At 38.2% G+C, this 126,588-nt stretch overlaps 2 protein-coding genes and 1 pseudogene across 6 annotated transcripts; 1 reads left to right on the top strand and 2 right to left on the bottom strand.

Moving 5' to 3' along the window:
• Window positions 1–13,203: 13,203 nt before the first annotated feature.
• gabra1 (gamma-aminobutyric acid type A receptor subunit alpha1) lies at window positions 13,204–53,929 on the bottom strand. 4 transcript variants are annotated; one of them, XM_039688209.2, is made up of 10 exons: window positions 53,437–53,929; window positions 51,456–51,556; window positions 45,833–45,939; window positions 34,089–34,156; window positions 33,092–33,312; window positions 31,718–31,800; window positions 30,115–30,258; window positions 26,325–26,477; window positions 21,235–21,437; window positions 13,204–16,392 (listed from the first exon to the last, which is right to left on the bottom strand). In XM_039688209.2, exons 2-10 carry the CDS (start codon window positions 51,533–51,535, stop codon window positions 16,075–16,077), a joined length of 1,377 nt encoding a protein of 458 aa, XP_039544143.1. In that variant the 5' UTR covers window positions 51,536–51,556; window positions 53,437–53,929; the 3' UTR covers window positions 13,204–16,074. The 4 variants fall into 4 exon arrangements, with proteins under 4 accessions (XP_039544143.1, XP_039544140.1, XP_039544139.1 ...); XM_039688206.2 differs by lacking the exon at window positions 53,437–53,929 and adding an exon at window positions 52,704–53,182; XM_039688205.2 differs by lacking the exon at window positions 53,437–53,929 and adding an exon at window positions 52,772–53,182.
• On the top strand, window positions 52,826–70,231 carry LOC148970704 (uncharacterized; annotated as a pseudogene).
• Window positions 70,232–87,652: 17,421 nt separating this feature from the next.
• On the bottom strand, window positions 87,653–125,068 carry gabra6b (gamma-aminobutyric acid type A receptor subunit alpha6b). Of its 2 annotated transcripts, none has more exons than XM_039688408.2 (10): window positions 124,818–125,061; window positions 124,618–124,736; window positions 124,317–124,384; window positions 123,031–123,251; window positions 122,498–122,580; window positions 122,268–122,411; window positions 121,907–122,059; window positions 111,013–111,260; window positions 99,770–100,026; window positions 87,653–88,201 (listed from the first exon to the last, which is right to left on the bottom strand). In XM_039688408.2, exons 1-10 carry the CDS (start codon window positions 124,850–124,852, stop codon window positions 88,192–88,194), a joined length of 1,338 nt encoding a protein of 445 aa, XP_039544342.2. In that variant the 5' UTR covers window positions 124,853–125,061; the 3' UTR covers window positions 87,653–88,191. The 2 variants fall into 2 exon arrangements, with proteins under 2 accessions (XP_039544342.2, XP_039544343.2); XM_039688409.2 differs by lacking the exon at window positions 87,653–88,201 and adding an exon at window positions 100,412–100,519 and having other exon boundaries at window positions 99,892–100,026; window positions 124,818–125,068.
• Window positions 125,069–126,588: the final 1,520 nt, after the last annotated feature.

Raw genomic sequence — 126,588 nt, 5'->3', positions numbered from 1 at the left:
TTCATTAAAAGTTAACCATTTAAAACGAGTAAAACTTACAACAACAACCAAAAGAAACATAAATTTAAGTCACCGTTATGGTGATCGGTGTTTGTTTTAAAATTACGGTTTTCTCCTTCATTGATTCTGCTTGTTAACATCAAGTGTCTTTAATGTTGGCAATATAAAATAAAGAGTTCTTAATTAATATTTGACATCTGTCTGTTAGTGAGATATGTTTGTTAAATTTTTTTGATGTAAACTTTATTCATTTTAAATGGTTAACTTTTAAGGAATAACTTGATTAATTATAAGTCAAGTCAAGTCACATTTATTTATATAGCGCTTTTCACAATACAGATTGTATCAAAGCAGCTTCACAGTGATAACATGAAAGTAGTACAACACAGATCAATAATATTGCTAAACACTAAATAACCCCAACTGAGCAAGCCAAAAGCAAGCCAAAAGTAAGGCGACAGTGGCAAGGAACCAAAACTCCATCAGATTGGATGGAGAAAAAACCTTGGGAGAACCCAGGCTCAGTCGGGGGCCAGTTCTCCTCTGGCTTACATTCATATTGTTTAAATATAAATATTAATAATAAATATTGTTTATGAATCAAACGGCGCCATTACATATCGCAGGCGTTGAGTCGTCTCATCACAGGCGTTGGGGCATCCGAATCCCCGTGAGAGGCTGGACACAAAACTGGACCTGACGAACGCCATTTTTCTCGGGACAAGCGTCCCGAGATAACAGCAGAAAGGCAGATGGGAAATAATTAGCATAGCTGATGTTCATAATGATTTCCGTTATAACTCACAAACTCTCCGTAACCTGAACTCTCCGCAACCCAACCATACGCGCCGACCCGTTTGTACTCAATTCAATTCAAATTTGTTAAATTATAATATTGCTTGTAATCTGTTGCCACAAGTTTATTGATTAGATAAAGGGTATTAATTTTTACGTGTAGCTTACTCATTTATTCACTAAAAGGTTAGTTCACCCAAAAATGTAACTTGCCATCATTTACTCACCCTCATGCCTTTCTTCGGAACTACCAACTTATTTTTGATGAAATCTGAGAGATTTCTGTCCCTCCATTAATTGACAGTCTTCACAACAACCAAAGTGAACTTCAAAACGTTCATAAAGAGATCGGAAAACTAATACATATGAATTGAGCGGTTTAGTCCATATTTTCTAAAGAGACATGTTCGCTTTATATGATGAATAGATTTAATTTATAGGCTTTTATTCACTTGTAAACATTCATCAACGCACACATCAGATGTGTTAAATGGAAGCTCAAGCACACAAGAACCAATGAGGTTCATTCTCTTCTCACGCAAAACGTTTGATCGTCAGTAAAAACCAATTAAGTTTGTTCTTGTGCATTAAGCAAGTATGGTTGAGCTTCTGTTTATGCTCGCTGATCAGTGTTTTTATGTGAATAAAAGCATAAATATAATCTATTCATCATATAAATTGATCGTGTCTTGGACTAATTTGGACTAAACCACTAAATTTATGATCTCTTTAAAATGTAAATTAAAAAAAATGTGTTCCGAAGATAAACAAAGGTCGGGTTTGGAAGGACATGAGGGTGAGTAAATGGGAATTATAATTTTTTGTATATTTAGTATTTTTTATTAGTAATTAGTATTTTCTGTTCCTTGTTTTACCACAGCCCATTCTCACTCCCAAGGCGTCACCTAACTGACGCCTTGGGAAGCATTTGGACATGCTTCAATATCTGACGCTTTAGGCGCCCTTTAGCGTCAGTTAGATGACGCCCTAGGATCGCGTGTACCCTACCCCCACCCCACACCTAAACCTAACCGCGTCCTCTTACTGACGCTTTCCTTTAGCGTCAGTTAGATGACGCCGTAGGATCGCGTCATGTAATTGACGCTAAAGGGCGCCTAAAACGTCAAATATTGAAGCATGGTCAAAGGTGACGCCTTGGGGTGAGAATGCGTTGTTTACCAATATGCATTATATAGTAAATTAGATTTTCTATAATTTAGTGTACATTTCACATCAGCAAAAAAAGTTTTAAAACAATATGCTTTCTCAATAAAACAATGTTTTTCAGTTTATAGGCTATGTCTTAATAGTGTAACGTATTTGCTTAATCATTAAAGCTACACTGTGTAACTCTTTTAGTTTATTCTTAGCTAAAAACAATTAGTTCTTTCAAAAATATATGTGCTCATTAATGTATATTTACTTTGTTCAAGTAATAAAGTATTCTCGTGAGTGTATAATATGCCATTGAAAACACATACGGGTAAGGGGTTCAAATGTCGGTCGCCATGTTGCCCCTCCATCTTGAAAGTACATTAGCCAAAGAGGGACATACCCGTTAATCCAAGCTTCGCCTTTCGTGTTTATGCTTGAGTTAACACTCATGGACAAGGTTGAACTTGAAGCCATTGGACTACATTGGCCACCGTAGGAGTTAAAGCAAAATCGGAATTGAGAGGAACAGAAACTAATATTCACTGGACGGTCATATAGCTTTTCACCGCTAGATGGGTGTAAAAATCACACAGTGTAGCTTTAAACACCATTTTGATACACAAAAGTAAGTTTCTTCGCTGTGATTGGTCATGATATATTTTTTCAAATGTGATTGAGCTTGAACGGTGCAGTATGTTGTATGCCTGATGAAGGTCATGAGACCTAAACTGATAGTTTTTTTTAAATACTTTTTGCTAGTGATAGTGTGCGGGCCGGGATTTCCTTTTGTTTTCTTAGATTTTTACCTATTACCTGCAGGTGTGCGATAGAAATTGTTATAAGTAATTTATATAAGAATGAAAAAAAGAAAGAAATTTCACCTGGTGAGTTTTTTTTAACGGAATAGACATGCACACACGCATACACGCGGATAGCTCAAAATGCGTATTATACTAGACTTGGAAGTGGCGTGTATGTTTATGCAAAAGTCAGTTAGAGGACAGTCCGGGGTTGAGGGTGAAGCAGAGGAGGTCGTACAACTAGGGTCCGAGCAAGTAGCTAGAGGCCGAGGACGGGGTCGAAGTGCAGGGCAAGGAGCACTTCTTGGACAAGAGGACCTGCGTCGAGTTTTGCATCTTCAAGCTCAAACAAGGGCATGTGAACAGGTATGATCTGGATACGTGCAAGTGGGCAGGTCCTGTGTGGCAAAAGGGTGGTTGCCATGGTTGCGAGAGAGTGACAGTCGCCTTAGCCAATCCTTTGTTTCGTCCCGGTTGGAAATAATGAGCTGTGTTTAGTGCAGATTAAACGGTCTAGAGTCACTCGATTTTTTATACTCTTTTTATCAGAGTACTTACATTTTAATTATGCATTGATATATATATATATATATATATATATATATATATATATATAAATTTTAAACAAACTTGGAAAAAAGTTTTTATAAAATTCCTACCTACAATAATGGTCATAATAAAATCAATACTTGATTGTAAACTATAGAGGGTATTCTTTTTTTTTGTGTACACTCTTATTAACATCAAAACCATGTGTTTTTGTAAAATAAATAAATTAAATAAACAAGGTGCGCTTTCAGCTCACTCTGTCTCCGAAAAAATCTTTCTGAAACGCATCCGACAAATGAAGTGTAACTCATTAAATACTTGTCACAGAGACACGAAAGTTTTCTCTTTTATGAAGCTGAAATTCTCTTCCTTTAAATAAAGTAATTTATAGCCTATAAAAAAAGCAACTATTCTCAGTTGATGTAATCTGTAGGAAAAGAGAGAGATGTTTTTTTTATTTTTTTTATTTTTATTGAATATGTATCAAATAACAAGCAAGTACAGAGCACAAAAACACATAGAATTCCGACATGTTATATCAAGTATATAAAACTTCACACATGGAAAGAAAACAATAAAATAAATAAATAAATAAATAAATAAATAAATAAATAAATAAATAAATAAATAAATAAATAAATAAATAAATAATAATAAATAAAAAAATAAAAAAATAATAAAAAAAAAATAATAATAAAAGACATACACAGAGGAAACCTTATGCATCAGTGAAAATATCATCATAATATTTCAAGAATCTGTCACTTTTCTTGTTTTTAATCAATCTTAGAGACTTCAGAAATGTCAGTCTTTTTCCTTTCACTTAGTTGCTTTTTTTATAGGCTATAAATTACTTCATTTAAAGGAAGAGAATGTGTTAATGTGACCCCGCCCACTGAGAGCATGTGCTATCAGAGCCCGTCTAACCAACTTCCTATTAGCCCCGTTGTGTATCATCCTGGTTGCAGTTCCATTAGAATTCCACTGGAGGTGATCGCGGGCGAGTGGAGAATGAATGGGAGTCTATGGGGCTAAACAGCTAAATGTGTCTCTTTCACCTGCTTGTCGTTAAATTAACATAGGTTTTTTTGTTGATTCCGCAAGTTCAATATAGATTATAGGCCAAAAGTCGAATGAACGAGTACTTATGTCCTTTTGATTTCTTACAGGTTAGGCCGTTGTTGGCCGGAACACGCTAGCATTCTGCTATTGTGTGACATCATCACATTTTTGAACGGATTTTTACAACAGATAAGTGAACTTAAAAATGCAATTTTTAAGCTGAGTGTATTATCTCTTAGCCCTCCCTTTTGAATGCAACTTTCAAATTACTTGACAAAAAATTACATCCTGAGAAAAGTGGATTTATGGGGGTGAAACATTAACTCCCATTCATTCTGCACTCGACCGCGAGCGCCCCCGCATGGACAGAGACGTGTTACTGCAGCCAGTCCAGAACCCGGAAGTAACCAGCCAGTGCCAATTCTCTTCAATTAGACATTCTCTGGTGCTATTCAAACGCTAATGTTGAGGCAAGCCATGAAAACGCCCACATCACCTGGATAAAACATCCAGTTTATCACAAAACTGGATAAACTGGTTATTTACCCCCTGTTGCTGCACTGTGAGGAATATAATCCTGAAAAAGTTACCTCAGTTACTCGTTTCATTTCGAGGAGGAGCACATGGATGCAGCTGATGCAGTAAGTCATTTATTCTTCAGAGCTTTGTTCTAATTGCGTTATTGAATAGTGTCTGTAAACTGCACAAAGACTGTTTAAATATTAAATGTGAGCACAGACAGACGCTCGCGCGCTGATCTCCATTAAATCTGCATATAGCGTGGGACATGAAGATTGGATTTATATCCGTTTTGCCAAAACACTTTTATGTGACCAGGTGTAAATAGAATCATTTTGATAAATCAGTTAGCTATTTGATCCTCTTGCAGAATGCTTCATTAGTTCTCACACGTCGAGTGAACATGCTTGAGCTTCTGTTTACCACAACTGATGTGTGAGTTTATGAATGTTTATATCCAGCTGTCTATGGAGGGACAGAAGCTCTTTTTGATTATCATAAAGATCTTCATTTGTGTTTCGAAGATGAACAAAAGTCTTATGAGTTTGGAATGACATGAGGATGGATAATTAATGACAGAATTTTTATTTTTGTGAGAACTATCCAAACCACTACGTCATCACAGAAAACTTTTGCATATTTTTACAAAGAGATTCCAGAGTCTCTGGTGTAATGCTCTCACAGTTTTGATTTCATGCCAATTAAGTAGAATTCTGCAGAGCCATTCTCGTCCAAAAAGGGGTTCTGCATCATATACGGGTAGTCATTTTGTATGTTTCATCTTAACGCACACTTGTGTGGCACAATCAGTTAAGCTCTGTACAGTTCTCACAAAATGAGGGAAACTGCTGCTCCATTATCCACTTCCATGTCTGTTTCCAGCCCTTCAATTTTAGGTTTCACTTTCATCACTGATGACATTTAACTAGTTTAGTATCGCATTATACTCACTCGTGTAGTACCATTCAGTACCACAGTCAATTTTTGCCATATCAACACAGTATGAGTATCTAAGGTTGTCATCATCACTTCTATCTGCATTAATATCACACTTATGAATTCGTCTTTTCTTCATTGTCCTTTTTCTCATGAACTGCTGGTTTGGATACTTTGTTGCTGGTACTTTAACACATCAGTGAAATGTGGCATCTCCTGCTACAATTGACCTAAGGCTAAGCCACGCCCTCAAACGCGATGAGCCAATTACAGTGCGCAGCTAACCCAATACACTCAGACATTCTCTGCTTCCACATCCATTGAAATGCATTGCAGTTAGTCATTTTAAGTTTAAATGGTCAAACGGTGTGCATGGGGTACATGCAGCTCCGACTAGGTTCCCGAGAGACTGGGCGACCCTTTCACAAGCCACATCCCAACCGAGATAAGTGTCTGCTCTGGGTTAAGTTATGCGCGTAGACCACAACACCAACTAAACGTGGATAAATTAAACAAGGATGTCTACACCTGTTCTAAGTTAAGTCAACAACGTATTTGAACATTATCTTTAGAATCTCTAACGTAACGTTAGGCTAACGTTAGCTTCTGGCTGCGTTGTACATCATGTCACTTAGCTTCATTAACGTATCTTTAAATAACCGAGATAACAAATGTTAACAATGTTGTGCTGAATGAGTCATGTTATTGCCATCAAACGTTGATGGCAACGATATGCGGGTTATCACGTTTACACTGTGACCTGTACATTTTTGCCTGGAGCTGAAGCTTTTTTATCGACCTTCTCACCAAAAAAATGATTAATATAAAGGCCCTTTAGGTGACTTCGAAATGATATATAATCTTTCTGTCTCCAAAAATCACCAATTGCCTCCTGTGAAATGTCTCTTACTGTGACAGCTCCCATTGCATAGCGCCTGTTCCCGAATGTTGACTGTTTGTCCAAGTGATTGGAGGGCTTAGCCATAGGTCTATTGTGACAGTGTGGCTCCATAGAAAAAAAAACTCTCACTTTCAATGTGGTAACAAAACCATTGTGCTCTTGCTTCGTCGAATGCTTTGCCATGTCCGATGATTGCAGCCATTCTGTTCCCTTGATCGACAGCTTAAATAAAGTGGGAACATTGCTCATTCCCAATTTATGTTTGCAGCAAAATGCTAGTATAACACTAATTATATCCATTCCTTTTTAGGAAAACGCGCAACATCATGAAAATCAGGAAAACAACCATTTCATTTATTTTGAGTTACCACTTGCATGCAATCAGAGTAAAGGTTATAAGGAGGAGAGGGATCCGGGGTCGGGACAAAATTCCAAATTCCGGGTAGTGGAGGGATGCTGGAAAACTTCTATTGGACAGAGGTAAGTCTGCTGTGTATATACTTCCTGCTGGGCTAATTGATTCGATCAACTGAACGTGCTCCTCCTTTACTTTGTCAATAAAACATCAATATTTTCAGCATCTGCAAAACAACATTCAGCCTGGAGCGCCCTCCAGTGGAAAACAGGGAAGGTTGAATTATCCCAAAAACATGACATATTCATACATGAATAAGTTAAAGTGACAGTGTTCTTTTAAAATATAAGATAATGTTTTCATGATGTTAGCAAAATTATCCTGATATCTATCTGATCTTACTGGGTACCTGTTCTTCATGCAATAAACTAGAGAAGAATATATATATATATATATATAAACCGTCTAGATTCATCATTTTTTATTGACAGTGAAACAATTGAGTGTCTTACTGGCTCTGTTTTAGGTTATTGCTTTGAAAAGTGACAGGGAAGTTTGCAGTTGACTTGCTCTTTATCAATACCGCATTTGACGTAAAGAGATCACTCTCTTTATAAGAAATGAAGCAGTCTGCTGCATGTAATTAGTGTTTAGTGAATGAGATGTCACTTAAAGGTCTTGTAGGTAAGAATTTTATGAAAAAAAACTTTTTTTCCAAATTTGTTTAACCCCCTGAGCCCGACGGCATCGTCGACGATGCCACACGTCACCTCCGATAAATGTTTACATAACTCGATGACAGATTTATCGATTTTCTTACCGTTTTTTCCAGCAGAAAGCTAACGAGCTAGCCATCACAGGGGTGGCTTTCGGGTCTTTCTAGCCTTTTCAGAAGGTTTTCTATCCTGCCTGGAACTTGTGCTTCCTTTCAGAGGTTTTCAGCAATAAATCCAAACGCTTTATGTCAAACTTTGATAATCTTGAAGTCCATAATTCATAAATATTCGGTCATTTTTGCCGCTAGCTCGACGCTAGCGGCCATTCTGGATATCACGTGATGTTTTCACGTGATGGTTTTTGACCAATTACAGGCTGATCCGTGGTAAACATTGGTGTGCGTCATTACGCATGAACCAAGCGCTGATATAGTGTAGAGAGATAGAGAGAGACTCACGGAGACGCGCGATTCACAGAGAAACACAGCGAAATTGACGTAAATAAAGCGCTGGTCTATTTTGGTGCATTGCAGGATGAAGGATTTTCAGGAGAACAGAGCTTTTTGACAGATGAGGAACTAGATTACCAGGATAGACCCAGCTGAAGTGCCATTTATTTATTTACTGTAAAAAAGTATTATAGTAGTATAAATGTATTATAAAAGAATAAAAAGAACATAATAAATAAAAGAATAAATAAAATAGAAATGCAAAACCTGTGATGTGGCCCTCTGTGTGATTGCTGATAGGAACTGTTTTGAGGCTTGGCACCAGTGAATTTCATGAGGCCCCAAACGCCTGGACTTCTTTTGGAAAAATGTCAATAGTTTTTGTTCTGTACAAGTTATAATGTTTATTCCTGTGCTCCAGGACTCCAAAGACATGAACAAACTATTTTCCAGAGGAAAATTGCTTAGCTTTTATTTATTTGTGTGTGATTTCAATAAATAATTGAGTGATTCCATTTCCGATTTATTTTTTCATTTGTCTTTATGGTCCCATAACTTATTTTACATTCAGGTGACATCAATGTAACACAAATATGCTGAAAGTTCAATTTGTCCTGAAAAAAAAGAGGTGTGTCAATTGTCTGTGCACCAAAGGGTTGATATTTTACAAGCTTTTTTAGTAAATGACACCAGACGGAAAATTTATTGTAAAAATACCCTTAGGTCTCAGAGGGTTAAACTTTCTATATATATCAATTAGGGGTGTAACGGTACATTCGTATTGAACCGTTTGGGTTCGAGGCTTCCGGTTCGGTACGCATACAAACCGAACGATTGCTTGGACCATTTTTCCTGCCGGCAAAATTCGTGCTGGCCAACACAACGTTGCGCAACATCAAATGGCAAGCGCAATGAAAGCAGAACGAAACTGCGCTCCTCGTTATGTGCTTCACGGATCGTTTATCAGTTCGGACCAGCAACATCTGTGCAGCGCGAGCCGATCTCGATCAAGCAACAATGTTACTACACAGCGCTAAGAGATCCGGTAAAGAAAACATTTGAATTCGCCACTGAGGTAATTACATCGCTGCGAGATCTAGTGAGATGCATTCACATTTCCCCGTTATTAACCGTAGATCTCTGTTAGATCAAACAGCGCTGACGTGGAAACCAGGAGAAACATTGTGCCGTGAATGAACTAGTTATACTTTACGTCCACAGACCAGCAACATTCACCATGGATTTAATATAATAACACTAACTGGAACCAGTTTGGCTGGAATGGTGAAATGCTTTCAAGTACTTCACACATCTTTTTCCAGCACTTCAAAATTCAAATATTATATAAATAAATATATATTTAAAAGTTATTTTTAACGTGATGACCAAAACATTATTTGTTCATCCTTCAAAAATGACCCCTATTTATAAACCTGAAAGTTTCAAGATCTAGGAAAACTCACACTTATTTAAAAATGTTTTTTCTTGAAACAAATAGGACATTTCTCTGGCATTTCTTTCTTTTTGCTGTATCGAAAACGTACCGAACCGTGACTTTAAAACCGAGGTACGTACCGAACCGTGATTTTTGTGTACCGTTACACCCCTAATATCAATGCATAATTAAAATGTAAGTACTCTGATCAAAAGAGTATAAAAATCGAGTGACTCTAGACCGTTTAATCTGCACTAAACACAGCTCATTATTTCCAACCGGGACGAAACAAAGGATTCGCTAAGGTGACTGTCACTCTCTCGCAACCATGGCAACCACCCTTTTGCCACACAGGACCTGCCCACTTGTGCGTATCCAGATCATACCTGTTCACATGCCCTTGTTTGAGCTTGAAGATGCAAAACTTGACGCAGGTCGTCTTGTCCAAGAAGTGCTACTTCGGCCACCCCGTCCTTGGCCTCTAGCTACTTCCTCGGACCCTAGTTGCACGACCTCCTCTGCTTCGCCCTCAACCCCGGATTGTCCTCGAGCTGACGATGCGGTAACATGACATGACTTTTGCGTAAACATACACGCCACTTCCAAGTCTAGTATAATACGCATTTTGAGCTATCCGCGTGTATGTGTGTGTGTATGTCTACACCGTTAAATGTCCAAACGAAACCAAGCAAAATGTAGATCTACATCTGGGTAGAGATTTTTTTTTTCCTAGGATGGTAGGGGAAGACTCATAAATGCTATTAACCCCACTGTCCTCATCAGAGTCAACAATGCTTTCATCATGGAAACTCTTACATGCCGAACACCATATATGTTATGAATTTTACACGAAATTCGTCTTCATCACAGTGTAGATGATGGCAATGGAAAAATGTGTATCATGCAACCCGTTTTTAGCTTTGCCTTATAGATAACTAGCTTGTTAGCGAATCAATAAATATATATTTTAAACTAAACTAAAATATATGTTATTTGTTTATCTTCATAATGATAAAGTTCGATTTTTTTTTTTTTTATTACATGTGATTCTGACATGATGTCACTAAATGCACTGCGCTCCTTCCTCTCCCCTCGTCTCAGGTAACTAATGCGTCTTCAGCTCAGCGGTAGGAGTCGCACGTTCATGTGTTTTGGGGCGTGGCTTTGAAAGGAGCCCAGAAGGGAGGGGGTGAAGTGAATGGAAATAATGAGCTGTCTTTAAAACCGTCGTGAGAGGTCTACAGACCTAGAAGGTTTATGTATATGAAGGAGATGCTCTAAATATGGTGGGGCTAAATCATGCAATGCTTTATATACAAATATCAATAATTTAAAATCAATTCTGAACTGCACTGGCAACCAATTAAGTGAGGCTAAAACCGGTTTCACATGCTGCTTTTTACGAGTCCCTGTTAAAAGTCTAGCAGACGCATTCATGACCAATTGAAGGCGATTCAACAGTACTTGGATGACACCTACATACAGCGAGTTACAATAATCCAGTCGTACAGAAATAAAAGCATGAATAATCTTCTCAAAATCACTTGGGGACAAAAACAGTTTCACCTTTGCTATTGATCTTAAATGGTAAAAGCAAGATTTTACTACAGAATTAATCTGTTTGTCAAATTTCAAAGAACTGTCAAATTGGACACCAAGGTTTTTCACTGTATATTTACAAAAGGGGGTTAACTCGCCCAGGTCGAAATACTTTGTGTCAGGGGTCCCGAACCAAATTACTTCTGTTTTACTTTCATTCAGTTGAAGAAAATTGTCTGACATCCAAGATTTAACTTCTTGTAAACATCTACTTAGTGACTCAAAATCTTTTTTGTCCTGTTTCCGCAATGGTAAATACGCATGAGTGTCATCCGCGTAACAATGAAAAGATACTCCATGCTTAAGAAAAATAGAACCTAAAGGTAGCATATATAACGAAAACAGAATTGGGCCCAGCATAGATCCTTGGGGAACCCCACTAGACAATGGGGCCACTTTTGATCGATGTTGACCAAAATTAACAGAAAACGTCCTAGACAAATAGGATCTGAACCAATATAGTACCATGCCCTTAATTCCCACGTTTTTTTCCAGGCGGGAGACTATTATGATCAATAGAATCAAACGCTGAACTTAAATCCAGCAAGACCAAAACTACAGAGCTACCAGAATCAATTGCAATGAAAATATTATTTAGAACTTTCAACAAAGCCTCTAAATCCCGACTGAAATTTTTCAAAAATCTCATTTTGGTCTCGAAAAGTCTGCAGTTGGTTTAATGCGACTTTTTCAAGAAGTTTGGATAAAAATGGTTGTTTGGAAATAGGCCTATAATTAGATAAGACATTTGGATCCAAATTCATTTTTTTCAAAAGAGGCAATTTTCAGAGAATTCTGACTTGTGATGAAGCCCGAATCATAATCACACCATGTTCATTTGTTTGCCAGAGGACTGAGCCTATTTCTCTTAATATCTTTTTCTTAATTCTGTCACCTGATGGAGTTTGGGTTCCTCTCCACTGTCGACTCTGGCTTGCTTAGTTGGGGACACTTAATATTCAACAATATTTGTATATATAATGATATATATAATCTGTACTGACGCTTTTGTATAAGAACTGAATTTAGCTGGACAATGACATAATAATAATAATAATTATTATTATTATTTTAACTGCTTTTAAAGGTATTGCTTTACAGATTTATAGATTATATTATAGATATAACTAATTTAATAATTGATGAGCTTTACTGCGGAACTGAATCAGCTGAACAACAGCCGAAATGCATCCTTTTTCGGTTCTCACTGTAAAGCTTTAAAGAGATATATTAATAAAGGTGACTTGACTTATGACCTTTGAATGTACTGTACTGTAAATGGTAATGAGATACAGTGGTCTATGAGCTTCAATTAAAGTAGCCTATATTGATTATGAATTTAGTTCACTGTGAATTATTATGGTACTTATGATATGTTGCAACTGTAAAACAGAAGGGCCGGTATGTTGTAGCCATTAAATAAAACATACATAGTTTAGTATTGGTGGTTAAATATTTAAATATTATTTGTTTGACGTTCCTTGTATTTAAATTTATGTTCATTATGAAAGTAGACCATTATTGATATGTCACAAGAAACTGCGGCTAATGAAGTGAACGGCAAAAAAATGCTGCAAGACATGAATTTTCTGATCTTTAAAGTGATTTTTGGTTCATATTGATTTTTTTGTAATTATATTCTGATTTAATAATCAATGTAATATTTATTATTGGAAAACAAGACCAAAATATGGATCAAGCATACAAAAATGACAAAAATCTATGGATTTCTTTTTTTATTGTATGGCTAATGAAGATAATCAAATTATACAGGGCTATAACATTAAGACAGCAAACCTTTACGAAGACAATAGCCATTTCCCAGTGTACAGTGCAGAATTAATCATTTTTCCCTCTTGACAAAGCTGTTTGTGCCAATGACCATGTATGCACAAGTTCATCCTTTAGTCACTTCAACTTAGGGCAAGCACATGTAGTTTTATTTTTTATTTTTTATTACAGCATGTTGGATTTCTCCAGTACACTGCTAAATCAAAAACCCACGTTCATAATCTGGTATGCATATGAAATGCTATAATCTCCCATAAAAAAAATACAAATTCTTAATTCATAACACATTAAAAATATATATCATTAGATGCAACAAAACAATCCAAATGTATCTATTCATTGATGTGTAAATAATAAAAATACACCAACTGAATTATTTTCAATCCACATTTTTTTATTGCAACATTACCATATCTTTGAATTTGTTTATTCAAAATCTGAACAACCCATTTTTAGATTTTCTGAATGACAAACAGTCCTACAGCTAAATAGGGTGCACAGTTTATAACTGACTTTTTACAATATATATATATATTGAAAACGACAGTGATGAGGGGTGGGAAGCTAATTAATATGGTTTAAAGCTATCCTTGCATAGCACAAAGCTGACTACATAAATATCAAATATGCCTATAATGTGCAAAATGCATAACAACAGGTTGGTACAAATAAAACGCTGCATCTTTAGAAGTATCATCATGGATATCGTGTTATATATATATACTGTTTCAACATGATATTAAACATCAATTCAACATACTGAGTTGAAACCTCAATCAACTTTACCGCATTCACAAAAGTCTGGCTCCATTGGACTCCATGACTGTGCATGTGCACACACATATCCCAGAGTAAACGTTCGGTCTTTGCTTGATCTGGCACAAACTCAGCAAATTCCCAGGTACTATCAAAAAGGTTTTTGTTTTTTTAAAATTGGGGTAACATGACATTTATCTGCATCAGACAATGTGTCAGAAATATACATATTCAGTGACATACACCAAAAAAAAAAAAATCTATTTGAAAAAGAAAAAAAAAAGCATATTTTAAACAAAGAAAGTAACAAATCGACAAAACAGGAGCACTGCCAACTTAGGCATACATTAATACCGAGAATAGCAATTCAAATTGATTATAAAGGTGTGCCTTTTTATCACTCCAATCACAAAAAGCCCTTACTAATCTATATTGCTACATCAAAGTAAAGTATGACTACGCCCAAGTTCCTCATTTAAAAGAACTCTTCTCTCTCTCTCCCTCTCTCTCAATCCAAAAATAGAGAGCATACTCCTTTATAAGTTGTTTTTTAATAGGTGCAACTGACATGCCACAAACATAAAAAGAATTTGGCATTGTTTTAGCATTACAAGACATATTTATATGTAGAACAGTGTATTCACATACATGGAGAATATCTAGAAATGTCTTCTTTTAGTTTGCATTAACAAGCAGGGACAAACATGTCTGTAATGGATTATGCTTATATGTATACTATGAAATGTGAGACAAAAGGCAGTGTGGCTGAGACTTTCTTCAGTGATGTTTTTAAAAGGTTGCCCATAAAATTAAAACAAACAAGTAGAGCACCTTCTAAGAAAGTACCCTTTCAACTTGCAAATATATACAAGGCACTACTCTTGAACCATTCTGACTTAAGTGATGCTAGCGAGTAAGTGATAACCCCTAGTGCCATAATTGTGCACCACCCACAATGTTTCAAAAGCCATCTATCAAAATAAAGACTAAAGAGTAATTTAATGTTAATATAAAATTGCATTCTGACATCAACAGAAGTTTAATTTTTTTCTTCTATGTATCTACTGTAGTGTACTTCCATTTATGTATTATTATCATGAAAAGGTAAATCCAAACTAGTGTCCAGTAGGGGAAAAAAATGCATACCCAAATTTTCTCAATGATCTGCACAAATCGAAACGCAAAGCTCTCTTTCTGGCAAGCACTGAGTTTGTACCTTGTAGTTACATTTAGCAAAGCTCAAAATGAATATTGACATCTCTAACACTTTATATTTACATGAAAACTAAATAAATAGTATGCTTTATGATATACACATTAATCTTTTTTAAGTTATCTTCAATTTTTTATATCCATGAGTATTTTTTTCTTCTCCACTGAGACATGTTTTATTGCTGTTAATGGAACCCTAGTAGAATATAAAGTCAAATAACGAAAGATTCAAAACACAGGCTAAAGAAAACAGAGAAACACATGACTGTTTAAATCAAGCTGTTGATTGGGTATAGAAAAGCTTCACCCATGCAAACGTATTCCATGTACATTGCTAATGTAATGCAAAAAAAAACATAGTATTTAAATGTTGAAATAAACATCTAAAGAATAGTTCACCCAATTTACTCAAACTGTAGGCTTTTTTTTTTCTGGAACACAGATTTTTTTTTCATTTATTTTGTATCTTGCACATACACCTACATAGTTTTTCACCACAAAAAAAAAAAAAAAAATGAAAGCACCATAAAAATATTCTATACAAAATCTATAATGTAAATCTTCTAAAGCCATATGATAGCGTCATGTGAAGAATGAGACTTTAGAAGCGTATGGTATATTTTTACTTTTATGGTGCTAGTTATTGGTGTTTTTGTCCTTTTCAGGTCTTGACAGACATAGTCACTAAACGGCCATTGTAAGAAAAAGTGTCTCATTTTGTGTTCTACAAGATCGTACATTGGAACAACATGAAGAAGAGTATATAATGACAGAAAATGTATTTATGGGTGAACTATTCCTTAAGGAAATTAGTTTGAAACTATTATTCTGTTACACTATTTCGATGGTCCATTTTAAACACTCTACTAACAATAAGTAACTTTGCAATCATATAGGAAGATACAGTATGTTACATATGTTGACACAAACTTGAAAGTGGGAACTCGACTAACATTGAAACAAATTTGAGACAAATTGTTTCTTTTCACTTTTTTGTAATTGTTTAGAAACATAAGGAGAAAAAAAAAGACAGAGAAGATAGACTTAGTGTGGTTGCACGGCACCCTGTAATTTGGGTTTTTTATTCAAGTAGGTTGCCCAATACACTAAGTTAAAGGTTCCGAAGAGCAACGGGAAGGCTATTCTGGCAATCCTATCGATCTTGCTCACGCTGTTGAAGGTCTTTTTTGCCTCAGGAGCTTTGGGTTTTGGCTCTTCCTTGGGCTCAGTTGGGGGAGGGGGGGCGCTTTTAGCAATAGTTGCCAAACCAGGGTCTCTGGCAATGTTCGGAGCAAAAGCTGTTGCTGTTGCAGCAGTGTAGGTGTTGTTCTTTTTCAGCAATGACTCCTTCTTCTTCTTTTGCTGTAAAGAAGGTCAACAGGAAGTATGTCATCAGCTGTTACTAACACTGGGTATTGCTGCATACCTAACTTATATGAAGATACTTTTTCATATATGTATTATTTGTCTACTACACCCAGGTTTTTAAAGTTAAAGAAAATTCTGTCATCAAAACATTTCACTGCTCAAAAAGTAAAAACAACAACAAAACACCCTAAAATCAATTATTGCGCTTTATTTTCCAAGTTAGTGATCTTATGTGAAGAACAGACATCTTTGTCATAATTATGAGAATAACAAGTTAGTCCCTGATATGGTCCCTGATATAGTCCAAGTTAGTCCCTGATATAGTCCCTGTTATGAGATACCAAGTTAGTCCCTCTCGGATAGTCACTTCAACGTGGTGTAAATGTGATGACACTAGGGGTCACACTTGGGAGCCCCAAAAACCCCTGATACTTCAGAAAAGGCCAATGAGAATTGGCGAGTGAAATTTGTATGTGCCACTTCCCCAGATATATGGGCATAAAGGAGGCAGTGCACATCCACTCTTTCATATTTGTTCTTCAGAGCCGAGTGTATGTCAGCCGACAAACACTCATTTCCATTTACTCTACATGCTTTGCTAAGAAACGTACCCCACATTGCAGAGGTTTCTCCAACCCCTGCATGGATAAATGTAGCAAGTTTCAGCAAAAGAGCCGTTTCATAACTCTAAAAGAGCAAAACTCTGGGGGAAAGTGTCTTCATCATTTGGGGCTCCAGATGAGGGTGATGTTTTGATAGCAGAATTTGGGGGTAGACTAGGTTCTAACCTTCTGAGTTGGCAGCTATGCTTGCCCAAGCCAACGCGAGCATTGGACTAGAGTGGAATCCTTCGCCCTATTCTGAGCGCTTGCGGATGGACGATTGATATTTGGGCTCGGAGCACAACTTACAGTGCCTTTCTTCCTGGAGGTGCATAGGGATCGTTCAGTGCCAGATCACGCTTTGCGACAGTGGGGCAGTCAGGGGTCACATGGAGTTTCCCCAAGTGGAGTGGAAAATTGGCGTGCATTTATGCCCGCAGAACACTGGCACTTAGAGGACTCTCCAGAGTCCCCGACTCTCATCCAGGGTCTGGAAGTTAACTCCATCCCTAGTGCCTGATAAACCATCTCTGAATTGCATGCCATGGCCATCCCCCAAGTCCACCAGGCAGAGGGACTGAAAGACCTGAATGTAGTTAGTTTTGAGCCGGGATTAATGCAGTAACTGCATTTGGCATCTGATTTTGCTCTCAGAGTGACTAAAGTCATGGTGTGGGCTCTCGGCCAGGCTTTGGTTAACCTTACTGAGATGCGGGACACAGATACACGGGTAAAGTTAAAGTGCCCATTTGGAGACGAATCTCGAACCTCGACACAGACTGTTTCTTTGGTTTGCTTTTGAGGGTCAGGCATATCAGTGCAAGGTGCTCCCTTTCAGGCTGTTGCTGTTACCTTGCATCTTCACGAAAGTCACACAGGCTGCCCTTGCCCCATCTCGATGATTGGCTAATCCTAATGCACTCTCGAGATTTATTGTGAGCACACAGGGACCTGGTGCTAAGACACCTTAGCCATTTGGGGCTTCAGGTCAACCAGGAAACCTGGAGCATTTGGCATCGTCCGCGGCAGTAACGCCGCTAGGGTTGATACATATGAGACCGCTTCAGACTCCAGTCCCGAGATGGTGCTGTGTCACACAACGCGTAATTATTACACGGGTCTGTCGCCGTACATTCAGCCCTTGGAAATACCTTGCATTTCTAAAGTAAGGATTCTTTCAGAGCAATAGTGTCCAGGCACGTTGTTGTCACAACAGATGCATCCAAGTCAGGCTGGGGCGCTGAATGAAATGGGTAAATCAATTGCCTTGAGTCGCTGGCAGTATTGCTGGCCCTGCAAAGGTTTCGGCCGTTGATCCAAGGCAAGCATGTGTTGGTGTGGATGGACAGCACAGCGACTGTAGCACAGGCAATGGCTTATTCCCTCATGAGATCTCTCTGTAGTCTAGCGGGATGCCCTCTCACTGAAGACGCCACTCCTTACCGCACTTACCTCCATCAAGAATGTCGGGGACCTGCAGGCATTCTCTGTCAACGAAACATGCCTTGAGTTCAGGGTGGCATACTTTCAGATCGTGAGATCCTGGCTGGGCTTTCTGCACAAATTTCCCACTACCCCTTTTAGGGATCAAATGGTGATCTGGACCACACGCAGAGCTTCATAAGCTCTGAGCAGCTCTTTGTTATAGGGGATAGCTGTCACCAAACAGAGTTTGGCCCACTGGATCTTGGATGTTATAGCCTTGGAATATCAAGCACAAGGTGTGCCATACCCCTTTGGTGTACAAGCACACTATACTAGGAGCGTTGCATCATCCTGGGAATTAGCCAAAGGCTCCTCTCTAACAGACATCTTCAAAGTCGTGGGCTGGGTGACACCTCATACCTTTGCGAGATTTTTCAATCTCCGTGTTGAGCCAGTTTCTTCCTGTGTCAGGTATGAGCAGGTAAAACTGCGGGCAACTGCCCACGTGTACCACTTGGCACCAAAGGTGCAGCACACAGCACATTTTCCCTCCCTGAGGTGATAACTTGCACTTTTTTTGTCCATGTGAGTTTCCTAGACCGCCGAGCCCTTAATTTGTTTTGCCTTTCAGCCCCTGAGGCAGTCGAATTCAGCTGAGGAAGTCAACGCCTAACCTGGCCCTAGCCAGATGAATTTCGCTCCGCCTAGCTCCACTCATGCATCAGGAACCGATCCATTGAAATGGCGTTTCAGAAGGCTGGGCCTTATCAAAAATCCTTGCATATGATTGGATAAGCCACTTGTCTGTCATCTTTATCGACGTGCTATTTCAACCACTCACACCGAAGCCAACCCGTGAAGCTGATGAGAGCGACGCAGGAAAAAACATCAAATTCCACCATCAAAACATCGTTTCCACCAACAAAAGCCTTCAGAGCCGTTCTCTGATGTTCTTTTAATGAAACAATATTAGGTAGATTGGACAACACGGATGAAATAGCAGCATCAATGTTAATGCTTGCTTCCTCGATGCGAGCCGCCATTGTTGTCTGAATCATCAAAACAGTCTCACGGTCGCTTCTCCACTACGTCACATCTATGAAACTCCCGCCCTGCGTCCTGATTGGCTAAGCCATAAAGTTGGTTGGAGAAATCACTCTCAATGGAAGAGGTTCCAGATGGATTTGAGTGAAGATAGGCGGAGCTAAGCGGAACGACATTCATCTGGCTAGGGCCAGGTTAGTCAACGCCAGGCCTCACTCATAATGCATGCCCTTTCAGGTCTTTCAGGTCAGTCTGTATGCTTGGCCTGGTGCGCTTCATATGTTGTGATTCCCTAATGGTAATTCCATATGATGTATTGCCCATGATTTCAGGATTTCCTGATGGTAAACCTATGTTTTCTCCTTGGCAGAGCTCCGTCTGTGCTGCCAATTGATGTCCTACCACAAGGACTTCTGTCTACGAGTGGTACTTCCTGGAAAGTAATTCCATGTGATGTATTTTCCACATGTGAACCTCAACCTACCTTCGACATCTGCATGACCAGGATCTCATTGTGGAGTTTTCCATAGGGACCCCCTAGTGTTATCACATCGAAACCACGTCAAAGTGACTGACCGATAAGGAACTGTTTTAACCTCCGTTCCCTGGGCTTTATACCCGTATGTCTGGGGGAGTGGAGCATGCAAATTCCACTTGCCTTATTAAAATATCAGAGGTGTTTGGGGCTCCCAAGTGCAACATCACGTCTCGTTCCCTCCACCAGGGAACTAAGGTTACAACCGTATCCAAGTTGTTCTGAAGTTTGATCAGGACCACTCAAGTTTGTTCCCTTTCAGTCGGTCACGTTCTACTTTAATCTTTGTTCCCTCCTTCGGGGAACGAGGGTTACATATGTAACTGAGATGTTTTTCTCCTCAAAGCTTGAATCTAAATGCAATCTAACTAATGATTCCTTATTAGTTATTTATTGGCCTTAAAAAATTATGTCATGACAATGCTGATGAGTTGAGTGCACAACAAGAACATGAACATGTACAGTCCTAGGCCATTTAAAATCAATCTGAGCATCGAAATAATTGATTCCATCACATTACACATTAGTGAATGCCCGTAAATAGATGGTTAGATGGCATTTAGATTGATTCCATCACATTAAATATTAGTGAATGCCCGTAAATGGAGAAAGACTTTTTGCAGCCAAAAAGGTATAGTTATGAAATTTATCAGCTAACTGAGCTACCTGGACCAAGCAAAAAAGCTAAACTGGACCATTCAAAACAGCCAAATTTTGACCCCTTGGATGCAACACATGTAAAAGTGTTTTAATATGCACAAGCAAAAATTTGATTTTTTTTTCCGAAGCGCCAAATTTACTAAACAGGCCAAATTAGCATGAGACTGTAATCTCATAAAAGTGCCAATGCGAGGAAAAAGTTCTGCAGGTTATCTACTGACAGTTAGAAAATGAAAGAACACAGACACAGCCAGCTCATTTCCATTATGAGCAAAACAATCTATCAAGAGCAGCACAAATTAGTGTAGGGTCGCAAACAAGTGGAGCCAATGATAATCAGGTGTGAGTGATCTACTAACAACTCAGGCGCAGCAAATTAAAAATAATGTGGCTTGGCAAACAATATGTTCAGATAACGTCTTCCTCTGGCATTGCAAATAAATGAACACACGTTTGATAAAATATAGTACATCTGGCCCATAGAATATAATTCTAAATTAACAATAACAATAAAAACAAATATTTTTTTTTGGTTTGTTTTCATTTAATTTGAAAACTGAAAGGCTTTACCTTTTCTGGCACCACACTTTTCCCATCCCAAGCGTAACCTCTCTTTGTGAAGTAGTTTACCGTCGCAAACTCTATGAGAGCCGAGAAGACAAAGGCATAACAAACAGCAATGAACCAGTCCATGGCTGTGGCATAGGCCACCTTAGGGAGAGAGTTTCTCGCGCTGATACTTAGGGTAGTCATGGTAAGGACAGTGGTCACTCCTGCAAAGAAAAAGCAAATGGAAAGCGCCTGCATTAAGCAAGTATATGTCAGGTTTTTATCAGTCTAGCCAAATTTCATATGATAATTGTCAAACAATTTAAAAATCAATGCGAGATTGAAAAGTATTTAGGTCTTTCACCATCTAGACCTACCATACATCATATTGTGAAAAAGATTCATGGAATCCAGAGAAATATGCTACTGTGTTTACCATATAACAGTAATGGGCTTGGGAGTACATTGGAAAACCATTATCACTTAACACAGTCTGCCACTGCAGTTGAAATGCAACTTGAATGTCTTTTATGCAAGGAGAAAGCTATACATTAATTCTATGTAGAGATGCTGTAGAGTTCTCTGGGCCGGAGCTCATCCCAGATGGTCTAGAAGACAGTGGAAATGTGTGCTGTGGTCAGATGAGTCCACATTTCTGCTTGTTTTTTTTGGGGGGAAAAATGGACATTGAGTTCTCAGACCCAAAGATGAAAAGGACCATCCAGACTTTCATCAGCGACTGATGCAAATACATCTGTCATGGTATGCGGGTGCATCAGTTGCACTGCGAGTTTTAAACTGGGCCCTTCACTGGCTCCCGTTCAAGATGCTGAGGCAGAAACTCATTTTCAAATGCATCTGTCCCTGAGATTGGTTTGCAGCGATCAAGAACACTATTTGTCAGATCACGTCTGACGTAACATCTCCGTTCCCTCGTTACATACTTAACCGAGACATTTGTGCAGCAAGATTTTTTTATAGGAAATGTCTTTTCATGTAATTTATCTTTGTGTGGTTAAAGAGAAGCTCAAGTTATTACAATGTGTGTATGGTGGAGTGGGAGTTGTATTAATAGTTCTAACAGCTTGTAGCCATAATTAATAAGCAACATTATTAACACTACCCTAACTACTGCTGATCAATAAAGGGGTCCGCGAAGGACTAGAAAAGGAAGCCCTGCATGATTTGAGCGTTGTAACCATATGAACGTCGTAAAAATATGAGCGTCAGTCTCAAGCTGTCCCATTAATGATTATTCCTGCTCTTATCTAAACAGTGGCGGGTTTTTTTTTTGTCGCCCGGGGTGGCATTTCTTCATGTCACATGGGGGGCGGCACGAGCAGTTAAAAAAACCCCTCTGTGCTACGAAGGTTTTCTATTTTTTAGCATTTCGATTCAATTATTGGCAATGGCGCTTGTTGAGAAGGTGCTTGCTGAGAAGGTGCCGTGCACAGAAGCGATGTCAAGGGGTCTCCTGATTAGTTCACGTATTGCGTCTTTTGCAATCTCAAGGTCGTTATTTCAAATGTAGGCACACGGGGAGCACGCTCAATACTGAAGCGACGCACTTATTTTTTTCCAGGAGCAGCGAAATGAAAAATTGTAAACTTTTGTAAACAAACACTTGGGTATTTTTTCTCTTCGTAAATAAATCTTTTAGCAGAGCTACAGCAAGCGTTTTTCTGTGGTGGAAATACATTAGCTACTAAAACTTCTTTGTCGTTGTGGAGAGCGCAGTGCATGGTTGTATAGCAACGACAGCCATGGGAAAATCGGACAGAATTTTACTATTAATAATAAAAGATAATCTACTGTGCATTATAAATGTCAGGAATGTATTTTTATTGACTCATTATTTTATAAAGATGATTTAAAGGGCACCTATTATGCCCCTTTTTACAAGATATAATATTGGTCTCTGGTGTCCCCAGAATGTATTTGTGAAGTTTCAGCTCAAAATACCCCACAGTTAATTTATTATAACCATTTGAAAATGTCATTTTGGGGCCTGCTTAAAAATGAGCGGTTTCAGGGGGTATTCCACCTTAAATGCAAATGAGCTGCATATCCCCGCCCTGCCATTGGATGAGGGCGTAACTTGATACCTATGGCAGGCAGTCGGTACTGAGAGAGTGAAGAGACGCGCCGTATTGAATGTCATTCAGAGTACGTTTGAATCGGAATATTTAAATAGTATGAAGAGACTCCGGCAGAATAAACAAATGAGAATGGACCAGTACGTCTCGGTATGGTTATTTGATACTTTTATGTACTTTAGAGTTGTAATCGCGTCCCATTTGAAATGATGGATGTCCAACACACACACACAGACACTAGCGCAATTTTTTGAAACTACATATACATTCTGTGATAAAGTTTGCAACGTACGAGCGAAATTACATTTATGCGAGGGACCTGTGGCGTCATGGTGCTTCTGTGGCAAATGTGAGAAGATGGCTAACTTACAGAACACCAACATATATGCAGTTTTTAATACAATATCTTTAAAAATATATATATTTATAAACGTGTGGTTACACACTATACAAACAAGGTTTTAAATTATATACACAGACATCCTATGACGGCAATAACTTTAGACGCATTTGTTATTGAATTGGCTGACATTGACTGAAAAGACTATTTCCTCAAAAATCATAAAATACACGTACTGTTACTGGAGGTGACGGTGGATCGCAAACAGTAGACGACAATCCACACTTGAGGATTAACTTTTAAGCCACAACAACAGGATTAACCCACGAGTCCACGACAGAACATAAATTTACGTTTCCAAGAGACATTACCGGCTGTCGTCGTTGAAACAATGAAGGATGGTGTGTACAGATCACCGAGGGCGGGGTCTAGGCCACAGCCACACTGTCAATCAACCCCCTGTCTCCCGTTCTACGTCACAAAGACCTGGATCTCAGAACAGCTCCTTCTGAGGCAGTGCATATGATTTATTGAGATTGTAAAAAAACTACTGGATGGATTTTTATCATTCTAGGGTGGTTTTGCTCACACACTGCCAACACACATTTATGTTCAAACACCATGTAAAAGTGAATTTTCCATAATAGGTGCCCTTTAAATGCTGAAATACGTGACGTTTATCTTTTTATAAAACCTTTTTTGTCAAAAGTTTATTTGAACTTGTGCATGTTAGTAGATAACATAAAAGACACTCCTTTAAAACAAATCGCTTGAAGGGGGTCTCGTCCAGGGTGTAATTCAAAGCAGAACCGCCACTGTATCTAGAAAAGAACCTTGGCGCCAATCCTAATTGTATGCTGATTGCTGATCGTATTTGACTATTGTGGTTCTGACAGAAAGAGGCTATTTTTTTTTTACAATAGGTCCAAACACAAAGTGTCACAAAACTGAGTGTCACATCTTTGACCCATTAGACACAAGATGGTCCTCGCTGCATAAAATCCAGGTTGGATCCAGATTCAACTCCTCCTACCTTACATATACCTAAACCTACCCATCTCCACCCCCTGATCCCTAACCCCACCCCCAAACCTACCCATCTCCACCCCCTGATCCCTAACCCCACCCCCAAACCTACCCATCTCCACCCCCTGATCCCTAACCCCACCCCTAAACCTACCCATCTCCACCCCCTGATCCCTAACCCCACCCCTAAACCAACCCATCTCCACCCCCTGATCCCTAATCCCACCCCTAAACCTACCCATCTCCACCCCCTGATCCCTAACCCCACCCCTAATCCTACCCATCTCCACCCTATGATCTCTAACCCCACCCATAATCCTACCCATCTCCACCCCCTGATCTCTAACCCCACCCCTAATCCTACCCATCTCCACCCCCTGAACTTTAACCCCACCCCTAATCCTACCCATCTCCACCCCTTAGATCTGGATCCAACTTTGCCCCATGGACCTCGTGTACTGCAATGAAATGCTACTGGATTTTTCAATCAAAAGTGCTTTTGTAGAATACAAGTTCATACAATTGAGAATACGAATATAGTTTCCCGAGGCTGCTGTAAAGTCACACAGCAAGAAGTAAGGCACAGACAGCTCTCAGATGTAACTTTTTGTTTGTCTGCGATGTAAACGCTTGGGAATTCAGAGTGCCCAGTCAGGAGACTTCATGCAAGGATAGCCCAACAAGCTGACAGAAGAGCAAAATCTTTCCTTTCTGATATGAGTTATATAATACATTACACAGACACACAGATTCCTCCTGGCACAGTTTAAAACTTTGAATCACTGCTAAATTAAGTATTTAGGATTTTTTCAATTTGCAGGCTTTTCCTAGAAGAACCAACAACCAATGCATGCAACCTTTTAATAAAGTATTTAAAACGATTGAGAACAGAACTTAAGAATTTGTGCAACAGCAAGTGCATGAATTTGTCAAGGCAACCAGATACATTTACACTGATTTCCTACAAGGGCAGCACTGAAAATGTAGCTAGAAGCATAGAGATCTGTTCGTAGCCTCATTCGTTAAGGTGTACATATACAGTAGGAGCATAGTGTTACACGCCTGTTCTCGATAGCAGTCGCACAGTGCAGCAGTTATCATCCGATGTGTTTAAACTGGCCGACCATTTGACAGACTGTGGTGGTATTTTGTTTTACATGTATGAATTAAATTATGAGGAATGTGGGATTGGTGCTATTTAAGTGTGTATTTCATGGACTCAATATATTTTATTCATAGCGTTCAAAAAGTGAAATATAATCAAAGTATTGTGGGGGCACGACCCACCAACCCCACACACAAATGGAAACTAAGCACTCTACTAAAGAACATTCACCCCTTTTTATTTACCATTTAGTATTATTTGTTAAAAAAGAATAATTGTAATTGTCAGTTGTCTCGTGAGGAACACAGTTTTTGTGGTGTAAGGAGCTGCTGCCTAGGTAGATTATTCCAAATAATGAGATTATTCTCTACAATATATGAGATTCTATTTCATGCAGAATGCTGATTTAGAAAGCAACTACGTAGACATATATAAAACAGCTCACTAGATTTGAAGATTTTGGAGAAGAGCTGTTGAAGAGTTGGAGACTGCTGTAGTGTGATGCTAACATTGAATGGTTAACTTAAATAATTTGGACACTCACCAAACACAGTTCTGGCAGGGACAGATTCCCTGTTTAGCCAGAAGGACACCTGGGACAGGATCACGGTCATGATACATGGCAAATACGTTTGGATGACAAAGTAACCTATCTTCCTTTTGAGATGGAAATGTGTTTTCATGACGACATACTCTCCTGAAAGTGCAGAGAAAGAGATTGAAGTGAGAAAGATTTGAAAGAAGGACTATAAACATTGATTAGTGTGTATATTAGAACAGTCGATATAACATGTTATTTTACCATGGGTTATTATAAAGAATTGAACATGAAATTAATGCATGCCCCCTGATCCTCTGTATCCTCTGAAAAAAAAAATCAAGCTTGAAGAGCTACTCTCATGTTTGAGTCTTCAAGTTTAATCAAATTGCACCATTGGTTCTCAATCAGAGAGTCGTATAGTCCACTAAGGGAGCTCAGCAAACTTCCAAGATGACTTAAAATTATTTAAGTTTGATATTCAAAAACTGACAAACTCAACTGTAAGATGGAAATCTGTGGACTATAGCCCAGTGATAGACTTATGTGTATCTATATGAAAAAGCACGAGGGAAAAACAATCAATTTACCTCAAAACGTAATTCTATTACTATTCAATTATTTACTAATCTTCTATAACAATGCATTTGAAATATCTTTTATGGACTTTTCTCTAAAATTATTTATATGCATGATTAATTATAATTAATGTGAAGAGAAGCCTTATGTTTTTTCCTGATATCAGTCAGGATTTGTCAGGACTCGCACCAGTTCTGCTCAGTTCAACTGCAGCGTGGCAACTCCGGTCATGGGTTTCGCAGGTTGAGTTGGCAGAGATAGAGTTTGAGACAGTCTCCACTAACTCGGTGGAGGACGTTTTTTTGCGAATTCTTCAGACCAAAACTTGAAACTCATGCTTTCTGCGTCTGATCCTAAAGTACTGAATGTGTATAAGCAGGCGAGTACTTCAACAGAGTAGATTCCTCATTTTGACACTTTTGAAGAGCTGCTTGAGGTTGTTACTTGTCCAGTGGCCAGAGTAAATCTGAATTGGCCCGATGAGAGAAAATGGACGTAAACTGGATGACCACTTCCTCATATCAACGTGAGTACAGCCTCCTCACCTCCATATCACATTCTTTCACAATCTTCACACTGAGATGTGAAGATTGTGGAAGTATCCATCCAACGCTCATGTTCATACACAAGCGTTATCAACCTCCTCGCCCCAACTTCGCTCACAAGCGATTCATTCTCCTGGTCAGTTCGGTTGTTCCCTGCCAGTCCACTGCTTGAGGGCACCGAACAGACCAATTCTATTGAACAAAAAAAGATTAATCTGTCAGACTTTGTGACAGTCTGGCAACTTCTGCCCGAGGTCTGTAACAAAAGGTTGCAGGATTCAGTTTGTCTACCATCCACCTAGTTTCCATGGAGTAATGGTTACAAAAGTGCGTCAGGAAGGACACAAAGTCTTCCTCCAACAAGAACTGCACTATGTTAAAAGGGGCCATAGAACATGCACCCTTCCCAGAAAGAGACACAGGGTTTTAAAGTTGGTATTTTACAGTACCCAACAAAGATGGGGGTCTCCGTCCAATTTTTGATCTTAGGGGCCTGTACCATACTATTCGGACATACAGGTGCAAGATGCTAACGATGAAACTAGTAGTGCCACAACTTCACTTTGAGGATTGATTTGTGTTTATAGATTTAACGGGCGCATATTTTCACATCAAGATCATGCCAGAACAAAGGACGTTTCTCAGGGTTGCTTTCGAAGGTGAAGCTTACCAATATCGAGAACTTCCTTTCGGCCTAGCTCTGTCCCCACACGTTCACCAAGGGCATGGAAACTGTTCTTGCTTCGCTGCGACTCTAGGGCATCCGTGTACTTAACAATATTGGTGACTGGTTGATATTAGCCCAGTCGGAAGAGCTAGCAACACGACCTTGAGATCTTGTGCTCGCTCATATGAAGTGTTTGGGGCTCAGGATGAACCTCAAGAAGAGTGTGCTTTCTCCAAAACAAAGAAACACTTTTCTAGGAATAATGTGGGAATCGACCACTATGCAGGCACTTGCATATGTAAAGTCAGTCCTAACTGTGAGAGATTATCAAGCTAGGCCAATCTCACAGGCTGAGGTGCGGTTCTCGATGGCCGACCAGCCCGTGGCCTTTGGGAGGGCCCTCATACCTCATGGCATGCCTTGAGACTAGCTTAGAAACACTTCCTCCCACAGTTTAAGGGACACCGCATGTTAGTCCGCACGGACAACACCTCGGTGGTCTCTTATGTCAATCACCAGGGCAGGCTGCATTCGAGCCCCATTTTCAGGCAGGTGTAGCACATCCTGCTCTAGGCAGAGAACAATTTCCTGTCTTTGAGATTAGTTTATATTCTGGGGGTTATATGCCCTGAAACGGCAACTGGTTGTATCTTGACACCTAAGCAACACGATGTGGATCCACTTAACTACCCTGTCGGTCCAGGACTGGAGTTCCTTCAAGAGGATCTTGCAGCAGGGATGGCTCCTGCTACCTTAAAGGTATATGCAGCAACCATTTCTGCTAGCCACACATCTCTGAACGGATCTTCTGTGGGGAGGCACCCCATAGTTTCTCAGTTCTTGCATGGTGCCAGATGGATGCAGCCTATCTGTGGGTCACAAGTTACATCCTGGTACCTAAAATTGTTCATTGGTCCTTAACAGAGTCCCTGTTTAAGGCCTTGGAATCAGTCCCAGACATTACTGCAGAGAGTAGGAGACCTGCAGGCTCTTTCAGTAGCCTCCTCCAGCTAAGACTTTGCTTCAGGTGATGTCAGAGCTATACTACACCTTAGACCGGACTATATACCAAAAGTTCCTTCTATGAGTGGTTGGCCTTTTGTCTTGCATGCTTTCTTACCTCCCCCTAATGAGACGCAAGAGTAAGAAAGTCTGCATCTGTTATGCCTAGTCTGTGCTTTAAGGATCTACTATGTATGTCCATCTCCCAGGCTCGTGGTATTGATCCTCTGTGCTTCTAGTTTCTTTCGGTCGTCACAATGGAGGAAATGTGGTCACCAAGCAGTGCATATTCCATTGGATTATCTATGCGATCACCCTCTCCTACAAGGTGTTTGGTATGGCTTCAGCTGTAGCGGTCAAGGGTCATTTCACTTGTCCTCTTCCAAGACCTTTGCTGAGGTTTCATCACTTCACGATGTATGTGCTGCAACTTGTTGGTCCTGTCTGCACATATTCATCTGGTTTTACAGTTTGGATTCAACCCCAGTTCTCAGAAACTGAACAGAACTGAACATAAACTGAAAGCTAAATATTACAATGTTTTTATGGTAGATTATGCATTGTTCATTCAATTATACACTTTTTTTGTTTCGTGTTTTGTCATGTATTGTCCATATCCTTGTGTATAGAAAACAATGTTGCTTTATGCACTTTATGTTTGATGCTGCTAATTTGCACCTGAATTTCGCTCATGGGAACGAATAACCACTTAATGTTCATATGTTGGCAATACATCTCTCTGCTATGGGTTTTCATCTGGAAGCGGTGATATTTAGAGCAATTGCTCATGTATAAAACTGTTCATTAGAATATTGAACAATATTCAGATGTTTATGATTTAGAGTGTATTTGAATTGTGATCAATTGGCCAATAAAAAAGAGAACAGAATAAATCAATGAGAAAAATGATGGGCATGATAATTAGAAGTAAACTTGCAAAAATAAAACCACAGAATGGAAAAAGTAATATTATTTAAAATAATTTAAGGGTGTAAAAACGAACCAGTGCTGGATTGCACCACACCCGAGTCGACAGTCTGTCCCATCAAGTCATACTGGTTGAGGCGCGAGCCGTCATCAGCCACAACCACAGATTGCGCTGCCCCTCGTGTCCATACATACACCACTTCAGCCCTTGTGTATGCATCTGGTGCAAACAAACAAAACACAAAATAAAATGAAAGTGTTTAAACTGAAGAAGTCACTTGTCAGCTGTCAGTGCTTCCTGAGGTCGTATACTGCAGTGGATTCTTAAGCACAGCAGAGACGCAGCACACACTGAAATATTTAGTGCCTTGTGGCTTTGAGTCTCAAACTCGCTTTTTATTCATGCTTCTTTTTAGGGCTGGGCGATATGGCCAAAAAATCATATCTCGATATTTTTTGGTCAAATGGCGATATACGATATATATCTCGGTACTTTCTACGTTTTCTATTTAGATAAAGAAAATCTTTATATTTAAAAAAAAAAAAAAAAAAAAAAAAATATATATATATATATATATATATATATATATATATATATATATATTCACATTCGGCCCAATGATATCCTACAAACAATGTTGATATTGAAGGATATGGAAACAAATATAATATAGGCTATGCAATATATTATGTGCAAAAAGCTTTTTTTTATATTGACTAAAAGCTAAACTAAAAATGAAAATAAAAACAAAAACAAAAGCACAAACTAATTATATTAGCCTGCATTTGATTACCCCATTATAATCACTTTCACTTTCATTAAAAATATATACTTGTAGGTTTAAAATTCCACATATGGCACATTTATTTTCTCCAACAACATATATTTTAGCAATATGTTTATTTTAGTCAGAATTATTGCGTACTACGTAGTACTATTCACGCGCATGCGCGCGCCGGCGCTCGTTCAAGGAAGCATGAATTTTAGCGGAGATTCACTTGCAGAAGCTCGTCCTCTTCTGACATGGACATATTTGTTGTGAAATGGACATATTTGCTTTACTTTCTAACATTTACAGACGGAGAATATACCTGTGAAATGTAAGTTGAGCACTGAGGAAAGCACCACATCTCAAACGCATTAAACAGCGCAAGTATATCTGTCAGTCAGCAACAGTGTCTGTCAGAGCATTTGACAGGGCGGCAAGCTGCCTTAAACTTGTTAACTATATCAAAGTGATGTTGACGCAATTAATATAAGCTTGTGTCATGTTAAGGACAAATTGTACTACGTAGCCTAGCTACTTTCACTGCAGCAGCTCACACTGCAACCTCCGGTGTTTTTCAGATGTGCTCGAGTCATATCAAACTACTGTATCGATATAAACGGTATTGCCTCATTCCATATCGTTTCAAAAAATATAACGATACATCGTACATACTCGATAAATCGCCCAGCCCTACTTCTTTTCCTCCTGATTATTTCTCCGGCGTAGACACATCTGTTCTTTCTTTTCAGTGATTAGTTGGGTCAGATCTGGCTAAATCTGTCTGTTATATGAGGTGCTATGTGGGCATCTGAGAAATTCAACGTTTGACTCACAGGTACTCAGTTTAGAGACTTTGTGTAGGTTATGAACTTTCTACGGAACAAAAATGTAAAACAGCACAGCACTTACAGCTGCCGAATTTGAGAGGGCAAGCATGGGCATCCATTGGGAAGTCCTCTAAGTGCATCGGACATTCAGCTCTGACTGTTAGCCTGAGACACAAGAGAGAAGGTGGGATACAACATTTAGACCCCTTTTAGACCCCCAGTTACAACATATTCTTTCAAAATGATAGAAAAACACTTGGTATTATTTGTAAGCATCTGTTACTAAGTAGTGTAATTGTCTGCATTGATGTGGAATTCATCCATTCCGAATTTAGAGATGTACACATCGATACATTTCACTTTTTGTGTTTAATATATTTAATTCACTACATTTTCCAAAAAATGGCATTACCACAATGTTATTTAATATGTAAACCTTTTGTCGTTGGTTTAATATATATTAAATATATATTTTTAAATATAAATAAATATTTATTCCGGTAACACTTTACTATACGGGTGCACTAATAAACATTAATTCATGCTTAACTAATGCACAACTAATATTGAATTAATGTGTAACTAATGATTATCTAAGCTATTCATTAATGATTACCACATTAGGAACTAATTAAGAGTCTCTTAGTTTAATGTATTAGTTCATACATGAATTGTTTTTAATTGAATATGTAATTGTGGATTAATTCCATAATAACTCATTTTTTTAACTAATAGAGTTAATTAATATGTTAAATGAGCCAAAGCCTTGTATTTCAACTTCCAGATAATATGACACATAATAGGTACACTAAATATGTACATAATATATGAGATAATATGTACACTAATATGCATTCACACATGATTAATTACTTCATTGTTAGTCTACAATTACTAAATGATTAGTTAATAATGATGTGCCCCAACAAGTAAAGTCATAACATCATGATAACTTTGCAAATCATTAGCTAATGATTAATTAAAGCAGCCAACTGGAAGTTTGAAGTGCATAGCTTTGACTAATTGTGGTAATTAACACATTAATTTACACTATTAGTTAATAAAGTATGTTATCAAGGAATTAATACACAATGACACATTGAATTAATAGCAATTCATGTATTACTTAAACTATTAATCATATAGACCCTTTATTAGTTGCTGATGCAGTAATCATTACTTAATGGATTAGTTTTTCATAAGTTATACATTAATTCATGATTATCTGTGCATTAGTTAAGCATGAATTAATGCATATTAGTGCACCCGTATTGTAAAGTGTTACCATCTATCCTACTCATCCCCAAACAGTCAGGCCCCCCACCCTATAGATAGAAATTAGTACTGCTCGGTCCTCAAGTGCAATCACTTGAGATAAAACACCAACATTAAAAGGAAATAGCATGAAAATGTCAACAAATGCAGCTTCTGTTCTAGAAAACAATAGCAGCTTCACCTCATGGTGTAAAGCAGAGTTCCTTCCTCGGTGATCCGTAGAAGTTTGTTAGGCATGGTCATATTGTGGGCGACTGACTTCTTGCCATTGTGGAAAAATGTGTCGGGGGTCCAGATTTTACTAGCCATGAGATTGTTGAGACGAAGCACTGCCATGGGACCTTTGAATTTCAGCCTCTCATCCTTCCAGCTCTGCCTGAAGAACACATCTATGGTGTACTCCTGCAAGACCACACATGTTCAGTTTCATTTTTGATAGTATCTTAAATCCATGTGTAGTTTTAGTTTCAATAAATCATTTGTTAGTATTTTGTTTACAAAAAAATTTTACACTCTTGCCATAATTATAGTTCAAAGTCACCCTTTGCTGTTAAGCTTGGAATGCGACAACACAAGCTTCTTCATTTGTCCTCAAATACTTTAAAGGATTCTAATTGACAGTAGTAGAGTAGATGTTGTGCAGTAATTTCAGTAAAACTGCAGGCACAGGAGGAGCTTTTCGAAGCATTGGTGGCTATAATTAGCGGCATGAATCATACTAACAACTACTGATTGTCATAGCTGCGGGCACCCCCCCCCCATTCTCACATGATCATCCATTATGAAAATGATTAGTGTTGAGTAAGTTGCTTTACCAATTACTCTGTCTAAAAAGTACTGCATTGTTAATATACTTTCTAAAAACAAGGATAGACATGACATGACAAGGACATTTGATACAACATTTTATCATTTTATCATCACGGTATTAAAACAGTGTGAATACAAAGTCGTCATTAAGTATTATAAAGACAAAATAATAACATATCCCAGCTGGAGGGTTCAATGTGTACTGGGGAGGCTGAAACTAAATGGGGGAGTCTGCATCACAAAACAACTAACAGGTTAAAGTATCTCCAGTAGACCCACAAATAATTAACCCTGTAAATGATTCCTTTGAACAATGGCAAAACAGAAAATGTGTGACATTTAAAGAAAGGAAGAAAATGTGGTTTTACCATGTCATGGTCCGATACTGGTCCAATACTCGTCACGAAAATGTCAGTCTTGACTTCAGTTACACGCTCTGTTGAAGCAAGAAATGAGGAGGTTGAGTGTCAATCAGAGTTGGTCATTAGTTTAAACAACCCTTTAATCCAGAGGTTCAACCTGGCCGACTTTGATCCAATCGAAGTTCAGCACACTCAAACTGCATGTGTTCGTCAGTATCTCTCTCTGGCAACACGCTTCCAATTATTCATGGGATGTTTTGATCCATGTTTTCTTTTCTTTTAACAAAAGTACTTACATTTACTTAAAAGTATTTAAAAGCAAAAACCTCGCTATAACGTTCTGCTTACATGGTGTTTATGCAGAAATGAACCTTATCTTGCCTCCAAGAAAAACTGTCATCAGGTATTGGAAGTAAGGCCAAACAAACACATTGAAAATAAATAAAACATATACTGTATGCCACATGTGTGAAGAGATTCTTGCCAACTTAATTAATTTGTCAGTTCTGTTCAAAGCTAATTTGTTATTTTCTGCATTTCGACGTTTCTGCATTCAATATCTAATGTTTTTAAATCTAGACTGATCATACTTGCATCATAGCTACAAAAAAGGACAACCCTGGTCGCATGCTTTAATTACAGTTATGAATATATTTTATGTTACATCTTTGTTAATATGTAATAAGAACATTTGGTTAAGCAGTTATTTCACACATCTGAATGTTTGGATATTGTGTGTGGTGTCCCCCAGGGGTCAGTGTTGGGACCAAAATGATTTATTCCAGCCCATTCTCACCCCCAAGGCGTCACTTAACTGACGCCTTGGGAAGCATTTGGACATGCTTCAATATCTGACGCTTTAGGCGCCCTTTAGCGTCAGTTAGATGACGCCCTAGGATCACGTGTACCCTACCCCCACCCCACACCTAAACCTAACCGTGTCCTCTAACTGACGCTTTCCTTTAGCGTCAGTTAGATGACGCCGTAGGATCGCGTCATGTAAGTGACGCTAAAGGGCGCCTAAAACGTCAAATATTGAAGCATGGTCAAAGTTGACGCCTTGGGGTGAGAATGCGTTGTTTATTCTCTACATAAACGATTTAAGTAAAACTGAATTACTCAAAATTGTAGGATTTTTTGGTCAGAATTTACAGCAACTCTAATCACTTCAGAATTCAGAAAAATAGTTAAATTTTAAAGTTAAATTTAACATTTTTAGATAGAAAAACAGTGGTTTGACGCAAATAAGTTATCATTAAATTTGACTAAAACTATATTTATGTTATTTGTAAATTGTAAATGAATCAATCAAGCTCAGCTACAGATCGAAGGTGTTAATATAGAAAGAGTGTATGAAATAAAGTTCCTTGGAGTGAATACAGACGACAAGATTTGCTAGAAATCTCACATAAACACATTCAAACAAAATTTTCAAGAAGTATTTCAGTCTTGGCTAAAGTTTTTGAAAGTATGGAGTTTTACATTGTTGTTTATTTTTTATTTTTTATTTTTTTTATTATTAGTTTCTTTGATTGATTATTTTATTTCATTTACATGTTCAAATAAATAAATAAACTTTAGTTTATCACCACAGTAGGCCTACACAGCAATATGATCTTTATTTCTCCTTTTTGTACTTTAAACATTTAGTTTATTCAGTTCATTCAAGATACTGTGTGATTCAAATTTGATGATTAAAATTAAAACTTTACAGTACCATTTTTTTTTCTGGAACTGTTTTCACAAGTTGTACATTTTCCAACCTCTTAGTACAAAAATCCAAGTGGATCACATTTGGGACAGAACTAGTTCACCTCATTTTTTTTCAAAACCTGATTTCATGCTTTCATTACAATTATACGTATTTGCCATGCACGTAATCATTGTTTCAATGCAATATTATTGCAATATGTAATGAGTACACTCGGTTTAATCAACAAAACTCAAGAGTGTGATCTTCTTTCGATATAGTACCATTTTTACCAATCATTTCATTAAATTGCAAACATGTTTCAATTCACATTGTTTGTGAATTAAAGATGACTAAAGTCTACAGTTGTCAGATTAGACAATACACTTACGTTTAATAAGTGACATAATTTACATAAAATGTATAATGTTTGTAAAAGTAAGTCTCTCCAGTGTGTTATCAAAAGGTTTGGTGACACTCCATAATACGTATATAGTAACAAAACAGTTATAAATCATTTGCAAACAATTAGTTTAAACTTAACTAATAGTTTATAATTTGTAGTCTCCACATGTTTATTATAATAACAGCAAAATAGTTTTCATTCAATGCCACTGTAATTAACAAAGTGTTATTGTTTAATAGGCTCATATGTAAATAGTCCATCGTGTTTTTTTAATGCTTTGTTAACAACTTGTTAATAATTGTTGCTTTTATGTGTTTTGTAGCATGCTGAATAAGCATGTGTGTGTGTTGTGTAAGATACGCTCAGCGAAACCTCTAGGTCATTTTTTTTAAATAATGTGAAATGTATGTCGGTGTTATTAAAGTCGTCATAAAGAATAGAGCAATACCTAGTACTGCAGTGCTTTATCAATATGTTTATGCGTTGGGCTAACCCAAACGATACCTGATTGGGTCATCTGACCAATCACCGCAGATTAGCGTCACGCAAAGGAGGGGTTTGGAAAAACAGTTAGCAAATCCGGTAAAAAAATAAATGCATATTCATTATAAGACAACAAAAGTGTTTTTTGTCATTGCATGCATGTAAAACTGTTGTTGGGGACTCCCAAAACAATATTAGGAACATTTTAAATGCCCTATAAATGCTTTAAACCTATCTTTATTAGACATTAATAGCAAGTGTTCTTAAAATGTTTATAAATACATTAAGTCGAATTGTGTCTTATTTTACTTTATACATAAACCTTTATTATCTTAATATATATATTAACACCATATGCACTGAACAAGAACAAAGATCTAAGAGTTTTTCTATGTACACAATTTCATAGACCCATTTCTCTCAGATATTGTTCACAAATCTGTCTAAATCTGTGTTAGTGAGCACTTCTCCTTTGCCGAGATAATCATCCACCTCACAGTGGCATTTCAAGATGCTGATTAGACAGCATGATTATTGCACAGGTGTGCCTTAGGCTGGCCACAATAAAAGGCCACTGTAAAATGTGCAGTTTTATCACCGAGCACAATGCCACAGATGTCGCAAGTTTTGAGGGAGCATGCGATTTTCATGCTGACTGCAGGAATGTCGTCCAGAGCTGTTGGCTGTGAATTGAATGTTCATTTCTATACCATAAGCCGTCTCCAAAGGTGTTTCAGATTATTTGGCAGTAGTACGGCAGTATGGGGAAGCATGGAGGGTCATCAATGAAATGACGGGGCGGAAGAGGATCAAGGAGGGACAGGTGAAGGAACACAGCCCGGAGGAGAGGTTGTGTTCCTTCACATAAGGCTGCTGAGAGAAACAGCAGACGCAGCTGAGGAAGAGGAAATACAATCAGACCTTCCAAACCTGAACATCAACGATGGTCCCTTCACACTCGGTGAGCTCATCAGGGCAAAAGCCACAGTAAGAGTGGGAAAAAGCACTGGCCCGGATGGCATACCCCCAGAGGTGCTGAAGAACTGTGATCTTGATGACATCATTTTGAAGTCTGCTTCACAATCGGCAGCCTGATATGTGGTCTCTATCAAACATCGTGCCAGTACCCAAATCCGGAGACCTCTCGATGCCAGACAACTACCGAGGTATCAGCCTGACCTGTATCACTGCGGAAATCTACAACCGCATGATTCTAAACAGGGTCCGGCAATCGACCCTCACTTCAGAGGAAATCAGAATGGCTTTCGAGTAGGGCGAACTGCTACAACCAAGATTTTGGCACTCAGGAGATTGATAGAGGAGGTGAGGAAGGACAACCTGACTGCAGTCTTATGTTTCATAGACCTCAAAAAGGCATTTGACTCGATTCACCGAGGCATGATGATGAAGATCCTGAAGGCATACAGAATTCCTCCGAACCTACTCCGAGCAATAGAGTCCATGTACTCAGGGACAAGGGCCAGGGTGGTGACTCCAGACTCCAGATGGCAACAGCGAGGAGTTTGACATCCAGGCTGGAGTTGTGCAAGGGGATACATTAGCCCCCTTCCTCTTCATCATAGTCCTTGATTATGCGCTCAAGAAGGCAATCAGTGGGCGAGAGCAGGAACTTGGCTTCAAGTAGACACCAAGGAAATCAAGTCGGCACCCGGCAGTAGTCTTGACAGACCTTGAATATGCGGATGACATCAGTTTGCTCTCCAATAGCATGTAACAAGCTCAGGAACTACTACACAGGGTGGAGCTAGAGTGCACTAAGGTTGGCCTTAGGGTAAATGCAAAGAAAACTGAGGTCATTACCTACAACGTACCACTGGAACATCAACCTCTGATAACAGTAGGAGACACTGTGCTGAAGGAAGTTGAGGACTTTAAGTACCTGGGCGCATGGGTCAACTCAACTGAACAAGATCTAAAAGTGAGGAAGGCACTTGCATGGAGGGACCTGAATGGCATGAACAGTGTATGGAACTCCAGCCTCTCCAGCCAAATCAAGCTCAGCTTATTCTACGCGACGGTAGAGTCTATTCTCCTCTATGGCAGTGAATGCTGGACCCAGAATCCAACCCTAGAGAAGTCCCTGGATGGGTGCTACACCAGGATGCTGCGTGCAGTGCTTAATATCAGTAAGAGAGTGCATGTAACCAACAAAATACTCTATGAGGGAGTATCAAGAGTGAGCAACAAGATTGCTGTGAGGAGAATGAGACTTACAGGACATTGCCGAAGGCATCGAGAGCTGCCAGCCAGCAAGCTGGTGCTATGGGAACCAACACATGGCCATCGGTCAAGAGGACGCCCCACACTAACATACGTGGACATACTCAAGAGGGATGCAGGAGCCCAGAGCACCAAGGAACTGGCCGGATGCATGGAGAATCGGGATGCCTGGAGGCAACGATGGAAGGCTCGTCTGAGGACGACTTGGAGAGACATCCAATCGGCCTCACAACCGCAGACCACATGTGAACACACCAGCCCAGGACCTCCACATCCAGCATCTTCATTCATGTCTCAGGGAAGCTCATCTGCAGCTCGTCATCCTCATCGGGGTCTCGACCTGACTGTAATCGACCTGGTCGTTGTAATAGACTTGAGTGGGCAAAAGCTCACATTTGATGTCTGGCACTTTAGAGAGGCGTTCTCTTCACGGATGAATCCCGGTTTTCATTGTACATGGCAGATGGCAGACTGGCCAGTATGGCGTTGTGTGGGTGAGCAGTTTGCTGATGTCAACGTTGTGGATCGAGTGGCCCATGGTGGCGGTGGGGTTATGGTATGGGCAAGCACATTTTATGGACAACGAACACAGGTGCATTTTATTGACGGCATTTTGAATGCAGAGATACCATGATGAGATCCTGAGATCATGCCATTCATGCACAACCATCATGTTGCAAAGATCTGGACACAATTCCCGGAAGCTGATATCATCCCAGGTCTTGCATGGCCAGCATACTCACCGGACATGTCACCCATTGAGCATGTTTAGGATGCTCTAGATCGGCGTATATGACACCGTGTTCCAGGTCCTGCCAAAATCCAGCAACTTCACACAGCCATTGAAGAGGACCAACTCCACAGGCCACAATCAACAACCTGATCAACTCTGTGTGAAGGAGATGTGTTGCTCTGCGTGAGGCAAATGGTGGTCACACCAGATACTGACTGGTTTTCATGACCACCCACTCTATATACAAATAATGGGTTCTTCATTCATTGTCACTGTAATTAAATGTGTTATTGTTTAATTAGCTTATATGTAAAGAGTTAGATGATGCTTTGTTAACAAATTATTAAGCTTAAAGTCCCCCAGTAGTCAATAATTGTATCCCTTGATCTAGGGTTGTGCCGATAGACGATAGTATCGTGTATCGACGATAGTCTGAGATATCGCCGATGGCAGATGCCTTTGACGATATCAGTACGATAATTGGCTCGTTTTACCATAATGTATTAAATTATTATTATTATGCCTATTATTATTATTATTATTATAAAGCTAGTATTGCTATTAAATTAATAGGAACTACAATTAATTTGCCTTGCCTGAATTTACAATCATCCTCATAACAATTGCAATCCTCATAACAATTGCAATCCTCATAACAATTGCAATCCTCATAACAATTGCAACAATACCGACACGCACTAGGACTCCTCTAAGAGAATGTTTTTAAAACAGACTAAAAAAACATCCCACATCAAAGTTGAATTGCAAGTTGATCCATTCACAAATTATCAAGTGTGCTCGTTTTAACAGACGAAAAATTCAATTTCCTACAGATCCAAGATGAAAACGGCACCGTTGTTCGTCAGTATTTGTTTCCGTAACACATTAACAAAACGTTTAATGACACTAAAACAATACAATTACTAAATAGAATTAATAATTATATTACTAAAATAGTATTAGTTACCGCTATCATCGTCGTCTCTGAGGGAACGCGGCGTTAATGCAGATGGCGAAAGCAGTCCGTTTTTACTTTCACTTTCAGAGATTGAGCGCGTTTACATGCGACGACGTTCTTAAACCCGATTATGTTGAATTAACTTGACAATGCATGTGGTCATGTAAACGCATTAACCCGTTTTCCTTTATCAGAGTCAAGTCATAAGTATAAGTATAAACCGATCGACTCAGCTAGACGTTCGGCCCTTGCTCTTGTTTCTCCCGGCATTTAAAACACATTAACCCGCGTACTTCGTGCTTACTGAAGTGCGCATGTGAAGTGCATCCAGACAGAGAGCGCAATGGTAGGGGGACACATATCGCAAACTCCAACGACTCTTTCTGACCCAAGAAATAAACGTGTTTTCATCTCGTGCAGAAATAGGCCCTAGTCAAAATGCTGCATATAACGGCATGAGGATAGGCTAATGTGTCCGTAAATTTCCCGTTGACAAACAAAAGTATTAGGATCTTTTTTTTTACCTCACTATACCAGGAAATAACCTGATCCTATTAATAAACACTCCACCTTTGCTAGCAAAATAGAAAAAAAGATTCTCGTTTATAAAACGAAGTAGGCTAATAAAACAAGCAAATTAATGAGTATGCTAAATAGTTAATAATCAAATGAGTTAGCCCCGCCCCCTCACGATAATATCGTGTATCGCCGATCTCACAGGCTGACGATAGGACGATATGAAAATGGAGCATATCGCCCAACACTACCTTGATCACAAAAAATACATTTAAGAGTTTTTTCCTTGAAAAAAAAAAACTTCATAACTTAAAATAGCTTGTATGTTACTCTTCACCCTTGCCTCATTTAGTATACGTGATTCTATGATTATGCAAATGATCACCGCACCAGCTCAGAGATCCAAGGTCGTTTATGACGTCAGAAACACCAGAGATTTCAAACCGTGTTTTTTGAGACTGTCTTTGGTTCACAGCAGTTTTAAGGAGAAAATACTCAGGTGTTGACTTATGAATTTGCACATGTTTTTCAACAGGTTTAAAGCACTTAATTCCTTTTAAAACAAATCATGATTTAATTCTTCATATATGAGCTAATTAAACAATAATAATTGGTCAATTACAGTGACAATGTATGAAGAACTCATTGTTTGTATATAGTCTATTAATGCATTAACAGTAGATTATAAACTATTAATTAAACATTGTTACTCAAAGGGGTATACAAAAGAGAGGGGGTATGAACAAATGCCCGATCACTGTGCTGTGAAATTAACTAAGCGAGCTTGGCTCTAACCAAAGGTTGCATTCACCGCACTGAGTGACCAATAACTTACATGAGTACTAAAATACTGCTACTCCAACCATAACAATCCCTCGGCTATAAGCTCTAAAGGGCAACCTAACCAAAGGGAGCATGTAATTAAGCATCCCTTTCTAAAGGATTAGAAGAGGCCTCAGGAGAGACCCTCAAGTCTCCTCAAGGAGAAATAGCAAAAGTACTCTTGGGAGACCTGGCGAGAGAGGACCAAGAGTGGAACACCTACGCCAGGTCTACACTTCCATGCTTTCCATTGCGATTATCAAAGAATCAAGCTGAAAAAGCTAGACTTCTGCGGCTATAGAGAGCTACACAGTAGGAGCGACACCCACTGTGATTGTGCCCTACCGAAAGAATGTCACCGCTGAACCCCAAGAGAAGCACTCTACCTGTTAGTCAGGTCTCCCTAGGAAATGAGCCAATGTATTCCCATCAATCTACAACATTCAGTGTAAACCGGAAGGTATAGCGCCGCTCTCAACTACTCTCTACCAAGTTGCCCCCAAGTTTCCCATTGCTTACAGTTCTAGCGAGAAGGCTTAGATGCATATCCACCTCTCGCCAAGGTGCTGAAGGACTCTGTCCATGTATTTATGCAGCGTCATTCCATTGCTCGTCATGAACATATAGGAAATGTGTTAACAGCTCCACCACTTTGTCCATTTTATTACCTCCGGGGTTCATGCTGGAGGTATGAAAGATGAGGGAGTGAAACTCATCTTCTGTACCGCCAATTCTTATGTGATTACATGAGGAAGCACATCGTGGAGATCAGGAAGAAATTGAAGGCTCATGCGTTTAGCGCTTATGTCCTGGGAGGAATGGCTCATATAATCCACCTGGAGCATCCTTTTCTCTAGGGTGGGGGAGGTGAGGGGTTTACTCAAAACTCCCGTCACGTCTAACTGGTCCCTTTCAAGAAAAGTCTGGTCACTAGGCGGCCAGATTTGCAATACCTACGGGCAGCTATTTCAGGCATCCAAGACCAAGCCTTATCTATTTGAATCCTGACATCTCAAAAACTGCTCGTCGAACTTACGATTAAATAACATATTTCAAATCAGCAACAAAATCTGACATGAACTGTCCCATAAATGTTGTTTCTTATGCTCAAATAGCATGAAAAATTTTTTTAGGCTAGACCAGCCAATGTGCTTGTGCAGTCCTAAGTGCGAGTCTTCTAACGGCAGCTGTAGTGACGCAATGACTTTGCCAATCTGAAATTGGCTCTTTTACTTAGAAGGCAAATTGTGAGTTGCAGTTTTTCCAATTCATAAGTAATAGAAGTGAACCATCTTTCTATATAGTCTTTGGTCTAACTCATTAGAACAATAACAAGCTCTCTGCCAGATCGGAAGAAGCGGCCAAGCGAGTTTCCAGATCAGGCATGAGAGCGGCTAAGCTAGTGAATGAATTTTGGGACCCATCTCTTATTCCTCCGCCAGTTCCATTTGCAAAACCCATGATCTAAATCACAGCAACGGGGCAGGCACCACGGGGTGCTTATCTCCCTTAAAGAAAGCCAGGTGGAAGTAGAGCTTCATCACTGTAAAACAGTCACCGTGAACACAGCCAGCCCCCTTTGAGAGCTGACCGTGCATATGCTCCGCTCCAAGACAAATGACACACATCTCGTAAGTATCCTCTACTTGTAATGAAATGAGGTCAGGGCATGATACATTTTCTAACCCACTTTTTCTTTTCATGCGGCATGATATTTTTCTAATTCGGAGAGAATCACAGGTTCAGATTTCACATGCACACACTCATATAAAGTGGCTTCCTGAAGACAAAAGAGCTGATGACATTTCTTCTTCATTTTCGTCCTCCTATTGCCTGTCAGTGTGCCTGTGATGTCACCTAACTGCCTTAGTCAATCAAAATTGCCATGTATTCCCACGTGTTTTAGACACCGGTGCGTTCCCACATAGCATCAACACCATGACGCAGCGTCGAAGTTCCACTTCGGAACATTGTGGTTATCACCTGTGATAAACTGCTTATGCTATTTAGATTTTATTTGGTTTTCTGTTTTGGAAATTGCAAACCAGTTCTATAGAACCTACATCGATAAAAAATCGTTTGATAATCTGTTAATAGTACAATGCAATACAATAGTATTAAACTGAACAAGGCGACATGCAAATGAAACATTTGATAGCAATGGCATAATGAAAGACAGTTACTGTGAATTACAGTAAAAATGATACTTTTTATAGATTTAGACAGAAAATGTAAAAATGCTTGGCGAAAAAAAATATTTTTGATTATAAGATTAGTACTATGAGTTTTGAAAATGTACCATTAGCTTGTAGACGGTAGACAATTACCATAGTATGAAGTATGGATGTGCCCGAACCCGAATACCTTATCAGTAAAGGCATGGATAATGGCTTCAAAACAAATAATGAATTCTATCGAATAAAGGAAAAATATTCGGCAGGCACAGTCAGTCCTCATATTTGCTGGATAACAGCTGAGGCGGGGGACAGCACAACATTATACATAAGTGTGTGAAGTGAATGAGTTTAAACTGAATAAAATGAGCACTGCACGATCGATTCAATCAGACTAGACCATCGAGACTATCGATACCGAAAACGAGAAGAAATGGTATAATTATAATTCTGTCAGGACCACATATTGGTTTCACTGGACACCCCTAGTATAAAGGAAATAATTGCCACTTTAAAACGTCTCTTACCATGATTTAATTGTGATCGAAAAATGCATTTGGAAAGTAAATAAAATTAAGCTACTGGCCATTGATTTAGGTTTTTTGGTGTAATAAATAACTTATAAAAGCTTACATGGTTTAAATCCTAATAAAATAATAACAGTGTGACGGTCTGTCATGGGTAGCATGTACCTAAATCAAAAGATGAGATGCATGATGCAGAATGATGATGAAACAAGAAACTTTAAAGGCATAGTTCACTTTGAAATTAATGTTTGATATGTTTTATCTTACCTCAAGGGCATCCAAGACGTAGGTGTCTTTGTTTCCACAGTAGTTTTTAATTTTTATTTTTAGGTCAAACCGTTCTTGTCTGTCAGTCATATAATGCAGGTCTATGGTCACCACCACCTCAAAGAGCATGCACAGAGAAGTCCAAATTAAACATGATTTAATGACTCGTGAATGTAAGTACACATTGACGGCCTAAGACACGAAACGAGCGGTTTGTGTGAGAAAACCAACAGTATTTATATCGTTTTTACCTCTTGTTACCACACCCCAGCGGCCTCAGATCACTTGGACGTGGCTGTGGTTACAAAAGGTAAAAACAATATAAATACTGTTCGTTTTCTCACACAAACCGCTCGTTTCGTGTCTTAGGCCTTCAATGTGTACTTACATTCACGAGTCATTAAATCATGTTTAATTTGGACTTCTCTGTGCATGCTCTTTGAGGTGGTGACCATAGACCTCCATTATATGACTGATGGACAAGAACAGTTTGACCTAAAATTATCAAAATTGAAAATACTGTGGAAACAAAGACACCTACATCTTGGATGCCCTTGAGGTAAGCTAAAACATACCAAAAATTAATATCAAAGTGAACTATACCTTTTAATACACGCGGATAATTAAAGAAACAGGTGTGTAACTTATCAAACCATGGAAACAAACTAGAAACGAGAACTAATAGGATCAGGGAGAACCATGAAAACGAAATTAAACAGAACATGAGAATGAGACTATTAAGATCACGACGCCCTCGCTGACGTGAGTGCATCAAATCAGAGAGATACAAACCGCCATGTGTTTGGACTACATTTACCATCAGAAGTTAATCTGGAAAGCCATTTTCTTGTTACCGTTAAATCCAAAGAACTCCCCCAAGGCTGAAAACTGGGACACGTGTGTATAAAGCATTAGTGAAACTTCTGTACCCACCTCCTAGACCAGGCCGAAGACGGTTGTCATAGCCATCGAGGAGGCTGTCCAGAATCCTGGTGAAAACTGTGGTGTTGTCTTTCTGCTCATCTGCATTCTGACTGGAGCTGACAATGTAAAACAGCAGATGTTTAATTCAAAACCCAACAAAAGCAATAATCAACAGCAAAGGATAGCTAGAACACTAGATCCTGTTGTGTAAAATCAGCACCCTCCTCGGGGTAATTCTCAAACATCCAGCCTGTTTAAAGAGAATTTGCAATGTATTAGCCCGAAGACAAAAAAAAACAAGTCTCCTTCCATCTAAGGAGCAAAGTGGTATAATCAGAGGAACAATGCATTATTAATTAGCCAAAATACTGTTTTTTATGCAAATATCCATGTGGATATTCAGAGTTCTGGCATCATGAAACCAAATGTTAAAAAGACACACTTATGACCGCAAAAAGAATGAACTCTTGAGTTATTTCAGACAAATAATTATGAGCAAAATGCAAGTTAAATCATATAGTGTAAAATGGTATTTTGTGATTAAGAGCTTGTAAGGATGGAGACCAATTTGTCATCCCGTAAAAACCATCACCGGTGGCTATTCATACGTAATTGCTTGCTTTTTTTTGGGTAATTATTGGCATTCTTTTCCTGCTAAAAGGTACTGGACGACACATGCGGCTGCAGACTCGTTTCAGAAATAAGCTTGGCATGGAAACAGATCTCAAGTAGAGGATGAGGTCATCACGATTAGTTAGCATGGACCACGGAGTGTTTTGACGAGGCAAAGATAGAGGGAGAGAGCACGACAGAAAGAAAGACAGACATCAAATCTGTAATTTCACTAGGAATATTCCAATAAACGTACATAGACAAACTATCGATTCAAAGCAGTTAAAGGAGTAGTTCACTTAAAAAAAAAAAAAAAAAAAAAAAACTTTTGCTGATAATTTACTCACCCCCATGTCGTCCAAGATGTCCATGTCTTTCTTTCTTCAGTCGAAAAGAAATTAAGGTTTTTGATGAAAACATTCCAGGATTTTTCTCCATATAATGGACTTCAATGGGGACCAAATGGTTCAAGGTCCAAAAGACAGTTTCAGTGCAAACTGCAAACTGTTCAAAGGTCTTTAAACGATTTCAGACGATGAATAAGGGTCTTATCAAGCGAAACGATCGCTCATTTAAAAAAAGTTTAAGTTTTATAAGCTCAAATGGTCGCCTTGCTCTGTTCTGCGATGCGCGTTCGTGACTCTCCTGTTCGAACTTGTTTATCAAAATGGACGAATCTTTTTTTGTGTCATTTGGTTCATTCAATGAACGAGTTGACTCAAGAAAAGATTGGTTCATCATTTGATGAACGAGTTCAAACAGGTGAGTCACAAACATGCGTCACAGAACAGAGCAAGGCGACCATTTGAGCTTATAAAACTTAAACTTTGTTATTTATTTATTAAATGAGCGATCGTTTCGCTTGATAAGACCCTTATTCATCGTCTGGAATCGTTTAAAGCCCTTTGAACAGTTTGCAGTTTGCACTGAAACTGTCTTTTGGACCTTGAACCGTTTGGTTCCCATTGAAGTCCATTATATGGAGAAAAATCCTGGAATGTTTTCATCAAAAACCTTAATTTCTTTCCGACTGAAGAAAGAATGACATGGGCATCTTGGATGACATGGGGGTGAGTCAATTATCAGTGAACTACTCCTTTAAATAAAATTAGCTGAGAAGAAGAGTGCACACGTCGTACCTCAACTCGTCTCCTCGCAGAGTTTCCTAACGTATGTTATGAGGTCTATGTGGTTTACAAGTCTGTACTTAGAAAGTCTGAACAGTGTCACTTTGAAAATCTGGCATGTAAACTGTTTTCAAAGAAACGTTATGATTTAGGGATGCACCGATCCACATTTTTTCACTTCCGATCCGATCCCGATACCTGACTTTGGATATCGGCCGATACCGATACTTTTCCGATACCAGACCTGTGTTTGCTTTAACATTATTTATCATTATTGTTGATTTTATATGATGCTGAAATAAACACCTCTCTACAAGCAAGGATGATACGTACGTATGTAGCCTATGTCAATATATATATATATATATATATATATATATATATATATATATATATATATATAATAGATATATTAAACAATAGATAGACAATTAAACAAAGATATACGCATTATACAGGCCTACACAGTGCTTTAATTTCAGGAAGGTCTACTAACATTATTCAGGTATCGTCTAAATCTAGATAGATTTATGCTTATTAAAGCTGAAGTTATTCATTCAAGAGCTGTGAGTGATTTTCTCTTTGCCTCTGGTTGTTTTATTCTCAGTAATGTCGCAATCGTCACATTTATACTGCTGCCCCTTTAAGAACTAGTGCGGATTTCATAGTCTACTGATGCACCATATTTTCTCCCAACTATTTCCATGAACCGTTTATGTCTAAAATGAACGTAGTTAAGTGATAATCTCCAAGCCGGTCGTTTTGACATTTTTGTGCATTTGATCGTTTAGACGCGCATATGAAGCCCAAAGTATAATTTGCTTGTCTGTTTCGGAGCGCGAGCCGCCCTCTTGCGCAAATTTTGTGCTTTTAATAGCTCTTTTTATTATTAAAAGCGTCCCGCAATTTAGCAACAGCAGAGATGGCATTTTACAACAATTACCGATCGTGCTGATTCTGTCTTAAAGTTTGAGTTTTACGGAGAAATGACAGTGCACCGCCGCGATGGGAAGGAAGTTGGCTACACAGAATGCGGCTATTGTTCTAATGTTTTTTTTTTTTACCTCAATATATTCTTTAATCTTTGGAAATCAGACTAATATCACAGATCTAAAGTGTAACCAGGCTATGTTTTCTCTGTCGTCACTCATTAAGCAGGGCTGTCGTGTTGTGCGTGCTGTGGCACCGCGTGAGAGATCTCTCTCTCTTTCTCTTCTGGACTGCGAATTGCAAACATGCATCACAGACAAATAGTTTAATTTATACGGCTTTGCAAACATTGCATTTTGCTGTCTTGCTCTGCTACGGTGTTTCCAGTGTGAAGTATTTCCACCATAGGATTTCCACACAGCGAACATATTGGTAGCTCAATGCTATCCTGCTAGCTGGCTGCAAACTGCGGAATGGATTTCTTGAGCGGGCGTCTGTGTGTCTCATTGAGCCCTATTTTTACAGTCTATGATTGAGCTGCACCTCCGTTCAGGATATCCATTCCACATTTTGCAGCCAGCTAGCAGACTAGCAGCCCCGGGGAATCCCTTTTGGAGTCATTTCAGCAGCCAACGTTAAAGCGCAGACATGGATCATAAATATCGGATTTCTCCGCAGGTTGGATCGGAAAAATCCGATACGTGAATTACGCTGGTATCGGTCCCGATACCGATACTGGATCGGATCGGCCCCATCCCTATTATGATTGGTTATGACTGGTCACTATTTCATTGCTTCAATTACAGCAAACATTTTAAAATCATGCAGGTTTATACAAACCCGAGCTGTATTCACTCAATATTTTGGTATTCAATTCTGATTCTCCTGTTTTCATTTTATTTCCATTACATTTTATATTAAGGTGACGTAATTGCATTGTACTTACTCAAATAAGTGCTGAGTAATATTAATTAACTACATAACTATAACGTCCATGCAGTTAGGTTTATGGGTTGGTTTAGGGTCAGTTACTTGTGATAATGCATAATTTACTGTTATTACTCCTGTATAATAAGAACATGTAATGTAACCGAGTCACCTAAAATAATGTGTTAACCTTTTAATCTAATATAAAAATGCAAAATATTGATTTTTTTTTTTTTTTCACGAGTGGTCTCACAACTTTGGAGTTCACTGAATTCAATAACAGACTTGCCACAAAAACAACGAGACAAATAAAATGAGAGGAATTCCACCCTTCCCCCATCGACGCAGACATGCACACACACACTCTATGAGCGACACTGAAAAGGGGTCATGAGAGGAAAACGTAGTCTCATATATTACGCATTCAACACTCACAGCAGGCTGGTAATGTCAGCCTGACCTAAAATTACATATCCGCTGTTATCTCTGTTAATAAGAATGATAATAATAATAATAATAATATTAGAATGCACAAGAAAAATTGCAGGAGACTACTATGTGTGTGTGTATATATAGTGGTACATTTGGTGATAATTAGGTGAATTAGAAACCATGCAGTGATGAATAAGACAATGTTAAATCCAAGTGTTTATGAGCAGAAAACAGATCTCTGTTAAATATTGTACAGCATCCCCATCTACAGGTCATATAGACAGCAACAGTGCTTTCTGCTCACACACAGCTTACAAATAAGACATTGTATGCCTATGGCATTTTTAAAGTATTGTCATAAAATATTAATGGGAATGAAAACAATACTGTGACTATCACATGTCTAAACGTATAAAATATATCTAAGGCAAGCAAATCGTGGCATGGCATTTGTGTTGCAGTGATTATTTTACAATCACGATTACTGATTTGTACAAAAAAAAAAAAAATGGAATTATATCATGATTAAAACATTTTGCCGTGACAAAAACTAGGGCTGTGCAAAGATTAGACGCGATAAATCACATCCAAAATAAAAGTTTGTGAGCTCTGTATAATTATTTGTATTTATGCATGTATATATTTTAAGAATTATTTGCACGTAAATACTGTATATATATATATATATATATATATATATATATATATATAAATACTTAATCTATATTATATATAGATATAAATATTTCATATATGAATAACACATTTTCTTAAATATACATGCATGTGTGTGTATTACAAAATAATGATAATATTAACAATAAGTAACCTGATTGCCTTAAAATGTTAAGTTCAAGATTAATTTAATCACCAAAAAACTCAAAATATTATGTTATCTGAACTACATAAATAATCTAAGTTGATTTGACAAAATAAAAAATCATGAAATCATGAAAATATTTTTTTTTTACAGTGCACAGCACACACACTTTATTTTGGATGCGATTAATAGCGATTAGTCTTTGCACAGCCCTAACAGTCATCCGTTAATATCACACTTCAAATATCGCATTTTAAATAAAAACTTAATCAGACCGAACAGGACGTATACTCTTTGAAGCCACACACACACGGCACTTTATTTTAGATGCGAAAAGTTTGAGTACAAATCTCTGCATTTATCCTCAATATTTAATATCTTATATGTTTTTGTCTTGTTCCAACTAAATAAACTAATTCATTGATATCGCTTGCATGATGGACTCACGCACAATCTTGTTTTCTTCCTTTACAATGTATGTCAGGAAAAAAAAAATCACTTAAGAATGACACACACCATGAGCCACGGAGTCTAACAGGAAAAGCAAGTAACAGCAGAATGAAAATATTAATGAAAGCGTCATTAGCATAACATCCTCTTTGAAGTCGGAGGTTCTGATCCTTGGTCTAAGTTAACATCACAGACTTAGATCAAAGACCTAGATTTAGATCAAAGTCATTACATATATATAAAAAAAACATTACTGTAACTACAGCGAAGAGAATGATCAGCACGAGTAGAGAATGTGTTAATCATTCAAACAGAATCAGGTGCGTGGACATACCTTTTTCCAGCCAGAACACTGGTCACCAGTAAACAGGCCCAAATCCAAAGCCACGCTGCTCCCCTTCCACCCCACATCATTCTCCAAATGATGAATCCTCACTAAAGAAGAGAAAATACAAAGTTACGGTAATAATCTGCTACATGAATACACAAACAATAGCTTTGTGATTATATGGAGTGCATCAATTTTCCTTTGGAACATGATTGAAAATCTGATTAAACTTTAGACAAAAAAAAAATGCAGATTTTTAGCGCAACTCACAGTTAACAATCAGTCTGTCTATGGACAGCAATTTTGTGATGCTGCATGTAACATATCTGGTAACACATTAAAATATGGTTTCATTAGTTAATGTTAGTTTATAAAAATACAGCATTGTTTATTAATGCAATTTTAATATTAGTAAATGTTGAAATGAACATTAATAAATGCTCATTCTTAATGCATGTTAACTCAAAGCAGTGACTGATGTTAATTAATGCTTACCAATTGCACAATACCATTGATGGTAGTTTAACAAGTACTGAACAAAACGTTCATATTCATAATTACTGCGCGTTCATGTGAATTGGTGCTTGGTGGTGGTCCAAGCCCCCGTTACAGTTTATTTATAGATTAATACTACAGCAGTTATCAGGATTATGATGAAATAAATATTGCAAAATATAGGCTACGGCAGTCATTCCGCATATGAAAAAGCCACGAGCCCGCTATGCAAATGCTAAATGTTTAATCGCGCGTCCACCTTTTAGACTATTATTTTGTGCTCATGCACATTTAAGGCTGTGCATCATACGAACAGAGTTCTATACATAGGCTATGAAATATAGGCAAGAGCAGTGTGTTTTCATTCCGACGGTCGGCGCTACGCATTAACGCAAATCATTACACACACGATCGGTGCTCTAATCCCACATAAACATCACACAAAATGATTTACAGCTTGATTTACAGCACTTCCATGATGCATGGATACATCTGGGCAACATTTCCTGACTTCACACGGATTATAATGCGTACACACTCCATAACATTCACACTTTTAGAGTTCTGTCGCGAGAGTGCATCGTCTCTCAAGGTATCTCCAGAATTAGTATTGGGCGTGCGCCACGGGGTTCAGTAATTAAACTGGAGTAATTAAGCAAACAGTGCACTACTATAGCCAAGTTCGCAGCAAACATGCACACCACACAACATCAAAATATAAAAGTAGCTTATAATCAATTTCCAGGAATATGGCAGTACCTTTTAATGCCGTCGTTTTTTATACAATTTCCAAGACACAACCATCAAGTCACACAGGCTACACTTACGTCAAATAGATCGCACCTTATCGTCAAACTTTTGCAAACGTCTTTTATGTCTGGATGCGAGGAGATGCGAGCTGTTCTGAATTTGAGCTCGAGGCTGCTGCTGCTACTGCTGCTGCTGATGATGATGATGCTGCTGAGCGCGCGCAGCTCTCGCGCACTCTTCATCGAAACTCTTCCCGGTTTACAGCAAATTAGTCATCTACCAACCCCAAATCCATAACAATAACGCTTTACTATAGCAGAGCAGCAACTGTGCTACGTCCCCGAAATGAGATCACTTGAGGTGCATGGCGATTGTGTTACAGAATGGAAGGTACCAATCTCACATCGAAAGACCAATCCGTCCTATTTTTATATGCAGCACAATTTCACTTGCACTGCTGTCGACTTAATCTCTTTCAGTGGTCGGGGATCAAATCCTCTTACATTTTACCCGGATTTCGCCTCGTTCTCGCTCTCTTCCATTGCGTTGGAACAATAACACCAAGCGCATCATCTCCATCACAATTAGCATGCTATTAATTATAACACCAACGATGTTGAGCGCTGCCACGTACAAGGCATGACAGACATGCATGCACAAAACAAAACAAAATGCATGCCAAACCGCAGTGCATGCACATGCATACACCCAAAAATAAAGTGGAATGCATTGAATTTCTCACCGAAAAATCCCGATGACTCGAATCTATCTCCCCCCCCAAAAAATCACCTCTTCTCACTGACTCACCCACCGCCTGGAATATTGCACTGATATTTTTAAACAAATGCTTATGGAAGATCCGCAGTCCTTACAGCGCATCTGCAGAGGAGCTTTTTTTTTGATAATTTGCGTAGTGAGCACTCAAACTAAAAGCCGGAGGGTGTTTTAAACGTGACATTAACGAGGAAAACAGCGCATCTTATTAGAGGCCACGTCGCGAGCTTCCATTTCAGCCTGCTGAGTGTTAGAGAGCGACGATGGCACGGATTGAAACACTAAGAAAGCATTCATTCAAACTCCACAGCGTCTTGACGTTCATGTACATGTTCATGCGTGCGCGACACGGGCGCAGCTCGCGCAACTTTAACCTGATGCAATGCGAGCAACAGCTGCAACGCAAACACTTCTAGTTTTAAAGTTTTAAACAGAATCAGTCCGTTTGTAACGTCTCGAATGCCGTGTTTTCATTCTGGGAATACCTGAGCATAGAAGTCGGATCTTGCGTATCACGTTTCGCACGTGACTGTGCAGACGGTGTCATGTGCGTCAGGAAAGTTTTTACCCTTCGTTTAATAAGGAACTCATAAATGATTCACATTTAGACAGTGGCATTCATTCGAATGCATGATCCGCATGACTTCAGCACCACGGACAGCACACGAGACAACAGACAGCTTTAAAACGCTCTCCAGATGAGGTTTCTTACAGCAAGCACGTGCACTGGACTGGAGCAAGGGGTTTGTACAGCAGAGGTCTACTGGATGAAACCTCTGATTAAGCGTGATATTGGATGCAAGTCATCATGTTGTTTCCAAATAAATAAATAAATACGTGAAAATGGCAATCATTTTATTAATATTATTGACCAGGGTTGCATGTAATGTTGTAGTCAAGACCGAACCGAGACCAAATTAAGACCAGTGCGTGTTCAAAATAAGACATGACCAAAACGAGTCCAGACCAGCACTCCTCAAATTAATCTGAAAATCCACATTAACTGCCTGATAAATGTCAATTAGAATACACACACACTTTAATCAAATTAAATCATGCAGATTGAAGTTGCATCTGAATCTACATAAATTTTAGTTTTTACCTAGTATAAAATCAATATCACATTTGCAATAATGCTCATATTCGTGAAAACAGCTCTCTTGTTTGTGATATTGTTTAATTGTATCATATGTTATTCAGTAATATACAGAACAAGATCTGGTACAAGTTGAAATCATTTTGGTGACATTTTTTTTGCGCAAAAGCAACCAAACGAGTAATAAGTTATTGATTGCATCAGGAGTTTCATATCCAATTCCATTAATTATGTTTACAAATCAATCAGATAATGCACTGGTAACTTAATGATATCCCAGCAGTTGTGGTATTGACGGGTCTTGAATGCGTTTTGAGACCGAGACAAAAAAATTGGTTGCGAGACAAAGAGCGGTCTTGAGTATACTCGAGAACACTAGTTGCATGTGAATCATTTTCCGTGCATGGACAATATTTTGGTTTAAAATACTCCACAGACATGGTCATAAGTAAAACATGGATATAATTGTCCTTCTATTGTATTAGCATTTGTAGCCTGCCCTAAATGCACAGTGGTTTGCATTGTATAACATAATCAGACAAATGTTATTTGTCTTTATATAGTAATTTTAGACATTATTTTAATGATCTCAATTCTCATTCATGTCTTTAAAGTAACACCGGGTAACTTTTCAACCTTCATAATATGTTTCCAAGTCTTTTGTGATGGTACATCGACTTACAATTGTGAGTTGAATGACACGTCTGCCATAGCCTGACGGGGTCTGTAGTGTTTTTAATCGTACTTTTAAACTTCGGGTTTCGGGTAGTAACCGGCGAACAAAGAGAACTACAAAATCTGACTTATATCCGTCACTTCCACCACCACCCCCACTTTCTTAAAGGGCACATATCATGCTTTTAAATCATTCATTTTTACTTATAAATCATACATTTGTGGTCTATATAAAGCATAACTGCAATGCTTGGGTCTGAATTCCTCATTATTGTAGCTCCACAGGCCCCTTTTCTACCCCTTTTCTGATGTGCTTCTGTGAGCAAGTCGTTTCGAAGCGGCCCCTTTAAATAAAAAGGAGTTGCAAAAAATAATATGGGCAGATTGCTCGAAGTATTGGACCGGTAGTCAATGTCCTTATTTGTCAGTTCCGCTGCAAATACTGTAACGTAATTGTTCAAAAAACGTAATAGAGAATAGAAAAATCTGAACAGGTTGAAAAATATGACCAAAACAGAATATAAAGATATAAACGAAGCACCTGAAGAGAATAATTTCATCTTTTCTGTACTTATAAACACTCCAAATATACAACAAAATGCATTTAAGGGCTAAAAAAGTGGATTTTGCATGATATGTGCCCTTTAAAATTGGACGTGCGAGCCAAACGTTATAATCATGGCCGAAGCAGCAAAAAAACAACAACAAGAAAGCAAAGGTTTTATTGGAGCAAAGCAAAAAGAGAAAAAGAGAAAGTGATCGCGTTAAAGGCAGAACGAGGATCAACATTGGGCCAGGGTTTTCTGGCGTGAGCTGAAAGAGGTTCGAGGGCCAACCGATGTAAATTTGGCTGTCATGCTTTTGGACTATGACTGACTGACTATGTTACGGAAGCTATCTTATCCTCCGTTTATCTTCATGAATCAAAGTGATAGTAGAGTAGCCAATTATCAATCTGGTAGCGTAAACGATATTCTAGTTTTTGATGGTTAGCTATAAGATTGGTAAGGGCTACATTCTTGCAAGTAAATATATACGATGTACAAAATCATATTTTAGGGTACCTATGTCTGTGATATTCGTTTATTTTTCTTGCCTCAAGCTATAATGCAAATCGATTTGTAAAATTTGCAGATTCATATGGTAGCTTGATATTATATTGACGGTATATGGTTATTATCTACCACTCAAACGTTGCATTGGAGCGTCATATAGATTCAGTAAAACGGTAACCAATAGACTAGCTACTATAATGATTAGCTACTACATTTTTCGTTAGAAAAAAAATAAAACCCATGAAATTATATTCATATGACATGCTGAATTATATGCCACTGTACCTGGGATGAAGACATTTCACACACGACGCAAGCAGAACACCTGCATGTGACCTCCTCCGACAGTGTTCAGGGCTATCATAGTTGTCAACAAATGCACGTGCATGTAGGATGACAGTTTACGACAGCAGTAGAGGACAATACTGTTTCCCATCTCTAGGGGGAGCCCAAGAGCAAAAGCTACCTGGTGTTACTTTAACGCTTTTTCTATACTTTGAACATCTGTCCACAATATTACCCAGAATCACCACTGTTTGGACATGTTAAAATACAAATTAATGTTCAGCTACAGTGAGCAAATATTACAAGCCGCTAAACTCACTATTGAAGCTGATGTTGTGAGTATATTTCCAATTAATGTCTCACAAATACAAAGCAATGTGCCTCCTAAATGCTATTTTAACGTCACACTTGTGCATATGATCAAAATCAACATAATGCCGCATATTTTAATACATCCTTTCTACAACCAGAAACCTTTGTCCTTAAATACCCAGAATAATGAAGAAAACAAGCAAGGCTGGGACATCCTTCATGCACAGTATGCCAACAAAATATGCCAACCAATATGGGGCAGACAGTGCGCAGTTTATGTAACAGTGATTACAAGCTCGGGATTTAGTAAACCACTGCACATATTAATACTTCTCAGGCCATCTGTTTCACCTCTTGCTTGCCTTCTTTAAGGTTTAATATTCTTTAATAGACATTAAAGGGGACCTATTATGCAAAATTCATTTTTACATGGTGTTTGAACATAAATGCGTGTAGGCAGTGTGTATACACAACCACCCTGCAATGGTAAAAATCCACCCACTCTCCTTTTTTTAATCCCTATAAATTACAAGGAGTGTCTCAGAACAAGCTGTTTGCAGATTATAGCTTTTGAGATTTCACAAATGCTTAGGCCCCGCCCACAACTCCTGACGGACTCTGCGGCATTAGCATAGACCCCGCCCTCAGTTAGCTATACACAGTCTGCCATGTTTAATAAATCTACTACAGTTAATTCAATCAAGAGCAGTAAGTGATTTTGAGTTATATTAACAGCATACAGTAAAGAAGTAGGTACTTTATATTATGTTGATTTTACTTTAATACACATATCTAATATACACATGATTTATATATATATATATATATATATATATATGAAGAGTTCAGATGCAAAAGCCTCTAAGTGCCATTTGAAATTTTCTTCTAGAATGATCATTTTTATCAAGCTTGTATATTTAAGTTCAGTGATTTCACTTAAATGGCAATGATAATTACCTATTAATTGTTATTTAAGTGAAATTACTGAACTTAAATATACAAGTTTGATAAAAATCATCATTAAAGAAGAAAATTTCAAATGGCATTTAGAGGCTTTTGCATCTGAACTCTTCATATATATATAACTTTATATTTATTTGTAAGACATGTATTTGTAAGATTTTTAAGAACTTAGTTTAATACTCACTGGCCAGCTTTCGTGTATTCATTCAGAAAACGGTATATCAGAAGTATCGACTGATGGCTTTAAAACGCATGCAGATAATATGATGATGAAGAACTGCAATATCGCGTGAGCGTGACCATGACGACCGCGATAGAGAAGATAATTAAAACTAAACAGATGTGTTGTTAGTTTTTGGCAGAATATCCATTAATCTGTACTGGCTCCGCCCTCTTCTGGAAACATGGGAGGGGAGTAGCAGCTTATTTGCATTTAAAGACACATGCATGAAAACACGTGTAAACTGTGTAAAATGATCACTACAGAGGTGGGTGTTGGCGGTGATCCTCAGCTCTTCATCAAGGTTGGTTGTCTAAAAACCTCTTCTTGATGTGATCGTTTTTAGGGATATGCATGTCCGTGTCGAAGGCTTAGCTAGCTAGAAAACTGTAGGCTCTGCTGTAGTAACTAATAGTGCTGACAGTCACTCGCGATTGAGCGGTGAATGCGAATGTGCTCGGGGAGTGTTATTGTGTGTTAGGGGAGAGATGCGTCATCAAATAGGGGCGTCTCCAGGAGCTCATGGGCTCCAGTGCGTTATTGAGCCCTGTTTTAGCCCCGCCCAAACAATCTGAAAAATTGCAATGGTGAAAAACTGTTTAACGGTCTAACTCCGTATTTCAGTACTTCACAGTTCACAGTCTTTGTAATATGTTTTAGCAAAACATATGTAACATTTATAATGTGTTTAGAACTTTTTTGTAGAATTGCCTTTACAGGGACTTTAATCAGTTTTAAGTGTTGGTCTTAATAGTAAAGTTGCTATTAAGTTAAAATAACACTACTTATTACAGAATAAGTTACAAAATTTTACTTAAATTTACTTATCAAAATTTACTTATATAAATTTACCTATAAGTTATAAGTTACTTATCACAGTTTCAAAAAGTTTCAGCTTGTTCAAGAGAAAAGTAAATGTCTGATTTCCAATTCTGAGTTATGATTGTGTCACTAGAATTGGCCTGAGGCTATGACAGTAACTGTCAACCCACGCTTGAAATAGGTAGAGAAGGACGAATCTCAGATTATTCTCGCCTCTGAATGAAACGCTGGAAGAAGTGACATAATCAACACCTATGCGCCTCAACTGTTCAAGGCTGCCAGATTTTGTCACTATTTTGGGAGAACCAGCAACTAGGCTTCCTGGTTTCTGAAGCGCGAGATACAGTGAGGTGCACATTTAATCACATGACGGGTAGAAAAAGTGTCAGAAGGTACTCATAAGATTTGCCTGCCAAACCAGATGTGAATGTCATCCGCCAGGACACCAACACATGGAATTAATCCGGAGACAAGATAGAGAAGTAAGATAAAATATAGAATCTTTTCTATGGAAAAGAGTCTTTTCTGCATTTGTACAGTATATATATGAAGAGTTCAGATGCAAAAGCCTCTAAATGCCATTTGAAATGTTCTTCTTTAATGATGATTTTTATCAAACTTGTATTATTTAAGTTCAGTGATTTCACTTAAATGGCAATGATAATTACCTATTAATTGTTATTTAAGTGAAATTACTGAACTTAAATATACAAGTTTGATAAAAATCATCATTAAAGAAGAAAATTTCAAATGGCATTTAGAGGCTTTTGCATCTGAACTCTTCATATATATATATATATATATATATATATATATATATTACTTTCTAAAGAAATTACTATATGAATGATGGAATTAAATTGATAGATAAAATTAATAAAATGATAAAATATCAAATTATAAAATTGATATATGTGATAAATGATAAAAAAATGATAAATTATAAAATTAATAAAATGATAAAATGATACAATTTGGCAAAGAACATTATTCTAAATCTGTGATAAGAAAAAATTAAGTAAAAAAAAATGATTGTCAAAGTGAGAGTTTTGAACAAATATTCTACATTATATTAAATATAGTCTAATTCAATGGTTCCTAGGCTTTTTTAACCAGACCCCCCTTATGTTGAGAGAAAAAAATATTATATTGCACCCACATAAAGACACTTTGAGCCATGACCTTGCTTGCAAAATCCTATGGGTGTCATGATTCACCTTTCTCCTTAGCACTACACTTCACAATTCTTCCTGACTCCCACCTACACACACCCCATCATCACCTGCACCTGCAATCAATCACCCTCATCAGCTCCACTCATTAAAAGCCTGAACCACACGCACAATCATTGTCTAGTCTCAACTAGGACTCACCCAAGTTGTGGATGTTATCTCCTTATTTCTATACTCATCGTTATACTGGTGTTTTGGGTGCTTGTGGTGATACATACATGTGTTCTACTGCTTCATCTTCATAATCTTCCTGGTTGTTGTCTACCTGCAATGTACTTACCATTTACCTGTGTAGAATAAACGTGCTTATTGTTTCTCACTACTTCTGCGAGTCTGTATTTCCTGACAGACCTAACCAATTGGAGCATGAGCATACTTCACCAACTGATTGATCAGTTGTACTCCCTCACTCAAAATGGCCATCTAGTTGAGGAGTAGGCTGTGGACTTCCTGGAGCTGGCTTCTACAGTTTACCTATGTTCATTTTCCATGGAAGTTTTGGTCAAACAATTGCATTGAAGGGTGCTTTGGGATGTGCATGGCTGAACATTAGAGCAATATATTCTCTGTCCTGTGAGTTAACTCCAAAATTTGCTTCAGTCCTAGAATCAGTTCAGAGTCTATTCTAACCCACGAGTTAGCTCAAGAGCCTGCTAACGCTCCAGTGTTCAGTCAAGAGTCCGGTCCAGAATCTGCTCACTGCCCCAAGCACAACCAGATGCCCGCTCACTTCCCAAAGTCATCCAGGAGCCTGCTCACTTCCCAGAGCTCGGCCCAATGCTCGCTCTCATCCCAGAGCTCAGCCCAGTGCTGTCTAGTGTCGGCTCCAGCCCATAAGCGCAGTCCAGAGTGAGTGAGAGAAATTCCAGTCTCCGCTCCAGTGAGAGAATTTCCAGAGTCCATTCCAGTGAGAGAGATTCCTGAGTCCATTCCTGTGTGTAAAATCCCCATATCTGTTCCAGAAAAGATTATTTTAAGTAACTTTTCCTGTGTCTGTTCCTGAGAATATAATCCCCAAGTCTGTTTCAGAAAGTAAAATCCCCCGAGTCTGTTCCATAGAGGGAAATCAAATCAACACCAGTGAGTAAGATTCTCAAGTTCATTCCAGTGAGTGAGTTTTTCAAGTTTCTCCCAGTGAGTGAAATTCCAGAGCCCGCTCCAAAGAAAAAAGTTCTAGAGCGTCTTCCGCTCCACGCTCCACGCCTTATTCGCGCCGCAGGAATTAAAAATGATAGAATATTTCACTATGCCCAGATCCAAAATGGATCTTATAATAATTTCAAAAAAAGAGTAATATTTTATGCATAACACATATTTATAGATACATACAGTAGATGGAAAAATGCAATTGGGAAAAATGACAAAATATTTTGAATACAAGGACAACATAATAAAGCACAGCCAAAAAAAAAAAAAAAAAAATCCAGCGATCATTGGGAAAAGAAGCTTTGGAAGACGTAGTAATTATTACCCTCTGACACGAGGTCTATAATCAAGTTTAAGCCTTCTCTGCCAGTCTTCAGAGGGAGGAAACTGATGAAGGTCAAGAGTATAGCAGGTTAGACAAAGGTTCATCAAGTCTGAAACAGCATTTGGAAGAAGCCCAGCTATTTCAACCAGAGTGATTGTGAGAGCATGAACACAATTTCCTAAACCTGTAATCAGTAATTGATCAACATCTGTTGTAATGTAGGATAATAGTATTGTAAGTGCTTTTATAGAAAGGGTATATAATAGGTCTTGAAACCCTTAAAATATTAATACATATTCAAGGTTAAGATTGTTTTCCTAGCAGTAAAATGAAAGAAAAATGAAAGAAAAAAATAATAATTAGTTTCCTCTGTTTTTCTTACAACAAAGAATGTGGTTGAATTTGAAGAATACAGTCTTTAATTTGTGCAAAAACTGAGAAGATTGAATTACTTATCATTTACTTTGTCCAATATTGTGTAAAAAGAGTTTTTTTTTTTTTCAAAATTTAAGGAATGTTACTTTTTTAATGGCAAAAATTATGTTGCCACAGGGTTAATTGAGTTTATTCATGCCAATTGACAATCAACCATGGGATCATTGTCTAGGTCATTACCATCATCAGCATATAACAACTGGAGGCAGTTTAGACTTTTCATGAGTATTTCACATTCCATTATGCATGGAATAATGCTTGAATTAATGAAAATATAGTAGTATATTGTGTTATTTTAAAACACATTTGACCCTACTTTATTCTCCCAGTGGCTTTACTAGAGGTTCAAATAGCAAGAACAGCTGGTGACAGGTGGTAGAGGATTTACAGAAAGTTGGCTTGAGCATATAGAACCAGCTCGGCACCAGTGTGTTTCCATGGTAATGTGGAGTTAACCTTGTTTTCATGTAGCGTTTATCATTTCCTTTGCAACACAGACACATCACACTTGCTCTTACACACTTAAGCTAAATGTGTTTTTGTGTCACACTTACAAAAATAATTCAAGGGTGTGTTCATCTACATTAGCATAGCTTCTGTCCAGCACTCTCAAGGTGCCATCAATCAGAAATATGCAAATGTTTGCGCATAGGGAAAATAAGGAACATCAGAAAGAGTGGCTCCCTTTAGGGTGGTTCTATTATAATGATATAGCCTAGTTAAAGATATAATTATTGCAATCATTAAAGTTTATCATATAAAGTGTTTGGTATCCGTTTTAAATCTTTTTGGCAGAGTAAAAAAGTGTGATTCCTTATTATGGCCATATCCATCACTTTAGACAGATGTGCACAGATGGGATAAAAATGTTCAGGTGATTACATCAAGAGATATCCCTTGCCGTTTTAGCAATGTCTTATAGCAGCTGTGGATTCATAAATAACTTTAGAACAGTCTTTCTCAACCGGGAAATCACGTTGAACTGTCATGCATGACATAGGCAGAAGTACCGACCTACAGCAGTGTTAACAAAGCGAACATGCAAGTCAAACGCCATTTACTAATCATATAAATTAATAAATAAATAAAAAGGTAAAACAATGATGGCAGACTATTTTGAAGTTGGAGGAGAAAATGAGATGGAGGTCTTCGCCCTACCCTACCTTTTTGAACCGCATCCTATCTAGTGCAAGATGACCATTTGTGGTTAACAAGTATACATATTTTCTTTTTTTTTAGAAAAGGACAGATTGTTTCGCTAGATAAGACCCTTAATCTTCGGCTGGGATCGTGTAGAGCCCTTTGAAACTGCATGAAAACCGCAATTCGTACCTTTAAACCATCCCATCGAAGTCTACTATATGGAGAAAAATCCTGGAAAGTTTCATTCAAAAGCTTTTATTGCTTTTTGACTAAAGAAAGAAAGACATAAACATCTTGGAGAAAATGGGGTTGAGTAAATTAGCAGGAAATTTTAATTCTGTTGTGAACCAATCCTTTAAGAATCGAATTAGATGACAAGTTTACAAAAAGTATAAATGTATACATATTTGCCCTATAATTCATCTATTCAATTAAAATCGGAAAGAGATCTATAGATTTTAAATGTAACCTTAAGCTTTGCAAGCAACTCCAAAGGATCCTTTAGATATTTTAACACATCGTCCGCAAATAGGCTCTATGCACAGCGGTATTTCCAGTGAAGGTCTAAGGATGCTCAATAACTTTCGCCGATCGTAGAATCCGATGTAATAGCGAGAACTGCACGCTATTAATCATTTGTTAAGCATTAGTAAACAGTTAATTCATCATTTATAAAGCCTTAATAGACATTAATAAGCAGTTTATAAATACAGCAATAAATGCTTTTTTCTTGATTTATAAGCATATCCATAATGCGTTTAACAATTTTATGTTCATACTTTGTTAATGATAAATTAATAATTTCTAAATGAAGTATAACATTATTTACAAACCAGTTATTTAAGAGTTGTCAGTCATTTATAATTTTACTTAGAAAGTGTAAGTAAATGTAGTAAATAGCATTTATAAAGGAGATTTAAAGGCGTCATTTTTATAACACAGTGATACAGAACATAGAAATATTTAACACAGTCTTTAAATCTCCTTTATTAATACTTTACAAGGCATGAATTGTCCTCACTTTAGATGAGCTCACAAACAGTTAACTGACCATTAATAAATGCTTTATAACTACCCGAACCCTGAATTACAGCGTAAATACTAAAGTCCATCGCTATTTACTATTATGTCTGAATAATAAGATGTATGAATGTACATTTAAATAGTTTATTAATCATTTACTTACACATTCTAATTAGGCTAATCTTATGAACCACTGAAAACTCTTAATGTGTTGCCGAATTTTATACTCCATGGTTATATTAAAGAAACGTTAGTCACAAAAACAGACAAAACAGACACCCCTCGTTGTGTTTATGCTTGTTTTTAAAATTACTTTAAATAAACATAACTATATATAAAATTACATCTAAACGGATGAAAGTTTCGTTTCAAAGACGGGAGGACAGTACATTTGGAAGACTCTGCTATAATCCCGTTTTCCTCGGTTTTCCTCCGCTTTAATCTCCCCAACCGAAAACTGACGAGCATCATTGCGTCAAATGCGGAACTTATGCGTGCATATAGCCCATTGCGCTATTTAATGCTATTCGTCTTTTGTTATATCCTTTTATTTTTGAAATTTGTCTAATCCACTTCCCCAGGGGTTTGATAAATAATGCAAAGAGAAGAGGGGACAAAGTCTTGTTCCCCTGTCTTGTTCCCCTTTTCAGTATGAACATCTTTGTCAGATCACTTTTTATTTTAAATCTTTCAAAAGATCTTGTATGGTCAATCCTGTATATTACAGAAATAACTTCCTCTCGCCATCAAGTTCAAGATCAAGTTCATTTTAATTACATGAACTTGCACAAGGCTGACCAAAGTGCTTTAAAGAACAACCATATAAATAATAAGAACACATAAAACACAAATAAAGTATCAAAGCTAAGAGCAACCTTAAAACAGGAGTAGCAAAACATTATCAGACTCAAATATAAAATATAGCTGCGAGCAGCGATTACGGGCCCAAGCCGGTGGCACCGCAACCCCGGTTCCCGGTTCCGGTTACCTAAAGGCACCGGGGTGGCGGTGCCACCGGCTTTAAACTCCCTAAATCAGAGCTTATACAATGAGAATTTTCATTTGGCCCCAAAACAATGAACTCCTATAAGCGTAGCAGAAGAGAATTTAATGCTAGGGTTGTTTCTTTTTATTGAAATATAAATGTCTGTGTAAAACCTACACCATGTTTCCTTAGAATAGCACCCAGTAGACCATGTACCATGTACCATGTAGAGAGAAAATAGAGAAGGAGCCAAAATAGAGCTTTGTGAAAGTCATAGGTCAGAGGTGCCATAGAGCTGGAGAAATTACCTTTATCTTTACTGGACACTTTCTTTCAGACAGGTATGACTGAAACCATGTCAGAACAGAAGCCTTTAGACCCACCTAAGTCTCTAGTCAAGCTAAAATAGTAGGGTGGGCAATGGTGTCAAAAGCTGCCGAAAGATCTAAGAGAACAAGAACCACAGTATCTCTAGAATCAGAATCCTTTAGTACTCTCAGGAGGGTGGACTCAGTCCTGTGAGTAGTCCTAAAACCAAATTGAAAAACCTCAATTATTTGACAAAAGTTACTGTAGCCACTGTACGATTGGCAGGAACAGAGCCCATTTTGAGACACTTGTTGATACGAGACCCCATACCTGGCCCAACCGAATCAATGATTAATTTTAAAAATCTTGGGTGAATAATATCATTAGGACAAAATGAACGTCTGAGCTTGACAGTCACGTCTTTCAGTGTCTGGAGGTTGATTTGATCAAAAATCTCCCAAAAAACAGAATCAGGTGTCAAGATTGGGAGGACAGTTAAATTAGGGCAGACACAAGTCTTATTTTGGTGATTTTGTTAGTAAAAAATCTTTGGTTAGTAAAAAGTCTTCACATAGAGCATTTGTGGCAACAGACAATGTGTTAACAGATGGATTTACAACAGACCGAATGACTGAAAACAGAACCTTTGGGTTAGAGTGATTGGATCCAATTAAGTTAGAAAAATAAGCAGCTTTCACAGACTTAGGAGCATTCTGGTATGATAGACCTGTAAACCACATCCAGCAGGCACCAGGCAAACAAAATGCCAGCTCGTAAATAAGCCTTCGGTTTCGTGATGTATTCTCCGCGTTGTTCCTCGTATCCTCCTTTCACTTTCTCCTCGAGGTGTTAAGATGTTGTGAAGAGTTTATGAATGAGTCTATAACAGAGATGCGGATGTCTGGAGAGCTTGGCAGGCGTAGACTAGTCGCGTATAGCAGGTTACAGACACAGCAAACAAGCAGAGAAGAAATCAAAAGAGTAATATTCCTCTCGCCACGAGGGCGGAAATCATTCTGATGTAAATCCATCTGAGCCTGGTTAGGATATTGCTTAATTTATTTCTTCAGGAACATTCGCTGATAGATTATCATTCTGGATATAACTAATATTGGGAAGTTTGAAATGAAAAAGTCACATTCAAAGCTCCACAAGATCCATGCCGTGCATGATTAATAAAGAACCAAAGCGTGAATGGTTTAGTGTGTGTTTGTCTATACAGTCGCACATGGATGTTCTTCCCATTGGCAGTGCCGCTATTAAAGTCGGACAAGTTGACAGGACAGAATAGAGAATAGTTAATTATGGCAACGGTTATATTTCTCCGCACCATTAGGGGGCATTGACCTACCTCTAAGTAGGGTATTTATATAGCATGGTGACATGATGAAATCAGCTGGGGGTGAAATTGCTGTCAGGCAGTCGGAATCAGAAAGGCGGATGGATGGGTGGTGATTACAGCAGCAATTTTGTGAATGAAATTGAATGGCTTCAGGATCTTCAGGAAAGGGAAATGGAATGAAGGTATGAATGAAAAGAGTAAGGCTGTTTTCACTCTTGGTCCTTTTTCAGGGGTCTGAGCGTGGTTTGCTGGATTTTTGGCCCATGTATGAACCGATTCGAGACCGGCTCAGGAGGTGGTCTGAGTATGGTTCGCTTTTATCTTATGGTATGGTTTGCTGAAAATTCGCAATCTGATCACAAACGAGGCTCACTTGACTTTTTGCATTTGTGTATTTTTATTAATTTGGTCGTAAAACGCCTCCATACAAATGGTAATATTCATCATGGCTGCTGCTGGAAGAGTTATGGACTTGGGGAAACTACAGGACTTCTCCAAATTTGCTAGGAAGACTAAATAAAGCAACAACTATCAGCCACCCACAGTGATGCAGAAGTTTTACGCAAAACTGAAAGACAGTGGATATAACTGAACCGAAAAGTAAAAAAAAAATGATGCCAGACATATATGGCCATACACAAGATAAACTAAGGTGTAGTGGGTAATCAGCCGATGTCCAGTGGCCTCTCTACAATTTGTTCAACGAAATCATTGGGACAAGCCCCTGTGCGAACATAATCAATGTCATAGAGGTAAGTTTGACATGAATGATGAGGAAGAGAATTGTGTGTTCATTTCAGACCTGCTTTACCTGTTCATATTAATTTGCTCATAGACCCATTATACAATTATCTTCAAAGAGAAAATTTGGCTTAATGACATGTTTACAAAGCCAACACTTAAAATGGCCAAAAAAATAATAATTAAATACTAGGAATGGCAATATATAAACCTCTGCTTACATCATAAGCACGTCTGTGAACTCAGTCCAATGGCACGGAACATCGCAGGTGGGGTGATGTCAGGACCAGGAAGGTATAAAGCACATTGAATCCAAACATTGTCAGCTAATAGGCCGAAGCAAGTCAAACACAGGGACGCAAGGAGTATTGCAGTGAGACTCAGCGTCTCTTTCCGTTCTCAGGGAACAAGGGTTAAGGCCATTGCACACCGAGTCCGAAATTCGCATCCGAAATTTTCGCACGTAAAAAAAAAAATTCGACCTCACGTTATGTCAATCACGCTTGCACACCGGCTCTGAAACTTTCGTCCGTCATAAAATGAATCGGATCGGGTTCGATTTTCTGCGTTTTTCGCATCCAGAGCCAGCATTTTGAGAGGTCTTTTGACAATTCAGGGCCGGAGGGAGCTCGTCCTCAAATCATTGCACATATGTGCCGTGCTTTCAGTTTCGGTTTTCAATTCGATCAAGTGTTTATGTTCTCTTCTCTATATTGGATTATGAAATTAATAAACCTCCCCTTTCAATCAGATTGAAATTTAGGATCGAATAAGGTGTGATTGAGCAGCCTATTCGATAACTAATGTATTATTTGGGCACAATATACACAATAACAGCCTAGCTGTTCTGTCTGCCCAGCGCTTCCAACGGGCCGCGCGGGTGTGTGTTTGTCCGTGTGTGTGTCCATACCTGGTCCATTTCAGACTGACACACTGCCAGTCTCCGTTCAGAATCGATTGGTTCACGGAAATTGGTGGTCTTGTTTTTAATATGTGGCTCCAGGATCGCTAGCAAAGCATCGAACTGTCCCACTGAGATTCTGAGGTAAATTTTGAATCGCTCAGGATAAATTCGCAACTCCTTGATAAGGAACTCGACTTCCTCTCGGCGCAATTTCAGGATTGGGACGTAATATTTTCTCTTTCTTCTCTTTTCAATAAGAGAGAGGGCAAAAATCATCCTCACTGCTTGACGAATCCATTTGGTATTTTTGCGTTTTTTCCCGCAAAGGTTTAAGAAATACACAACGGACTCGGTGTGCAAGGTTTCTATGCGTGACAAATTTTTAGGCTGACGAACACGAAAATACGCATACAAATATTTCGTACTCGGTGTGCAATGGCCTTTACAGTTGTTGCCCGAGACGTTCCCTTGCGAGAGAACTCGCGCTGCGTCAAGGGTGCTTTGGGAAAATGCCATGCTTCACTGTGAGCACACTAAGACGAAAACACCTGACAACCTGGTGTAGAGCAAGTTCCAGATTGTAAAGTCCTACGAAAATGAGTGGAAAGGCCTGTATGGCCGTGATCGACTTGCTTCAGCCAATCAGAAGCTGACACTGTTTGATCACATGTGCTTTATAGCTTCCTGGTCCATGACGTCACATGACGTTCTGTCATGCCATTAGACTGGTTTTATGCCTGCTTCATGACGCAAATCACGCTAACATACAACCACATATCATTCCGATTAATTTTTGTTTGTTTTGTTTTTGCAAGCATGACACTAAGTCTCATGCCATTTGATGAAATAATATAAAGAAAAACGTTGTTTTCATCTAAACATCATTTGGGATCAAAAAGACCACAAATAGCACATAAGGTTTAAGGAAGGATGAATCGAAATCATGTCAATAATTTAATCAGCATTATTCCATAAATGCTGTTCAGTAAATGAAACTTGTATTGAGCGAGGAATATTCATTAAATCAGACTAGAAATAGATGTAGCATTAAGTCCTATTTTATTAGCAACATTTTGCCCTACATGTTGTTCCCATCATCTTTCATTAGCAACTGATGACGACAACAACAGCAGCATCAGAATTCATGACAGCTCCACACGTTCTACTGGATCTACAGTAGAAATCGGTGATTAGGGGATTTTTAAGCAGTCATCCAGCTGAAGCAAAGAGAAAGGCTAGCAAATCCATCCAGGTAGAGAAGAAAAGCTCACTACAACAAATTACCACTTTCATTTCTTCAATCATTGACCAGCAGAAGAAAGACTATTGCTTTTTTTTTTTTTTTTTTTTTTTTTTCGAAACAAGAGGAAAGGCACCAGAGGGAATTGGAGTTGGAACGAGAGCGTTACAAGCTCCAAATGGAAGTGGAAGAGAGGCGACACTGTGCACGGATGGAACATGATTAGGCTATGATGAGGATGCCGTGTCAAGTGATGAGCTCGGCTGTAACTAACACTTTTCCTCCTATGAACACACCGTTGTGCCCCAGTGAATTGGTCTCTCAAACCCATCCAACTCAATAACCGTCTTGTCATACTTTGACTGTCGTACACCAACCAAGTGCTTCATTTACCGGTCAAGGAGTCAGTAGTACCAGCAGTAGTGTGCAGATACTGTCTTCTATCTTGCACAAGTTAAGCAGTTCTGATAAATAATGAAATTCCAGATTCAACTGAAATTGTTGATGGAAATTTCCCTTATTTGTTACAAGGTTTGTTCTTAAGATAAATACTTTATCCACGTGTTAACACATAACCAGACAATTTTAGTTTCGATATATATTACATATAAATATTTATGTGTTTTGTGATGAGCGGTATTTTGAAAAATTATTTGTTGACATGTGGCAGTTTTACAACACACTGACAATAAAGTTGTTTCCAACAGTATAAAATGTGTGTACCTGCACTGTATATACTACACACAACACACACACATTATATATCAGAGGTTGCATTAACCAAAAAATTCTACGTCATTGACAGAATTCTTTAGCAGTGACAGAAAAATCTGAAAGCCGTCCATCATTTTATTCGATATATATATATATATATACACTCACCTAAAGGATTTTTAGGAACACCATACTAAGGGCCGGTTCACATATCGCGTCTTTTGCGCGCTCAAGTTCGTTATTTCAAATGTAGGCGCGCGGTATGCGCGCTCATAATGGAAGCGACGCGGTCGCGGTGCGACGCGCTCGTTTTTTCCAGGCGCGTCCGCGCCGCATCGAGATAAAAACATCTCAACTTTTCAGAATGCCGCAAGCGCACCGTAGGTCACGTGTCACGTCAACCAATCAGCTTCCTCGCCATTTTTGTTACCTCTTCTTAAAATATAATCAAACTGGTCCTTGTCCACTCTGAAATAGGCTTTGAACCTCCCATTGTCCAGGCGGAGTTCCTGAATCAGCTGGTGAAATTCCCCATGGTTCTTGCGTTTTTGTAGTATGGGGTGCACCCAAACACTGCGGCGTTTTTTTACTTTTCTGAGTAAATAAATCTTGTAACAGAGTTACAGCAAAGGTTTTTCGGTGGTGGAAATCCATTGCTGAAATTTCCTTCATGTAATGGAGAGCGCAGCTGATGGTTGCTTAGCAACGACAGACGCCTCCGGAGTGCAACCGCCCTAGCGCTTCTTTGGAAAAAGGAGAACGCGTGCGCCTAGCGTTTTCTACGCGTTTTTAGGCGCGATATGTGAACGGCCCATAATACTGTGTTTGACCCCATTTCACCCTCAGAACTGCCTTAATTCTACGTGGCATTGATTTAACAAGTTGCTGAAAGCGTTCTTTAGAAATGTTGGCCCATACTGATAGAATAGCATTTAGCAGTTGATGGAGATTTGTGGGATGAATATCCAGGGAACGAAGCTCCCGTTCCACCACATCCCAAAGATGCTCTATTGGGTTGAGATCTGGTGACTGTGGGGGCCATTTAATACAGTCAACTCATTGTCATGTTCAAGAAACCAATTTGAAATGATTCGAGCTTTGTGACATGGTGCATTATCCTGCTGGAAGTAGCCATCAGAGAATGGGTACATGATGGCCATAAAGGGATGGACATGGTCAGAAACAATGCTCAGGTAGGCCGTGGCATTTAAACGATGCCCAATTGGCACTAAGAGGCCTAAAGTGTGCCAAGAAAACATTCCCCACACCATTACACCACCACCACCAGCCTGCACAGTGGTAACAAGGCTTGATGGATCCATGTTCTCATTCTGTTTACGCCAAATTCTGACTCTACCATCTGAATGTTTTAACAGAAATCGAGACTCGAGACAGAAATCAGACCAGGCAACATTTTTCCAGTCTTCAGCTGTTCAATTTTGGTGAGCTCTTGCAAATTGTAGCCTCTTTTTCCTATTTGTAGTGGAGATGAGTGGTACCCGGTGGGGTTTTCTGCTGCTGTAGCCCATCCGCCTCAAGGTTGTGTGTCAGTTTCCTTTCCCATTCTGAGATTCAGTTTGGAGTTCAGGAGATTGTCTTGACCATGACCACACCCTTAAATGCATTGAAACAACTGCCATGTGATTGGTTGATTAGATAATTGCATTAATGAGAAATTGAACAGGTGTTCCTAATAATCCTTTAGGTGAGTGTATATTGTGCGGTGCAACAAGAAGCAATTATTGCACTTGATGATGATGATGATGATGATGATGGTAGGGTGATTGTTCCTTTTGAGCAAACACCGGCAGCAAGCTTTTAGTCTTCCAAAAACCCAGTCAGAGCCCATTCTTGCACAGGTTATTCTGTAGTTGTACTGGGCTTAAGTGAAACCTTGTCCATCTGCAAATGGTATCTGTAAACATGGCAAAAGGAGGTAAGAACAGCATCACCTATTATTGTTAAAGGATAGGTACAGCCTAAAAATCTTCAGTCCATGCTGGAAATACTTTTTCTAAAAAGGCTATTATTTGCAAAAACACGTCCAACATGCAACTTTCCAGGCCATCCAACATTAATATTCTAAAACTGTAGCTTATGGTCCACAACAGCCTACAGCAGTACTGAATAATAACCATTGTGATTGTATAAATCTACCTTTGTTTAAAAAAAGGTTCAGCGATGAACACGAGTTTTATCAATGGCACCAGCACACTGAGGGAAACCCCATTTATCTCTGAAACCATTAACAATTACACTCAAATAATTTCTGTGTGGCACTTTAATAAACTGTGGAATTATAACTTGTACAATTCCTTGCAAAACTGCTCTTGTTATTATGCACACTGTAGAGATTCCTATTCCAAACAGGTGAGAGATGGTCTAAAACTTCGTGTTAGTAGATGGTCTCCATAAAGCCACTGCAACGGCTTAAAGGTCTTCTGTAGCATATCGTCGTCTGTTCAAGATGAGGTCTTAGTTCATGACATATAAACAGGAATGTCTCCCTGCTTATTCTGAAGTTTATGTTCCAGTCAAAGTCAGACCAAGACTCAGTGCTCCCTCACCAAATGCGTGATCGGTTTAGTAAGTAAGTGGAGTGGTAAAATTGTAACATGGTAAAAACAGAACATATTACAATATTTGGATGAAAGGTATGATCAAGTGAGAAAACATCTTGGTTACATATGGTAACCCTCGTTCCCTGAAAGAGGGAACGGAGTCGCCACGTCGAGAACGACAAATAGAAATCTCGCTAGAGAGGCCAATCTATCTACTTTGAGTGAAACTAAACAAGCCAATTCACATTGACATGCAATCATTCGCAAAAGCCGTTCAGCCTTGCAACACGGGTATATAATGAGCATAAAGTGCGATTGCAGATTTTTACTGAGGAGCCAAGCCTGAAAAGCTGGCCGCCCCTACGGAATGTGGTGATGGGACATGGCGTAGGGCTGGGGTAAACGATTATTAACTAAACGATTAGTTGGGCGATTATTTTATCGATTAGTCGACTAATCTAATGACTAATTGGACGACTAATACAAAGAATATTTTTTCTGCTGCTCAATTAATAAAAAAAAAACAATATCTCAAATAAATACTAGCATACTGAATCAAGATACTATAAGATGGCTAACGTTAGTCTAATGTTATGTATTTGAACACCATCATTATAACTCTACAACCGCCAAAACCGTGATATTAAAATAGTTTTTACAAACATTTTTTATCATAGAGAATGTTTAAATATTAATATCAGCTGAGGAGGGAAACGGAGGCGGAGTTAGTGGTGCGATCGGAGGCTGCTACTGATGGAGGTGAATAGTGAGCGGTTTCTGCACCTACTGATCAGAGCGCGTGCTGACACGGAGTTAAAGCCTGGTTTATACTCGACACATCCGCACGAGCGCGAATGTGCGCACGGCAAAAATGACGCGTTGGGTGCGCAAGACCAGGAAGACTGTGGCTGGCTGTGTGTACGTCTTTTTTTGCGCGGCGCCGCGTCCGGAAACGACTTCAAGCCGAATCTGCCCGAGCTTGTACGTCTCACCACACCGGCACCCAGTTTGCGCATCTAAATTGCAATTTTTTTTCTTAAGGGTTTGTTTACTGTGTGTGATTCATTTAATGGATAGCACATTCACTTCTAGTTGTCTTCGTCCTCTATTCCGCAATGTTTTGGTCTCCCACGTGTGTGTGGCAAGCTGTACCGCCGGGAACATGCAAAAAATAAATAAATAAAGAAGCGTCGACGCAAAAATATGACGTCGACGCACCGCTACAGCACTAACATGGCGTCTCCTAACCCTTCCCTCCTTCAGGGAACAAGGGGTTACCATATGTAACCAAGACTCTCGTCATCAGTCGGTCAGTCGACACGACGTTGAGACTGACAAATTGGAATCCCTACCAAAGCTCCATCCAAAGCTCCATGGATCCATCGATGGATCCGAAGGCATAGCCGCATTGATCATGCGAAAAAATATTTCCCATCGGAGAAAACCCCTTGGTCCTGAGCCACCACTGCAGGGGTCTCATGTACAGAAGGCCAAAATTAATTACGTTGGATGCAGCTGCCATGAAACCCACCAGTCTGAAACTGTTTCACAGTGAGTGACTGGCCTAGATATACCCCATTACGGCTGTGAGAATTTCTACACCTAGAAAAGTGGTCCTCAGAGCACACTCTTCTTGGCGTTGAGAGGCAACCCCAACTTCCTTAAATGAGACAGAACGAGATCTTGATGCTGAACTGCCATAAACTCAGATTGAGCTAGGATCAACCAATCATAGATGTAGTATAACACACGAATGCCCTGGAGTCTCAGAGGAGCCAGAGCTGCATCCACGCATACTGTAAAGGTGTGGGGTAATAAACCTAGGCCGAGTGGGAGAACCCGAAAATGGTGTGCTTCGCCCCCGAAAGCAAACCCCAGGAAACTCCCTCATCCTCTTTCGGAAACAATCAAGTAATGGCTGTCTGCTGGGAGGAGGAACCCTTTCTAAAGCTCCTTTGTCAGTACTTGCCTGCTCGGGGTCGACCAATGAGAGGAGGACCGCTAGAAATCTGGGTGGACGAGAACCGAACTGAATTCTGAAACCCTTTTCTATAGTGTGCAGGTCCCACTGAGAAATATGTGGCAGTAGTTTCCACGCTGCCAGAAATTCTACTACCTCTCAAGACTGGCCTCTGGATTTGGTTGAACAGTCACTACGGCACCCTGAAGCAGCGAACTGGCAGGGAACAACCGGACTGACCGTTCTACAACCCTCCTCGGAGGATCGTATGGGGGCGCTGACACCTTGGTGCCCTGATCAGCGAACCGGCAGGGAACAACCGAACTGGCAGCGCTGCGACCCTCCTCAGAGAATCGCACCCCAGAGGGCGCAGAGGAAAAACTATTTCTCAAAACCGTCCCTTGGTTGAACAGTCACTACGGTGCCCTGAAGTGGCGAACCGCCAGGGAACAACCGAACTGACTGTTCTATGACCCTCCTCAGGGGATCGTATGAGGACGATGACACCTCGGTGCCCTGAACGGCCAACCGGCAAGGAACAACCGAACTGTGAACAAAATCTGTGCTTACTTACATTACTTTACCACAAGTGTTATAGGGTTTTCAAAACAGAACAAGGTTTAAGCAGATTTTACACAATAGCATTAAACAAGATAATCTGCTGAATCAGGTGCTGCGTCCCAATTCACATTCTATCTGTCCTAAATAGGATTCGAAAATAGTGTTAACTATAAAAGTGTTAAACAACTACAGACATGGAGGACGCACGAGTTATGTACGGTTATGTAGAGAGGTTTAGATAAAGTCTGTAATTTTTATCATAGGTACTCTTCAACTGTGAGTGACGGAATCTAAAATAAAAATCCAGAAAATCACATTGTATGATTTTGAAGTAATTAATTTGCATTTTATTGCATGACATAAGTATTTGATAAATAATAATAATAAAAAAACAGATCTTTTGTCACAGTGTATGGTTGTGTTCCCTTGTTTGTCACTAGAGGTCTTCGTGTTTAAGGTGTCCTTCACTATTGACTTCATTTCCTAGCATTCTGTCTGTCACTGTCACTCATCAGTTCATTGCACTCAGCTCGTCATTGTTCCCAGCTGTTCATTGTTAGTCTTGTTAGATCTGTGTATTTATTCCCTGTCTGTGTTAGTATGTGTATGGATTCGTTGTCAGATGTCACCACTTCTTTGGTCTGTTTTTAAAGTTGGTTTGTTTCCTAGTTGGTTTTTGTTTTGTTTCCATGTTTGGTTTGATTATTTGGATTTTGACCCCTGCCTGGAAGACTACGATCTTGGATTGCCCTTCATAATAATCTGCAAATTGGATCTTCTGTCCCATGTGTGTCGTGACACCTTTATAATTACAGAGATTGTACATTTCCTGTAGTTCTTGACCAGGTTTGCACACACTGCAGCAGGGGTTTTCTCCAAGTCCTCTATACAGACCTTCTCCAGATCCAAAACTGGACAGTAACGGAGTACATTTACTTGAGTACAGTACTTAAGTACAATTTTGAGGGATCTGTACTTTACTTGAGTATCATTTTTGGGGAGTACTCATGACTTTACTCATGTACATTTGAGAGAGAAATATTGTACTCTTTACTCCACTACATTTCTATCCATAACCGTGAGTACCCGTTACTACTGATTGGATTGTGCAGGCGCCACTGATTGGGACAGCCTATCAGCAATCCCCTTCATTTTTCCGCCAAAGTCAACTCCATGGTCTGATTTAGATAAGAGACGAAACCATGGAACATGAAACAATGGATGAAGACGCATCAGGTCCAATCCCGGGAATGTGCCAACCAGAATTTTCTTACATTTTCTTAAATGTTAAATAAAGTAACATGGTAAAAAGATGAAAATTACTTGATTTTACTTTCAATTCCTTTTAAATTCTCCAAGGTATTGACATTAACATTTTTCAAAACTCCATGTAGGACGTTTTTGTACATAAATGTAAGCACTGTGCCAGTAGTAATGCATTATTTGGAAAATGTACTCTTGATACTCAAGTACTTTTAAAAACAAGTACTTCAGTAGTCTGTACTGTAGTAGATGTGCTTCAAGTAGTCATCTGACTGTAGTACTTTTACTTGTACTTGAGTCAAATTTAGTTTTTACTCAAGTAATAAAGCTGTGCACTCTGTCCACCTCTGTCCAGATCCTTCATGTTTCAGGGCTGTTGCTGGGCAATACGGACTTTTTAGCTCCTTCCAAAGATTTTCTATTGGGTTCAGGTCTGGAGACTGGCTAGGCCACTCCAGGACCTTGAGATGCTTCTGACGGAGCCACTCATTAGTTGCCCTCGCTGTATGTTTCGGGTCGTTGTCATGCTGGAAGACACAGCCACGACCCATCTTCAATGCTCTTACTGAGGGAAGGAGGTTGTTGGCCAAGATCTTGCGATACTCCCCTCAATATGGTGCAGTCGTCCTGTCCCCTTTGCAGTAAAGCATCCCAAAGAATGATGTTTCAACCTTAATGCTTCTCATTTGGTATGGTGTTCTTGGGGTTGTACTCTTTCTCCAAACATGGCAAATGGAGTTTAGACCAAAAAGCTCTATTTTTGTCTCAGCAGACCACATGACCTTCTCCCATTCCTCCTCTGGATCATCCAGATGGTCATTGGCAAACTTCAGATGTGCCTGGACATGCACTGGCTTGAGCAGGGAGATCTTGTGTGCGCTGCCGGTTTTAATCCTTGACGGCGTAATCCTTGACTAATGGTTTTCTTTGAGACTGTGGTCCCAGCTCTCTTCGGGTCATTAACCAGGCCCTGCTGCCGTGTTGTTCTTGGCTGATCCCTCACCTTCCTCATGATCACTGATGCCCCACGAGGTGAGATCTTGCATGGAGCCCCAGACCAAGTCCTTATATTTATACACAGTGTCTTGCGACTTCTAATGATAGGTGGTGATGTATGATAATGATTTCATACCTGTAGCTATTTGGTTAAGTAACACTCACTTGTCTACCTTATACATGCCCCCAATTGTCCCTCCCCAAAAGAATTGTGAAATGAGATTAAATGGTGTATGTATCATACCATCATATGGTATGGTCATTGAATGGATATTTGTATGGTATGGACCACAGTTTTGAATATTCCCCACGAGCAATGTCAATGCTTTCATATTTGCGCGATTCGTGAATCTTTTCTCACCAGACTGCTTTATAAACAAGGCTCAGTATAAAGCTGGTTTTGCTAAGAAGCAAATCGGCACCAACTATTCATATCCCTGCTGCACCTCCAGAAGAAGTGAGTGTAAAATTGTATTAACCGTTATATTAATCTTTGCAAATCGCTAGCTCGCTTCGCGATGAATGCGGATAAGGTTTACACTCACGGTACTTTACGGCATGTTTTCTATGTACAACGTTCTCAATATAATTCATTATTCCACGTTTATAATGAACAACGCGTTATGGCTAACTGAGTACGTATACATCAGTAAACACATAGCATTCATACATCTCTTTAAGTTGCTCTACCCTGCCAGTACATACAAAGATAGATCAAAGTGACAATACATTAACCAACCATTCAGAAACGTCCTCTTTGAGCCTTAATTGTCTTACATCTTTGCGGCGTCATCTTGTTCCGAGTGCGGTTCAAACTGATATGGTTGCAGAGATGTGTCCTCAGAGACTCCTGCTGCCATTCTTTCTCCAAAATATACCCTCAACTGTTGTCAAGGTAACACTCCACATGCATTGTGTCAAAATGCTGCAGTAAAGAGGGGCGGAGTGAGCGCAGCTCATTATCATTTAAAGGTATATGCACGGAAAAAGGCGTGTTGAAAACAGCCGTTTTTGACCAGGTAAAATTAGTTTTATTACAACACTGATGAGAATTTTTAATTAAAGTATATTACAAACTTTTTATTTAGACCCTAAAGAATCAAATTAACTCGTATGAAAATGGCATTATGACCCTTAAAATATGTTGTTAGCTGGACGCATGAGGGTATGTGGTTGCTTGCTGCTCATGAACCGACTAGAAAAGTAAGACAACAGGTCAGTAAAAGCCAAAAGTAGATTGGAAGGATTTTGTCTATGAGCATTTACAATTTAATATTTGTAAAGTGCCTTCATGATGATTCATAAGAACAGTTGATACTGTGGATGAAAAACAGACACATCAACAAGTTCGTCTATCTTTAATTAGCTTTTGCAGTCTTACAAGCAACAAAATACGTTCAGTTTTAACAAAAATGAATCAAAATATTTCAAAGTACCCCTGGAATGTGCCTAAATACCATCTGAGGTATGTAAGCATGATTGCAATGTACTGTGGAAAGACATATGTGAACATAAATACCCACACATGCTTGAAACGGGATTCAACAGTGCCATATTGTTGAAGACTAATGGATGAGGGCACGTTTAGTCGTAGTCTAGTGTGGATCTAGAGAGAGCCAGATTCCACTGTCATGTTTATTTAACGACAGCTTGCTATTTGAGGGACAAGAGTCTGCCGTGATTCGGCATGAGTAATTTCACTCCTCTCTCCCTTTAATCTCTTTCTCTGCTTTTTACGTCAGAACGCAGATTGAATCACGTGTCACCCGACAGTCTGCTGTTGGATCAGAGCTGAGTTAATTTTGGCAGTTTTGATTGATTTTCATCAGTGCAATAAAAAAGGAACAGATTAAATCCCTAAATCATACAACATATGTGAGGAGTCATAAATTGCTGTGGTACTGTATCTGCCTGTTGATTGGGAAATGCAGGAATTGAAAAAAAAAAAAAAGAATAGAATGTTCTTTTATGGTAATATTTCATGCACAGTAGATTCTGAATCAACACATCATGCCTTTTGGGCCTCTTTGTCAGCCATCTGTTCCACAAAACACACTGCTCGCCATCTCTAAACAGCAAAAACTGAGCATGGTACAAAAGTGTGTTAGTTGCATGCCTGCTTGCTATTGGTATTAACACATCTGACTGGACACAAGGCAGGTGGAGGAAGACGGGAGGGGTAAGTGCACAGGGCAGGTTACAAGCTGTGTACCAATAGGTGGCACTCTCCCCTTTTTGACTAGAAAGGGCAACCCTGAGCATTTGGGCATCGGGAGGATGTGGGTCTGTAATTGGATGGATACTTGAGTGTTGAAATTGATTTGCATAATCTCAAACCTTTTGGCTGCAGGAGAGACATAAGTAGATATTACAGAGATGCATAGAGTAAGTAGATATTAGTCTGGGCAATACACTGTCAGCACAAAATCATTAATTCTGAGACATGAACCCCAAGGACAATACATTCGAGAACTTCCAGATAATGCATATGAATGAGCATTTTAACTTTTTAAAACTGATTTTTAAAATAGATCCAAGCAATAGATAAAGCTAAAGCAAAATGTGCTTGCAAATACTGAGAATTGATGTCCATGGGCACTCTTAGAATAATTTATGGCTCATTATTTAAATTACTTTTAGACCAGAAAATATTATTCCATTGCAATTAATATCACAAATGACACCCTAATTAAATGGCCTTAAATACAATGGCACAATGAATTGAAGTCCATATTGCTTTAAATTGCTCAATACAACAGTCGTGTTGTTATAAGCCCCCTCCCCCCAAAAAACACAACAGAACAACAAACATTGTAATTTCAAAATTGAAAAAAAAAATATTTTAAAAGTGTTAAAATAAATTAAATGCTGCAGCAGCATGTACAAGAAAAGTCTACATGCTATGTAATCAGGCCTTGTCATAGAATACCGATAACAAAAAGGCTTTACCATAATTTACGTTTGACAGCATATTACATAAGCATGCTAAAATGTATTTCATTGGGGGAAAAAATAAAACAGCTTAAAATCAATCCAAAAGGGAAACAACATTAAAAGCTCTCATTTATTAAATGGCTAAAAAAACCCATATGGAGACATCAGTGACATAATTATACAGATATATTAGTGAATGTTGCACTTTCAACATGTTATTTCTGCATTTTCTTAATGATGTCAGGTTTAAAACACGACAATAGCCACGTTTCAATTACCCTTCAAATTGCACAAATTGAAATTGCGAATTGAAAATACGCCCAATGGAAACATACAAATTCCGCAAAAAAATACACTGTTATATCACAATATATATCTCAAAAATGTTTTATGCTTGCATGGCAATTCAAAAAAGGAATATTTCGCATACCTGCAGTGGAAACGTTTGTCTGCGCATTTACAGGTCACCTGACGTACGTAAAAGTCGACCATTCTTTAAAAAAGGCGCTGGTTGTTTGGACAGAAGACGAAACAAGAGTTCTTTATTAAACTCATAAAAGACAAAAGAATTACTGAATTTTAGACTGGAAATACTGGATTCTAAACCACAAAGAAATGCCACAATCAAGACCTTGAAAGTCCCCGTGAAATCAAAATTGAACCTATTTACTTTGTTAGCGCATATTACTAGTCTTGTGGTTAACAATTAATCCGTGCATGTAAAAATATATTAAAAAAATGTTTTACCTTGATAATCTTTAATCAAAATCTGAAAAGTTACTTCCGGTCTGGAACGGTTTCTTTTTCTGATGACGTAGGTTTCACAGTTTGGGTGGGGAAACGCTTAACCACTCCCCTCAAACCGTTAGTTTGCTATGAGCGAGAGATGGAGAGGAGGAGCGCTAGAGTAAAACCCTGCCCTCTGTTCAATATTCCATTTCACTTGGAAATACGTCACAGCACTGGAGAAAAATCGTTTGCAACTTCCGGTTCACGGGGACTTTAAGCAATTGTGAGGAAGAGATACCAGAAACACCTCATATGTGGCGCTCCCAAGTATAAGGCCACATTTACACAAAGCCGGGTATTTAGAGAAACCAATATTTCCCCCCTCTCCGTTTTCAATAATAACATCGTTTGCACACCCGCATAAATACGCCATCGAGCGCCATCATATCTATGCCAAACCTATAGGTGGCAATGTAGGGAGGTGGATAAACCATGCAAGCCAAACAGAATCCTCAGAATCGACAAGAAAGAACCTAAAACGCCGTTTCTCCCAGTTCACATTACAACACATAACCAGCGTTTTCAGAAATTTCCACTTTGGTCGGAGTTTTTCGAAATAATCGTTTTCTGTGATAAAAACGGGGTTTTCGTGTAAATGAGAGGCCAAACCACAGGGAAATATCTGTGTTTTCCCTTCGTGTAAAAGCTGCTTTCCTTGCTATTAATGCCAGGATAACATGTCATGTCTCCTTCCATTGAAAATTATGGTCAGTGTAGTGGCTCAGATATATAAACCTACCAACGTCGGATTCTATAATTATAACAATGACTTATTGCGACGGTAAACAAAATACCGTTTCAGTTGCATAACATCTGTCAATCGAAACAGGTTAATATTGTTTTTTAAATTGTGCAATAGTTTTTCAACGACATTTAGAAAATATCGCAAAAGTTTTATGGAAACGCAGCTAATGACTGGGAGTAAGAAGGTGCGTGTGTGAATTTCTCTATTCTTGATTTTATAGTTTATTATTTGTAGAGATTAATATAGGGTTCTATTAAGTAGTGTGCCTGGTGTTAGTAAGCCATTCACATGACATTATCATGGTTTCAGGTGCGTGCCAGAGGCGATCTACAACTGAAGATGTTCTGCAAGTGCTTGGTGAGCAGATAGGACATTCAAATATAATTTCGGCTTTGAGAATGACCAAAGCTGTAGTTGGTATTCTCAAAACAGAACAAGGTTTTTGAAAACAGTTTGTGGGTGAAATAACATTTCGTTAACACTGCTCCGCTGTTATGCCAACAACAGTCATCACTTCAAATGCCCTCCGGTCATTGAAAATAAAGTTATAGTGAGAGAACTGAGAGAACACTTTCTGGGGCAGGAGCGAATGCTGAAGCAGACTCTTGGGTGACACTGGAGTGGACTCTGGGGATGGAGCCGACACTGCAGTGGATTCTGGGACTGGAGCCCACACTGGAGCGGACCCCGGTAATTTCTCTCAGTGGAACCAAAACTGGAAAGGACTCTGGAGTTTTCGTCACTGAAACAGGACTCTGGAATTCCACTCTCAGGAACGGACCCAGTAATATCACTCACTGAAAAAGACTTAGGACCTGGGAGTGGGTTCATGGATCTGGACAGACTAAGGGGCTACTGAAAGGAGTTCTGAGACAGGTTCGGAGATTAATACAATTGGTAGCAAGAGGGCTGGAGTGGGCTGGGATGGCTGTGACAGAGCAGTGGTGGTATTGGCTTAATCTACCTCTCTGACCATGAATGATGAGCCAGACCACCTCAGAACCAAGTCCAGATACCGCTCAAGGGTTATATCCACAAGGTGAAGTTATTAGTTAATTCAATTAGTTAATTCAAGAAGGAGATATTCAAAATAAATATTTAATCCAAGAATCGAAACAACAAACAGGAGAATAACTTAGAAGAAACACAACCACAGACGTGCTGACTTTTCAAACAATCCAAGACAAGGAACGTCTTGGTTACGTATGTAGCCCTCGTTCCCTGAAGGAGGGGATGGAGACGTAGTCGACGTGTGTCAACTGATTGGGATGATGCTTAGTGAGCCTGTCATCTTCAAGTATTGACAAAACGAGCCAATGCGCATTGGCGAACGAACTTTGCTTACGTACGAAGGTTACCTTACCTACATGAATGGAGGAAAGGATTAATTGATATAGGACGTAGGATTGCTGCTTTTAAGGCCAATTTATACTTCTGCGTCGAGGGTACGCCGTAATGTGCGGCGTTGGCTACGCACGTAGGCGACGCCGTTATGAGCATTTATACTTCGGCGTTCAGGTCTTGTTGCTCTGCAGTACTGCTCCGAAACGCTAGTTGGCGGCGGAGAGTTTTAATGTTCCACTGTGTTTAGATTCCTCGCGGCTAGGGTACTACAAGCAATAGCGATTAAAATAGAGTGGATCATGTTGGAGTTGGAGCTTGTTGAGGTGGAAAAACAGTTCACTTTAGTGAAATTACTAAAACTGAAAGGCAGAAATGAGAGAAGACGTCGGAGGTGATGGTACGTTTGGAAATCATAGACAGTGATGGAAATGCGTAGGAGGAAATGCGATGCTACCAAGCCGACCAATCACCGATCTTGCGGTCCGCGTCGTCGCGACGTGTAGTTACCTTTTTGAGGAGGTACGCGTCAAGTATTGTAAGTGGATCATGGAATCATGCATTACCTATGAAAATCTTGAACTCTCCTTCAATGCAGGCGGCTTTGGTGAAAGTCCAGTCTCTCATCTCTTAATAAGTTGGGGTGAATGGTATTAATTCACCCTGTGTTGTAGAAAGATTTTGGACTCAATTTCTTTCTCTAATACCATCAATGTTGTTGTTGGTGGTGGAGGAGGAACTAAAACAACATTGCATGAATTAGATGATTGAGTTTCCAAGTTTAGGGGTAAAGGCAGCTGTGGAGACATGGCTGAAGGATGAAGAAAAGTTTTTGAGTTGTAATACTTGAAAGTATTATACTTGTGTAAAAGTGATGCATTTCGAATCATTAAAATGTGTTTAAGACTTTAAATGGCGAGGATTAGTGGGATTTGATTATCCCCTTAAGGTAGCTAGATGACTTTGTATAAACTCCTTATTAATTAGAGAACTGGTGACCTCCAATGGCAGATAATACATGGAGCCATTTTGATTTGAGTCTGAAGATATGTTTCACTTATATTTTGTAGAGTGAAATGCCAATTTTTCAATTATCAATTTCAAATTTACATTAAATGTTTATTTTATGGCCTGTAACATAAGTATCAAAAAAATAGTTAATTTGTTTTTGTTATATCATCTAGTATATGAGTGTGAATTATGTTTTATCTCAATTGTTTTGCAAATGAATGCATGAGGGAAATCTTATGTGTAAGTAATGTAGTTCTTAATGTTTTTTTATTTGTTTGTTTTGTTAAATGAGTCTATACATGTTATGTGTATATTTATGTATATTTGTGTTTTAATATATTTTGGACCACTCCACTATCTAACCATAGACGTAATGATTTTTATACTGTACAAACTGTATATTTTATCCCCTTACACCGTCCCTACCCCTAAACGTACCCATCACAGAAAACTTTCTACTCTTTTACATTTTCTCAATTTCTCTCATGGGGACCTTTGGCTAGTCCTCACGATATTCTTGAGGGGACATTTGGTCCTCACAATGTAAAACATGAGCACACACACACACACACACACACACTTAGAAACCCTCTGTATGCTTATGATTATTTAAAAATAAAAGACTGCATAATTTCAAAGATAAGAAGGTCAGAGAACCTGCTAATCGGTGTGTTTACATGAGAGGCCATGCAGTCCATAACAACAAAACAATATGCTTATGTATATTATAAATGATGCATAGTTACACATATACATACAATAGGGAACATTTTTATGGCAGGGTTCCCGTTAAAAAGGACAGTCAGTAAGAAAAATAATACTTATAATAAGAATTGAACATAATTTCAAGCCATGACTTAAAATGAAATAAAACGTGTTCTAAAAAAAACACACAAATAAATGAACTCATTTCATTGTAGATGGACTGTTGCCAGGAAACCCTCTTTAGATGTTAGTTTCTTCCAAAGCAGACTTGGGTGGTGATCTATCTATTTAAACATACATTTTATAATGTGCTTTGATGAAGGCCAACAAATAAATCATCTTCAGTTATTATAGCACCTTGTATAAGAACAACAATTTATCAATGTGAATCTATCTACCCCTGCATGCTTGAAAAGGGTGTTTCTGTAGCAGTGAGAACATATCTGTGTGTTTTCTTTAAATGAATGAATTAAACAAAACATTTGAGATATACTGTACATAGTCATAGCTGTCCCCAAGGAGTGCTGCCTTTCTCCAAAACTTCATTCAACGAAGTAAAAAGTGGGGAAAAAAAAATATTTAATAGCTACTGTCAGAAAATAGCACACATTCTTTGATGTAGGTGGACTCCAGTGTCTAGAAAGACTTTAGTAGAGAATGTGGACCAAAGCCACAATAAATAAAGCATCTTAACTCGTAAAAGATAACAAAACTATAAATGCTGTTCTAAAGATTAGTCATATTAGGCTGCAATAAATATATCGCTGATGAAGAAGGCTAATCAGTTAGTACCCACATTGCATGTGCATCAGTTATACAAACTGCACATTTATTCAATGTGCCAAGAGGAAGCTCCAGCACTTTATTTTACGGTAACGTTTCACGTGAAATATTACATGTTACATAATAAATGTTGTTATTATTTTAGAAATTGAAACAACTGTGGGATAATTAAATGCTGTTTTTTTTTTTTTTTTTCAAAATGTTTGGGTCAAATATGGACAAACCCAAATGTTGGGTTAAAAATGTAATTAAAAACTTTAATCCAACTTAAACTTTCGATTTCAACTGTAATTTTTTTACTTCCATTTTCAACCCAGCATTTGGGTTTGTCCATATTTGGGGTGAAACAACCCAGCATTTTTTTTTTTAAGTTTACATAACCAAATCCTACCCCTAAACATAACTCTAACCCATGTAGTTACCTTATTTTATTAAGTACTTTCTTAAAGGATTAGTTCACTTTTGAAAAAACTTTTGCTGATAAATTACTCACCCCCATGTCATGTCCATGTCTTTCTTTCCTCAGTCGAAAAGAAATTTAGGTTTTTGATGAAAACCTTCCAGGATTTTTCTCCTTATAATGGACTTCAATGGGAACCAGGTCCAACCGAGGTCCAAACGACAGTTAATAACAGTTTCAGATGCAGCTTCAAATGTCTTTAAACGATATCAGACGATGAATAAGGGTCTTATCATGCGAAACGATCGGTTATTTCAAAGCTTATTCCAAAAATGTAACTTTTCTAAGGACAAATGCTAGCCTTGTAATATATTGTGAGGCGCGTTTGCAATGTCACGTGATACGTAATTACGTTCAAAAGGTCACGGGCGACGTAGCCGGAAGTACAGAATCAAAATGGTCCGACATCGTTGTTTTACCTTTTAATTCCTTTTTTGTAAAAGGCGTTTTGAGTTAGTTTTCACGTTCAACCTATGCGTTCAACTTGTAAACACTCTGACTCTGTACTTCTGGCTACGTCGCCCGTGACCTTTTGAACGTAATTACGTATTACGTGACGTTGCAAACGCGCCTCACAGAATGGAGAAAGGCTAGCATTTGTCCTTAGAAAAGTTACATTTTTGGAATAAGCTTTGAAATAACCGATCGTTTCGCATGATAAGACCCTTATTCATCGTCTGATGTCGTTTAAAGACATTTGAAGCTGCATCTGTAACTGTTATTAACTGTCGTTTGGACCTCGGTTGGACCTGGTTCCCATTGAAGTCCATTATAAGGAGAAAAATCCTGGAATGTTTTCATCAAAAACCTTAATTTCTTTTCGACTGAGGAAAGAAAGACATGGACATCTTGGATGACATGGGGGTGAGTAAATTATCAGCAAAAGTTTTTTCAAAAGTGAACTAATCCTTTAAGTACACTTTATAGTAAGTGCATATACTGTAAAATAAAGTGCAACCGAAAATTCCCCTAGGCATAGATGGACAAAATTGACTACGGGTCCAATGATTGTCTGAAGAGTCATACAAGGGACAAATAATAAAAGCCATTCACAAGACCAAGTGTAACCTATGAAAATAAAAATACATGAATGAATAAATCACGTGCATCCTTCATGATGTTTTAATGCTCAAAGATTATAATGCACCAGTTCAAACAATTGTCAGTGAGTTCTCAACCAACAGATCCAAAATCGAAGCCTTCGATGAATGGACTCAAGCTGTTATAGCAAAGGATGGCCTTGATTCAATTTAGTATTGCCTGATGCTTCTTTTGAAGGTAAAAGTAATATGGCTGCTATAAGGCTTGTATTTGCTGGTTGTATTCCATCTTGGAATGCTTTACCCGCACATCACCGTGAGTGTCTGCATGTGTGAAGGAAGAGTACCAACAAGTGCTATTGCAACTTGAATGTCTTTAGAGAGTAGGAAAATCATTCTGTAGTCAGATGGTTTCATGCCAGAGCAATGAGAGGTCAATACATGCTATTCAGGCCGACAGAGAGGGAAGGGGCAAAGGTGAAGAAGATTAACGTTGAGCCCTCTCAGGACAATCACAGTAAAAATCTTCAGCAGCTGACCCTTATCGTTTCTCTCATTCCTCCGTCCATCCGTTTGTTTATTAGTAGGTGGTCATTGTCTTCAGTGCTCACACTTCCCTGAAAGAGAAAGAAAAAGGAAAATAAACCAAAAGACGAAAAGCAAAAACTGGTTTAAAAATATATGTATATGTATGTGTGTTTCAAGCTGATGGTAAACAAATTTGGCTGTCCTTGCTAACCCATCATGAACACATAAACATGACATTACACCGATAACTGTTTAATGGTTTTCATCCACATTTCACCTTTGATATGCTTTGAAATTGACTGTGTTGACAACTAAAAACTAACTGAATATACACAATATTGATTTTGCGTCACACTGTCTAGACTTCATTGATAAGCAAAAGGTCTTTCCAGGCTGAGAAGGTTCTGAATACCGCAATAGATTTGCTTATTCATGTTGGCAGGTTTTGAATATATAAACCTTTTTTGTTTTGCAGCAGGCCTGGGTCCTGCCAGCTATGGAAAGCGTGACACTGTAAAAAAAATCGTGTAAAAAACAGTAAACTACTGACAGCTGTGATTGCCAGCATCATACCGTAAAAATACGGTGTATTACTGTTTTTGAAATTAACAGCTAAATACTGTATTGTCAGCTACAGTATAAAACTTTAATTTAACAGCTATATGCTCTAACACAGAGATGCCCAAACTAGGGCCCGCGGGCCAAAGTTGGCCCGTGGTATCCTTTAATTTGGCCCGCCATACCGTCCGCGGAGAGGGGATTTCTTTAAAATGCAAAACTTTACAACTTCCTTTTCAGTCGGCATTGCGTACACCCACTTCTAAATCCCCTCTGATGCGCATCATTTAGTTGCTAATCCAATTTCGTGAAAACAAAAAAACACCCAGTTAGAGTCGTACCCGTAATATTAACTCTAATTTGTTGCTGCAATGATTCTCCCATCGTGACGATAACTGACCTTCTCATCTGATCCGCTTACCGCTCGTCAATGTCAAAATGTTCGTGAGACCAATCAAAGAATGCATTATTTTTGTTTGCAGAAGCTCGAGCCGAGCGCGAATCCCAACGCGATGCTTCGCTTCAATTAACGATCATACAGTGCGAGATATGCGAAATATATTGCCATTATTATTGTATAAATATATTTGTATAACGTTTTTTCTAATGTGTTTGACTTTTCACTGTTTTTATCAGACTATATGACTCCGCTTGTCTGTGTTTGCGCCACTTGCATCATTAAACCAGATGGTGGCGACAAGTGACTGTCTTTTTGAGTGAGCAGTTGAACCATTAATTAAATTAACAGATTTGTCCAAAAACATTGATTAATTTAGGAAAGAAAAGTAGCTGAAACTGGAACTGATTCTCATGTTTAAGAATCTGATCAAATAGGCTACGTCATGCTTTTAAAGCTACTGTTGTCAATTTTTTTGGCCATCAAAACACCTTAAGTCTAACACAAACACAGTAACACACCGTATAGTTACGGTATGATGCTAGCAACCACAGCTGCCAGTAGTTTACCGTTTTTTTACAGGATTTATTTTTCATTTTTTTTACAGTGCAGGAGATCAAAATTAAATGATGTTGCAGACTTTACTTAATTTCTGATTGGGTGGACAATGCAATATTTTGGAGCCATGATTTGTAGTTTAACTCTTTCTCATGCAAGAAAACCTGTTTACTTTTTATATGTAGCTAATGGCTTCCTCTCTTGGTGTTAACCCTCAGACGGTCTTCGGTCATTTATGACCTGAAAATTTTCTGTTTTGAATAATAAAAAATCACAGCTTCATCGGAATGTTATGAAACTTGGTGACTTTTATGGCATTAGGTATGTCAATACAAAAAAAAAAAAAAATGAGGTCATGATCCGAGCATGCTAATAGTCACACTTGTGGTCTTCGGTCAAAAATGACCGACCCATAGGAAATGAATGGTAAATTGACAAAATAAAAAAAATTAAAATATCTGAATTTTTGTACGTACAATCTACAAATCGGCCATAATTCTAAAAAAAAGTACACCGCAGGAAAGATTTTGCACAAAGCAAGCCGATCCACTTTTCCATGTTGATAAGAGCATTAAAATGAGAAAAAATAACGAGACAAAAAGAAATCAAGAGACATTAGAATAGATAAAAATGTGTTATTAATCACGAGCTAACTATGACATTAAAGGGTTAGTTCACCCAAAAATGAAAATTCTGTCAGTATTTACTCACCCTCATGTTGTTCCAACCCCGTAAGACCTTCGTTCATCTTCGGAACACAAATTAAGATATTTAAGATATAAGGATCGCTCCTGCATACAGTCCATAGGCTTCTTGAGGGACTGGCTCTTGCTGTCCTCGAAAAGTCATTAAAGACATCGTTAAAATAGTCCAAGTGACTACAGGGGCTCAATCTTAAGTTTATCAAACGACGAGAACACTTTTGTGCGCAAAAAAACAACAAAAATAACGACTTTATTTCAACTATTCACTTCCTTCTCCATGAGCCTGTATGTCAGTTAACGTAGTGTGATTGCGTAGAGCTACGTCACACGTAGGCTCACTATTGGCCGACGCTGGTCATGTGTGTGTGATGCGTGTGACGTACAATAACAGAAGCTTACGCTATTAAACTAGTAACCTGACTCGCGCAGGGGGAGAAATAAACGAATAGTTGAAATAAAGTCGTTATTTTTGTTGTTTTTTTGCGCACAAAAGTGTTCTCGTCGTTTGATAAACTTAAGATTGAGCCCCTGTAGTCACTTGGACTATTTTAACGATGTCTTTAATGACTTTTCGAGGACAGCAAGAGCCAGTCCCTCAAGAAGCCTACGGACTGTATGCAGGAGCGATCTTAATATCTTAAATATCTTAATTTGTGTTCCGAAGATGAACGAAGGTCTTACGGGGTTGGAACAACATGAGGGTGAGTAAATACTGACAGAATTTTCATTTTTGGGTGAACTAACCCTTTAATGCGATTAATCGCGATTAAATATTTTTAATCATTTGACAGCACTAATTTTAACATAGAAAAATCCCGCAAACTTCACCTTTAAGACCAACCCACATCTAATTCTAGCTGAATACAGATACTTTACAGATAATGGCATCGCTGCATCCCCCTGCTTTGTGCAAAAGTATGTATTCATTTTAGGGCTGTCAAATGATTAATCGCGATTAGTCGCATCCAAAATAAAAGTTTGTGTTCACATAATATATGTGGGTGCACTGTGTATAATTATTTTGTATATATGTAAATACACACACAAGCATGTATATTTAAGAAAAAAATATTATTTATATGTAAAATATTTACATTTATACGTAATATTTATACGCCCGGGAGTGCTAAATGTAACAAATTTACACCGAAACACACATACAAAAAAAGGTACCTTAAACTGTGCAATGTGAGTGTGAAACCATAAAGATATGATAAATCTGGGACTTTGGGTCTCACGTCCAACATTTTCTGACATATCTTTTGGCAGTAATTGAATGGTCATTACACCAAAGTTATGGCAAAGGCTTGCGTGAAGATGAGAAAATGGGGGATTTCAGGCTGTGCTGACATTCATTGCCTTTGATTTATAAGAAAAGCACTTCCTCTCATATCAGGCACTCCAGTGGGCAATCAAGCGAAGAGCTGATCACCAGCAGAAGCTTCTGCGAATACACGCGCTAGTCAACTCAGACAATCTGCTTCTTAATGTCTGGACCCGAATGGAACTATTCATGAAAACGCCACCAGCAGGCTGAAAGTGCCCACTATGATTTCTTTGTCAAGCACACACCGGCATACTGAACGTGTATTTTTGTGAGAGAGGAGATATCTCATATTGTCCTTTTGCCCCGCGGCAGCTTTATCAGGGGCTTTGATTCTGTATTTTTCCCTAATGGTATAAAAAGAGAAAGGTGACACAAGGACAGGTTAAAACTGTTAAGTTTGTGAACGAAAAGCTTCATTTCATGTTTATTAATTTGTTGGAACAAAAGTCTCTCAAATTTAGGACATTCCCAAAATAGACCATTTAATATGACTTAATATTGTTATGTCTAGAAGAATATTATGAAAACAATTAATCCGTTCTCAGAACCATGTCAATACTACAACATTAAAAGCTTTAAATTATTAGCTCAGTTTAGTTATTTAAACTACAATTAATGTTTCGTGAGTTTACCTAAAATGCATTTAAAGCTAGGCAATGTTTTTCATAACAAAAAGAAAAAGAAAGAAATATGCTGGTTGAAAGTCTTTTCACATCCCGAGAGCAATCAGTAATTAAAATAATCTTTAATCTTCTGTGGAATTCTCAAGACCATAAAATATCCAATTGTCTCACAAGTGAATAACCAACGCTATTTCACGACCAATTCGTACAAATTTGTACGAGAGATTGAAAGATTGCAAATTCGTATGACCTCACTCGTACAAATTTGTTATTTTTAGTCCAAACCCACTTGATGGCTAGGTTTAGGGGCGCGGTCAGGGGTATGTCATTTGTACGAATTCATACGAATTGGGCAACTCGTAAAATATGTACGATTTCGCAAAAACCGTACTAATTTGTACGAGTGAGGTCGTACGAATTGTTACGAATTAGCCACCTTGTGAAAATCGTGCGAATTGCAGTGGGATTGGGTTGGAATAATACATGAGGTGGTTTGAAAGCGCTCCGTTCCCCCCACCACCAACGACGTCTCTCGTGACGCTTTGCAGACTCTGCTCTGGCTGCGTACATTCATGTGTTTTAGAGGAGACATGGCTTTGGCAACACTATCTCACGACCAATTCGTACGAATTTGACGCATGATTAAAAAGTGTCTAATTCGTACTAATTCGTACGACCTCACTCGTACTAATTCCTACGATTTGTCTAAACCCACATGATGGTTAGGTTTAGGGGCGGGGTCAGGGGTAGGTCATTCGTACGAATTCATACGAATTGGCCAATTCGTAAAATATGTACGATTTAGCAAAATCGTATTAATTCGTACGTGTGAGGTCGTATGAATTGTTACGAATTAGCCACTTTTTAATCATTCGTCGAATTCGTACGACTTGGTCGTGAGATCGGGTTGGCTTTGGAGAGAGCTCTGAAGGTAGCGTGGGATATAGCTTTATATATACTTTTAATTAATGTCATATCAGTAGTTCTCAACTGTTTTTACTTCAGTCCACACATACACTGTCAACCATACACACTGTCACGAATTGCAGGGAGTTCAGGAGTCATGGATCTAATTTTATTGGAAGGAAAAGATTGGAATCAAACTGTTATCAAAACTAGAGAAAACAACTAGGAAAGCTTGTAGCCCATGTACAATAAACCGACATAAAGAACTAGCAGCGACGGAAGGTAACTACGTTGTCGCCCCTCGTCATGTCACTATTCCACTCTGCAAAGACTACAGCAGAGTTTCCCAAACATGTTCCTACTGTGCGCTCACACCAGACACGAATAGCGCGTCAAATTCGCGCCTACAGCGTCTAGTTGTATGCTTGAACACTTTGAATCATGCGTCAAGAGCAAAATTGGCGCATGTAAAAACAAAAGTTTGAAGCAAAATTTATGCGCGTCAGAATCGAAATCCGTTGGCGGCCATCTTTTTTTATGTTGATCGAGCATTCATCGAGAGAGTCACCGCTTTGTGTTTGCTTTGGAGAGCAGAACAGCGGCATGGGGATCATTTTCTGTCCACCGGACCCTTCGGAGGCGAACCGTTTGGCGAGTTAATCATCCTTTTTCAAACCGAGCTGGTCCAGCGCAATATCATGCAGGTACAAATTCCTTTTTAAGTTATTAAATTGTTTAATTAAGGTTTATATGCTACTTTCTGAGTTCAAGATAAATCTTTTCCTTACTACTGAAGCTGCTAGTTTGCTACATTTCAAATAATTATTAATCACCAAGCACAAACTATGCGAAATTGGAAGCCCTTCCGGCGCACTCAGTGTCCGAATTCACTCATTCGTTTTCATTCACTCCTTCGAGTGGACTATATGGAGTAATGGTGAATCGAGGTGATAGTGGGAGGAGCCAATGAGTGACCATGTGCAGCAAGCCGAAGATAGCTTTGACCTCGAGCACGAGTTTGCGCTCTGGAGACGAGTTCGGTCTTTCCACTATCAAATTCTGTCGTCTAAATAATGAATATGCCATCTACGGGACAAGCTGGATTCCACCATATCGTTATGTACACAATAATCTTACATTGTAATCCTTTTCTTTTTAACATTTGGCATTTTTGTGTGTTGCTGCGTGTACCTGTGTGTGTATTCTACGCTATCTCACGACCAATTCGTACGAGTGATTCAAAAGTGGCTAATTCGTACTAATTCATACGACCTCACTCGTACGAATTTGTACGATTTGTCTAAACCCACGTGACGGTTATGTTTAGGGGAGGGGTCAGTAGGTAATACGTACGAATTCATACTAATTGGCTAATTCGTAAAATATGTACGATTTAGCAAAATCGTACTAATTCATACGAGTGAGGTCGTACGAATTGTTACGAATTAGCCACCTCGTAAAATTAGTACGAATTCCTGTGAGATCAGGTTGGTGTAATACACAGAGTGCAAGCGCGTTATGGACCCGCCTATAGGCTCATATTTCTAATGCGCCCTTTAAATAACTAAAAAAATATTGCGCCATTGACATTAGACCATGTTTCAGTTGGTCAATGGCACGTTCTATTTCATTTTTTCAGACCAGCACAATTTTGCGCATTTGCCCAAAGTGCATTTGGGCGCAAATGCATTTGCTATTTAAACATCGTTGGACAGGACGTAAAAATGATAATCGCGTCAGGCTGAAACTAGCAAAAAAACACTTTTATGTGACAAACACGGCACAACATAGGGCTCTTTAATTCAAAAATCCAAACCATGGAATACACAGGAGATAACACACGGGAAACAAATAAAACAACCTAGTAAAGACATTGATGACACGGAACAATGAACAGAGTAAACTGAGGACTTGTTAAGATAATGAGGAAACTTATTGAACAACAGGTGACTGTAATCAGCAACTAATTGTCATGATCCTGTCCTCTATCCTAGTTCTGAGGCTGGATCATGACAGACTCATGTTTTGTGTCAGCACATGGTTTGTTGTTTTAGGCTATGTGGTTGCATTGTCTTGTCTTTACCTCGTTTACTTGTCAGTTAATGTTTTATCAGTCACTTGTCTTACCACGCCCCCTTGTTCTCCTCGTTCAATCATTATTGTTTCATCAGTGTCACCTGTGCCCTTGTGATTGTCTCCCTTATATATTGTCCTTGTGGTTGTTACTGGTTGCTTGTTCGTTGTGTATCCTGTCTGTGAGTAATCCTCCTAGTGAATTGTCAAGTCTAGTTTATTGTCAGTATTGCTGTATGTTTGTTGTCAAGTTCAGCGTAGAGTCCTGTCAGTGGTTATTTTTGCCTAGTCAATGTTCATTTGCCCCCTCGTGGGTTTTTGCTTTCTGTTTGTCAAATAAAGCTGCTTCTTAAAAACTGTCTGCACTTGGGTTCGTTTCTGAAATCCGTGACAGAACGAACAAGCCAATTTTGAACCCAGCAGACAGTATGTCTCATCCTGCCAGACGCCAGTCAGATGACCATGAACAGTGGTGGCAGTCGACTACTGCCGATATGAAGAGGGGTAAGGCTCCGTTTCCTCCCCAGGGAGAAGAGTCCCTGGAGAGATATGCCCAGGCCCTGGAGGAGAGGAGGAGATTCATGCCGGAGATCCTCTTAAATTCCTACTTCATCGCAGGTCTCAATGTTCCTCCTCCTTTGACTGAACGGGAGGGGCTGATCCGACGCCCGTTCCGTGAAGTGGTGGACCATGTGTGTCAGAAGAAGCTGCAGGGTTCCATTAGGACATTGCCATCTTTCTCACTACCAGTGATCCCGGAGGGTCGCATTCTAGCCGTTGCAACGCTTGGGGACCATGTTCTCTCCACCTCGACCCCCGGAGCACCTGCCGTAGCTGTAAGCTTCCGTGGAAAGCGAGGAAGGCGGGAGTCGTGGGAGTCTGCATCGGATGCCTCTTCCACTGAGTCGGCTTTGCCTGTGGCGGTCCCTCCAGTTTCAGCAACGGCCCCTGCGGTGACCACCTTACCAATCACAAGTCCAGCTATGGCCTCTGCCCCGCGGCCAAGGAAAAAGAGGAGGAAGAGAGCTTCTTGTCTTCCGTCTCACTCCCTTCCCGGGTCCGTGTTGGCCCTCCAACCCGCTACTGCTATTCCTGTCCGTGCGGAGGTTGATGGGAGGTTGACCGAGTCCAGCCCTGTCCCAGCTAAGGAGCCCATTCCAGGCCACACTGAGGGTGATGGGAAAGTGGCAGAGTCCAGTCCTGTTCCAGCTTCGCAGCCAGCCACAGTGCCTTTTGTCTCTGTTCCACAGTCGCCTGATGTACCGCTTGTCTCAGCTTCACAACCAGCTGCAGCGCCTCCAGTCTTGGTTCCTGTTATGTCTCCGCTGCCAGCTGCAGCGACACCTGGTTTGTCCCCTGTTCCTCCGGTTACCCCTGCTACTGTTTCAACCCGGTCTGTCCCCCCCAAGACTGTACCTTTTGTGTCTTCTCCCAGACCTGTCCGGTTCCCTTGTCCTCAGCCCTCGTCCAGTGAGTCTAAGACTTTTTTCCCACCCATCCACTCTGGACCTCCGCCTATGAACATGTTTGTTCCCCCACCCCCCCTCCCTTGTTTTTTATTTTTATTGTGTCATCCCAATCCTGTTGTTATGTATTCTTGTTTGCCATTGTTGTTAGCTGTTATGTTTTGTTGGCTTGTGTCCATTTTGCAGTCTGTCATGTCTCATGTGGAGCGTCTGGTATCCGCTCCTTAAGACGGGGGTTCTGTCATGATCCTGTCCTCTATCCTAGTTCTGAGGCTGGATCATGACAGACTCATGTTTTGTGTCAGCACATGGTTTGTTGTTTTAGGCTATGTGGTTGCATTGTCTTGTCTTTACCTCGTTTACTTGTCAGTTAATGTTTTATCAGTCACTTGTCTTACCACGCCCCCTTGTTCTCCTCGTTCAATCATTATTGTTTCATCAGTGTCACCTGTGCCCTTGTGATTGTCTCCCTTATATATTGTCCTTGTGGTTGTTACTGGTTGCTTGTTCGTTGTGTATCCTGTCTGTGAGTAATCCTCCTAGTGAATTGTCAAGTCTAGTTTATTGTCAGTATTGCTGTATGTTTGTTGTCAAGTTCAGCGTAGAGTCCTGTCAGTGGTTATTTTTGCCTAGTCAATGTTCATTTGCCCCCTCGTGGGTTTTTGCTTTCTGTTTGTCAAATAAAGCTGCTTCTTAAAAACTGTCTGCACTTGGGTTCGTTTCTGAAATCCGTGACACTAATAGACCTAAGTAGCAAACAGAATTCAGGCAGAACGAAACCAAAAACACAGTGAAACTAAACCTAACATAACCCATGGGCATTATTATAACCCTGTCATAAGAGAGAAAGATATAAACAAGACAATGTTTTTGGCCATTTTAGTAACACTCACACAGCAGCAATGTAATTGAATGACAAGGCAATATCAAACACAGCAGACTGTTAAAATTGTACTTAAATTAAAATGAAAAAAATAAAGATTTATGATGTTAATAACTGTGGAAATGCATCATCACATTCTGTGAAAAGGGTCCACTAGGATTGTGTTCCTGCAGGACTCAATACGCCCCACTGAATTGTGGACGGTACTTTGTAAATGTGGGTCAAATATTTCACAATGAGAATTTTATTTATTTATTTATCTAATTTTTTTTTTTTTTGCAACAGTCTTACTAATTGTTTTTTTGGATCTGGGAGAAACTCCTCAATGCATACTCCTGCCCTTTTCTGTCTGAGCCAGTATGAAGGTTTCATCTCAATAGTAACTGTACACTTTTAAAAAGCATTTAAGTTACATTAAGCTTTATGCTTCCTTTTAGTCAGAAGCAAACCCTGGTAGTGGAGACATTAGTCGAGAATGGCACTGTTCTTTAGACCATCAGACAGCACTCAGACGCATACTCTACACAGTCTGCGACCTGTTCTTCTTTCAGTGAAATTACAAAACAAAAAGCAACCAAATGAATCCTGATTTTGATTTACAGTACAGCCACTGCTTTGCTGTAGCTATTTTGCTTGGTTTTATAAAAACTGTACATGGGCCAGTTTTGAACCCCAGACAACTCGTTACAAAAGATGTGTCTCTCAGTAATCATAGCTTGACAAGATAAACGACTAAAATACTATATCACACATGTTCTACAATTTGATATGTCTTATTAATGATTTAAGCTTTGTAACATGAAACAAGCACAACATGATCGCAAATCAAACAGCCGTACCCGTGTTGCTGTCTCTGACCGTCTCTCTGACCATCTCTCTGTTAAGACTAATATCAACTAAGTTACTGAATCATTCACATTTTCTGCTAGTCACCTGATATGTGTATTTAGATACTTTAAACCTTTTAAGTTATAACAGGCTGCATGATATTTCTCTGCCTACCTCTCTCTCTGTCTCTCTCTCTCCGAAATGGCAAGCATTTGATATATTAATATATTCTTTATAATTTTTGCATAGTATACATAGTAAAAGCTGTTTTTAGCAATTTTCAATATTGAATATTTTCTTCTCTACATCCAATTTCTCTAAGCAACTATTGGTATTTGATTTAATTAATGATTATATCAGCAACTAATAAAGAGCCTATATGATTACTAGATTTAGTAATACATGAATTGCTCTTTATTCAATGTGTCATAATGTATTAATTCCTTAATAACATATTTTATTAACTAATAGTGTAAATGAATGTCTTAATTACCACAATTAGTCAAAGCTTTGCACTTCTACTTCCAGTTGGCTGCTTTAATTAATCATTAGCTAATGATTAGCAAAGGTATCATTATGTTATGACTTTACTTGTTGGGGCACGTCATTATTAACTAGTAATTGTAGTAATTTGCACATGAATTTGCACAAACAATGAAGTAATTAATCATGTATTCATGCATATTAGTGTACCTGTCATATTATCTGGAAGTTGAAATACAAGGCTTTGGCTCATTCTGGTAATTAACATATTAATTAACACTATTAGTTAAAAAAATGAGTTATTATGGAATTAATCCACAATTACATATGTAATTAATAACAAGTATGAACTGATACATTAACCTTACAGACTCTTAATTACTTACTAATTAATGAATAGCTTAAATAATCATTAATTACACATTAATTCAGTATTATCTGTGCATTAGCTAAGCACAGCTAATAAAGTGTTACCCAACTATTTTATATTGAGTTATGATATATTTAAATAAATGTTATAAATGTAATAAAAAGTATAATGATTATTATTATACAAGGCATATTTGTGAAATGATAACTACGCAGGAACCCGAATTAACATTTAAAATGGTCTTTTCAAGTAATTTTGTGAACTTCCATTTCCAAGCTGGTGGGCTTTTTGGCGCAACATGGCTGCCGTCGCATCATCCAGGTGGATGCTGCACATTGGTGGTGGTTGAAGAGATTCCCCCTTCTATGTAAAGCGATTTGAGTGTTGAGAAAAGCACTATATAAATGAATTACTATTATTATTATTCATATTCTTTAGAAGAATGAAACGGCAAGGTCTAGCAAACAGAGAAGAACCCTACCTGGACTCCATAGTGTCTTTGGTGAGATAGACAATCCAGTAGACCAGGTTGAAGGCCCCAAAGGACAGAGGAAAGAGGATACGTGAGTACTTGTCAATAATACTAGTTTCTATCAGCATGTTGTTGGCAGGGAAAGTGGGACCATGCTGATGCTGATGGAAATCACACTGAGGTGGTCTGGAGAACCTGTCAGGAGCATCTCTTTGGGAGAGGGAGTTCAGCCTTTTCTTCAACACACCTCCAGGGTCTAGAGGATTCTAGACACACAGAGATTCATTTGTGACTTAAGAACAGGCAAACAGTTATCCAACTTTTTGACTGGTAACACAATTTGAACGTTTAAGTTTGGACAAATGCAGTAACAAACAAAAACAGTGCAGCTTGTGTAATGTGATACTGTAGAAAATTATATCACAGTTGTTTTATTCTCCAATGAAACAAACAAACTAACAAATACTATCTGATAACTCATTGAATATCGATCTATTTATTTATTATTTTCTCCAAAAAAAATAGGAAAGCGGAAATGGGGCAGTTAGAAAAGAGTAAAGATGAAACTGTCACTCATCTACCAACTGCCTCAGTTGCTGTATTTCAAACTTGTAAAGATGATATAGCTGAAAAAAAAAGAGTTGTACCTACTTAATACTGTCGTAACGCTAAGGTTCCAAAGAAGGTGAAGACAGCCAACACACGAAACAGCATGTAAACACGAACAATACCAGATAAGGAGTGCAGGTGAGGGAACAACTTAAGAAGGAACACAAACAAGGATAACTGATCACACATAGCTGACACATATGAACATATAAGAGTAACCAAAGAGACAAACAAGTGGCGGGTCTCTAAACAAAGACAACACATGACAAACTGAAAGTCCATTAAACCACTGTAAACACACCGAACATACATAGTTAATATATTGTTGTAGCTACTTTGTTCATATATTAATAGACTAAATACAAATAGTGAGTTCTTTATTCAATATCACTGCAAGTAAGATTATAGTTTTATAAGCTTGCAATAAAGCAATTGTCAATTGGTTATTAGGAGTACTTCTCATTTTAGATCACGGAAAATGTGAAAATGTCATATATTTAATTGTTCCTTATACCATATTTTCAGTCTTCCTTAAAATGTTCCATGAAAAATATTATCTAACTTTCTACATATGTGACCCTGGACCACAAAAACAATCTTAAGTTGCACGGGTATATTTGTGGCAATGGCCAACAAAACACTGCATGGGTCAAAATTATTGATTTTTCTTTAAGTCAAGATCAAAATCCATGAAGATATTTAGTAAATTTCCTACCTTAAATATATCAAAATCTTATTTTTATAAGTGGATTCAGCACAATCGCCAACAGAAATGGACACCTTTAAAGGCGATTTTCTCAATATTTCGATTTTTATGCACCCTCAGATTCCCCATTTCAAATAGTTGTATCTGTAATATTGTCTACAAACCGTACATCAATGGAAATTTTATTTTAAATTATTTATTTATTTCAGATTTCATGTGATGTATAAATCTCAATTTTTTAAAATGGACAAATAAGACCACTTTTGTGGTCCATGGTCATATATGAGCTAATTAAACCATAATTATTTGGTTAATTACAGTGACATTTAAAGGGTGATAAAATACAACAAAACAGTCTAGTGTAACAGACAATAACCAACAAAAAACTAAAGAAACCAAAGTGAATAAATACACAAGGGAAACAAGATAATGACTCTCAACTAGAAACTAATAGTAACTATGCTAACAATGTACGAGTGGAAACAAAGCAAACAGGAAGAGAACATGTGAAAACAAGGTGAAAAAAAAACTAAAATAAAACAGAATGAAAATCTCCCCTCCCGGAAGGCGCATCCTTTAAGACACACCATAAACAGAGACTACACATCAGTGGATGTAGAGGGAAAAACACAAACCAAAAGTTAATTGGAGGAGAGGCAGGAGGAATAGACAATGGGGGGAGGAGGAAGGCTGAGGGAAGGACCAGGGAGGACACGAAAGAGGGATGAGCCAGGAAGCAACCCATTAGGAAGAAAGGCCACGGTGGAACCGACAGTGGTGGGAGCCATGATGGAGCCAGTAGACCAACTGACTGAGGTGAATAAGTGGGAGAGACCAAGGTGGAGCCCAGGAGACTAAGACCCGGGTTTACCAGGAGAGCCAAGGCAGAGCCACAGGAGACAGTTGGAGACAGCGGCTTGGGCAGACCGGGACAAAGCCTGGGGGACTGTTGATAATGTTAGAACCAGAGTGAAGGAGGGGGCCAGTGGAGCCAGAGAGGTGGAGAGTCAAGGGGTAACCAAAGACCCGGAAGTCTAAGGCAAAACAAGAATGACAATGGAACAAGGCAGAGCCAGAAGGTGGTAGGAGCCCAGCGATGCCTGAGGGATAGCGTAACACGGTGGAAACAAGGGAGCATGGGTCACCGATGGGTCAGAGAGCTGAGGTGGTGTCCGGGACTCAGAGACTCGAGGTGAAACTACGGGATCAACACACCGGGGCAAAGCTGGAGACCTAAAAGCACAAGGTGGATCCAAGTAGCTGGGTGGAGCCACTTAAGAAGGAGCAGAGGGGCTGAAGTTAACAAGTGGAGGAGGTGCCGAGGAACTGAATGCGTTGTGAGAGAAGGAGGGAGTGTGAGACTTGTGGCGACAGAGGAGTCTTGAGGCTGGATGCGACGAGCAGCGACAAAGGAGACTCCAGGCTGGGAGCGACCAGAAGCAATGAGGGACATGGGAGACTGGGCAGAGTCCATTAAATTAACTGAGCTCTTAGCGAGCAACTCAGTGTCAAGGGTGGAGGAATAGGCGGGATCTGACTGCAAACAACTCATCCAAAACAATCTGGTTCTGCGGTCTGGTTCTCTAGCTTTGTGTTTGCAGTGGGTGGGTTAAAGGGCTAGATGGGTCCATGACGCTGTGGTCTCTGGCACTGGGTCTGAGGAACACAGTACCACGGGTTGGGCAGAGTCCAAACAGTTGAGGACATACTCCCTCCTATTCAGATCCCCCATCTCCAGCAAATCCATCTACTGGCTATTTTGTATGCTGACCCAATAGATAGTCTTCAGACTGAGATCATTAAACTTGGATAAATGATCCAACTCATGAATAAGAGGATGTCCCATGTAATGACGGCTGATGAATGCCACAGCTAGATCTATTTGTTGGATTGGTTATTCTGTCACGTTGTGGCAGGGAGTAGTTGAGACAGGATCTAGTAAGTGCAGCTTCTTCATTCAAGATAATGTAGTAAAAAGGACACATCAGGAGTAGTCAGGGGATAAAGCACCACAAAACAATAAGACAATCACTATAATAAATACACAAGGGTAACCAGATAATGAGCAACTAGAACAAGGTGATGAAAATAATCAGTAACTACAGGAACAAGAACCAAGCAACAATTATGAAAATAAGGTAAAACAAATTAAAAGTCCATAACACAGAATGAAAACGAAACGCCCGTGCCTTCAGTATACTTGGACGTGGCTGTGGTTACAAGAGGTAAACACGATATAAATACAGTTCGTTTTCTCACACAAACTGCTTGTTTCGTGTCTTATGGTGTGTTCACACCGAACGCGAATTCGTTTGCGCGAGTAGATTACATACAAAGTCAATGCAAAGACGGGAATAGACGCACCGGGCGTTGCGAATTGGGCGACTCATTTTGGCGCGAATGTCTTCCGCGCAAGTTGAAAAATTTGAACTCGAGCGGAAGATTCGCATGCCAGCCAATCAACGAAGAGCTAATCGATGCATCATGTAATGCATTTAAAATAGGCTGCATTTATGTGCCTTTACAATAAATGTATTTTAAATAGATGTTGCTATATATTTTACCCGGTATATTGAGCAGCTACAGATCCAAACTCAATTCAGAAAATCAGAATCAGTAAACATCTTTCCCCCCTGATAATTTTATGGACAGGCCTATAATTTTATGGACAGGAGTCTATACAAATCAACATAATTAATTTGTTTCGGCTTTGTGTATTTATGCTGTGTTACGTTCCCCAGCCCGCTGTGTTTTTCTACACCGCAAAAAAAAGTAAAAAAATATTGTACCCGACCTGCTTCCTGACCGCATTTTTTAAAAGTAGTAAATGCTCAACGGAGCGTTATTGGGCCACAGACGTGTTTTTTTTTTTTTTTTTTTTTTTTGTGTGTGTGTGTGTGTTTGTAATTTGTATGCCCTCTTTCTTTACTGTTTTAAATGTTATTTTGTCTATGTACCGTTTCTCGTCTTCCATGAAGGACCACAATGGAAACAAGCCCTTGGGCTTTCTTGTGTTTTTATCCTTTTGAACACTTCATGTTGATTGTTGTTCAATAAAGTTTTCAATCAATCAAAACACAGCATCGCAAGAAGACGTAGGCCTACACATAACAAAGGCAAAGCCAGCACTTTGTTCATCATATTTCATTATTTCAGCAAATGTCTCCCACACTTTTACTCTTTCTATTTGTGTATTTGCGGAGCTTCCACTCCCCAGTCTTCACCTTTTCTCTTGCTGCCTCCATCTCTGCAGACTGTAGTGATCGTAGACATGGCTGGTTCGTGAACGAATCGTTCTTTTGAACCGGTTCTTTTTAGTGAACCGGTCGAACCAGTACACTAAATCGAACTGAATCGTTCGAAACAGTTCGCGTCTTGCGTCAGTGCGGATCCACAAGTTAGTTACTTACTTTCAGACATGCCTGACAGTCGCCTCCGAATCGAAATTAATCAATATCCTGAATTCTATTTTACTCCAGTAACTCCAACAGTTCACTGAACCGAGACATGTTGGTGCCACTGTTGAGAGAAGTGATGAGCACGAGCAGCTGATACTGCGTATACCGAACGCGCAGGGACAGCGGTTCTCCAATCACTAGTATAGAACCGAGAACTGTTTAGACTGAGCTTGTGTGTTATCTTCGTGCCAGTTATTCAGCCAATAATGTGTAGGGCTGGATATTTCATCAAAAATTGTGTCTAGTACTAATACAAATGTTTAATTCGCATCTTTTTTCAAACGACCCGACCGACCGCGACCCGAATAACATTAAAAACATTTTTGGATGACGGGTAACCGCGGGTGACCGCAGGCACCCGCTCATTTCGGATCAACCCGCGCATCACTGATAGTTATGTATGTATAGTTATGTATATTTAATCTAATTTTAAAAAGAAGCATTAACACAACGAGTGGTGTCTGTTTTATCTGTTTTTGTGACTAACGTTTCTTTAGTGTAACCATGGAGTATAAAATTCAATATAAATTACCGGTATTGCATTGGACTCTACGATCGGCGGAAGTTATCGAGCATCCTTACACCTTCACCGGAAATACCGCCGTGCATAGAGCCCATTGCGTGATTTATACAGTGGAATTATACATTCATATACAATATACATTGGAAATTGTGTTTGACCCTACATTTATTTGTTTCATCCAAATCGACTGCATTCACGGTATCTACTAACATCCTGATCTAAAGCTGAACTCTTTTATTTTACTGTATTGTGTTATTGTATCTTCAAACAAACCAAAATCCTGGAAGCTAACTACAGTTACTGTCTCTGTGAAGAACTGTTGTATGCAACATAGCTTTTTAGATTTTGTGATCATTTAATTTTCAGGTCAGAATCATTCAATTCTCCAGAGAGGTGACAATTAATGATATCTGAGTTAAAATCAGACTTTGCTTTGAGTGAACAATGTTATTTATGGCTTTTATTCGCAGTTCTTTAGCCCTTTCTGGCTTTGGCACTGAAAACGGCTATGACTCGGTGCCATCGTTGAACAGGTTTCCACGCTGTGAGTGTCAGCTGCAGATCACTGTGTCGCCCCTACTGCAATGTGAAATGGCCCCGGGAGCACCTGGCTCAAGCTGCCATAATACCGCAGCTATTTTTGACACCGCAACAGGCAGCAGCTAACTCAGGCTAAATATCCAAGGCAATGGGACAATCACACAATTATATCATTTGCTTGGCTCTCTAAATGTGTTAGATTATGGGGGAATGTGTTATTTCTAAGTAGCGTCACCAAAAAGAATTTCAATTTTAGTGATTGTTTTCCCAAACACACACAATGCTCCTTCACCCTACCCCATTCACATTTTGTCCCAGTTATGAGGTATTCTTACCCCAAACTCTTGCCATTGGTTGAGCAAGAAGATGTTTTGTCTGTTTTAAAAAAGCCACAGTGTTTCCACTTTCCAGGAAGTCAGCCTCAAGTGTTTTTAAACTGGGATAAAAGAATAAAAAGTAACACTTTACACCAAGGTTTCCTTTGTAAGGGTTTATAAAGGTGTTCATTAACTTATTATCTCATGATTCGTGACACTTTTCTTACTATGTTGTTTACCAAAAGCTACTCTGTGTCTTACTCATGACACTCTTCAAATAGTTCATAATGCCTATCCACAGCAATGTATACAATCAAATGTATTGTTTATAAAGATGAAAGTATCAATCTGTATTGCACTGTGAAAAAATATTGTTGGTTTAACTTAAAAAAATGAAGTAACCTGGTTGCCTTAAATTTTTAAGTGCATTGAAATTGAAAAATTGAGTTAATACAATGGAGATTGATTTAATCATCAGAAACTCAAAATATTATGTTATATGAACTACATAATTTATTTAAGTTGATTTGACAAAAGAAAAAATGTTGTGTGATTATAAATCATGAAAATATTTTTTTTTACAGTGTGTGAGCACATAACCTTATGAGATAACAATATAAAAGGGAACTATCCCTTTAAGTGCTATCAAAGTGTCTTACGCGCCAGAGCGATGGAGTATATGGTGTAGTATCCCTTTAAACTAAAAAGATTCAACTTTTATTAGCACATTGGAAAAGTGCATTGGCTAATGCAAGTAAACTCACATTAAACAATAGAGAAACAATCAAGTCTTCCAACAAACGATAAAATATCAAATCTATAAGGCAAAAACATTTGATAAATACAAGCTGAATAAAGGCAATCAAAAAATTCAATAGTTTTAAATCAATTACTAAATACACATTACAGAACAATGCAGAAAGTTAGATACTGTCTTTTAACAAAACAATACAGAAGTGTTTGTGGAATCGCCAGTGTGGTTATTTATATACTAATACATTGAAAGTAACACAACAATTACTCATAACACTTGAAAACCATAGTCTGCAATGTCACCTCAGTTAGCTTTCCTGTCAAATCAGAAACACAGTATTAAATATATATATTTTAGAGCACGTTGGAACAGTCCTAACTGCGTGACTTCTTCTCATGTAAAGTGGCTATATTGGATGCTCACTTGTGCAAACTCCAGTCACATGCCAGAACACACATGCTTTAGTGATGTGAAGCTGAAAGAGAATAAAAAGTATGTCCTACTAACATTACAAATGAAAAGAATGCATTGCATATTATACATATTTGTCACAGTTGTTTGTGAAGAGCAATAGGAAAAATACAGGAGAACAATCCATCCACGTGCAGATGAAATCTGACAAGCAAAGATACAACTCAGGGCTATAAATACACGAGACTAAATGAGCAACAAAACAAGACAGGTTGATCAGTTACTATAGAAACAAACAAGGACTTAGAAAGCAAATAAAACAGGAAAAGCACAAATACAACAGAATACAGTCGAATCAAATCCCTTAGCAGATTAACACTTCTACAAAACCAGAAGTGACAACAGTATATTAATACACTGCACATCATTATAATAATAATACAGTTAGATAATCAACATTAGAGATCTGTGGACGTTATTGTGTAATTTCTGATCATTTGTAGTGTAATAGTTTTTTGCATTGTTTGCTTTAGGCTACACTTATACACATTTTGGAAACCAAAATCACCAAAGCCTGTAGTTGGCGCTAGTGAGCATCCATTAAAGCCACTTTTCATGAGATGTGACGCTGTCACGACTGTCCCAACGTTCTCTGAAGCATCATTTTAATCTCACGTCATGTTCACCGATTTTTTTTTTTCGGGTAAGCTAACTGAGGTAACATCGCAGAATATGCTTTTTAAAGTGTTTACTGTATGTGTAATCGCAGTATCACTTCACTTCTCATTTCTAAAAGGCTGTCTATCTGTAATGTCATCTTCTATTGCTCACCTGCTAAAAAAAAGCAGTTCCCTCTCAGCTACAATCTCATCTCTCTGTTAACAATCTTCTTGATCTCTATCAATCAATGACCAATGAGCTTCTCGCATCTGGTGATTCGAGCTGTCTCGCTGTCCGCATGCTTGATTTAACAGCATCACATACTTATCTCTCGTCTTTCAGCTATAGGCATCATGGGCAGCGCTCTTTCTTGGTTTACATCCTATCTCACTAATAGTCACGTATTCATTGCTGTCCATAACTTTCACATATTTTCCCTCTCGGTGTCCCTCAAAGCTCTGTTCTTGGACCTCTTCTTTTGAATATTTACTTGGTTATGTTACCATTGTCGTGATCTTTTGTCATCATTTGTATGCTGATGACCTGCACATTTTTCTTCTGTTCTTTCTCTTCTTGACTGCTTAAATGGCTGTGTTTATGATATCAACATTATATTACATAAAACTTTCTGAAATTGAATAATGATAAATCCGAGCTTATTGTATTTGGTCTGCCATCCGTCCAACTGAATTGACAAATGTCTCTGAATTGTTTAATGTGAATTTACTTATAAGCCACTTTTCATGAGAATTCATACTCAGTTAATGTTGCAATGTGCCACAAAAATGCCTTTTTTAACTGATTTATTGCATCAACAATAAAGTATATTTCACCAAATTCACCAGAATGATATAATCTCTTCTGTATGTGTAATATTAATAAATAAATAATTTATGTGTCCACTTTACTATAAGGGTCAGGTTATTTTTTTTCAATTTTAATCTCTCATACAGTTATGGTTGCTTTTTTTTAAGAAAGATTGATACTTTCACCCTGATAAACATGTTTTTGATGTATCATTCTTAACAGGTGGGACGCTTGCCATTATATTTTTAAAACAACAATATCTTAGAAAAGACCTTAAGTAATATTGACAAACTATATATCATTTGAAAGCTTACAATCTCTAGTTTCCATATTTGGTGACTGATTTTCAAAATAATGTACACAGGAGCCGTAATTTATCAATTTGCGACAAGAATATTTTCATACTCATAAAGCGTGTTCAGACCTTTATTTTGAAATAGCAATGAACATGAAAAATCATGAAAAAACCTCAGTTTGATTTCATGCCAAGAGTTCAAAAGATAGCATCCATTCAATTATTTTAGAAAAAAAGTCTGAAAATGTTTTAAATATTATGAAAAAAAATAGATTCACCATTAAGCTATAACGTGCATGCGTGTTCTTTGTATGATTCCTAGAGGTTTAATTAATATCAAAATCTGCCAAACTTCCCATACTACTTCTGAATAGGATTTCTACTTCATAAATTGTGTGAAATTTGTGAAAATAATGGTTCAGATCACTCAAAACACATAATGGAGACGCCCTTATATGGGCAGTAATGGAGTCTGGTTGTGCCCTAGTGAAAAAGTTTGGTACTGCGCCCAAACTAAATCTCACTGAAAGCTCATTTTTTTGAGACATCGACCTAAAATTTGAAACACAACTTGTTCAGATTTTTGGCTTTGATTTTTCTGCAGTTTTAGAGCAGCCCAGGTTTTGAAAATACATATTTTATATAAAATATGAATAATTAAATTTTTACATTGTACATTTCTATAAACTCAAACTTCTATAACTTTTTTTTTCTGTTTCACTTTCTTAATTTATTTCTGAAAAATCTGCCAAATGTCTTCTTTAAAACTTAGGTCTATATTCCAAAGCATTCTTGAATTACAACCATTTAAGTTTGAAATGAGCATTTCCATGTCTATTCCAAAAAGGGGGGTGACAGTTAAGAGGTTAAATAAATCAGCAATCTGGTTTTGATTGAAACACTTATGAATACATTTATTTATTAAGGATTTTTTAACACTATTTGACAGGTATTGCATTAAAATCACCCTTTTTATTCATGCAGTTATAACTGTTTATCAACCTATAATGCCTTTGTAAATTAATAGCTAATTAGTCATTAATGAACACCTTTACAAAGGAAACATTAAGGGGATAGTTCACCCTAAAATGAAGTAATAAATTACTTACCCTGGTGTCGTTCTAATGCCGTATACCCTTTTTTTTATGGGCCAAAGAAGGAGAGTAAAAGATCCCATCCGCACTTGTCCATATAACGACCAAAATCCAGCTTTTTTTAAATACACATACGTATCGCAGAATGATCCCATGCGACGTGTGTCATATATTCCAAGTGTTTTGGGGGCTATATGATATGAAAATTTTATGTCTTATTTAACAAAAATCCACACCTTGGCCATAGATCTTCACTGCATGGCTATGTGACGTTTGTGTTCATGTGACTCTCTTGCAGAAATATGAAATGAATCTAAAATGACACACTTTTAGAAGAAATATCCTAAGCCAATTTAATGGAAAATGATATTTGTAGGTTGATCCCCAGCCTAAAAGAGTGTGAACACTGCAATTAAAATATTTGAGCTACCAACCAGGAAAGCACAGACAGATTGGCTCAACCAATGGGGTGTGTTTGTGGCAAGTCTACAGGTTGTACAGGGAGTATTCAGGGAGCCTGTTGAAAGTGTTGAATAGTATACCTAGCACTGTTACACAATACACTTTTGTCATTAGTTAACTATATTAGGGTTAAATATTATTGTCTAGAGCTTTAAAACTGCATAGAAGCCCATATAATCTGTTGTTGAGCTAATAAATGTTCAGCAAACTGAAGCAGATCTACAATTCTGAATGTGTACCAAATGAAACCGAGCCACATACTTTGTCATTATGCCTGCGACATCAATGACATGAAATGGGAATCTGACTGTGACTTTCACATGGTAATTTACTCACTCAGGGCAAGAGTATTAAGCCACTGCGTCTACCCCTACAGCAATCAAGACACAGAGGATAGATCCCCTCGCTTTGAGTCTGGCATGCATTCGCTTGGATGTTTTGCTACATTGAACTGGTTATATAATCTACAGCAGCTAGGGCTAGGGGCAAGGGAGGCCATTGGCTGTCTCCTTTCGTCGAGTGTGCTTGTTATCGGCTAAAACGACAGTGAGCCATGAAAGGCAGAAAGAAGAGAGGGTGAAATGAATGGAGAAACAAAGATGTAGATAAGAATTACCGAAACGGCTTCTCCATCACTTCTGGCCGCTGCTTGGGCCGCAGCACAGGCCAAGTTGGCCCGCCGAAGTTCCTTATTGGCCTGCAAGGTGGAGAAATAGTTGACTGCAGCAAACTCGATAAGGGCAGAAAAGACAAATGCGAAGCAGACGGCGATGAACCAGTCCATGGCGGTGGCATAGGAGACCTTTGGTAATGAATGCCGGGCACTGATGCTCAGCGTGGTCATGGTTAGCACTGTGGTGATGCCTGTAGAGAATACATGAAAATCCAACAAAAAAAACAGACAAACAAAAAAAAAAAAACTGTTAGCTTGATAAAGATCTCTGTTTTGTTTTCAGTTTCTAGATGAAATTTTGGTAAACAGCCTCAGTTCAACCTAATCCTAAACAGTAGTTTAAAAACAGTGATTTAATGAATAGTTCAATCAAAAATAAAAATAAAAAAAATCTTCATTATTTATGGCAAATCTGAGCTGGGAACTTTTATTTGGGCAAATGTAGAAACATGAACATTTTCTAAGAGCATTTCATATATTTTCTGTAAACATTTTTTCATTTGGCTAATGGTACAGTCAAAAGCAAAACAAATATAAGGGTATATAAGTATTTATATATTTATTAAGTTTATATGTGATTATCATTTAAAGAAGGGCCAATTAGTCATTTTTTTTTTGTCATTTGCAGTTTGTAAAAACTGGTTTGATTTTTTAGGCCAAAGAATAAAACATTTTAAATGATAATTATCTCATAAATGCAAGATTACATCTCACAATTCAGACTTTATTTCTCAGAATTGTAAGATATAAAGTCAGAATTGTGAGATATAAAGTCCGAATCATGAGATATAAAGTCAGAATTGCATGATATAAAATTATAATCGTGAGATATAAAGTCAAAATTGCATGATATAAAATCAGAATCGTGAGATATAAAGTCAGAATTGCATGATATATAGTAAGAATTGCGTGATATATTGTCAAAATTGTGTGATATATATAGTCAGAATTGTGAGATATAAAGTCAGGATTAAGATATATGGTCAGAATTGCGAGATAAAAAGTCAGAATTGTGAGATATAAAGTCAGAATTGTGATATAAAGTCAGAATTGTGTGATATATAGTCAGAATTGCGTGATATAAAGTCAGAATTACAAGATATAAAGTCAGAATTGTGTGATATATAGTCAGAATTGCGAGATATAAAGTCAGAATTGTGATATATATATATATATATATATATATATATATATATATATATTCAGAATTGCGTGATATAAAGTCAGAATTTTGAAATATAAAGTCAGATTTAAGATATATAGTCAGAATTGTGAGATATATAGTCAGAATTAAGATATATAGTCAGAATTGCGTGATATAAAGTCAGAATTTTGTGATATAAAGTCAGAATTAAGATATATAGTCAGAATTGTGAGATATATAGTCACAGTTGCGAGATATAAAGTCAAAATTGTGTGATATAAAGTCAGAATTGCGAGATATAAAGTCAGAATTACGAGACATATAGTTAGAATTTTGTGATATATAGTCACAATTGCGAGATATAAAGTCAGAATTGCGAGATATAAAGTCAGAATTGCGAGATATAAAGTCAGAATTGCGAGATATAGTCAGAATTGTGAGATATAAAGTCAGAATTGCGAGATATACAGTCAGAATTGCGAGATATAAAGTCAGAATTGTGTGATATAGTCAGAATTGTGAGATATAAAGTCAGAATTGCGAGATATAAAGTCAGAATTGCAAGATATAAAGTCAAAATTGCAAGATATAAAGTCAAAATTGCGAGATATAAAGTCAGAATTGCGAGATATAAACTCAGAATTGCAAGATATAAAGTCAAAATTGCGTGATATACAGTCAGAATTGCGTGATATACAGTATATAGTCAGAATTGCGTGATACAAAATCAGAATCGTAAGATACAAAGTCAGAATTGTGTGGTCTAAAGTCAGAATTTCATGATATAAAGTCAGAATTGTGTGATATATATGTCAGAAATGTAAATGTCAGAATTGTGAGATATAAAGTCAGAATTAAGATATATAGTCAGAATAACGAGATATATAGTCAGAATTGTTATATAAAGTCAGAATTGTTTGATATAAAGTCAGAATTGTGAGATATAAAGTCAGAATGGTGATATAAAGTCAGAATTAAGATATATAGTCAGAATTGCAAGATATAAAGTCAGAATTGCGAGATATACTGTATAGTCAGAAATGTGTGATAGTCAGAATTTTATAAACGAAAAGAAAGTTATAAACTCGCGACTTTATATCACGCAATTCAAAGATAAAAAGTCAGAAGTGCATGATGTAAACTCGCAATTGTGAGAAAAAAAGTCGCAATTACCTTATTTATTTTTTTAATCTGTGGCCGAAACAAACTTCAATATCATGATACCATTCTTAGAAAAAAAAAGCCCTGTTAATTAAAGCTAAATCCATAAAATGATCCCAATATGGGAACCTCTAAAAGGTTCTAAGCACCTGACTGAAACCTTTTAGGTTCTATATAGAACCTTCTATCGTAGTTACAAAAGTCTTGTTATAAGAATGTTGCAAACATCATGGTTTTATGACAGATAACAATGTTGTTGAAGCGAATGTAAAGCATGTATCTGCTGTAATCTGCAGTAAATTGTGTCGTGCATTTTAATGTTCCAACGCCCGGAGTCCAACAGGAGAAATGTCATGGTTTTGTGTATTTAGCAATACATCTACACTGAGACAGTAGGTATTTGAAATTGTTGATACATTTAATCACGTATTGTACCAGATATCCGTTTACTTGCACAGATACTGTAAATGTTACTTAGTATAATCTTCATATTATATTTCTGTAATTATGTTTATACGTGGAACGGCGATTGAGCACGACCTGGATGGGTTTTTTTTTGCTTATACAAGTTATTGTGCCTAAAAAGCATAAGAACCTGATTATGTCCGGTCTGTGTATCATCTTAGTGAGTTTTTATACATTTTACGCATGCACAGTAAGATGAATTAAGCATTTTCCGACATTTATGAGTGGACAAGGAACTTAACTTAAAAATGCCATATGGACGGAGAGCATTTCCCTATGTTTCTGATCAGGTCTCGTCCTTTAACCAACATAAAGGGGCTGATGGGAAACTCGGGGGTGGGGAGAGGTGTACTGTTATTTCATAATGGATCATAGAAACCCATGGTCTGCTGGAGCGTGCTGGCTCTATTGAATAGGTCATTTACTCAGAGCTCTGCGTGAACTCCCATGGAATAGCTCCAGGATAAGTAACCATTACAGTAAGGACTGAAAAGCCTTTCAGATTCAAAGTGATTTGTCTAAACGATGACAGATAACTTTATTTTACATCTGAGCATTAGTTTGAAAAGTATTGTTTCGTTTAATAAAATATATAACGGTATTTTTTTTTTTATGAGCAAAGAATGGCCTTTCTATATTTTAATCAGTTCTTTCTTCTTAATGTTTGGAACTATAAATTTTCTATTGTGTTAAATATGTTGGTAACACTTTCTATAAAGCCCCATTTATTTAGAATCAAGTATTACTATTCTATAACTAGATCGACTCGTTAAGTCCACCCCCAAGGCGTCACCTAACTGACGCTTTAGGCGCCCTTTAGCGTCAGTTAGATGACGCCCTAGGATCGCGTGTACCCTACCCCCACCCCAGACCTAAACCCACCCGCGTCATTTAACTGACGCTTTCCTTTAGCGTCAGTTAGATGACGCCGTAGGATCGCGTGACGCTAAAGGGCGCCTAAAGCGTCAAATATTGAAACATGGTCAAATGGTGACGCCTTGGGGTGAGAATGTATTGTTAAGTCCTATGCATTATAAGAACAGTTATATATACATTTATGTTATTTTTATAGTTGTTTACAAGTCATGCATTTGCTTTTTCAAATCTATTATACATTGATTTAGAATTTATAAAGGTTAAAAAAAAAAAACAAACAAAAAAAAAAGAAACTTGTTTGCTGTAACATTTAATTATTAATGTCTTTAATGGCTAATGTTTGCATTAGAGGTCATGAATGGTAATTTTAATATGTTGTTAATATATATACAGTATATATATATATATATATATATATATATACATATATATCATCGGCCATATTCATGGTATAGCTTGCTTATAGCAGTTATACTTTACTGAAATTGTACTTAAAATGTTATGTAAAATAAAAATAAAAAAGCATGAATGCATGACTAAAATGCATGACTAAATTATAAAAAAATATATATATAAATGAACAATAACTGTTCTCATAATCCAGTCTAGGTCTAAATGGGTCTTTATGAATGTATTTATAGAATAGCAATACTATTCTATAAATAAGTATAAATGGAGCTATAATTCATTGTTTTTGATTTTTGGTTTTGATATTAGTAAAACCAACATCAAGATATTAGTTTTGTCAAACATTCTATTGCAATAATTCTAGTCCAACAACAACAACACAACACTGCACCAGTTATCCCCATAGCTGGCTAGATTACAGATTTCTTTCAACAACTCAACAGCTGTTCATTTCATTACACTGTAAAACGATTTTGTCACAAAAACATAGTATCCACTCAACCGAATCTCTACCATATCATGGCATGCTCACCACCAATGGGATGAAACCTCTATTCTTCGAGCCTCAGCCCCTGCCTCAAGAGTAAATCCGCCCAGGTTCAGAATAATATCCAGGTGTGAGTTTCCAAAAAGCAACTATGGTCGTAAGTTTTGTCGTTACCAATAGAGTTCAATGGAATTTACGACCATACAGTAGCTATCTGACAGTGCTTTAGGGAAACATTGGCTCACTCAAACTCTCCTTCTCGTCTTGTATTAAGACAATACAGACGCACATCCTCTACCTGGCAGATTCGTAACATCTTTAGTTTTTAATTATTGCCCTGATTGTGGAAATGGGACTTTTCAATTCTTTAGCTATTTTCTATTTTGTGAAGCTCAACAATCTTTTGATGTCTCCTCATACTGTAGTTATATTCCTGTAAAACAAGAAGTCTAGACAATTTGAGATTCCTAGTCACCCTAGTGTGCTAATAAAATTAAATATTAATGGTAATATTCTTCAGACATATTATACTCATAAAAGACTGCAGGGGTGCCAAAAATTGTGGAGAAAAAACTTTTATGTTAAGACCAATACAATACATATACTGTATAATGTCAAGCTAATTTTTCAAAGTGAAATGTCTAGTGGCGATAAAATGCATTTTATGATGGTGATCTTATGTATTAAACATGGTCAATACTATTTTTTTTTTTAATTTGATACAATACCTTTTGTCACAATTTTAAATCTGGCTTTGTGTTTTTTTAAAAAATAATGTTTTTTTTTTTTTTTTTGTAAGCTTGTAGTAATTCGAGACACGTATTTCCAATGAGTCTGGGTCACAAAGTCAAGAGCATGATGACAAGCCAAGTCATATGCTGTCAATTTACTTTCTATTTGCTTTGATTATGTTTAAAAAGTCAATGTCATGCTCGCTACCATCAATACAGGACACTCTTCCAGACATCTCGCATCAGTAAAACAATCTTTTCTTTGTGCAATTTCACCACACTTTACCCCACTTCTCAAAACATGTTACTTTAAGGACAAAGGTGTTGCTGATCAAATCTGCCCTCCTGTCCACATCAGGACTAGCTTGCTGTGTTTTTATTGGACTGATGTGTTGGATCTATAGGGCAGATCATGGTCAATTGGTTGAGCAGATAGAAATCACATTCAAGAGAGAGGGAGAGAGAGTATGAGGACAGCCCAGTAGGATTTCTTACGGAAGGGACAAGAAAACCTTTACACTTTATGTTTCAAAGCAATGTACTTAAATAGGTCAGTTGACTAACTCTGACCTCATAACTACTGTATTTAATATCACACATAGCTTCATCATAGCCCTACCAAATTGACATCTTCCACAAATAAATATAATTTAAGCTTTATCTTATTAAAAATATCATTAAATGTTCGATTTCAGTTTCGAATCAAAGTTTGATAGCTTTTGTGCACGAGAACACGTTTACCGTGTCCTGGATATGAATAGAAATGTTGTGAAGAAAGAGAAAGAAAGTAAAGGAACAAACAGTAATTGCCTTAGGAACAAAATAATGCTTTTAAGGACAAAAAGCTGGTCCAAATTTACTTCGGTCAATTACATCTCTGAACCAAATGCTTTGGGTTATTTCAGCTCTTAGTGGTAAAAGATTGTGATGTAGAGCAGCTGCGATAGAAATGGACAGTGAATGCCTCTACCTATTCGTCTCTACTCTCGAAAGCAAGTCATTTGTCAGAAACTCTCACTCTCTTTCTTTTTTTTACACTCTTTGAAGTTTTCTTTCACATCTATTTTCACAGGCATAACACTCTCACCTCAGAACTGAGAAACATGCTGTAGGTTACTCACTTCTCCACATGAGCTGATGTTTGCTTGTAATCTACTGACGTGCTGTAATTAACACCTCACTCAGAGGAAGCCATTTTTATACTGAAGTTGTGACTTTATCAGCAAAAGAAGAACGTATCCCAATTACAGACAACTAAAGCTGAAACGCACCTGGCAATAACTGATGATATCATCTTTAATCCCAGATAGCAAACTGACATTGAATCAACGTGGAAATATGACATCGAAACAACGTTGATCTGACATTGTTTTGCTCATCGAATTAACGTTGAACCAACGTCAGATGCGTCATTCTTTCAAAACTAACGGAAAATCAACTTGAAATCAACGCGTTGTTTCAACGTTATGAAAGCAAACCAATTTTCGATTTCATTTTGCTTTGAAGAATGCCGCGTCTGACGTTGGTTCAACGTTAATTCGATGAGCAAATCAACGTTGTTTCAATGTCATAAGAGACGTCGTTTCCACGTTGATTCAATGTCAGTTTGCTGTCTGGGATATCTCAATGTATACGTTTAGTATCCCTACCAAGTGCTGATGTGTTCATAAAGAGGAAAACTGATGCACTCCGAATTGCCAAAAAACTCTAATAACCCCAATGAAACACAAGCGGGAGACAACAAAGACAGACACAAAATTAATCAGCTGAAAAATCAATGAGGACAAAATAAAAGTTAACACATTTTAAGACTGCTTCACAAAGACCTAGAACATTGGGCAACTGACTCGCCTGTACTTTCCTTCGTTTTCTAACCCATACTAGCAGACAGAATCGAGTGCCTTATATCATTTTAAACAGAACAACTTGAAGTTTCAATCTAGCTCATTTAAAATCCCAATTTTACATTTATTTTGTCTGAGAATGGATGAATTTAACAGAATTAATTATGTTTGCACGGAAACGATCTGAAGAGAAAACGCAAAAAATCACTTTTATATTCTGCGTTTAGAGGAGCGTAATGGGTGGGAAATCCACGTGCATATGGTGATGCAAAAGTATGTGAAATTCAATGTAGTATACACTCCAGGCGCCTAGGTGGCGATGTGAAGCACTACTACGTACAACTTTCACTGTCTAGCAGACTTTTGCGTTTTTACCCTTTAGACGGTGCAGCGTTTTTAAGATTTCCACTCTGGAGGGTGGTTTCACTTTTTTGTGTATTTTAGCCCCAAAAACGCAGTCGCCGTGTAAACAAAAGGCACATCCGTTAAATATTTTTACGTTTTCACCCGCGAGCATTCTCGTGTAAACAGGGCCTAAGAAAAACTCCCACAATATGTTGGTGTTTTTTTTTTGTTTGTTTGTTTTTTTGTTTGTTTGGTTTTTACGTGAGAACCTCACCTCAACCAATATATATATATGAAGAGTTCAGATGCAAAAGCCTCTAAATGCCATTTGAAATTTTCTTCTAAAATGATCATTTTTATCAAGCTTGTATATTTAAGTTCAGTAATTTCACTTAAATCGCAATGAAGATTACGTATTAATTGTCATTTAAGTGAAATTACTGAACTTAAATATACAAGCTTGATAAAAATTGTCATTTTAGAAGAAAATTTCAGATGGCATTTAGAGGCTTTTGCATCTGAACTTTTCATATATATATATATATATATACAGTATATATATATATATATATATATATATATATATATATATATACTGTTTCTGTACTGTTTCAACCAATCTGGGCATGCGGGTGGGACTACACATCAACAAGCATTCTTGTTGCCTCAGAGGTACAAACAATATATATTTCAGGGCTGTCTCAATCTCTTTAAGGCTTAAGTAGCACTATTTAATGTGTTGTAAAGTTTAATGCAATATATTTACTCTTCTATACTTCAACATCTACTCATGTTTCTATTGTATAAATGGAAAATAGAGCAAACAGGGAAAGGCAAGGAAGAGGATCTCAAAATGTTTGCTCTGTGTTAAGTGATTTAGGAGCACTGCCAACCGCTGCCAAGAAGAGTGCATTAAGATAATGAAGCAGAAATAACATCTACATAAAAAGTCAAATGTGTATCATCTCATCAAGGGATTAATAAGTCCCTAGCAAATTCATCTGGCTTTTTTTTTTGTGGTGACACTTTAGTGTGGGGAACACTTATTCAGAAACTACAACTTTTGTCTCAATAAACTACTAATTTACTGCTTATTAATACTTATTACTGTAGTTTTGTAGCATTTAAGTTTAGGTATTGAGTAGGATTGAGAGATATATGGTCATGCAGAATAAGCCATTAATATGCTCTTTATAAGTACTAATAAACAGCCAATATACTAGTAATATGCATGCTAATAAGCGACTAGTTAGAAGTGCGTCTTTTACCCTTTAATTAAAGACGTGTTACCATTTTTGTTGATTTATATTTTTGCTTTTATGAGAACTTTCAAGTTTCAGTCTAGCAATTCACAACTCTTCACTTTAAATTGTTCTGTAACTTTTCCGTGTAGAATAATATGTTTTGTATCTGGAGTGCTTAAAATTCAAACCCCTTCTTCTGCTCTCTCTGGCTTAGTTCACTTAGTAGTAAGCTGCTTTGGCCTCTATATAGGCTGCTGCCTTTTAAAACCACATCATACCTTAAAGGAGTAGTTCACTTTAAAAAAAAAAAACTTTTGCTGATAATATACTCACCCCCATGTCATCCAAGATGTCCACGTCTTTCTTTCTTCAGTTGAAAAGAAATTAAGGTTTTTGATGAAAACATTCCAGGATATTCTCCATATAATGGACTTTAATGGGAACCAAATGGTTCAAGGTCCAAATGAGAGTTTCAATGCAGCTTCAAAGGGCTTTAAACGACACCAGATGATGAATAAGTGTCTTATCTAGGACACTTCGAGTCATGACTCGAAAAAAGATTTGAGAGTCACAAACAGGAGAGTCACAAACGCTCATCACAGAACAGAGCAAGGCGAGCATTTGTGCTTATAAAACGAAAACTTTGTTATTTATATTTGAAATGACCGATCGTTTCGCATGATAAGACCCTTATTCATCGTCTGGTGTTGTTTAAAGCTCTTTGAAGCTGCACTGAAACTGTCTTTTGGACATTGAACCGTTTCCCAGTAGGTCCATTATATGAAGAAAATCCTGGAATGTTTTCATCAAAATTCTTAATTTCTTTTTGACTGAAGAAAGAAAGACATGGACATCTTGGATGACATGGGGGTGAGTAAATTATCAGCAAAAGTGTTTTTAAAAGTGAACTACTCCTTTAAATGTAGCTTCATGTGTGACTGATTTGGAACACTCTAAATGAGCGGCAACTCAGAGTGCTACTTCTGTAAAGCATTCAAGTGACTCAACACATAGTCAATTAGGGGCCAAGCACCAAATGTCCGCAGGCACCCATTGTAATCGCTAGAGTTCTTATTGTTCTTATTCTTTTTCCGCCATGGGAGTCAAATCAAGCCTTTAGAACCACTTGAGGGAATGTTTGGAAATTTGGCACACAGATAGGGAACAATCTAAACATTTACCACAGCAAATTTGGAGTTGCTAACTATAAGGACTAGAGCTTTTTCCTCAGATTCCTTAGCTCAAGACAATTCGTTTACACCATATGACATAAATTCTCATCATTAGTCAAATCGCTCTCAAATAACTGCAAAATGATAGTATCTCAGCAAAACTTTGGCATATTCAGACCAATCTTGGTTTGTGTGGTCACTACCGTAACCTGAGGATGCCCGCATAGTTTCGGCACCGTTATCAGGAGATATGAAAAATGGCTATTTTTGCTTATAAATGAGCAGTTTGGCCAAAAATCACAAAAATCTTTAGATCTCGTTTGACTCAGTTTCAGCATGCCAAGTCAAACGATACATCAATTTTCCATGCAGGCCATTTTGGACGTTGGCTGTTTTGCATTTCTTTGAAAACCTACTTTTCCGAGCCATTGGTCCGATTGCACCAAATTCAATTTAGATCATCAGACCATGTCAAGCAAAAAGTTCTAGTTTTTTGTTGATAGACAAAACCGTTATCGTTTTACATATCAAATTGTTTGATGGCCTGATGCCAAACTGTATCTGAGGCTCTATGTCAAGTTTTTGCTGGATTGACACCAAACTTTGTGTTTGTCATTGTCAAACTACCTCCAAATTGGTCAAAAGTTATAAGCACTGAAATCATATTACAAATGATTGTATTTATACATTTTTTTCTACTAGCTACTAGCATCTACATTTTCAAATCAGTCAGCCATTAACAAGTTAACAATGAACATAGAATAAAAAGCACACACAAAAGGGAAAATAGTCTAATGGGTCTATATTCTGTTTAATGAATACCTTGCAGCACTGAATGAATTATTTTTATCATTAGTTGTATCACTTCTTACACTGTTTGGGTTTAGTATTATCATACTGGTGCTTGCGCAGTGAGCCCAACAGACAATCAGTGTGTGAGGAAGCAAAAAGCATGCTTACCAAACACAGTTCTGGCAGGTACTGATTCTTTGTCAATCCAGAAGGAGACCTGCGCTAGGATCACAGTCATAATGCAAGGGATGTATGTTTGGATCAAGAAGAAACCCATTTTCCTTTGCAGGTGGAAGTAAACCGTCATGACTATGTATTCACCTGCAACATATAGGCAATCCTAAACAAGTGTGCAAGAAACTACATTCCGCAGAAATACATTAAAGACGAATAGAAAATCCAGTTTAATGTCACATTCAACAAAGAAAACTTGGTGTTGGCAAGAGGTTGGTATTAAGAAAGCTCTCGGCAGATTTGTGCACACCAAACCGGAAAACAAAAACTAACTCAAAAGTCCCAAAGATCATACCTGTGTTTGACTTCAACCTCTCACTAGACACAGTCTGTCCAATCAGATCGTACTGTAGTAGACTGGAACTCTCTTGAGGAACTTCCACTGAAAACAATGGTCCTTTCTTCCATGTGTACACAATCTCACTCATTGGATAGGCGTCTATATTATAGGCACAAATCAAAACTAAAGTCAGTCACACCAGTAAAACCATTCAAAAGGAAAGTGTGCCATTTTAACATACATACAGCTGCCAAATTTCAAAGGGCATGAATGTCCATCCATTGGGAAATTTATCAATCGCATGGGGCACTCTGCATTGATGGTTAACCTGAAAACAATACACATTTCACCTTTAATTTATGTCAAATAACAGATGACCTTGTTAAACCCTATATACAGTGGCAAAAAAAGTCATTCAAACACTCTAAAAAAAATGCTGGGTTGTTTTAACCAAATTGGGGTCAAATATGGACAAACTCAAACATTGGGTTAAATATCATTGAACCAATGTGACTGGTTTGTCCATATTTGACCCAAATTTGGGTTCAAACAACCCAGAGTGAATACATGCGGCATAAATGAATAAGAATGCATTTTTTTTTTCAAGTAATTGGTACTGTAATAGAATCCACTGTTGTTGTTTTATTTCGATTGTTTGTGGACTGGTGTGTATTTCAATTGTTTGTGAATGTGTTATTCCACTTCTACTGCCATTTTAAAGAGCAAGTGTGCAGTCCATCTTTGACTTGGAGAGCAAATGTTCTGGCACGCAGGTTACCTCATGGTGTACAGAATAGTTCCGTTCTGCATGATGCGGAACAGCTTGTTGGGAGTGGTCATGTTGTGCGAAATAGAACGTTTGCCATTTCGGAAGAACGTGTCCGGTGTCCAGATATTGCTGACCATTAGGTTGTTGAGACGCAGGATCTCAATGGGGCCCTCAAATTTCAGCCGGTCATCAATCCACGTTTGCCGAAAAAACACATCCATCGTGTATTCCTAAGAAATTATTATTTGTTTTAGAGTTTATATTTTAGATATTCACATGTGGTTTCCATGACTGCCGTTTTAAATCAACAGAAATCTAAACTGTCATGTGCAGAGCATATGGTTTATATATATATGAAGAGTTCAGATGCAAAAGCCTCTAAGTGCCATTTGAAATTTTCTTCTAAAATGACAATTTTTATCAAGCTTGTATATTTAAGTTCAGTAATTTCACTTAAATGGCAATGAAGATTACCTATTAATTGTCATTTAAGTGAAATTACTGAACTTAAATATACAAGCTTGATAAAAATGGTCATTTTAGAAGAAAATTTCAAATGGCATTTAGAGGCTTTTGCATCTGAACTCTTCATATATATATATATATATATATATGAAGAGTTCAGATGCAAAAGCCTCTAAATGCCATTTGAAATTTTCTTCTTTAATGATGATTTTTATTAAACTTGTATATTTAAGTTCAGTAATTTCACTTAATTGTTATTTAAGTGATATTACTGAACTTAAATATACAAGTTTGATAAAAATCACCATTAAAGAAGAACATTTCAAATGGCATTTAGAGGCTTTTGCATCTGAACTCTTCATATATAAACAGCAACCCACGATAAATTTGTATGAGTGAACACATCAGGAAAGTATCATCCGGGATGTATACGAATCAGGCTGGTATACTGTACATTCACCATCAGGAATGGTATTTTTATCTTTTTTTTTCCCCCCAACTAATCTTGGCGGAGATTTATCTTTACTGTCTTTCGGATTGTCACAGTGCATCACATGGCAGGCGAGGTGGCTTTAGACACTGTAGGAAAATAGTGTAGTGTGTAACAGAGGAAAGAAAGCTGAGCCGGGACCCTCACTGTCAGGGATTGTCAACCAGATTAAAATCCCTAAGCTTCTATAATGACATCCCGCCCAAATGTCAGAATAATGAAGCCAGGCCAACATGAACAGAGGCAGTGGACATAGTAAACATGCAATTACAGAGGATTTAGGTTTATATGCACGATTTCACGCATCATATATAATTGTTTGTTTGTTTTTATCACATACCATTTCCACATCAGAAACAGGACCAAAGCTGGTGACAAATATGTCCGTTTTAACCTCTGTGACGGGACCTACAGTTTTTCAAATATAAATAAGTCATAGAAAGAAAGAAAGAAAGAAAGATGCTCCTTAGTTCATTCATTACAAATATTTGAAACCTTATAAAGCAGTAAGGCAGTTTCTGATGATGAACTTGAGGAAGTCTGCCATGCAAAGTCATGATATTATAAATAATACAATTAAAAGTAAATGTCTTTAACTACTTTAACAACTACATGAAGTAACATGTTAAGTAATTGCTTACCTCCAAAACCAGGTCGGAGTCTGTTGTCATATCCATCTAACAGCCTATCCAAAATGCGCGTAATGTTATCCAAATAAATCCTTGTCTCGGTCGGTGGATTTGCCAACACCTCCCTAACACTGTAAACATTTCCATAAATTAATAAGCAAAGTGTGTGAAGTCAGATTAAAAAAAAAGAAAAAAAAGACTTTGCTACTTACCAAGACAGAAAAAAACATGTGCGTATCCAAGCCATGCTTTACGCGCACTCTCTATCCAAGTGTCCCCTTGTCAACTGGTGTTAGTTGCACATCCCATAATTTATGTGTGCAAAAGGAACTGGTGTGGTTTGTGAGGCTTGTGTGCGTATCCTAAAGCTTTTATGCGTGAAGTCTTGCTGGAGTTCCTCAGTGGAGTTCCTCTTCTGACTCACTCTGATGGAAAACTAAAGTGCTTTTAAAGAGGCAGAGAGATGCAACCAAAGGACATTGACAAAGATCGAATGAAGCATTATGAGGGATTAGAAGAGAAAGACTGGCGAATGTTCTACTGTTTGAATTCGCATGGTGATTTCTGTCAGATTACAAACTTGATCATTAGTCCATTCAAAAACCAAAAATGTCATGAAACTTTACTTGATATATTCATATTTTGAATTCAATTCGCCACTACTGATCTTTCAAGCATTTAATATGATTTGCCGATTACTTATTAATGAAGGTTGTTTGCTTATTGAAACATTTATATTTATTTCAATGCTACATTTTAGAGGTTTCCTCTTATCCAAACATTATAAAATAGCCTTTAAGTTAGATTTTAACAGTTTCACTTGTTTATATTTTATGACTAGCTTACGGGTGATGAGAATGTATGATATTAAGTAGAAAGATGTTGTTGTTATTGGTTTTTGTTGAAATATGGATATTTTTATGAACTATGCATTTATTTTTGTTTTGTGATTATTCAATATAAAATCTCTGATGCAGTAAAATTTCATGCTCAGTTACAGTATATCATGAAATGGTGATAAAGTGGCTCTTTCGATGCTGATACAGCCTTTTTCACACACTCAGAATTGATGGGAACACATCTGCCCCAATGATAGCTCTTTCCACAGGAGCTTATTCAAATGATGCTGTTCGAATCTGCTGGCAAAACCTTCACCACTCACATTGAAACAACTCTGAGCCATTATCCTAATCCTCAGTCATGAGGTTTTAATGCATCGAGTCATCATCCACCATTGGATTTCTCTTAAATGTTATGGCCATTCGATGTGCACTCTCAGTGAACGACAATAACATGGTGACATGTGATCAGCGGAATTTAAAATTCTTCCACAGTTGGATAAGTGAAGTTGCCATTAGGTTACTTCTTCCAGTTGCTGACCACTCTTAATAATTTCATGAGATAAGGTCAGTTGGATCAGTACCAAACCCAAGTATGAGAGCTTTCAGGAAATATAATAATGGCTGAGGATGTTTTTGATATGACTTTTGAACAATGAGATTGAATGTGAAATACCAACAGAGGCAGGCCTGCTGACTACTGAAGCATGGCAAGAACTGGGAGGCAAAACCCAAGCAGAGCGGGCACTGGAGCATGAACAGGGGGTAAAGGTGTGCCAGCAGACATGGATCCTGTCCTTCTGGTCACAATAACACTACACCCAAGCAAATGTTCTCTGTTTGGTCAGTACGGCACTTTGTAAATAGCACTGTAGTTTTGAGGCTCTTACAGGGGGAGGAGGGGTAAAAACAGGGCACTGAAGGCAGTGATATCAACATCATACCAACTATAAATTCGGTAACACTTTATAATAACTGCACGCTATTAATCATTAGTTAAGCAGTTTATGCAGTTTATAAATATAGCTATACATGCCTTTTTCTTGATTTCTAAGCATATCTATAATGCGTTTAATGATTGTATTTTCATACTTTGTTGATGATCAATTAATAATTTCTAAATGAAGTATAACATTATTTGCAA

Source organism: Pimephales promelas, chromosome 19, assembly GCF_988280905.1.
Source record: "Pimephales promelas chromosome 19, fPimPro1.hap1.1, whole genome shotgun sequence".
NCBI classification, from domain to species: domain Eukaryota; kingdom Metazoa; phylum Chordata; class Actinopteri; order Cypriniformes; family Leuciscidae; genus Pimephales; species Pimephales promelas.
This window is presented reverse-complemented; position numbering and strand designations above follow the sequence as displayed.

Excerpts from the sequence above, each read along its gene's own strand:
- gabra1 (XM_039688209.2), bottom strand. The coding sequence starts at position 51,535 with ATGATGTGGGGTGGAAGGGGAGCAGCGTGGCTTTGGATTTGGGCCTGT. Across the intron at positions 30,259-31,717 it reads CCCTCTCAAATTCGGCAGCT|ATGCATACACAAGGGCTGAA; the intron begins GTAAGTGCTGTG and ends TGTTTGCACCAG. Across the intron at positions 16,393-21,234 it reads AAAGTGTGGTGCCAGAAAAG|CAAAAGAAGAAGAAGGAGTC; the intron begins GTAAAGCCTTTC and ends CCTTCTTTACAG.
- gabra6b (XM_039688408.2), bottom strand. The coding sequence starts at position 124,852 with ATGGCTTGGATACGCACATGTTTTTTTCTGTCTTG. Across the intron at positions 122,412-122,497 it reads CCCTTTGAAATTTGGCAGCT|ACGCCTATCCAATGAGTGAG; the intron begins GTATGTATGTTA and ends CCTATAATATAG. Across the intron at positions 122,060-122,267 it reads GAGGTTGAAGTCAAACACAG|GTGAATACATAGTCATGACG; the intron begins GTATGATCTTTG and ends TATATGTTGCAG.